The 134,751-nt window shown below is 34.9% G+C and overlaps 4 protein-coding genes across 7 annotated transcripts in view; 1 reads left to right on the forward strand and 3 right to left on the reverse strand.

Moving 5' to 3' along the window:
- LOC120628386 (putative fatty acyl-CoA reductase CG5065) overlaps nucleotides 1–2,367 on the reverse strand; it is a 13,223-nt gene extending 10,856 nt beyond the window's left edge. Inside the window, exons 1-3 of the mRNA XM_039896732.1 lie at nucleotides 2,173–2,367; nucleotides 982–1,139; nucleotides 344–434 (exon numbers count right to left, since the gene is read on the reverse strand). Of these exons, the coding sequence (XP_039752666.1) occupies nucleotides 344–434; nucleotides 982–1,139; nucleotides 2,173–2,367 (444 nt within the window). The remainder of the gene's footprint in view (nucleotides 1–343; nucleotides 435–981; nucleotides 1,140–2,172) is intronic.
- Nucleotides 2,368–12,438: 10,071 nt separating this feature from the next.
- Nucleotides 12,439–45,380, reverse strand: LOC120628085. Of its 4 annotated transcripts, XM_039896296.1 has the most exons (51): nucleotides 45,373–45,380; nucleotides 45,178–45,221; nucleotides 43,792–43,944; nucleotides 42,760–42,886; nucleotides 41,803–41,940; nucleotides 40,251–40,344; nucleotides 39,556–39,705; nucleotides 38,530–38,671; nucleotides 37,648–37,818; nucleotides 36,788–36,920; nucleotides 36,484–36,612; nucleotides 35,963–36,064; nucleotides 35,456–35,583; nucleotides 35,163–35,306; nucleotides 34,820–34,955; nucleotides 34,588–34,683; nucleotides 34,093–34,203; nucleotides 33,872–33,961; nucleotides 33,395–33,569; nucleotides 32,626–32,789; nucleotides 32,193–32,409; nucleotides 31,799–31,969; nucleotides 31,201–31,388; nucleotides 30,756–30,860; nucleotides 30,186–30,300; nucleotides 29,556–29,719; nucleotides 29,195–29,282; nucleotides 28,637–28,749; nucleotides 28,306–28,372; nucleotides 27,718–27,810; nucleotides 27,076–27,177; nucleotides 26,522–26,668; nucleotides 26,103–26,251; nucleotides 25,806–25,997; nucleotides 25,566–25,670; nucleotides 24,924–25,141; nucleotides 24,296–24,395; nucleotides 23,857–23,930; nucleotides 23,103–23,301; nucleotides 22,563–22,666; nucleotides 21,695–21,848; nucleotides 21,148–21,203; nucleotides 20,541–20,697; nucleotides 19,782–19,908; nucleotides 19,546–19,655; nucleotides 18,742–18,903; nucleotides 18,299–18,397; nucleotides 17,204–17,291; nucleotides 15,407–15,507; nucleotides 14,300–14,377; nucleotides 12,439–13,553 (listed from the first exon to the last, which is right to left on the reverse strand). In XM_039896296.1, exons 2-51 carry the CDS (start codon nucleotides 45,192–45,194, stop codon nucleotides 13,470–13,472), a joined length of 6,327 nt encoding a protein of 2,108 aa, XP_039752230.1. In that variant the 5' UTR covers nucleotides 45,195–45,221; nucleotides 45,373–45,380; the 3' UTR covers nucleotides 12,439–13,469. The 4 variants fall into 4 exon arrangements, 3 of the variants coding, with proteins under 3 accessions (XP_039752230.1, XP_039752233.1, XP_039752231.1); XM_039896299.1 differs by lacking the exons at nucleotides 35,963–36,064; nucleotides 45,373–45,380 and having other exon boundaries at nucleotides 45,178–45,244; XM_039896297.1 differs by lacking the exons at nucleotides 14,300–14,377; nucleotides 45,373–45,380 and having other exon boundaries at nucleotides 45,178–45,244.
- A 745-nt stretch (nucleotides 45,381–46,125) lies between these two features.
- On the forward strand, nucleotides 46,126–70,389 carry LOC120628479. Its single transcript, XM_039896869.1, has 3 exons — nucleotides 46,126–48,074; nucleotides 61,478–61,599; nucleotides 69,075–70,389. Exons 1-3 carry the CDS (start codon nucleotides 46,455–46,457, stop codon nucleotides 69,670–69,672), a joined length of 2,340 nt encoding a protein of 779 aa, XP_039752803.1. The 5' UTR covers nucleotides 46,126–46,454; the 3' UTR covers nucleotides 69,673–70,389.
- A 7,147-nt stretch (nucleotides 70,390–77,536) lies between these two features.
- LOC120628105 (putative fatty acyl-CoA reductase CG5065) lies at nucleotides 77,537–92,744 on the reverse strand. The gene is made up of 13 exons (XM_039896325.1): nucleotides 92,651–92,744; nucleotides 91,781–91,980; nucleotides 90,716–90,867; nucleotides 89,843–89,933; nucleotides 88,679–88,824; nucleotides 88,096–88,205; nucleotides 86,124–86,207; nucleotides 85,310–85,415; nucleotides 83,875–83,951; nucleotides 82,367–82,529; nucleotides 79,887–80,037; nucleotides 78,880–78,986; nucleotides 77,537–77,652 (listed from the first exon to the last, which is right to left on the reverse strand). The coding sequence occupies exons 2-13, from the start codon at nucleotides 91,973–91,975 to the stop codon at nucleotides 77,562–77,564; spliced, it is 1,473 nt and encodes a 490-aa protein (XP_039752259.1). The 5' UTR covers nucleotides 91,976–91,980; nucleotides 92,651–92,744; the 3' UTR covers nucleotides 77,537–77,561.
- Nucleotides 92,745–134,751: the final 42,007 nt, after the last annotated feature.

Below are 134,751 nucleotides of genomic sequence, written 5' to 3' on the forward strand. Positions count from 1 at the left end.
TTTGTTATTTTGATTTATATTTTTATTCGTATTGTGTTGTGTATTTACAATGTTGTATATGATGTTGTTAAAAAAAAAAATTAAATAGATTACACACTTAAGGTTACTTAAAGTTTGTTTTTTTGGAAATACGTAACATCCTTACATTATAGTGAAAGAATATATATATTATTACTTCAGAAGAATATATAAAAAAATGCCGAACCAAATGGATTCAAACCCGCTAAGCACTTTGACCGTGATAACCCTAGAGATATGTGTGTGTTAAAACTGTAATACAAACATAATATACAAAAAAGTATGATTATGCCAAGAATTTGTTACAACAAGTTACATTACATACCTCTAGTTTTGTCATTTTCTCAGCTAATTTTAAAACTTTCTGAGTTCCCAACGTGTTCATTTTAACAGCTAGCCGGATGTGTAAATTAAAACTGAAATATTAAATACAGCATGAAATAAAGCAAGCTTTTTCACATCTGACTGAGTTATAACATAGCCCACAGGTAAACACCGAATTCAAATAAAAGTCAGACATTTGTTATATCCAGAAATTATCTTTTTTGAAAATATTAGAAATTCATTATTTTATCTAAAATAAAAAATGACTTTAAAATTAAACTTGAGTATTAGCTAAAAACTGCATATTCCGAAAAATAAACATTTTTTTTTATTTAAATTTTTATTAAAAAATTTTTTGAAAACTTTATTCATGTACGCCTATCATAGGCACTTATGAAGCATTCATACATATACGTTTACATAATTGTAAGGGGATGGTAATAACTTTGTTCGCCAACCTAAGGCTACGTGGGTTCCAAACGCGCCCTGGTCTAAGAAGGGCCCACTACAAACTTAACCGGGTTAATTTTTTTTTGTTATCACCATCTCACAGTAAATTATGAATAGTATTAGTTCTTTGAACTTCATTTTGCAAATGAATTTGACAGAACACTCCACACCTTAAGCTTATATTTTTACCTCACACAAGCAGCATTGTTGTAGACAATCTGGCATTCGCGAAGGAGTTCCTCTTCATCCTTTACCGACAACCCGAGGTTCTCTTGAAGGATGTCACCGGGTACTAAACGTATCTTATTGCAGGCTTTCGGATCAATGGCTTGGAGCTTTTCGAACACCTGAAACAACATGTTCATACATGTTCATAAATAAAATAAATAAATAAATATACTAAGACAGTACATACACATAATGCGAAGCGTTTTTAGGTAGGATATCACTTCACTTTGAGGGGCCGAGTTCGAATCCTCGTCTAACTTTTCTAAGTTATGTGCGTTTTAAGTAATTAAAATATCACTTGATTCATCGGTGAAGGAAAACATCCTGAGGAAACCTGCATGCCTGAAAGTTCAACACAATGTTCTCAAAGGTGTGTGGAGTCCACCAAAATACAAGTGAAGTCAAGTCACCAACTCCTCCCAGTGACGTTAATAGATTGCGGATCATGATTGAAACTTTATTCGAAATATGTGCAGTTTGATTTCTTTTAATTATTTAAGTATATAACGAATCAACGCATCAAAACAAAGACTTTGGTTATTCTGTATTAAATGACAAAAATGTCTAATTTGCTTAAAATAGTTTGTTACGAATCGCATAAATAAATGTTTGGTTAAGAATGAATAAATAGTACGACCTTACTGTATATAATAGTGTTAGTGAATTAAGTATTTAAGGTAAACGTTACATATTCATGTTTTGGTAATAATTAACTTTTGAAGAAGCACGAGGAAATTATTTTAGTGAGAAAGTGGAAATTAAAGTTAAATAAATAAATATACTACGACAATACACACATCGCCATCAAGCCCCAAAGTAAGCGTAGCTTGTGTAATGGGTACTAAGATGACTGATGAATATTTTAATCAATAATATTCATAAATAAGTACTTATAATATACAGATAAACACCCAGACACTGAAAAAAGATTCATGTTTATCGCATAAACATTTTTCCAGTTGTGGGAATCGAACCCACAGCCTTGGACTCAGAAAGCAGAATCGCTGCCCACTGCGCAAATCAACCGTCAATATATATTATATTATTGTGTGCATATATATATATATACATTTTAGTACTTTATCTGTGCATGTCTGTATTCCTTTTATGTAAATTTTTATTTATGGAACTAAATAAATAAATATTGCTTACCCTTGATTTAAGGAATTTATCTAATCTTGCCACTGGACTCTGGCCTTTCTTCGTTCTGACAAGGATGTATATAGTTTTAACTTCAGGGCAAGACCTGAGCAGTTTCTCTACCAAGACCTTTCCCATGAAGCCAGTAGCTCCTGTGATGAAGATCGCTTTTCCTGCATAGTATTCCGTGATTCCTAGCGATGGCATAATGCTGGTAGTGATCTGTTAAAAATATAAATTATTATAATATAGAGTATAGAAATGATTAAATAGAGACTGAAGCGGTGATAGCGCATTAGGCAGGAGCTCGACTTCACTATCGGGGGCCGAGTTCGAATCCCACCTCGCACCTCTAACTTCTCGAAGTTATGTGCGTTTTAAGTAATTAAAATATCACTTGCTTCAACGGTGAAGGAAAACATCCTGAGGAAACCTGCATGCCTTAGAGTTCTACATAATGTTCTCAAAATATGTTCACAAAAATACTGGGCCAGCGTGGTGGACTACGGCCTTAACCCCTTCTCATTGTAGGTGGAGACCCGTGCTGTGTTGTGGGCGGTAATGGGTCGATGTGATGATAAAGAGTAATAGAGTTAGTACTAGAGCAGGGGACAATAGCGGACAGCGGTTACCCAAGACGTCATTAGTGTATTACCTACTGATACGTAGATCTTTCCCATACTAACTCTAGCCTACTATTCTGCACAATATACCTACCACGGTACCACCCCAATCCACCGCGTCGTGTCACTCGCGCTTTAGTAATTTCTTCGCAATGCGTTCTTTGTTACTTTTATCTCTCTTGATCAGCTCAAAATGATCGTTAGCTTGATTTCAATAACTCATAATTATATTCTCAAGAATTTGTCTATGAGGAAGCAAAGCGCTTGCAGTAGGTTGTTCATGGTTTCTGGTTGTCAATTATTATTAAGAACATATTTACAGTCAAATCGTAGAAAAGAAAATACCTAAAAATAGAAGAGCTCTTCTATTTAAGGCGGTTTAAATTAGTATTTTAAGTATTAAGATAAGAATAGAATTAAAGTCTCGTTTGTAGGCCTAGAGTCTTGGGTTTGGTTTTCAAGAACAAGGAATTCTCGGTACCAGCGGGGATTGTTCACTACCCTGACTCACATAGTCCTATGATTATTCACTAACTGACATGACTGACATGACATGACGTTCCGGTTATTATTGCTGCAGATAATAGTCCATATAGCAATATTAGAGCAGCTTGTTGGGTTAAAGCTGAAATTTCTTCATTCAAATACGAGGCACTTTTGATGTATTACAAATTATCATTGTATGTATGTACACTAGTAATTAATAAATACAATTGTTTCATTATACTTATGTCATTTGATGATCACAATTTGCCGAATTTAAGTTAAAATTAGTTTTAAGTCCATAAATTATAAATTAGTTATGTTTCCTTTAAATTGGTTCAAGTTAATAAATTATTCATTTAATAAACTAAAAATTATAAAGTTGAAGTTTAAAAATTTTAAAATAATAAAGATGATCAAGAAGAAGACTAAAAAAATGTTTTGATTTGTTGTTTAATAAAATTTGATTGTTCTTTAAAAACTTTTAAAAAAACTTACTGAACGAAATCTTCGTCCAAAAACACAGCACCAGCGACAAGTGTAACAGATTATATTCTAAGTACAGCTAAGAAAATAAAATATTTATTTAAATACGAAAACGACTTAACGCGAGTAGAGCTTCTCACTTATTGACTTAATTTATACTTAACCGCCAAAAATGTCGAATCATATTTTTAAATGAATTAAGCTGCCCAGCTGAATAAAGTAATTATCGAAAATGAGTATTTCAGAATTGTGACGCGAATTAATTGATATAAATTTACTATACTACCTTTTACTCGCTATTTCGCTCGCCTAATTGTAGATTTATTAAGGTAGAAAGTGTCACGCCTTACTACCTATATAAATCTACAATTACGCCTAGTATAAGGATTCGGTTCCCCTTTGAGGTGACATAGTTCGATCCCCGACTCTATTTTTGCGGAGTTATGTGCGTTTTAAGGAATTAAATATCATCTTTAACGGTGAAAGAAAACATGTTGAAGAAACCTGGGTGCCTAAGAGTTTTCCATAATGTTCTCAGAGGTTGTTTGAAGTCTATCAATTTTCACTGGGCCAGCTCAGCGTGGTGGACTACGGATTAAACCATTTTCATTCTGAGAGAACTTTCTAAAGTGTGCCGCTAATGGCTTGATAGATTAATGGGAGAGTTTTAAAAATGCATTGCTTAGTTAATTAATGCGGAACCATGTGTACCCGTCTAAAAGAAATTAGGGCGCCCTCCTCAAGTAGTAACTTGCTTGTAATCATTTTTTTTTTACTGAAGATTGTTTTTAATTTTAGTCTTCTTAAACAATATTCTTATATACTAGGTAAATTCGATTCGGAATTTTATTAATAGGAATAAAATTTTTGGAAACACAACTTTATTTACCTAAGTATTAAAATAGTTGTAGGTAATACATTCGTAAATTATAAGAACTGTTTTTGGGTACAAAAAAATGGAAACCTAAAAAAAAAAGAATATCTTGGCCACACCGCGGTTATTTTTTAAATGATTGCGAATGTATAATAATAAATACACAGGTAAGCTACACGTGGCATGTGATTGCTTTACCTATTTCCATAAATTGTTTTATTAATCCACTACAAGTTAGCCCTTAACTGCAACCTTACTTGGTGTTAAGTGATGGTGCTAAGACGGAAACGGGCTAACATTTTAGGGGTATGGCAGTTATATTAAACCCTAATCGGTTTCTGAGCGACATCGTATCGAATGCTAAATCGTTCGGTGGCATGTCTTCGTCGTGTTAGTAACCGAAGACTATAACAAAGAAAAATCAGAAATTATGAATTCACAAATCGCCCTGCCGTGGATGGAACCCAGGACTTCCCACTTAAAACCACAGCGTTTCGCCAGACAGGTCGACATTTAGTCACAAGACACTATGGCGCTCTTGGCGTGTCAATAGTCTTTTCTTTTTTCTTTTTCGGATGGACACTTGCCGATAACCACCTGAGGGGTTGCTACGGCGTTACCGGGGGAGTGGGGCGAGCGCGTAAACTCGCCATGAGAAGAGCCCCAGGGCCTGACGACATTGGGGGGGAGAATGGGAGACGTCGACCCGAGGGTGCATCCTGCGAGGACTCGAAAATCGGCTCGGTTCGACGTTAATCTGACTGTTGGTGGACTTTTGGACTAATCATTGTTTAGTCGTCGATAACGTCAGAAATCGGGGTCCCTCGTCTTCGCCGGCGAAAACGCTGTGTTTGTTGCGTGTGTGTGTGTTGTTGGGACACGTTGTCGGTTGTTATTTTATCGTCAGGGTCGTCAAGGACATGCTTTGGACGTCGCCGCTTTGGCTCGACGTCGGGGACGGGGGTATAAGTGGACGCCTTGACCACTAGGAGGTTGGGGTGTCGGACTGCGCGTGTCAATATTATACTTCTAGCGCTTTATGTATAGCTGTGTGTTAATTAATAATAGCCTTAGTGTATGTTTGTATGTTAACATAAGTCACACTCAAGTTAGCGTAAATCGAATTTTACAACTCCATACTATTTTTTATTGATAAATTTCAAACGCTTTTCTCTCAATTTCTTGCTTCAAACTCTAAGTTGTTGGCAGTAAAGATTCGAATCTATGGTTCCGCCCAGCGATAGCTCATGGTGAACAATTTTCAAGCAAAACGTGTGCCTAAGTTTTGGGCTCTTCTTAGACTAATGCTCGTTTGGAACGCTCCTAGCATTCGTTTTAAGTAAACGAATGTTGTTATCATCCTCACCTCGCAATAATGCAGACATATACCAACTGAACTACTTACTACGAACGCTTTTTAAGTGCCTGTGATAGGCCTACATAAATGACGAATTTTTGAATTAAAATTTGACCTATTATAAACATCTGTGGAGTGTGACAATATTATCCTTCGAAGGTAATTACAAAACTAGTCTTTAGTTTCCGTCATCTATGACAAATTTTGGACACCCAATAATAATTGTATGTCTTCTTATGGTTTGTAATGACCTCCCGCTGAAGCTAGACATCAACTTACTGGTAATGACTGATTTCCCGTAACTTTGTCCACGTCTTTCACCCAAATCCCAATACCCCTTATTGGGGGGGGTTTGAGGGGGTATTGTTATTTGCTATTGACATCCTTTATCTGCCTGTGAAATTCTCGTAAAATCAATTTGCAGATTTTGTTGTCAATATCGTTTATAACTTTTTAACATTTAAATGCATTTAGAAAAACGCAGTTTTGATAAAGAAAACAGACACTTTAATTTTATCTATTTGTATCGATTCAAATAAGTATGCCTTTTTTATAACACACTTACCTAGATCTTATACCAACTAGATTACATATGCCTTTTTTTATAATATATAATACCTATGTATTTATTCCATGAATTCTAATCCACCGAATAAACATACAATTTAAAGTACACTGTAAAGGTGAACCGCTGACTGGCATTGCGCACTGAACGTCTATGTAATTTATATTTAATTCATATATAAATACGAATACTACCTATTCCCTGGGTTAACTTACATAACTTTACTAACAAACACGTGGAATTGTTTAAAATCAATGTTTTTATTTATTTTGACACCCTTAACCTATTAGCGTACTGACTGCTCGGCAAAGGCCTCCTCATTTATAGGAGAGAGGGTTTTAGAATTTAGAACCCTATGCTCTAAATTACACCACGCCAATGCGGATTGTTGGGCTTAAAGTTATAAATAAATAAATATACTACGACAATACACACACCGTCATCTAGTCCCAAAGTAAGCGTAGCTTGTGATATGGGTACTAAGATAACTGATGAATATATTTATGAATAATATAAATACTTATAATATACATATAAACACCCAGACACTGAAAAACCATTCATGTTCTTCACACAGACATTTTCCAGTTGTGGGAATCGAACCCACGGCCTTGGACTCTGAAAGAAGGGTCGATGCCCACAGCGCCAATGCCAATGTGTTATAACGACAGCTTAACGTGCTCTCCGATGCTTGATTGTTTCCACCGACAATAACCGTTACCACCGACAGTGGCGTGCATAGAGGGTATGCACAGGGTATGCAGATGTTATAAAATTAAGAAAACCTCAAGTACTAGTAATAAATACTTAAGAGTAGGCTTTTTATAACTCTCACAAAGGCTTTCCTTAATTTTTTATAACTGGTACTGCAGTTTTTCTTCATTTTATATCATCTGCATACCCTGTGCATTCCCTCTAAGCACGCCACTGACCACCGACCATTTTTATTATTTTTTAGTATCTTTTAGTTATATAGAAATAATTTCTTTTAACTAACAAAAAAATTAGCCTTGATGTCTGAAATAAGGATAATTATTATTATTATTATTTACTAATTGACTAAATCCAGGCTGGTACTGAGAATTATATAACGAAAAAACCCCAATACCTAAAAAGTTTTGTCCCGACCCGGAATATGAACCAAGGAACACGTGATCCGTAGACTACGCGTAAAGACTAGACCAACAAGGCAGTTACTTACTTTGAAAAAGTTGATAGGTATTTCAATATTTTTTTAACAGAGAAAAATCTAAAAGTACCTACCTACTTAAAGTGACATTACTTGCATTTTATATCAACTTTGGATAAGACCGCCTACCGATACATGACTAGCCTTGAATATCTTTGCTGAGTACATTGACTGCGAATGCTAGAAGGTTTTTAAACTTACCGGGTTCGCGGTTTATTTAAAAATACATTCACATATTGGCAGTGTTCATAACCTCTACATTCCGTTTTGTTTCGTAGACCGTTAACCGGTCTTTATTCCGCTACAAGGCAACCCGCGACTGCAATCTTACCTGGTAATTAGGGATGCTACAGTCTATGATGCTAGCCTGCTAACCTATTTTGGGCTATCGCAGTTATTTTAAACCTATACCCCGTAATCATTCGTGGCATCGCACTGCACGGCTAGAATAGGTTGCGGGAGTGCACAAGCAGATTTCTGATGATGCTATAAAATTGCTAGCAGATTGGAATGTACCTATGTAAATCACTTCCGTGCTAGTTCAAATGGATTGGAGCGGCAGTGATTCGTCCAGTGAAACATCCACTTCTCCGCTTGCGGGGCCTTTGAATGCACAAGCAACCGGCAGTCAGGGCTCCAGAGTGAAGAACCTCCTCACAAGACGCGCCGTTTCAAGGACTACTGCCTTCTGTATTCGACCCTTGATCCAACAACCAAGCGAAAGATTCTTCTTCGATTCTCCCCGGAGAAAGGACAAAAATGTACCTTCTCCCACCCTATATGAACTTTCCCAGCATTGGCGGCCAAGTGGAAATAATATCCAAATATTATATGTGTAATAATAAATGGGGGTAAAAAGAGGTCCCGGGTTCGATTCCCTGGTCAGAATAAAAATGTTCTATACATGATATTTTAAAAAAAATCTAGGTATAACCTTTTCGGTCCAAGTCCCACCTATTTTTATATCGCTGTCGTTCTGGTTTCCTTATTTAAGGGATGTCAAAGAATGTAATGCAAAGTGTAAGTATAATACAAAAAACAGTGATTTTACCCATTTCGAAGCCCGGGCGAATAATGGATGTAATGTTATGTCTATATATATAAAAGAGAACGTGTGTGGGTATGTTCCGTTTAGGCTCCGAAACGGTTGGACCGATTTCAATGAAACTTTCAGGGAATCTCCGGATTGAGCGAGTAATCCTGTAAAGTTTGGTGACAATCGGAGAACTCCTATTTTTGAACTGACAAACTGTCAAATACAGCTTTTATTTACTATGATGATATTCTATTGTTGGGTGTACATGGGTGTAGATAATGATCTTCACCCGCTCGAGAAGAGAGTAGAAGAGAATGAATACGGAGAGAAATAAATGATTTAATATGTTATGAGACTTAAATAAAAAATTTTGTTGTTTAAATAAAATAAAGCAAAATCTAGCCCGGCGAAGCGGGCTGGGTACGCTAGTAATTAATAAATATTGTAAAAAGGTGTGTACCTATACTGTCATATATTTATTTTTTTATTAAAACTTCCTTATGTTAGGGTAACTATATGGTTGTAATTACCTGGAATTTAATAAATAAATTTTAAGTTAACCGGTGACACCAATCTTACCTGTGATGATGCAGTCTTAGAAGATGGTAGCGGACGAACCTGATAGGGATATGGAAATTATATTTTCAAACACGGTTTCGTATCGGAACGCTCAATCACTTTGTACTACCAGAGTAAAAGATTCTGGTCTTAAAAAACCTCGCCACTTATGGAATTTATATAATTTTTTTAATAGTGCTTATTATATATTATCTACAGGCGTATTTGATAACACGGTTTAAAAGCGGAGAGCGACGTCGTGGGAACAATTTGTGTGGATTGGTATTTACACTATTAAAAACATTATGGAGAATTCCCAGGCATGCAGGATTTCTGAAGATGTTTTCCTACACCGTTAGACCAATCAAATACTTAATTTGTAGAATGAATAGTTACTTTGTTTTTTTTTCATTGTTTGACTTTGGTCGCCATAAAACCTTTCAGCCAATCTTCAGTATGTTGCTTCGTTAAGTCTCACCTAATACATCTCATTCATATGTCATCATATTTCAAACATATGTCCCAATTACATTTTAGCAAGAATAGGCACACTACGCGAAATTAGGAAAATCAAGTTTTAAAGCGGAAATAATAAAAACAAGTAATTTTATATTTAAAATAAACACCAGGTAGGTATTAATACAAGGTTCCCGTCGTTCAAGAGAAAAAAAATAACAATCGTCATATCTAGGTCACGATAAATAATAATAATTATAATAATATCATGGATTTGCTATCAAAATATTTGCTTAAATAATATTACCTATGTTGCTAATTATATGTTCTAATTTATGTTACATTATAAGTTTGAGGACTGGTTTCGATACACAGTATACAATGGTGCAATTTTTATTTTATTTAAAATAACCAAAATACTCTAAGTCATGTCATTTTTTATTTTTATTTTAGACACTATGAAAGTAAACAAGCCAAATATAATATGTGGCCCGAAATTAGCTAACCGTCTGTTATAATCTGTTTTCCAAGTATCTTATACAATTGCGTCTTAGCTCTTATTTCAAATCAGTTTCAGAAATTTTTCTAATCTACCAATTCATTGGCATCAGTAACCTGCCTCTATTTTCCTATTGGCGTCATTATAATTTTCCAATGGCGTACCACTGACAGTCTAATAATACAAATGAGATATCAATGAGATGGTAGTGTTGAACATGTGCTATTTTAAGATCGTTTATACCCAAACTACATGTTTTACATAACAAAAAAATAAATTAATTAGCTTTTCAAGGGAAAAAAAAAGTACTATTATTCTTAGTCTAAATAATTCTTATTATTATTATAGTTTAATTTTAATTTAATTCTAACAAGAATTTTAGTCTAAGTAAACAAAATTATTATTATTTATGCAACTGCACGGTCATAAAATTATCAACAAAAATAATACGCGACGCATTAAAAACCTGTTACTTTTTTGAATAATTTCTCAACAGAACGCAAGATTAGTTGGCGTGAGAGTCCAGTGGATATCTAATTATAGCGATCATTTAGGTGTTATCTTAGTTACGTGATCCTAAGGTTGCCTGGAAGAGATCGCTACTAAGCGACAAGGCCGCCCTTTGTATCCTACTTTTTAAGTTTATTTTTGTTGTGTCCATTGTTTTTTTTTTCCTATTTGTGGTGTACAAATAAAGTGTATAAATAAATAAAAAATAGTGGAAAACTATCGCCTAAATAGGAACACGTTCTTTTTTTTAATTCACTACAACTTAGCCCTTTGACTGAAATCGCACCTGGTGGTAAGTAATGATGCAGTCTAAGACCACCATACAGGCTAACAGGTAGCGGGCTAACCTGTTAGCGTGTATGGTGGTCATAACCATAATGGGATTCTACGCGACATGCATAGCACCGGAACACTAAATCGCTTAGCGGCACGTCTTTGTTGGTAGACTGGTGACCAGCCACCGGCCAAAGCAAGAAATTCAGAAATTATAAATTCCCGAATTGCCCCTGCCGGTAATCGAACCCGGGGCCTTCGACTTAAATGCACAGCGCTCACCGTTGCGCCAGGGAGGTCGTCAAAATGATCATCGTTACATCAGAACGTAATCGTAGTTTATGTGAAAATCCCTCCGTGACCCATCGATTTGACTTACTATTAGGACGACGGTATGCTCAAAGACTACGGTACTTATATACTACAGTGTTAGGTAAATAGTATTCACCTACCACATATAAAGCTGAGGTCCTACTGGACTGGAAACGAACGGTAATATCAATATATCATTTACTATGTGTATTGTCATTTTTAAAATTATTGTGCAATTATGTACCGAATAATGAAGCCGCAAACATAAAAACACTCGTGAATAATATAGCTGTCACCAACAGAATAAAAGTCAAGGGTTAAATACTTTATTCAATCGCCGCGCAGACGTGAACGTAATTGCTTCTATTAGCTTTTTACCTATTTTTATTTGGGGAAAAAAAAGTGTATTGTCTATTGAGACATATCCTTTATTTATATATATAATAAAATATTGTCGTATGTGTATGGTATGTAGTACCCGTTTAAATATTTTTAGTAATTTTGATTAACCACGAAAACCTTTGTTTTCATTCTTTAATAATTATGGCATAGCAGGCGTGGCTTAGTGACACTAATCTCGAAGCGGCATTGTGGGAAACGGCGTAGTGAGAACTATTCTGGCAAAAACCTGCAATATTTCTAAGAACTTCACACAATCTGTTGAGAGTGCATGAAGACTCGATTTGAATTTTGTTCCCATGTACCCCTTAATTAATTAATAAATAAATAAATATGTACCCCTAAAATACACACATTGCCATCTAGCCCCAAAGTCGTAACTCGTGTTATGGATACTAAGATAGCTGATGAATATTTTTATGAATATCTTACATAAATACTTATAATATACAGATAAACACCCAGAAAATTAAAAACATTCATGTTCATCACACAAACATTTTACACTTGTGGGAATCGAACCCACGTCCTTGGACTCAAGAAGCAGAGTCGCTGCCAACTACGCCAGTCGACCGACTAAGCCGACCGACTAGAATAAAAGACGTTAGTACAATTCAAATGTTTATATTTCAAATAGGATATGCTAAACCGGAAAAATATTACAAACATTTAAAAACCGAAGTTAAATTATACAATTTTAATTTCTAAACAAAAAGTTGCTAGAGGTGATAAAATGGTTCCGTATGTATAAAATACGTTTTAAACGGCATCCTTTGAGGGCCACTCGTGTGCAATTACACACTTTATTTTTTTAGTTCAATATAATAATATGAGCGAAGAAAGCACGATTTGGTTTAGTCCATTCTCAATATGGTACCTAACCACATTTATGAACACCACTAGAACTGTAACCTTTAGGACAAAGAATCAAATCACAAGCGGCAGGATTCACTTGGGAACATATTTCACCGATAAAAATTTCTGAATTAAATATCTAAACTCTAACACATTCTAACACATATCTTTGAAATGTATGATTTTCTTATCATATCTCAACGCTTCCTACAATTCGACATTTTAATATTAATTTTTTCGCTAACGTCGATAACCTCTCCTTGAAAACACATTTTAACAGTTCAACACATTTTGTTACATTAAAATTCATATTATTATTCCTAAAACTCCACATTTTGAAAAAGAAAATGAATTTGAGAATTCAACTATTTAAGAAGTCGACAATTGAACAATTCGCTAAACAAAATTTTTTTTTTTTATATTTTAGCTACAGCCACATTTTAGGAATTCAACTAGCAGGGATTTCTTTCTTTGGCTCTCCCAATTAGTATACAGTTCCGTACATCATCCAAGACGAAAACTTTAGATATAAAATTTCAATAGAATCTGTTTTAAAACTAAATTTACAGTTGTAAATACTCAAGTTTTTTCTCTAACTTGTCTTATTATATAGACAATCATTTCGTTACTTTTTAGTGTAAAATATGTTAACAAATAAAATATAAAGAGATAGAATATCTCAAAAAAAAATCAATTCACAATGTTCCCTGTAATAAAGGATAGCGGTATTTGTGGACGTATCAATTTAGTTGAGATTAGAGATATGTGTACCCGAAAGTGCATCATTAGCTAGCAATTAATATTAGATAAGGCTACATTTAAGTCTGCACCAGACTATCTTTCATGTTGATTCAATCGACGAAGGCTGGTGACTTCCATACCGAATATAGCAAATTTGGCCGGCTCTTCAAAGTGAACCTATAGAAATAAAATCATCTTCATCATCCACAATTAAAGTTACGTTTTTGGCTGGCGGGAGGCTTCGACCGTGGCTAGCTACCAACCGTGACTAGTACCGACAAAGAAATAACACTAAGCGATATGGCCGGCATACCCCAACAGTTTAGCCTGTTGCCATCTTAGCCAGCCGATGAGATTGCAGTCGAGGGCTTAATTCTAGTAAAATAAAAAATAAAAAATAGAGTAAGCTGGCTTCATCTTGATAGGAAAAAGGGGTTGAGATCATCAGGCTGCTACAATGCGAGTTGGCGGGCTTATTAAATAGTCTGTGTATTTTTATCAATCGATACAATCACAAAGAATCTGAATTTGTGGACGCTTGCAATAGGCATGATGGCGGTAAAAAATAATCGCTAAAATATTCTATTTATCTAATGATATAAAATTCAAAAAAAGACCAACACACATTTAAGAACATTATGCGAAATCTCAGGCTTGCAGGTTAACTCACGATGTTTTCCCTCACCGTTGAAACCAAACACTGGCAAGTGATATTTTAATCATTTAGAACGCACAAACTTGATAAGTTACAAGTTCGTGCCGGGGATCGAAATCGGCACCCCCTAAAGGAAGCCAGCTCTAACCACTTATAATGATAAAACGTGTTCTCATTTTCATATATTTTTAATTAGTTTTTGATCAACAACTGAGAGAATCGAAATAAGATGGTGTCTTTAGAGAATATCAATACGATTTATACCCACCTCTTTATTATTGTCATCGCTATCCTGACTAATATCAGGTGGAATGTTGGGTCCCAGCTTCTCAGCTAAAGTCTTAATCTGAAGAAAATTGTAAGCTTAATATTATCAAGCTAAGCTCAGTGTTCTGTCTTCAGACTTCAGGAAGTTGCTATAGCTTTCCAAGAACAAAAACTCCTAAAATATTTAAGCGTAGCAGGTTTTTAAAATTGTTATTATGTGTTACTGGGTTTTCTTTATTTAGATATAATATACGAGTAGTTCGGACCGTAGACGGTGATTAGTGCGGAAACCCCCGAATCACCGCACTGACGCGCTCACTCAACACAGTAATATTAGTGAGACACAAATTTTGCTGCGTTGATATGGACAGGGTCATTAAACACAAAAGATGGCATCAACTTATTGGCGCTGAAACATATTAAGATCATCAAGCGGCAAGCACGAGATTTGAAACTCTTGTTTCTTTTTACAATGATAAGCCCCATTGTCGTCACTAAAATACGAAAGGTTCTTTTGTTTACTAGTACTTTAAGAGTATTCTAAAAGATGGCGCTGGTTTATTTGTGAGATGAATTAGTGTACTTGTTTGCAAGACTATCGTCGCTTAGCTAACAATACTGTTCAAGTCAAATTGGCATAGTTTAAGGAGATACATAACATGGTGGGAAACATCTATAAGTTTTATTTCCTAGCAATTGTTTTACCTTATTTATTACCTAGGTATTAGATTAAATTGTGTAGACCGGGCAAACACGTGGTAGCGGCAGCGAAAAGAAAACTTACGAAACCGAACCTTAAAGACCCTAAGCTGGAAAGGAGGACAAAAGTTACAAAGAACTTACGTGCAAATATTTTAATGGATATGCGGTAATGGTTCGGCAGTGGTCTTCACTTCATATGAGCGCACAAGCAGTGCTACCCAACCCTACAATTTTTATATTACTCGTATAGGAGGGGAAATATTTTTCATTTTATGTCATCTTTCTGCTTATGCCTACCCTAAGTACAACCCTGGTAAAAAAACCCTGTGCACGCCTCGGCTGTTAGCTAAGCGACGCTATATCTATTAATGTATATCGATGACCGCTTTGGCTGTGTATAACTCACATTGGGGTATTGGGAGAAGCAAGCGCGCGCTCGGCCGCGGCAAGACGGCGCCACCGCACGCCCGTAACGATCGCGGTCCGCCGGGTCAAACATGTAGTAACCTAAAATTGACAGCCGGTAAAATCCCACCGCGCCACTGCAGCTTTGCAAATCTACATATAATCCGTATGCATGTACATATATATTGTACATATATATAGTATATATACAACGTGCACTAGAATAACGAAATAATATTGAAGGATGCATAAGTATATTTCATAAGGAATCACCCTGTAAAAAATTCAAAAGAAGCATATTTATTTTTGTATACAAACGAATTCAAAACATTCCAAGTGTTTATTTATGACAACATTATTGAAGATAAAAGCGCGACACGCGCATATTACCTACGCTACGCGACCTACCTAATAAAGTGACAGGACCCACTTGATTTTAATTTTGCATGTGATGTTAGGGCTGTACCTAATTTCTTTCAGTAAAAACTATGACGGTTGTTTACCTACTCAAAAACTATAAGGTTTCGGTTTTACGGATAAGTCTCAGAGATAGTACATAATTAACCTTTAAAGTCTGTGAAGTATTGGTTGTTGTATATTATATATTTTTTCCACTACAAGTTATTCCTTGACTGAAATAATAAATTCCCAAATTGCCCCTGCCGGAAATCGAACCCGGGATCTCCCACTTAAATTCACCAAAGTGCACGACTCATTAATAAAATAGCTATCCAATTATTTGTCAATAAATAACGAAAAAAAAACACATGAGTCGTGCAAAATAAAAAGAAAAAAAAAAAAATTTAAAACAGCTGTACTAGGAAAGTGATACACAGGCGCCCCTGGTGGAATAAAATGTACATAATATCTATAGATATAGATATATCACCATCCATGTTAATTTTACATGGATATATATAGATATACAGTCTTGCAGTTTTCGTTTTTTTCAATTGCAATTAAACTACACTGAATTAATTAATCATTCGCATTCAGTGACCTACAATCGTCGATTAGAATTTTTTTTTTTAATTTAAAAAAAAAAATTCTAATCGACTTTTAAAAAAATCCATTATTAACTCAAATAATGGATTTTTTCACAAGTTAAGAGTGTTTTCGGGTTTCACACATGACGGACAGGAAAATTTTTTGACCTATTTTGGTGTTTTTTTCCAATTCTATTGCAGTAAATCAATTTTTTAAAAGTATGGAATTAATCTCCATTAAATTATCTCGACAATAGTATGCAAAATATCTTGATTCCGTGAACTAACAAGGCTATAATAATAAAAATAGCCGCCGAAATGAGGCGAAAAAAATTTTTCGATCGTAAAGCACTCTCTGATGCTTCGCATCATGAGTCGTGCAACATCTTTACCGAATAATGCATCAAAAGTTCAATATTGAACATGTCATGGTACTAGTTATATTTTTTTTAGAAAATGATAAAAATAAACCTTTTTATGACCATAGGCATACATTAAAGTATGAGGATAGTTGCTAAATACTATGCTAAACACTAATGCTACCGGCTTTAGTAACCAAGTTCAGGCCGTTTAGTGTCTTTCCGTCTGAAAAGTAGGTAGCACACACACACTAATTAAATTAAATTCCATTTTTAAAAACGACGAATAAAAACTGCTGTCAACCATCCATTAGCACTGCTCCATGAGACTGCACTACGTAGACTTGAACTAAAAGAGTCTTTCTTCTTTAGAGGTATTTTCTTAATATCTCTTCATTAACATAGAAATCTGATTTCGTTTAAAAGTTGTTTTCCTGATTAGGATAATGCTACCTCTTGGAGTCCTGAAGAGTGCAACGGCGAAATCTCCGCGGCCTGCAACGAACACACCCGATTTCTCTTCCCGGAAGAATTCTGTGACCTGTTCAAAAGTGATATAACAATGATTTAACGTAAGAATGTATTATAATAGAGAATCTAATATTATAAATGCCAAAGTGTGTGTTGTTTGTTTATCCTTCCTTCAAGCCTTAACAAAGCAATCAATCAACCAGATTTTTGGATAGAAGATAGAAGAATTGTAAGGATATAGGCTGTTTTTTATCCCAAAAAACAAACGGTTCTGAAGAATTTGTAAAAAAACCGTAAATCTCTCGGCTGTATGTTGCAACAGCTAGTTAGCCTTCCAACATAACGACTTAAAGACGATGGCTGATCTGAGGGATGATCATAGTAATAGTATAAAGAGAAAGATGGTAATGTGTCGCGCATTAATCCAGGAACGTGTAAGTATAAGGATAAATAACGTTTGGGCAAAGCTGCAGAATGCTTTTGCTTCGTAGAAGTGCAGCCGATCCTGGAAAAACTAAACTAAGTTACCGAGGACAACCTAATTTTAATTATTTTGTGCTAATAGTTCCGGCTCGGTGGAAGGACTTACTGCCTTCCACCGAGCCGGAGGAGGCAAGGAAGACAGTTCGGACTTTTGGTCTAAGGGTAAAATCTACCATACCGTAGTGATAAGATCGCTTCATAGCTAAAGTTTTTTGCATTTATGTTAGAAGCGCTATTGTAAACGTATTACGAATAACATAACCTAGGAAGATTACGATTACTGTTTGAAAGATTGAAAGTAAACTGTTTTCTAAACTATGGCAATAGTTTGCTGTTGCTTGAAGTTCAATTTGCCATCGCCGATGACAATTTTTGTAACAGAAAACTATCTCCATCATTCAGTATATTGTTTATATTGTTACACACTGACGATAACAGCAAATTGTCCGAAAAGGAGTTTTGGCATCTAAACTTTTGTCAAATTAATTAGAATCATCTAGAATCTAGATGGACTTTCAAGAGGTAAAAGAAATATCCAAATCTGTTGACAGATTCTTATTCAGTGACATAATCAAGATAAAAATGAAACATTACCTTTTCAAGAAGATCATTATCTACGGTGCCTTTTTGACGAGGCCTGTACACAACAACGCGACACACACAGTTGCCAGGCGTATAGAATTTCCGCAGGATCTGAAATTTCACCAGAAGCGCAATTCTATGACAATGAGCATAAAATCTTTGGCTATGCTAAGAACTTAATTTTGATAATTTCTCGAAATAAATTCAGGATTGCGAGATTATAGTTACATAATACTAAAGTTAACAAAACAATCTGTTGGCTAAACCGAAGAGAAAGAAATTCGTAATCAAATGTGGTCTAAGATGGATCATTTTTGGGATAGAATTGCCCTAACTAAACCAAGTAATAATAAAATATTATAAATTAGGTGCTTATTTAAAAAATTTTTGACTAGCTAAAGGTCCAAAATCTCCAAAGAAACGAAATTAGTCGAAGCTGCATTCTATATTCTCACCTGTACGATATTAAGTATTTTAGAAGGTGGTCGGAAGTGCAGAAAGCTGTCCTGGTAAAGTTGATCACCGCTCTCAAGGATCTGGTCAAGGGTGGACGAACACCATCGACATACATCTTCCACTCTAGACATTGCTACCGCCATAATGGAACAAGAAAGAGCCTGCGAAGCATGTAAATCGACATTTGCTTTTGATAAACTAGTCCACAGCGTATTGATAATAATTTTCTATTTTATTATTCAAGAAAAAGCAGAAAGAAAAGAAGCGTGAGAGAACATCATGTGTTGACTCAACAATTGTAGTAGGAGCAGTCGCAAGACCGGCGGGCGGTCTTGCGACTGCTCCAGTTATTACAGTTTCCGATATTAATAATAATCAATGTGATCCAAAATCTTAAGAAGGCAGATTGAATAAAGTAGTACTAGCTGTTCTTTTCCTACTCTTTCCTGCATATAAGAAAAGCACTACTAAATTATTTTTTTTCAAAACCGAATATTTTGGAATAAGATCCAACCAACTTCGAGTGAAAGCGAAAACTTTGGAAACATCTAGATTATTTTTCCACGAAGCCCCTACGATTATGCCCCAGGCAAACTTTAGAGAACGAGCTTAAGCTCTATCTAGAATGGCGTTTCGTATTACAAAGTAGTCAAATATAGGTTACTTCTAGCGACAATTTGATTGAATTTACTAGGCTAAGCTATTTTTTTTTAAAACCACAGAACAAATAACTTTTAACGCTTTCGTCCCATATTAGCTTAGAATTATGCCTATCAGAAGCGAACCCTCTTAGCTGTTCTCACCTGATTACCACGTGAAGCAAATGGGAATTTCCGACAGCACATCGAGTGTTGAGCCGAAAGGAACTGGGTGCCATCATTGAGGACTAGCCAACCACTTGTATTGCGTTGACCTAAAACAAAATTATTGTCTTTAAAATATAATATCCTTATTCCGCTTGCACTAAGGGTGTCTAGTAGACTGGCTTTACGTAAAAAAAAAAGTTCCACGCAAGCAAGAAGTATAAAATCATGCTGACCTTTCAGCTTCCCTTCTCCTTTATCCTTTCTCTCAGAGGCTCTCTGCGCATCAACACATGTGGCACTACCAGGAGGATGTTTTCTATCTTTTTCCGCAGCACGACGTTTCTTACCCTCTATGGTAACCTAGTATAAATTCAAGAATCTTTTTAAAAACTTTCAATTCCTTTTCTTATTTAAAAGCCTAAAAGCAAAAGTGTCCTTTTTGGTCGTTTGTCCTTCTTTCATGCAGCTTACAGAAGAAACGATCCACGTGTTTCAATTAAAATTTTAATTTAATTGCATTTCACTTTACATTATTTATACATTGTTAATAATATTATCCCAATAATTAAAAGAAATTGTAATGAGTAATTGGGGTAGTAGAGGCAGACAATTTAATAATAAAAATTATAATAGTTCATTATTTAAAATCGTTTACAGTTTTAGCTTTATTATTTAAATATTTTTAAAGGGTATATATAAACACTTTATAATTCTCTTGCTTTTTTATATTTAATAGGATTCTATAATAAATTCGAATGCACATTGGATTTGGACCAGAACTATGCAATTTTAATTTAGATTTTTGTTGGAGTAAATTAAATTCACGATTTCGTCGCAGTTTATGATGACGTTAAATTTTTGGAAATCATTCGAATTTGATATCGAATCAACTTGCACGAAACGTTGAAAACGTTTCTGATAAAAACTGCTTGGGTGTGGAACGCATAAAAATATGAAAAGGCATTCATTTATCAATGCTGTACTGAACTAACTTTGCTAGTAGCTGGTACAAGTTTGACACCCGGCGGTGCGCGAACTATGGGTGGATCAACGCCACCTAGTTTCTTAATGGGCTGGACGGTTACAGCCATTGCGTAAAGTTGAAAGTCGTGCTTTGGTCGTTCAGTCACCGGTATGTTTTGAAGATAACTGAAATTTTAGAAGGCTTGTTTTAATAGTAATCTTTTACTATATTGTATTAGTAGTATCTAGATTGATTGTTAGTGATTCAATGAAATAGGAATGGATCAGTAGTATCGGATTTACCGTGAACTTGATTAACTATACGCTACGCTAAGCTAACTGAATTCGTCTTAATTACGTCCAAGTTTCTTAATATTCAACAATTTAATTAATATAAAACAATCCTAATTATTTCAAACTACTAATTATTTTACCTATTAAGTAAAGTTTTACGTAACATCATAATGTGTATGATTTACATTAAATAGTATGTTTGCTATACACCCATATCAAAGGATTTTTAGAAAAAAATAACGAAAACATACAAATACAATCATTACATTAGTAAATTTTATAAAAAGTAAGATAGACTCATACAGAAAAATTTAACCCACGAGAAGATAAATCTCCACTTACGCAAACGCCATCAGTTTCGCCGAAGTAAACGTTAAAACACACGCAGCGCCATCATCCTACGACACAATTTATATTGTGATCAAAATAATGTTGCTTTAAAACGTTTTTGTTAAGAGTTTAGCGTTGGGTCTCTTCCCACAATGAGAAGGGGCTATTTGTGGACCCAAAGGGACTTTAAACACCTTTAAAAACATTATGGAGAAACTCAAAACTTTCAGGTATGCAGGTTTCCTCACAATGTCTTCCTTCAACGTTGAAGAAAGTGATATTTTAATTGCTTGAAACGCACATATTTTTGAAAAGTTACAGGTGCGTGCTCAGATTCAAACTCGGCTCACTCAATCGGCTATCACCACTTCTTTGAAAGATGGATTACCGCACCAAAAAGATGAGTTAACCAAAAAGTTAATGAAATAAAATGGAAAGCTTGACTGTAAGCTTTAACATTCATCTAATCTAAGTCAACTGGGCCAATTATTTCGAAATCTTGTAATTGATTGGACCCGAAATTTTTAATAAGACTAGTATTTTAATATAATATGTTTACCTGGGCATCAATCCTCAACCCCGTGGGTCCACAAGCGTGGGGCTCCATCATGTAGAAGGGCGGAGCGCCCGCCACGCGCCAAACCGCAACAGCGTGTGGTATCGACCACAAGATGCCGTGCGTGTGCGTCTCGAAAAAACGCTCTAACGCACATCTGTTAAGTTCGATATTATGATCATATTTTGCGCACAACTTTGTAGAGATTATAGTCCTCAACCCTCATTACAGTAGCCTTGAGAGTATATGATCCTAAACCAAACCACGTCGTTATAAATAGTTTAATATTAAAGAGTTATCTTTGCCGGATTTCCGGGATATTACCTACTATTTCATCGATTTTTAAACTCCGTGGTAATCTGCAGCTCGTGTGCATTATTTTGTTTATCCACTCCCATGGTTTAAATCCTCTATAAAAGATTCTGAAATAGCTTAATGACAACATTAAAACACCCAATGTCATAATACCCATTATATCATCCAAACGGAGGAAATAATGTTGCACTGAATTTATTATAACACTCCTTTGTTTTATTCAATCCTTTCTTCTCTACAACGTGTATGAATTTTAAAAAGAACATTGTCATTAGCGCGACAGCACACCGCCAGATATATTAAATATTTTTTTGATATTTATACATAATTATATTTTTCAAATTTAATAGAATATAGAAAAAGTGAAGGGTAAGTAAAACAGCCATCGGGATCGGATCCTTCGAACATTAAAGAACAAATTCCAGTGAATTGTAATAATTGCTCTATACAAAAACAATTTGCATCATATAGTATATCGATTACCCTAAAATTATGTAGAATCGAATAGTAAATTGTTTTTCAGTATACAAACAATTGCTTTGCTCTTTTGCTTTACCTGACCGTCATCTCAGTAGGTGTCTTCTGCTCCAGTTTACCGGAGTATACTTGCTGTAAATCATACCGCACGTAGTTGACGCCCAACACAAAGCGTTTTAAAACCTACAACAAACACATTCTGCTCGAAAAAATTTATTTCCCTTGAAAAAACAATAGAAGTATAACATAACCAATAATGGCGAATACACCTTTACGGTAAGGTTTCAAAACTGTAAGATTTTTCTACAGAGTTGTCTGCTAAATTTTATGTAAGTTATGTATGCGTTGTGGTATACGTAGAGTTCTGAAAAACTAACTTTTGACACTTATTACTATTAATAGAAATCGAAACTAAAATTAATATAGTTTTATCAACTTCTTAAATGTAACTCACTAATAACAGAAACCAAAACGAAAATTAATATAGTAATATAGGCTTGCAAAGTTAGCATAATAGCTAAAAACAAGCTTTCCATGATTGCTATGTAATTAATATCTGTAAAATATATAAAGACAAATTTTATTATATACATCGCTTTAAAATAATAATCGAATTTACCTGTAGTGGTAGTAGAATATCTTCCCCAGGCCTGAACTCGTATCCCAAAGAGCCAAGAGATTTAGCAAACAGCTGGCAAGCGACGGCCATAACTTCGTCGACAGTGTTCCGAGTCCAGAGGTGAGGACGTCTCACGTGCGACATGCAAGCGCCCACTACCGCCCCGCATGATGTTTGGAGGAGAGCGTCACGAGTAAATCTAGATTTTAGTATACAAATTATGGTTTTGTAATATCCAGATTTGACTATGACAAGGATTTCCCGGAATTCCCAGGATTTCTTGACGTAGACCGGGTGGTGCCAAAAAATTGGACAGTACTTATGGAAATGGTGTACGGCAGTACATGTGCCGGGACACTGAATGTCTAGGTATCATACTCGTTGATTCGACGACGTTGATGAGTGGACGAGTAAAGGGCTTTACACAATCATACAAGCAATTTCTTGGCGAAGCTTCGTCGTTATACTGATAGAACAATTACCCTCGTATTTCTGCTGCTGGCATAGACTGTTTTTTTTTGTGAACTTTACAGTTTTACTTCGCTACGAAATTTTCCTTCGGATCAACGACAATAAATAGTAAATCAACATTTATTTAGCATTCGGATTCGATTCTTGCTCTTATCATAACATGCCTACCAAAACCCAACTGTATTGACAAACAAAACTAAATCCGAATTGCCATATATGATGACAAAAAATATGTAAACATTTTAACGCCTATTGAATGGATGAAATCAAAATAAATGCTCACTTGACTAAATCAGGTGGCCGTGATCCTCGAAGAATTGTTCGGCCTCGAGCAGTTTCCACATATGCAGTCAGTACCTATGGGAATATAGAAATTGTTTTATCAAAAATTAAGCATATTACTGATCAGAAATATTTCCAAAGATTTCCCAGAGGTCAATCGTCACAATCGCTGCAGCACCAAAAATGCTGCCAAAACTTTCCTATAGATAAATATATATTCAGAGGAGGGTGACATATCGTAGAATAATGAAAGTTGTTAAATTGTAACGCCTTTTAGTAACTTGCAAATTTTGCAACGTCATTTGGCTGTATAAATATAAAAACACACAAGTTTATCAACGACTCATTCGGTAAATTATAACAGAAGTACGTGAAGAAAATTAGTAACGAAGAACAATTTTCTTCGATAATCTATTTTTTTATTTTCTAACTATATTTACCTTCCATTCATATCCTTCATCGGGAACGGCGCCTTGTGCAGTGACGATACTGGGAATCTTCGCCAATTCCCAGAATACTCTCACTGATGCTATTGAGAACCTGTAAACCATCATGATTTACCATAACTATGCACTATGCGATTTGAACTGAAACTGCTATTACTGTTGAGTAGTAAACAAATTTAATGTTACATCGGCTACTACTATTTTGTGCGAATTCAAGCGATGTGTGTTGTTGCCTTGTTGTGCATATATCGGTAGAAAGTTTTATTTGTTACAATGCGCAAAGACAAAAAATATGTGGTGTGGGAACTAGATTAATTCGGTCACGGATATAAGCAAATTACGCTTTACGTTCAATGTACATCATGGAATTCCGCAAAGTAACACGTGCTACTATCTTTTACTTACTATATGTGTCAGTCTTAATAAGGACTAATTTCACGATTCAATTTGTAAACAAAGTTTAGTAATACTACTTTTTTCTATAGTTTCAAATGTTCAAACTGCAGCTCTGATCTCAGTTTGATTTGATTGAATGTAGCTTAGAGCTTAAGGCGTTTAGTTTCAAAGGTGAAATCGGGCCTAGTGTTATTAAAGTCTACTTGATATTTTTAAATGTCAATACTTGTTGGAGCCAGGTCTTCCCAACTTGTCCATAGTGGTTTTCAGAGTACCGGCGAGTTGGTCGGCACTCGCAAACAGTATGAGGCCCGCACCCCCTCCAGGGGAAATACAACCAGTGGGCCCCACTGCATGCGGCTCCCATAAACAGAAGGAGTTATCGTCCGCCCCACGCCATAGTCCGACACAATAGTCTTTAGCGCACAGAATGCCGTATTTTGCCTAAGAGAAACGTTTACAATTATAAAAAAAATATGCATATATTTATATGCTTTTGTACCTTACACGTTAGTTTGAATTTTGAAGCTGTTTCAAGGTTTCTAAAGCTTAAAATATGTGTAAAAGTTAATTTGATTGCCTGATATTTTAACAGACATTGTGTTTTTGGTATTTTAATTGATATCTTGATTAAAAAAAATTGAATGTGACTGAAATGTGATATGAAACATCATTACCTAAAATAAGATATTCAGATATTTTTATTTCTTTTTCGGACGTTCAAATATAAAGTTCACTGCGGCATCCCGAGACGTAATTATATTGGCTTTCTCTTTACACTACACAAAAAGCTTACCATCTCGCTAGTGAGAAATAGTTATTTTTAGTAAATTAGACAATATTTCGCTAAATCAATTCAAAAATATACTGTTTCAAAGAATTTCAGAATGGCCCTCTGGAAGTTCAGCACAGCACCAGTTGCCTGAGCTCTAATGTCACCCTGCACGACCTCTTGATCAATTTCCAATTTTATCTAAAAAAGATAACAAATTTTCTCATCATGATTCGTATGTGCAATGTGCATTCGCAAGTGTGTATGTTCTTGTGCATATAATGTGTGTTGGTTTGTAAGATGGTGTGTGTAAAGTCATGTGTCTGAAATACTCACATTAAAACTAGTGATATGAAATTCTGGTTCAATTTCAGACGGAGTCAGTTTAGGAGGTGCGGCGGCTCGTGGTAAAGACGTTGTGTAGAGTCGATCGCCATACTTGAGTATAGCGTCGATCAGTTGCGGTTTCCAATGGATGTACGGCTCTATGTGATCTACAATTATACCCATAGCTGCATTGGCCGCATCCTAAAAAAGAAATATAGTGTTTTGCTTAGTTATTATTATAATAATTTTGTATAGTTTACATTACTTATCATAACGTCACAGTTGCATGAACAGCTATTATTTTACCTGATTGTCCCTATTAGGTTGATCAAGAAAATAGTTTTCATTCTGCGCCACTCGGCCCCGAACCGACGCTACAGCTCGACCGATGCGTATAAAGTATGTGCCCATCGCTGCATCGTCCAATGGGTCTATTAGGTCGTCACCACCGTCACCTGAGTGTCAATTTTAACAAAAATACGTATTATTTACCAACTTTTTTTTCCCAAACTTGGTCACTAAATTATTTAACTTGTTAAACCGAAAAATCATTTTATATAGAAATCGATGTAATACATAATATGACATGTATAAAGAAAATTTAATTTCATTGATGTAAAGGTCAAACAACAATTTACCCAATAATGAACCCTGTAGGACACCAATTTTTTTAACTTCAATAGGGCAAACTGGCGAAAATATTTAATTCGATCATTAAAGCGTACCTTCTTCTTCAGCGCCCTCCTCATCACCAGTTCTGTATACTCCAGATTTTTGCTCTTTCAGTACAGATGTTAGTTCATTGATAATTTTCACCGGGTATAGTTTGTACGGTGCAAGACATTGTTTTCTATCGAGAGGGCCTTGAAGGGCTGAAAAGAATAGTATAACCAATAAGTGTAGATATCAAACGCTTTGTTAACTTAGGTAGTTCTCCTGAAATATTATTAGGTATACTAGAGCTAAAGCCAACCGCGTTATTTAGGTTCGGGAATCGAAAGATTTCCGGCGATAAAAAGTATCCTATGTCTCAAGCAAATTTTAATCCAACGTACTCGTAGGTAACAAACCAACTCATTTTATAATATTCTGTATGGGCTAATGTGGAATTCAAAAGACAATAAAGATATTAATTAACCCGGATATGTTTGCTTAGCAACACTTAATATACTTTCGTGGTAGAAAACATAAAGGCCTAATTAAATTTCCGGAAGTAGTTACAGAAACTTGAACAATATAGGTTGTCGAAAATCTTAGTTTCAAAGAATATGCAACTTACTCAGTTTATCAATAAATTCTCCCGGACTAGCGGCAACTATCAAAACAGGGCACGATTCAGGTGGCACAAATTCGGGTTCCGGTTCAGGTTGCTCTTCACCTTCTGCAAAGTAAACAGTGGTTTATAATTCAAAAATACCAATATAAAGGGCAGACTGTACTATTCGAAAACTGTAATAAAAACGTGAAATTCGAATTCTCAACAATACGTTCCTTGCGGGTTTCCTTTGTGTTAAAAAAATCAAAGGACTTGTCAAGACATCAAGACGCTAATGAGATAAAACATGTCATCATCAATAAAATCATCACCTGTCTAAATAATGTACGAATGCCGGTCCCAAAACTTATTTCATTTAGGATAAAGAAATATTAAGACAGCTTACCTTGTAAGGGATATAAATTATAATATAATATGCCAGTTTTCACTAACGCCAAACAAATAAGTCACAGCTAAACTAAGAAGATTCCTAGGTATATATCAACAGTGGTTAACCATTAGTTGACACCTAAGAGTTGGTAAAACGCTTTTTTTCTACACACATTGCCTAAATCAGTAGGCATTCGATATGTGCGATGCCTAGGGTTTAGTGAAATCAGGCATAAATGTCGCACTTATTGTAAAATTTTATCACGAGTGGTTTACCAGCGCCAGCTTCTTCATCGCCTTCTTCTTCATCACCACCACCGCCTTCACCAGCCATCTCATCTTTGATACGTTGTAGACGGATTTCGTCTCCTGGAGAGAATATATTTTCAGTTATAAAACGACAGTTTTCACTTGTTTCAGACTTTAAACGCAGGACAGAAAACTGATATCGTCACTGAAAACTTAAGATTTTCTCTATTCACCTAACAGAGTTTGACGGCGTAACAGTGTGCACTGTGGTTTTAGGTTAAGGTCCCGATTTTGATCTCCGGCAGGGGCAATTTAAGCTAAGCTCTGGTAGGAGAGTTCCACCGTGGCTAGTTACCACCCTACCGACGAAGACGTGCCGCTAAGTGATTTAGCGTTCTGGACGATGTCGCGTAGAAACCGAAGGGGTATGGGTAAAATTTAACTTCCATAACCTTACCATACAAATTTAGCTAATCATCTTAGAGATGGTAGCTGTTAGGGAAATGGCAGTCAGGCATCTGCATCGTCCTTACCAACAGAAGAGATTGCAGTCAAGGGCTATCTTGTAGTGGAATAAAAAGTTTTTGTCAGGAATACATTTTTGCAAAGTCGTACCTTTCTTAATCCTTTGTGCTGTTAGCATCCCTTTGATCATAGTAGGAGCGGGATCAAATGCAACCACCTGTAGTATATTAAAAAATATATACTTATTTACTTGTGATGACTAAGCACCAATACCAATAAAGAAAAAATATAGAAGCTGTGGTAATCCCGTGGTTAAATCTTCGGCATCACATTCGTGCGCGCGAGTTGGAATCCCAGCGCGCGCTTCTATCTTTTGCAAGTTATGTGCGTTTTAAGTAATTAAATATCATGATGATGATTATGATAATGGTGATGTCCAATAAATGCAAAAGAGCTTCTCCAATGTCAAAAAAATATTTACCTTTCCACCGGCTGACATCCAAACACCCATTTGATGATAGTCACCAACAAGCAAAGAGACGGAAGTGGGCCGTGATTGATCATACCACATCTTGAATAAAGCGTCCTTGATTTCTGTTAATTACCATTAGATTTGTTTGTAATACAATATTCAAAACAAGGGAAGGTGCGGTGTGGCTTGTTATAGTTGAATTGAATGGCTGACCAAACATTGTAGCATTGACTCTAGCAATTTTCCTACGTAGAGAATAAATAAAGTAACAGAAACCCGAAGCAGATCAGTCATCATCATCAATGCAACCAATTGACGTCCACTGCTGGACATAGGTCTTTTGTAGGGAATTCTACAATCCACGGTCCTGGGACGCTTGCCTCCAAGCGCCTTCCAGCCACTCGCCTCATGTGGTCTGTCCGCATCGAAAAATTGCACCAATAATTTGAGCAGAAGTAGTATTGAGACTAAAAGTCAGTGAAAGTCGTAATGAAAGCATACAAAGAAACAGATGCAGATCCTTGTTGCTATGCAAACGCATTGAAGGTAATGAAAAAGGCGATTTACGTTTCATAGGTGGTTCTCTTTCTTCTTCTTCAGCTTCCTCTCCTAATTCATCTCTATCACCACCTTCTTCTTCTTCTTCACCACCTTCCTATATACAGATATACAATTTTTCACCAAATACACACATCTTCTTATTTTGAACGAGTTGATAAACAATTTATGCTTCGTGATTCCTTATTTAAATTACATACAGATGAAAAACTTGAAACTTGACTCCGAACAACCGTATTTTTTATACAAGACTATTGTTATTAAATGATGCATGACACAAGAGGATGAACTATTTAATTCAGAATGCACATTGAAGGGTCGCACGGATACTTAGAACTCCGAGAAATTCCCAATCCAAATTTACACTTACTCCAGCTGGTTCATCGGGAAGTCTCAACGGTAAGCGTATTGGTTCTCCAAGCTCAATTGAAAATGTGTTTGCTCCCATTTCAAACTTTTCAATAAGATCTTCAGGCTCGATTGTTTTGCGTCCCGTCTTTTTCACGTGATTAAGATAGTAATCTACACCGGCATCTGTTAGTAAAATGTTAAAATTTTTGGAATTAAATATTTTGTTATTGCCATCTTTTGTATTCTACTCCCATCTTTGTATTTCTATTTCCCTCACTTCAAAGTGGTGTACAAATAAAGAGTCAATACAAATTATTCCCCATTATTTTACAGAACGTATTAAATAAATAAATAAAATGTACTTAAAAATATTTTTTTAATTGCAGTTAAAGGTTTATAAAGGTCTTTCTATGGCAGATGCGTAATGGCAATTGAATAATGACGATTTTGTTAATTTTCACATTCTTGGTACGAAAACTTGTTAATAATACGTTAATGACAAAGATTGTAGTAAAATGGAAATATAATCAGAATGCGACGCCATTGATAATCGTGATAATGCTGGAGCTGAAAAATAAGATCACACAATTCACAAAAAGGAATTAAATAAAAAATGTTCATCAAATGAAAATGAAATGAATAATCCTACCAATACAATTGTACATGTGATCTTGATGCATGTGCGGTGGAGGCACTGTGTCTGTAGCAGCTGCGAAAGCAGCCGCTGCAGGTAAAGCTATTGTACGACCTGCCATATCATCCTCCTGGAAAAGTACATAATTGTTTTAAAGTAATCGTTTAGGAGTTACATAACGCCAATTATAGCTAAGGAAGTGTATCACTTGAAGCGTTATATATATCGCATCTCACACGACATCTTGTGCGTCGTTTTGAAAGAAGTGATAATTAAAGAAGAGAAATTCAATAGGTGCTCAGTACTTTTTGTGATAACTCATACTCCGGTTCACGCAGCATATTTTCGCTGCTTGCAAACAAACTCATATAATTATATTGAAGTTCTTGTATAAGATGTATCCATTTTTTGATAAGTTTGCAGAAGCAATAAAATTATGCACCTTTGCCGAAAGTAAATATGCGACTAAAATTCGGATTTCATGTATTTCATTAATGATTTTATTATACCACTCATTAGTAATGTAAAAGTCTTTAATATCAACTATAAATGAAAATATCGTGTATGTGTATTGACAAATCATACCCCGATACCAGCCCTTTGAGCAGCTTTACCAATGGCGGTGTTCTCACCACGCGGACCCATCATAATAGCAGCAGTGCCTTTGGATATCCATTGGAATGCTTTACTCTGTGAAAATGACGAAAATGTCAATTTCTGAGCTACAATATAAATAACTGAGAAAACATATTTGCCACGTCTGACCAATTTTCTTATAATTTACAACCATGGACAACCAACCTACCAATAGCTAAGATAACTTTTTGCACACGCTCAGTATTTTTATCAAATTTGAAGTTTTGCAAATCTCTCTCAATCTTATTTCGCAACAACTGTTCATTTACTTACTTTACTTTTGCTTAATGTGTAAAAGTACACATGTATTGTGAAATACATAATTACTAAATTGGAGAATATGTGTGTTGTTGGTGAGTCTGATGAATAAATAAATAAAATTGAAAATACTTACATCCGGTTTCATCTCAGGCGCCCCGATCACAGCGTTAAGTTTGCTGGCAGTAACAGAAACTGGCGAGATATTGAAACTATCATCAGCTCCAGGTGCTAAGTTTCCCAAGATTACTTTCGCAAGGTCATCTGCAGAACCCTTCACCCGAACAAGACAAGCCGCCGCGCGCAAGTTATCAGATAAAACACCTGGAATGTGATATTTTAACTTTGATACAATAATATAAATCGACACAATCAATACCTAATTTCCTTTGACGACATAGAGTTTGTGCTTTAAAAAAACTTATCGAAAGCTTTAGTCAAAGATAAAACTTCTAAATTGCTTTGGGTTTCATTATTGCTCTGAAATGCAATGTTTCTGGACACCATGATTCATTATTTTCTTTTTTCTAATTTTGTAATTTTAAATGTATTACTATGGGCTTTACCTGATATAATGAGATTCTTCAAAGGTGAAATGACTTTACGTTGAGGGGCGGCAAAATTATCTTATTTTTATGGCTGTATCTTAAATTAGTAATTAAAAATTGTTTTCTGTTTTTAAGTGTTGTTATTTTTTTTCTAATACCTACTATAAAAATTTAATAGTATCATACCATTTTCATCACAGCCATGGGGATCAAAGAAGTAGAAACTGTCTTCATGTTTCCAAATCGCAGTAGATCCACCTCTTGCAGTGACGACAGCGTTTGTGTGATCTTTGAACAGTTGTCGTAGGGACTCTTTGAGGGATTGTATACCGCTACCAGGTTCTGGACTAAGTTGCCCTGAAAATAAAAAAAAAATAAAAATCTGGTTAAGTTATAATATGGCTCTATATTTAATGGTTCATGACTTTGTAAACGCAAGTTTGAATTTTAATAGCAAGGACTAATAGCAAGCAAGCAAGAAGTAATGCCGGTTATCAATTAATATCCATTGAAGTAGGTGCTAAATTGGCCCCCAAAAAATTATAAATGCATAGAAATTACTGGATACCAAAACAATTACCACTGTAAGCGCTATCCATAACATCAGTTTCAATGCAATCGTACTCAGAGACTTTGAATCTAGTAAGAACGTCAGCTGCAGCTAAGGTACCACTACTATTATTTTCTTCTTCTTCTCCCTGTTCTCCTCCTTTAGTAGTAGTGTCAGTTAAATTAATACCCATACGTTCCAAATTTTCTATCGTATTTTGATAAAGTATATCTCCTCGAATTAGAGTCTAAAAAAGAACATACAAATTTTTTTTTAGTAAATAAAAAGAAGGTTTGTAACTCTGAACCAATTACTTCTGGAATTTTCGTTTCCTTCTACATCCATATAAAAGATTAAGAAACTAAATTATAAATACGTACACAGTAGTCATTCGAAAATAATTCTTAAGTTAAAATCATAAGATTACGATCATAGAATTACGATTTATAAACCATGTATCAACCTCATCTATTTCTTCTTGAGTCCAAGCAGATGGTTCGATGACATGTGCCATAGCAATTGCAGCGATGGAAGCAGGTGTTGCTTGCTTACCGCGATGCTCTTCGGGAAACCGTTCATCGGCTTCGTGAAACCTACCCCGGATGACCCATTTGTTAGCAGCTACAGCTGTGTACAATATTGTCCGATGAGCATCAGAATTGACTGCATAAAACCATCATGTAATAGACCACGCAAAATACTAATTATTAATTTACAAATATCATTTATTTCTATTTAGGGTACATTAATGAAATGCTCTTGGATAATCCTTCATAAATTTAAACAAAATCCTACTGTTAATTCTAAGAAGAAGCAGTTAAGAAAAGAAGCAGAACATATTACCAAAAATTTAAAACCATATAAAAACTGATATAATATGACGATACTAGCAGTTGTGTTAGTACAATGATGTGTCATCTTTGAAATGTACTGATAGCAGATAAAATGTAGGTGTATGTGAGCCCAATATGCAACTATTATTAGTATTCAAAATTGCTACTCATGCATCTATTACTTTTATTCATAGCTATTGCATGCAGATATTCAATTCTATCCATAATAATTATCAGCAAGAATTGTTTTGTAATATTGTTTTTGTCATTATCTTAATCAAATGAAACATCAACTTTAATTTGACCTGATCCTTTCCATTCATCATTACGGCGTTCTGATCTCACTTCAACAACTTAAAAAAATTCAGTTGATTGATATAATACAAAATATTATCTTACGTTTTAATTTATTGACAGGTTCAGGCATAATATCCGGCAATTCAGTGATGTATACGTCAGAGATACTAAACGGCTTGCGGTTTAAATCAATCACGCTGTCCATGAAATGTTCGCAGAGGCGTGAAATACGACCGAAATTAAGCAGGCACGCTTTACCCCCGTCTTGCAGACCAACCTGTTGAATGTACAACAGAACCTGTTAAATGTAACTTACCATTTTATTACCATATTCAAACTTGGTGGCTATCTAGAACGAAGATCTCGCATTAAATGACAAATTCCTATATCTCTTGTTAAGTACAAACTCATGCTGACAAATGATAAATATTTATGCAGAAATAAAAGTGTTACCCAAAACTTAAATTTTAACAACGATAAAATGTTATGTTAAACTTAACTTTACCAGAAATATGCGTATAATTTAATAAATGTGTTTTTGGCTTTAGTGCAAATTTGAACGTTAACAAATGTATTCACCTTATATCCAAATCTATCTGCAGGCCATGGATGGTACACGTAGAACCTTCCTCCTTCGTTCCAAATTGCCGTTTCAATTTCACCAGGGATCTGATAAATGCGTAGAAATACTTTAGACGTATGTTCCTTTGAACCGTTACTTTTCTCAATTATTATAACGTTTATGAAAACAAAAGATTATTGTTTTCCTATTTTAAAAATAACTAACTTTCTGTTCTCACCTGTAACACACCTGCATCAGATTCTTTGAAGAAACTCTCGATGCCACGACACAGATCAAAAACTTTAGGATTGCTAGATATCAGTTTACCCCAAACTGCTATACCACGCTCCTGGAAGAAACTACTTGTCAACAAAAATGTTACCTATATTAAACACCCAGTAATCGTTACAATATCCAAATATATCCTAATCTTTTAGAGAGTTCAGGTTATACGATAATTTTAAAATAAGTTAAATCTCTCAACGACGTCTAATCATCAGTCTGTAACGCTGGCTGGAACAATGATCACCCCACACCCAATGGATATTTAAAATGTAACTAGATACATACGTCGGAAGTAAAGTCTACTGTTAATCCAGATCGGACTCGTCAGTCTCGTCATCAATTTCATTCCAAAGATCGAGTCATTGGCTAATGCCACACTGAGTTTATAATATCCACCTTATGCTATAATCCTGCTTATCAGATCTATGCATAATACGTTATTTTTTACCTTACGCATGTATTCTCTGTCCCTTATCCCGAATGTTTCCTTTAACTCTCCGAGAACAAGTCTTCTAATCGGACCACCGCGCTCTACTAAAGACTCCTGAAAGAGAGAAATGGGACCCAATGACTATGATTGAACCGAAATAATTGATTGTCTGTAAGAACTGATACACAGCAGGTGCTTGGTTAGATTTAAGAGAGAACTCTTAGATCAGATCTTAGAAACAATAACTTACTCTAAATAAGTTGTAGCCAATATCAAGAGTCTCGTCTAAAATATCTTCGTTCCAGGCTCGTGCACGAAGACGTCTGAGCATCGCTAAAGCGGCCACACAACAAGATATACCCGTGAACGTCTTGAAAGTTTGGTATCTGAATAAACGTTTAAAAGTAATAGAAGGATATAAATAGTAGAACTAAGTGCCCAAAGTTTAATTTGATAATCCGGTTTTGTTACCGCAAGTTTAGAAAAGACTCGTTGCGTAGAAATATATGGAAGGATATCTCAAGATAATCAGAAGTCGAATCGAGTTCAAAGTAAATACATTTCCTACGTATACGCACATAAAAACAACTTACCGATAACTGGCCATATGCCTGGTTGCTCTTAGAATCCATTTCTCTACGTCAATCTGCTGATATTGGGAGTGATAATTCTGGTCGGCGATATCCACATAACTATGAATAATTGTCTCGGACCTGGGACGTGGTATCAAGTCATCTCTGAAAAAGTATATGGATTTCAAAGTAAGACAATATTTTCACTTGAAGATTCATGTTTTGCAATACTTTTCAAAAGTGCTATTAACGGACACAAGACGCAAATATTATGACAATAGCACAAACCTATCAAAAAATAATTTTGTACTCACCTGCCATAAGCATGAGCATCTTGGCGTGGGCAGTAGAGGAAAAAATTCTCACCACGTAGTTGCATTAACTGTTCAAAGGTGGTACCGGGCGGAGGACGTTCCGGAGGAATAGGCAGTTGTGGAGGAGGCTAGAAATTTAGGAAATATTTGGTAAGTATTCGTAAGGATGTGCCTACTTCATCCATGTATATCAGATTCACTTCAGGCCCTTTAAGCTTTTTGGGGTGATCTGAAATCACGATCCACGAGAGAAGGTGATACATTTCACACTTAATAAACATAACTGCTAAGTATGGAAACCAGCAAGTCAGATATAAATATTAGTGGCTCAATCGATAAAAATCGTAATATAACCGTGGACATTTTATGTAGTATTTTTGGACAGAAGCAACTATCATTTGATGGAATAATAAATACGTCTCATCTATATATGCGAAGGTACCAAAGAGTACCCAAAATCTTATTTCATAGTTAGGGAAGAAATAAAAAAGATATTATGTGTCTCACTTCCTTTGGTGTTTTCTGATAAAAATCTTGCACTTTTCTTTTTGTTGTGGCTCTAGACGTGGCCAAGCTTACCGCACTAAGCGAGCATAGCGGATACTTTCCCTGTAAGCAATGATATTACCAAAAAAAATTAAAGCTTTTAAACTTATGAAGGAAAATTTATTACGTGGCGTAGAAATTAACTAACCCTTAGGTGCTAACTCCTGACTAACCGATATTAAACACTTCAGAAGAAAGAATCGATCAGTCCTAATCACTGTGTTTTGATTGATTCTCTGTTTTATGTACTTTTTGTGATTAAGCCATACTAATTATTGCACTCATCATTATTACAATTATTTCTTACATACATTTTGTAGGTTCAGCTTCAGCACAACATTTCTTCTTGTTTCAGATAATTTAACAGTCATCAATACACTACCACCTACGAATTATTCAAACAGCACTTCTGTAGACTTCCTGTATTCTTTCGTTCATTTATTCTCATCATACCAGCATTTTAGGTACAGCAAATGACTAACCTCGTTTCTCTTTTTCTCGATGAGCGCGTTTATATTCATGGTGTCCCATTCACTTCTACAGTGAATTTTAAGGGCCTTTAGATCCAATTCGTATCGAGGTACACGTTCAAGAGGCTCTATTTGGACAACCTAGAAAAATTATGATTGCATTAATTTTGGTGCAATTCAGTAAGGACTTAGTGTGCTGACGAAAAACACTTTGTATTCTCATTACGAAAGTTGAAATTGAACAGCAGTCACTTTGAAGCTATGATCTAAGGCACGATCATCAACTCAGATTTAAATTTTGCTAAAAACATATTACCTCGATATTAGTCAAAGTTAAAGCTGATTTCGGTGTCCCCCTCTTAGCTGTTTCAAGGTCTCCATAGTTAGCAAGGAAGTCCACAACAAACGACGTTACTCCTGCATATCGGAGAAAAGCCCCAGCTCCAAAACTGTGGTGCGGAAATCAAAGATGGTAAATATTTTTCAATTGTCACGTCACACTACTAGTACTAGAATACAGAGGTCTAAAATAATACTTTTCTTAATTTGCGAACGAAAAAACCTGGGAATCTCAGTGTTTCAGTGTCAAACATATCGTGTCCGCAGTATCGCAGGCTCTGGCGACCGATGAATGAATCAACCACTAAAAGTTGGCTGCATTGCATAAATAGTGTAGACCGATGTCAGGTAGCTTCTACGCTACCGGTGCAATCAATCTATATTTGATCGGAATCTCCATGAACTTAGAAAAGAGGATATCCATAGAAACATAGCTGTAGTTTGTAGAGTTATGAAATTAAGGGACCGATGGAGGTTGGGGTTCCGAAATTTATTGTTAAAATCGTTGGCAGAAGCGGAGAGTAGATCCAAGTAAACATCTTATGTCCAATAGTAGACATTCAACTGTCGGGATTATGACAATTATGTAGACACTCAACCTCATCCATGAATGACTTCAAGAAGAACCGAAGATATAAAATGTTCATTGTAATCACCAGGCCTTTTAATTTTGCTTCAAAAAGTAAACTTCTTGGATTTATTACTTTTATCGTTGTTGTCTTGACTTCTAACAGATTTCTTGATTCATAATCGATAACATACCCAGAAAAGCATTTTTGCGCTTGCTAAGCTCAGCATCCTGAATTTGATGGTTATAGGTATTTAATTGATGCTCACAGTTTATGCGGACATCCAAACTCATCCAACATGTGAGGGTCGAAAATATGGCAGATAGTCTTCACTTGGCTTCCAGACTCCGGCGCTGGAGGATAGCCCCAGATAAGAAAATGACGATCGCCAGCTGTTAGGATCATCATGTAGGTACTGCCTACGCGTTTCTCCATAAAACTGGAAGCAACGGTCATAATCATTTATACGGTTTGTTTTAGTTGAACGTAGACTTAGTACAGTAGATCATTATAGTAATATGATAAATTGGAAAACTGGAAGGCTAACCCAGGGATAGGAGTTAATCATGTTACAAAAGCATGCATCCACTCGACCGTTCAAAAGATTTCCGATGGTGCTTTTTGTGCTTCATAGACTACGTTTCACGAGTTCAACCTACGTTTTTTATTGTAATCATTGACGGACCGAGATAGCACATCTAATTATAAGTGTAAACCATCACCTATGAAAAAGCAAACACTTCGCAAGGCATGCTAGAACAAGTCCTCCAAAGTGCTACCCTATGTCCCACCTGAGGCGTAAGTGTTAAGCCTCATCATCATGATCAACCTATTACCGACCCAGTCACGGTCTCCTCCGCACGGGCACGGGTCTCCTTACTGAATGAGAAGAGTTTACGCCGTAGCCTACCGCGCTGGCCAAATGCGGATTGGTAGACTTCACACGCAGTTGAGAACTTTATGGAGAACTCTCAGGCATGTAGGTTTCCTCACGATGTTTTCCTTCCCCTTTAAAGCAATTGATATTTAAATTAAAAGCGCACCTAACTCTGAAAAGTCAGTGGTGCGTGCCGGGAACACGGTGCCCACGAAACGAAAGCTAAAGCCTTACTCACTAAGCTATCATGACTTATTAACATTTGTCACTCACGCCATCAAATCCGAGTCTGGCTGTATATTATCTGGATGTTTAGCGAGCAACCCTTTCTCGACCTCCACCATTTTGATTGTGTACTTTTTGTCGTGGAAAAAGAACGACGTCAGAAGCTGGTTCAGTTGTAGTTGGGGTTTACCTGATTAATAAAAAAACTTCCTAGATATGTAGCACACATCTTCTCTGTCATATATATTAACGTTAGTTTAGATTTAAATATATAGTTTAAGAATTACTAAGTTTACATGGCAATGCTTTGGAAAATTTCATTATTTCTTTCATGCCAATTACAACGGGACTTGGCAGCTTCACCCTACATGATTTCAGTTTAATATTTAAAGAGTTAGTGACTTGGGATCATCTAATTTACGTTAGAACTACAAATTTAAATAATATAAAAACATTTTATTCATGTAGACCACAGCAGGGCTAGCACGGGCAGGCACTTTTAAAGCGTTCATAACATATATATTTTCATACATGGACTTGTATATTTCGTGATACCTAGAATCTAGACTTGTTTTAAAATAATATACCACCATAGAATATGCTTTTTTTAATTTAATATTTCTACAGCTTCTTATGCTTTCTTACCAAATATCAACAGCATTTATTAATTCAGTAAATAATACAACTTGTAACCGACACGACCGACCGACGTGTTCATCATTTACTAAATGCGGTTGAAGGGCGCATAGGAATATTTCATAACGAATCACCCGTGTAAAAAAATTAAATCAAAAAAAGCATGTTTATTTTTCCATACAAACTAATTCAAAACATTCTAAGTGTTTACTTATGATAACATTATTGAAGTTAAAAGAGCGACACTATAATAAAACTATGGCAGCGGTTTACTCAAAAACTATTAGTGTTTCGGTTTCACAGCTAAGTGTCAGAGACAGTAAATTGTGTACCTCTGAAGCATGTGAAGTAATATTTGGGTTTTCATTTACACGTTGCACATGTTAACTATAGTTTCTTATGTCGTAAGTTTTAAAAGGTGTATAAGATTACGGTTACCTTTATAGCACTTGAGGCTCAACATGCACTGTTTATAGTATCGATCGCCAGTATCGATCAGTTCGTCGATATCTCTCTTGACAAGCTGTGCAGTGTCCTTCTCTTCTAGAAGTGCACGACACACTACGGCTATGCAGGCAGTTTGGGAGCCTGGTTATTTAAAAGTAAGCTAAGGGCGCTATTCTACCACATAGAGGAAGACGTAGTTCACATTTTTTATACAAATACGACGACAATACACACATCGCCATCTAGCCCCAAAGTAAGCGTAGCTTGTGTTGTGGGTACTAAGATGACTAATAAAGATTTATGAAAAATACAACTACATAAATGCTTATATGGAGTTGTATTTTTATGTGGTTGCTGATTTTATTATTAGATGATATTACGTTGCAGAACGTGTTCTTTGCCTGCTCTGCGAAGTGTTGCTCGGGTGTAAACTTATTTTCATTGTAGGAATTTTCACACACCACGATCTTCATCATTCAGTGTCCATGTCAGCTACTTTTAAATCCTACTAGCTTATACGGCAAAATCTTCATTACTTTTTTGTTTTGAGGAGAATCATCAGAAAGTTTAGAGTTCACTGACACCACTATGATTTTATTTCAACCATGTGCGTTTAAAAGGACATATATACGAAATGATTACAAAAATACAATGAAATTATTAAATACAAAATTAAAATTAATCACCGCAAGCAGTTGACGAATACTTCTTAGAATTACAGCCGACACTGCCTTGGAGCATCATTTTGTTTTTTTCCACTTGGAGGAAGTTGTGCCAAATCTGCAATAAGTCGGAAGTCTTAATAATCTCGTGACATAAATCCGTCGCCATTTTGAAGTATATCTAGTTACCTATATATTATGGAGGGTAGAGGTAAGGAGAGTCATCTTATATGGGAGAAAAGTTGAAAAAGTGTCCAGTTGTTGCGCTAAATAACAGTTCAAAAATCCTCCACAGTGGCGCTGGTGGATGCACAGGATATGGTATGAATGTAGCAATCGTAGATGAAGTGAAGTATGCCGAGTTAAAAAATTTAATGTCATTATCGACTAAAGTAGTTAATTATTGAGAATTTCAACAACTTACGTTGTACAAAATACTGTGGTAAATATAACCTCACAGATTTATTATAACCAAACGTGCGTTTAGAGTGATTTTATTTCGTAAACAGTAAATAGTACGGTATTTATATTTGGCGCTTCTTTTAAGAGTTACTTGATGCAAATGTGGCGCCATCCTAATTTAATACATTTTGACGACACTTTTTCATATACACAGATGACTCTCCTTACCTCTACCCTCCATACTATATATATACATCTGCCATAAGTCTTGCGACTTAGACATACATTCTAGGCCATAAATTAGAAGTACATTATACCTCTTTGATTAGTATTAAGAATTACAATTGTCTTTGCAAAATGAATTGCCACGCGGATGATTGGTAAACAGCTCGTTATACCCAAATCATCCTCGAAGTCTATGCAAATTGTTGTATTCCTGCTAAGCTATTTTATTAGGCTATTCACGGGGCAAGTAACACAGTCTTCAATGGCCAGCGACATATTGTTTCTTCTTTAGTACGGCTAGCATAGCAGGAGACAAAAATGATAACGAAAATTAACCATCTGTCAAAGCACGACAACAGGGAACAGGGAATAGGGGAGGTTAATGTTTATTAAAACACGTATATTTAATTAATAAATATACTACGACAATACACACATCGCCATTTAGCCCCAAAGTAAGAGTAGCTTGTGTTATGGGTACTAAGATGACTGATATTCATAAACACTTATAATAAACAAATAGACACCCAGTCACTGAAAAACATTCACATTCGTCACACAAGATATTTCCGTTGTGTGAATCGAACCTACGGCCTTGGACTCAGAAAGCGTCGCTGCCTACTGCGCAAGTAGGTCGTCACATATTAGGATATTATGTCCACCAGCGCCAATGCTCGGAGAGTTGAGAAAGCTGTGGAAGAAGGTAACATTGTATCCTTTCTCCGCGGAGAAAAATGTGTCCTACCCATATGCTAGTCAGAAATGTGTCAGAATGGTGGCAATCATCTAACACAAGGTGACCCATCATTTCGATTGTTCTTTATTATTCTTCTTCTTCTTCTTTCCCTTATCTCGCGTTATATGGGGTCGACACAGTATGTCTTCTTCAAACTTAAAGACAGCCTTGTTCGCTATTGGTAAATAAGTTAGAATCAATTTTATAGCTTACCTTCCTCAACTTGGCATATTCGTACAATGGTTGTGTTATTTCGTCTGGAGGGATCCGCATTAGCTTACGTCGACGTCTTCTGCGCCTCATATATGGTGGTACCCATTTCCTTCTTGTTATCTCTGGTAATTCTATAACCTAATAGAAAGTAGATTCCTTAAATTACTCGAAGAAATAAAATATGGTAGGTACTTGCTTAAACTTAAAAGCCAGTAGATTTTGGCTGCATAATACCTGCACTTGTAGAAATAACAGTTCAATAGCATTTAGCACTCCACAAGTCATGTCTTTTGTTATTGTGAAGATTTCCACAATTTATAGGCTTGTACCATTAATGGCACACGTCAAGCGGAGGTCAAAACAGTGTGAGTTTAGGTTATATGTTACAAAACAGATCTAAGCTAGTCTTCATCATAAGGGTTTCATATATCTGGATACATCTGGATATCAATGAATTTTGCCCGCAGGGGAAGCAGATAAAGAAGTCTAAAGCAAAAAAATGGAATGTTGAAAATATGGCAAAATATTACACATTATTTTAGCAATGGATGAGTTACGAAGCCCACCGTATAAAATACAGTCAAGTATTATTTTTGTCACGTGCCATTTTAGACTTTTTTTTATAGTAATAACTAATAAGACGGTCTTAGAGGATGGCTCATTTGATCGTATGGTGAAAACCACCTATCAACAAAATAACGCTTTGCAGGATACGCAGGCAACACGTCTTACGAAGAACCGCCCTGTTTTCATTAACCCGCAACTGAGCCCGTCAGACCGAAACAAAGCAAAACTGCTTGGCGGCAAAAATAAGCATGGCTGTAGTATGTACTTTTCCGGACGAGTCCCTTTTACAAACAGCTCGTATTACTCCTAAAATATGCCTCTACTACTATCTGACTACTATCTGCCATAGTTGCTTCCTGCTGTGCAATTAAAGCCGTTGAATGTACGTACGATCGGTGGCATTCTCTGTGGTGGTCCCGGTGGAAACCAGGGCTGCGTTTTAATCTTGACCTTTGTGACCTCTGGCCATCGTCGCTTGAACCGCGCCTTACGTAAATTGGCTCTATGCTCGGCTTCCCTAAAAATCAAATCTTCAAACAACAGCAAAAAGTTAAATTTTTTAAGATCTATCCATGACACAAATACGTTATAAAAAAAATGTTCGTAGCTCAGCAAATTAAATTACGAGGGGTTTATTAAAAAACTGAGCGCTAGTATACTCGTATTTTATTCAACTATTTTAGAAGAATGAGAAATATTGAATGTACAGTTACGGAATCAAAAGGTTTGTCACCATAGTGTCGGTTTTCGCTTACACTAGTCCTGCAGGAGTCGATTATGCCAACATACGACACGAATACGGAGACACCATTAAAAATTATGTCTTCGTCTTAACAGTCAGTTCCTCCGGAAATAATCTGGAGGTAGTGGCGGTATACGAACCACGGTGTCAAACTTCGACATCAAGGTTCATTAGCCTAACATTTCGTTACCACTTTTTGGATCCGATATAATGTCGGTTACTTTACTGAATGGCAAAACATTTTGTATGAAGCTGTTTTTCCGGCTCTGTTCTTTATCGACTCCGAAAAGACGCATTGTTGTATTATTGTCTTTTATCAGGCCGGACAAGTAACTTACGTGAATAGAGGCAACGAAACTTTGTCAAAAACGGATTCCGCTATTGCAATGGGCTCTGACGGATTTCACTGTTTGGGTGGCAGAGAGCCCGAAAGATCCGGACTCTACTTGTAGAAGATAATTAAAAAAAATATTCGTTATCAAACGGTCTCATCTGCTGAACGCCTGCGAAGTATATACACCCTTGCCCCAACCTTTCTCACCCACCCACCTCCTCTCAATCTCTTTACGTGCTGTGGACGGAAATAGTAGGGATACGGACTCCCGGCTCTACGGGAAACTAGGAGCTTTAGTGTTGCGTTGCAATGCATCTAAAGTACCTTATTTACCACATTTACTTACTCTCTCAAAATTAGTGACGGAGTTTTAGGTATCTCCTCGGGTTCAGGAGGAGGTATTTCAGACATTTTCGTCTTGTTTTTGGGTTTACCCTTTGATTCTTCCTGATGTTTATCATCCTTCTTCTTGTCTGGTGCATCGCCGGCTGCTTGTGATCTGAAAGCATTTTGAAGTTACTTACTAGGTTTTTTTAAGTAACTTACTACGTTTATTTTAAAGTCAAAGTCAAATATTTCTTTATTCAAATAGGCACACAGAGTGCACTTCTTATGCCTACATTACATAAAAACATTGTACATTGCAGTGACATGGTGGAGATAACTACATTAGTACAATTAAAACTTAAGCTTTAACGCGCATCGGTCTAAGAAGATGAGAACAGATGATGAACAGACTTCAAACAGTTATGTTAAATGGTTTTTAATCAAATTTGATGTCAGTACCCTCGGGCGTGCCCCAAGGGTCCTTGTTAGGACCCTTATTATTCACTATTTTTATTCATGATATTGGCCTTTGCTTTATAAATTGAAATTTTTTACTTTTCGCTGATAACTAGAAGGTATTTCGTCCAGTCAATAACGTTAAAGATGCAAAACTTTTACAAGCTGACTTGTTTAGGTCAAATGATTACTGCATTCGAAATAAACTTGATCTTAATGTTTCTAAGTGTAATTCTATATCTTTGGCTAGGAAAAAAGAAACTTTTATTTATGACTACACTTTAAAACATCAAACCCTAACCAGAACTGATATTATAAGGGATCTGGGGGTACTCCTCGACACTGAACTAATTTTTGACTATCATATAGATTCTATTGTGACCAAAGCATTTAGGTTTTATTCGGCCGATTGGCGCAGTGAGCAGCGACCCTGCTTTCTGAGCCCAAGGCCGTGGGTTTGATTCCTACAAGTGGAAAATGTTTGTGTGATGAACATAAATGTTTTTCATTGCCTGGGTGTTTATACGTATTTTTGTATATAGTAAATAAGATAATTGTTATTGTTGTAGCTACGGATTTTTATCTGAATTAAAAGTTATTATTATTATTATTATATTATTCAAAAATATTCATCAGCTATCTTTGTACCAATAACACGAGCTACGCTTTTCCTTTGGGGCTAGATGGCGATGTGTGTATTGTCATAGTAGATTTATTTATTTATTATTTATTTTTTTATTATACGTGTTAGTAAACCATTTGAAAAAATGAAAAGCATCGAAATCCTCTACTGTTTATCGGTCCTAGTCACTTGCTGTATGTTTGCCAAATATGGTATCCTGCGTATCACGTTTACATCAACAAAATAGAAAGAATTCAAAAGAAATTTATCAGATTAATGGGATTTTTTTTTACCGAGCTTGTGCCCAAAATGTATGACTATACTCACTTTTTCTTATCTGCCATCTTTAACTGCTTTGCATAATTTTTTTGCTGGAAAATTTATGCCTTAATTAATTTTCCTTTAAATAGGTACCGATTTATGTTATGTTACTATTAGAGAGATAAATATAAAATTTCGTATTGAAATAGTCCATTCTCTTTTAATTAACAAAATATTGATATACGACATTAAAATACTCACGGGTTTATCTTTATTTGTTTATTTTAAGATTTTTTCAATTTTTATTGGCACAAAATTACAAATAACTTTTTGAAAAACATGTTTTTGAATATTTTTTATTTTTTATTTGAGGCTTCAAAAGGAATTTCGTTTATTTTTTTGATTCCATGTAATTTTAAAACTTGGCGGTATTTTATTTAAGGAGCCTATAGACGCCACGATTAAAATTGGGTATTCCTAAAAATTTATTTAATATTAATTATCTAAGCTTTTTTCTAATTTAGTAAAATAGTATAAAGTAAAATTTACTCTTTTAAATATATTTTATTGTAATAAGAAATCGAGACCTTGGCAGATTCTATAAATGATTGCATCAGAAAAGATAGGTTGAACTTGTCTATAACAATGTACTCCCGTGATCTTTGGCCAACGACTCTATCCACCAAGCAACTAATTTGTATATATCTGTGGTTTCAATCGATTTCATAAATCGATTAAGCATAAAAAGTGTCGGTTACCCAATTTTATTTTAAGAGCTCATATTAAATTGAGTAACGCTGAAATAAAATAACTAGCTGATTAAAAATGTTACTGCTTTACGACAGGTAGAAGTAAATTCGAGCTGAATCGATAATTATCGGAATATGTTTTATTTCCATCGAACCGTTACGATTTTTATCTGTGTTTGCAATTTTTCCTTACCATAGACTCTGAGAACATCACCATAAATCTTAATTCTACTCCAATCACCATACTATAATTATAACATAAATGTTTTTTTACAAAATGGCTGAACTGTAAAGACGTGTATTGAAAATTTTATTAAAATGGAGCTAATAAACGACAACTTTTCCAAAGAAAACGAAACTGTGTGTTATTCGGAAGTTACAGATTACGGTGACATAGTGTGTAACGTGATTAACAAAGTGATTTGCGTTGAATCTAGCTCTTGGGTATCGGACGAGGAAACGTTGGACTTGAAGTGTACAATAAAGCCTCCAAATATATTTAAGCCTAGAGATAGAGATTTAAATATGCGTGCGTGAGTGTAAAATGGCTTAGCATCCTCTTTGAACCTGTAAAAATAGTGTAAAATTGTAAAAATGCATAGTTTTAATAGTACGCGTCAAGGACGCAATCTTTTGGATCTAAACGGATTTGCTCCGATCCATTTTCCACTTACAAGTTATTCAACAAACCCCCGGACAGAAACTAAGGAAGAAATGAAGCACACATACGGGGATACCTTATACTTTAACAACTTACACCTAATTCCTGATCCGCTCAAGAAAAATTTGGCAGATTCAATTATAACAGGTGAGGAAAAAAATAAATCTGATATGTACGAGACAAAGGAGGCTGAGAGGCCTCAAAGGCCTGATTATTATCCATCTCTAGCGGGTATAACGAGTTTCTTTTCTGGTGTTCTCAATGTAATGGGAGCAATATTCCAGAAGCGTACGAACTCGCAAACATCACAATATTACGATTGTTTTGAAGACTACAACGACCAGCAGATGGCGCCGACACCCTGGCAGAGTTCCAACATTGAGGTTCAAAATAAGAATGAACGGGAACCATTCATTTTGGCCAGTAATAATGAAGTAAATACAAATTTGGAACTTGAAATGAGTGCAGACTGTAAATTAGCTGCAAGCAATTGTGAGGAAAAGTTAAATCAGGTTCGATTGCTGTTAACTAATAAAAATAAAATAAATGATAAACCATCAAAGTTCCGCTCAAGCAGGCCAAGGAAAACCTTCGTAGAAGCAGGCTCTGTGGAAGATTCATTTGAAGATGCCTTCCCCCCGGAAGATCTTATGAGTGATCCCAATGACCCTTATATTGAATTTTACATCCCTTACAATTTACACCATGAAGAATTTATTTACGCAGATGCCCCAAAAGTTCAGACTGAAATGTGTACAAAGGAACCTGTGGATAAAAACAACAGTTTACCTGTTTGTTACAAAGAGAAAGCAAATCTAAATGAGAAAACTGTGATAAATGACAATAGCTCTTTAAATAGTGAAGAAATAGTGTCCTCCTGTGAAGACAAATTGGGGAAGCTAAAGGCATTGTTGCAAAAAGGTAAACCAGTTGTAAAAAACCATCCAGAATCAACACATAAAGAACCTCAAATTACAAATCCCATTACTTTACCAGTTCACAGATTAGAAAATGACAAAGACATGCCAAATGAAACTGTGTTTGGCATTGAAATAAATTCAACAGAGCTACAGAATTCACAAGATAGTGAATATTTCAATGAAGTTACTGGTAAGTTTTTCTCATCATCTGTAGAGAGTGATGATTCATTTCAAATAGTTTTCTCAGACAGCCCCCGTAGTTGTAGAAGAAGAATCCCATCAGAATGTGATTCAGAAGATTCCTTTATTGTCTTTGAGGAATCACCTGACAGTTGCTACACAGCCCACGATGTATTTGGTGAAGAGGTTATTGATGCTAACCATTCTGACTCTGACTCAGATATTGAAGAGGATTCTGGTACTACTTGCAAATTGGCTCACAATTTGTCACGGACTTTTGGTGATTTGACAGATGACAGTTTATACAGTCATGATGTTGTCGACAGTGTGAAAGTGTGTAATGAGATTTGTAACAATAAAGTTAATGAAAAAGAAGTGATAGTCGACCCAAGAAGAGGTCTGTTGCAAAGTGATGCGAAAAAATCAGAAAAACAGAAGTTGCCACCTAAAAAGGTAAGTTTTTAGCAAATATTTTATTAGTAACTATTTTTTTAATTTCTATTAGAGGTTAAATTTCAGGTACTCAGTGTTTAGTCAAAAAGTTCTTGTCCTGAATTCTTGTGGATCTAAATGTAAACATTGTTTTTTAATTGTAAAGTGATTAAGGCAGAAAAATATACTTCACTATTAAATATAATATCTTTTTGGTAATAATAATAATAATATTATGTGAACACTTGTAAATATAATTATTGATATTGTAATCTTAATTATCTTTTTACTGTCCTACTAAAATAATGTGAGTAAACAGATACTAAGAATGTAATGAGAGGGGTTTTTTCAATCTATCCATTTGTTCAAATTGGGTGTAAAAATTTAGACAAACAAATAGTCCAATAGGATATTTGCCACTAGCCATTTACGCCAAGTGAAGAGAATCCATTCATAACATTATTATTGCAAGTCTGTTCATTTTAATTTTTATAAATGCATACAATGTTTGTGAAAAGAAAACATTCTGCTAGGGAGAATACTTTTGTTATCCACTCAAAAATGTCATACTTAAACCAACTGGTAGGTAGATACAGACTTTTATATCAGGTTATCTTATAATGTGTAATCTTGAGTAGAACTGATAGGATATCAGAATAACTTAAGTTCTTGCAATAAATAAGTGAATAATAATATTCAATTAAAACAGAATAATAACTGGGAAATCAATCCCCATTAATATGAGTATGTTATATTCAAATAATGGGCTATATTTAATTGCAGTGGGCTTTAGCAGATCTAAAAAAAAGTCTGCAGAGTCATGAACCTATCATAAATAAACCACAAGATGTTGATAAGCTTTGCAGTATTTTATTAGAAAAAAAATTAAAATTAAAGGATATACAGGAGAGGATTAAGTCCACAAATGGCCAATATAACATTACCTTACACACCATTTTGAGTGGGGTTTGTGGGTTTGTGGGGAGTTGTGGGTTAGATTCCCACAACTGGAGATGTTTGTGTGATGATCATGAATGTTTTTCAGTGTCTGGGTTTTTATCTGTATATTATACGTATTGATGTGTATTATATCCATAAAAATATTCATCAGCTATCTTAGTACCCATAACACAAGCTACACTTTAGGGCTAGATGGCGATGTGTGTTGTATATTTATTTATACTTCATGCAGGTAAAACCATGAGGTATAGCTAGTGGGGAATATCTTTATTCATATTGTTATTGCTATTGACAAACAACAAACAATAACAAGACCATGCTTAAAAAGCTATTTCTATATTTTGTAAACCATGTTGTGCTAAGAAAACACAATTTCAACATATAGTTACATTGGTCTGTGCCTATATTTGCTCATAAAGCATAAATTCTTTTGTCACCATTGACAAAATTTAAAAGAATTAAACAGATTAAGGCAAATTGTCTCATTACATTTATTGCTGATATCAGCAATATTTGTAATGAGGAGAACTTTTAATGCTTATTTTGCCTTTGTAAGAATAACACAAAGGCAAGTAAGAACCTGTATACACACTTAACACTCGAGGGTGATAGTTGATGAATTAAAAAAAAGACAACCATTTGACATTTAATTTTGTTAAACAAGTTTCCTTGCATTGATTAATAGATAGGAAAAGCCTAGGACGTTATATTTTAGACCTTGCTATGTTGTAATAGGAAATATTATTCCAAAACTGTGTATAAACATGAGTTTAAACAAAATAATTTGTAATCTATTGGAATTTTTTCTTATCTTAATAGTAGTTTTCTGTTTTTAACTGCCATATCCCTAACAATGTAGGCCGCCATCATCGTAGACTGCATCATCACTTACCAGCACATGAGATTGCAGTCAAGGGCTAGTGTTGGGGAATTAAGAAATTAAATTCTTTGCTTCGATATAAATAGCTATTTGTATATTAGTCAGCCTGGTCAGTCAGGGATGCCTTTGTGTAATCTAAAAACAATTTTCCGTGTACACGGCCTCCACGTCAACATTGTGTGTCATGTTACCTCGAGAACTACGACGTATAAATCGCGTCAAGTTAAAAGAGCGCTTACTGTATAACATGGAGACAACGGGACGCACGACGCGACCGGCGCTCGTCGCGTCTAGTGACTGTAACTAACGTATGAATATTATGAAGCATGAGGCAACGACGACCGGTGACGCGACTGGCTACCCATACATTATTCACTTGCCCAAAAATTCGCGATTTGGCAATCGTAGATCTGGCCACAGGAAATTCGAATTTTCCTGTGGCCAGAGCTGCTAAAGTGACCTTGTGTACTTGTAAATGATTTTATCTTTCATATTGTATTTTATACATTACTCGTAGTTGCCCGCGAATTGGCCCTACAGAGTTCGGCTAAAATTTTAGCAGTCAAACTGTTATACGAATTCTACAATCTCTAAACCTCACTTTATTTCCTTAGATAATTTTATCTGGAATAATAAGTTTCCTTTAATAATTAAGAAATCACAAACACTTAAATGTTATTAAAAAATATTTGTTAGCTAATAATATAATCGCACTCATTCGTATGATATTTTATTTAATGCTCAGGTTAAACATTAAGGTTTTTTTACGTGACACGACTTGATCCATACTAAAAAAGCTGAGGATATTTTTTTTTTAAGTTTGAACGCGCTAATCTCTGTAAATGGTAGTTAAATTTGGAAAATCATTTTTTATTATTTAATATTACGCTAAAACTTATGAGTCAAACAAACGAAGTAGAAGCTCGGCCGGGCCTTGCGCCGCGTTATGTTGGGGTATATTTTGTAGAATAGCGGATAAAAGTTTGTATGGGAAAAGTTTAATTACTAGAAGGGAGGAACCACTAGTCTACGAAAAAACAACAAACTACCAATGAAAAGTAACAGTTATTGCTGACTCAACAACGTGAAATTATGAAGAAATGTTTCCGCGAAAAGTTGTTGTAATCTGTGAAATAGTTAAGTGGCCAACTTGTATGTACTACATACATTCCCTTGCATTCTCCATAGCCTTGTTAATAGAAGCCGCACAGAATAAATATATATTAAATATATTGATAACCCCCCGTAGATATAGTCGTAGCCTGTACCCTAAGTACGAAGTTATTACACTATCGTAGAGTCGGGCTCGAATCGTTTTCGAGTAACTTTGAGTCTGAGTAAAATAGAACTTAAAGCTATTTTAGCACAAATTTGTCTACAATGATTTTGGCATAACGTTTGTTTAATTAAATCTGTATGAAAGATTTTATGACTCTACAAGACAGTGAATTAGGAGTCAGGTTTTTTTTTATTTTTAAATAGTTTAGATAGTAGTTTTTCTGTCAGGAAAGTAGTGGTCTCGGGGTAGAACGAACTAACGTCTAACAATAAGTAAAAAAAAACTACTTTCACAAAAATTAAGAGTAATTAAGTTATCCTAGAACGTAATGGTTAACGACCTTTAGCAAGCAGAAGATTTGTAAATTAAACTATAAATTTCTTCGAAGATCAGTTTTAACTAGCCGTAATCTACAGCGAGGGTAAATTGGAATTTATGCATTTTGTTTTCAACCTCAAATTTGTAATCTCTCGCTAGCTCTCTTGTAAAATAGAAAAATAAAATTTGCGTCTCTTAAACAAATTACATATTGCATATATATAACACTAGCTGTTGCCCGCGACTTCGTCTGCGTTTGATTTCGATTTTGTTGTGGCATTCAATTTAGTTGTAGTTCTAAAAAAAAATTAAAGTATTCAGTATCGCTAAGCCTTAAATGAGGGGTTTGCTGCTGTCCGCTGAGGAGTATTGTCCTCTATCTCCAACTACATTCATCAGATCTACACAGTTTGGGCAAAATTAAACAAATATTATAACCTCTATAGTACAAAAATAATTATTTAAATCGGTTATAATTTGTCGGAGTTATGGTGTAAAATCGTCAAACACTTTCATCCTCTCTCCGAAAAGCACCGAGCTTAATTTCGTAATAAAAAGTATCCTTTATTACTAATAACACTTCCAAGAATATGTGTACTAAGTTATAGTTAGGTATATATAGTTTTTGCGTGAAAGCGTAACAAACAAACTTACATTGACATTTATATATATATTAAGTAAGTATTAGTAGGGAAGTAGGGATTGACGTTAGTGTTTCGATACTCGACGCTTGCGAGCGTGCAAATCTCATACTAAGTGTACTGATAACGAAGGTTAAACTTAAACAAAAGTGGGTTTTCGTGTTATGCGTATTTTATTTAACCAATTAACCATATTATCCTCCACATTAGTGTCAACTAATGTGGAGGATATCATCTAAATCGCATCTTAGTTTAGTGGTGCCATTAATAACATCATTTCGTGTTATTGTTTTACATTAATTAATTAACAGACTTCAAGAAAAGGAGGAGGTGAAACTTGGCTGTAATCCTCAAGGCAAAAACCTTGAAGTTTGTAGAATTAGATACGTATTCATTTTTAGTGTCTTGTTATGTACCGATCTCTCGGGGCCTTATTAATAAACGTGGTAGAACGTTGGAATAGTTATAAGTATTTTTTGACCCAGTTCAACTGACAGCACTTTTCAAATGTCAGAATGTGGAAAATACTGAATAACTATCCTGACGTTATGTCTCTTTTATCAATTCAAGAAGGCATCAGAGATTTGTGAGCCTTTTAAATTATTTTACTGTCCAACGTATAAGCGAATAATGAAATACTGTTGAAGGGTGCATAAGTATATTTGATAAGGAATCACCCTGTAAAAACATTAAATCAAAAGAAGCATATTTATTTTTCTATACAAAACGTTTTGTTTACTTATGACAACCCTATTAAAGACAAAAGACCGACGCACTCATTGTTCCTACGCAACGCAACAGGTACATTCGATTAAATAAGTGACAGGAGTCACTTGACTTTAATTTTGCAAGTTATGTTAGGGCTGTACCTGATTTCGGCTAAGTTTGTTGTGGGCTTCTTCTTAGACCGGGACGCGTTTGGAACCCTCGTAGCTTTAGTTTTAAGTTTACGAATGTGGTTATCGCCATCATCTCACTACCGTGTAATTCTTATGGACGCATCAAAAGTGCCACCTGTGGGCCTACTTGAATAAAGATATTTTTGACTTAGACTTTGACTTTGATGTTTTTTTTAGGAAAAACAATGGCAGTTGTTTACTTAAAAACTATTAAGGTTTCGGTTTCACTGATAAATCTCAGAGAGGTTAAATAATGTGCCTCTAAAGCCTGTGAAGTTATATTTCGGTTTTCATTTACACGTAGGTATAAGGAAGCATTCCAGTCCTGGATCTTCTTCATGCCCTTACCCCGTCTTATGTGGTTTCGGAACAACAAGTCTTAATGCATCACAACAGAATTGTTGTATGTTTTGGCACATTTTTAAAGACCGACCGTCTTCTGAGGTCAATCCCTTTTGGAAATAACTCATCGAATCCTCGATACATTCAATAAAATTTTAATGATTTACATTTTCTAGCAACTTCTGCATAAAACATTAGTTTATTATTACCTACATACTTAAGTTGTTATTGTAATGCATATTGATATTTCCTTTGTATTGCAGTGTTGTCATTTAAATCTCACAAAAGCTAGTTTTTCAAATTAATTCCTATTGAAAGGTAATAAAATTGATTTTGTCTCCTTCGTGGTATTTGTTATTGATACGGATGCATCGGGGTCAAATAATTACACACAAACATTACCCAGCTATAGATGTTTCTTTATAGTTTTGAAACAATTTTGACATAAACAACCACTATCACGAAAGTACGTGACAGTTAACTTGTATTGTTTATCATTATTTTACAACATATTTCGTCACTATGTTTTACCACATGACCGATTTCCCCACCACGTTTGCCTTGTTGCTTTGTCACCCTTCTCCCCTTCACCCCTTCCGTTCGCTTGGATGATACAGCGGTTTGTTAGAATCATGATTATCACTTTAATTAACTCTAGACATTATGTAAAAAAAATGAATCCTCGACGAAAATAACTGCCTGCATCGCTTCCTAGTAACATTATCGAAGTAAGTATAGATATAATATAATCTATATCTACACTTACTCCGATACTAAAATTAGAGGAAAGAGTTTTTGTTTGTAGGCTAAGCTCCGAAACTATTTGACCGACTTTAAGCATTTCACTTCAAATATAAAACTGTTTTATCAGGAAACATAGCAGGCTACATTTTAATTTAAAAAAAAAATAGACATCCTTAACCGTTATATTCCCTTGTTTGCCTCGTACGATAACCGCGGAAATCCGCGGTGTTTACCAATTTATTCTGATCTGCCGGTCTCCACACGGCGGCAGCTTTGAGTCATCATCATATCAACCAACTAATGTAACGGGTCTGGTCTTCCCCAGTGGAGATTGGTGGACTTCACACTTCTTTGAAAACATTATGGACACAGGCGTGCAATACTTAAAACGCACATAACTTAGGAAAGTTAGAGGTGTGTGCAAGTTTTAACCACTGTGCTAAATTAACTACAGCTTAGGTACAGCAGGTAGGTAAGTAGGTAGGTAATAAGGTAGGTAATACCTTAGTATCGTTATCCGTAACACTTGTGTAGGTGGTAATAAATCGACAATCTACAAAAGCACGTGCAATTTTCTAACTGCCTACGATAATATTATTATTACGTACGCTCCGGAACGATGAAAGCATATTGAATGTAACAAAACCTTAATTGACTTTTTTGTGGATCAAGTTTCAGTTATCTGACCTAGAAGTTTACTAATCTTGTAGAGGTAGTTGAAATATCGCCGAGGCGGTATTAAACATTGATATAACTAAACATTAGTATAACTAACTCGGTTTTGACATGTTCACAGAATAATTGATATCGTGGTATACATTTTAACGATTAGGAGTTTTAAACTAGGCTTAATAAAGTCTTAAATTCGTTGTTAAAGACTAGACGTCTTTAACAGGTTCCTTTTATTTCAATAAAATTTGCGGATATAAAAAGGAAAGTCATAATTAACACAATTTTTTGTTTAATTACGCTGTAGTGATACTAATAGAAAAAAATAATATATAGGTCAACTTTATTTTATTGTAGGCCTGATTCTGTGCATATTTATTAGTCTTACAGTTTTCTAACTTACATGGACATTTATAATATTAGTAGGGATTATATGGTATATAATCTATAACCTTCAAATTAAAACGTGGAACTATGGTCTATAAATAAGAACAAAATTGCGATAAACGCTACTAATGACGTGCGATATCATCCATCACACCGTACTGAAATATCCCATTGTAATGGTTTTGGCTTCACCCCAGACAATTTAATGCTAATCCCATTTTGCGCAATTAAACAAGGTGTATTATGTTTACTTGTGATTTTGTATTTTGGCCACGAGAGTGGTACCTACAGATCAGACCAACAGCTAAATAATTTTGCTATAATAAATGATACGGTACATTATTTATTTAGTATTTTTTTTTTAATTGCGAAAATGAAACGACGATAAATCAAAATATTATAGTTCTAGAAGTTGCCCGCGTTCTTCGTCTGCTTTTGTTACGGTTTTTTTGGTTTTTACAAATGCCGTGGATACCGTTGGTTTCCCTGAGTTAAAAACCAATGTTTCTTACCGTCTTTTCAACTAACTATAGGCTAAAAATCAAGCTGATTGGTTTCTTAGTTAGGGCGTGAAGGAAGGACAAACAAATTTACCCGTGTATAATGCAAGCATTATTTATTTGAATCTTCCAAATCGCGACGCATCCAGAAGCTCGCTAACCTACGCCTCAGTTATATGGTGGCCAAGAACAACACTTAAGACAACGCACCAAGTTACTACAAAAGTTTCAAAGACAAGGGTGCCTTGCAATCACAGGGTGCATGCGCTCCCACTCACCAAAATCAAACAAGACTGCCACAATGCTTTAAAAACTCTAACACAATCAAACAGAGTAACTCTGAGATGGATACAAGGTCAGAACGGAAACATGGGAAATGACGCAGCCGATAAACTAGCGCGGCTGCCCACATCACTGAAAGTTTCAGGACCGGAACCGATCATAACAATATCTTTCAGTGAATATAAAACATGGCTGCATAAACAGACGCAATCCCAACACTCAGAGCTATGGATTAACGGAAATGAGTGTAAACATACAAAGGAGGTCTTTCCAAACCTGAACACACGACTAACAACCAAACTACTAAAACTAAGTCGGAAAAACTAAGTACGGTAGTAAGCATGATAACAGGGCATTGCTCACTAAACAAACACCTTTTCATTTTAGGTATAGCCGACAGTCCTCTGTGCAGGGCATGCATGGAGGCAGGTAAAACACCGACTCACGTACTGCTCCAATGTAGAGGAGTAACAGAACAACGCGCAGCATACCTTGGCTGATAAGCATCACTCCCTGAAGCACTTGGCGACCTGGGCGGCCTGCTAAGCTTCTGGAGTGAGCTCGGCTGGCTGGAGTGACCCAGCTGGACGCCGTACAAGTGGCACTACGTACAACGGAAGGTTCCGGCCGACCAAGTACGGAGACAAGCCCAGAGAGAAAGAAGAAGAAAAAGAAGATCACGACGCATCAATGAACACTACGGATGTAGGTACTGTAAGTGCTGACTCTTTGGAGTAGCCGACGCCCGCATTACTACATGAGCTGGGAACCGTTTTCAAAACGCATAAACTATTTGAGCGAATGATAACCATTTATGTTGTTATGCACGCCAAATTGTATACGTTGTTTTTTTATACTTTTCTTTTTGTTCTATGTACTTTGTTGTGTGCAAAAAAGATTCAATCATTTATTTATACCTTATATAAACGTGTAACATTGTTACATTGTCTGGGCAAAGTTCCGAAATTCTTTGTGACTTTGTGTAAAGCATTCGTTTTATTTAAATTATTCCGAAGGCAATTTAACAGGACGTACGGTTACAGTGTTAATATAACTACTAACTTACTGAAATCATGTGTTGCTTAAAATATATTAATAAGAAGTTCGAGCTTTTTGAAATAACTAAATGACATCATCACCTCAACCAATTGGTGTCCACTGCGGGACATAGGGATTTGTAGGGAGTTCCACAATACACGGTCTTGGGCCGCTTGCCTCCACTACTAAATGACGAGATATTTAAACGGTTCCGCTATGGGCGAAATTTGTAAACAACGATATCTTTATTACTTAACAAAGCTTTTCTCATTCGAACAAAAATGGACAGGAAGACTTCGATTAACTCAGAATCTAGAAGATTTAGATAAAGAATTAATGGTAAAGGAAATACCAATGCGCTAGTTATTTAGTTGAGAATATCCATATGGGCATAACAACGACATATAAGTAGCACCTGCTAAATGAGACCTTCGATTAATAATGATTATGATTAAACGCGCGCTTTTCATAGGAACAATTATAAATTTCTTGGCATTTCTTTACTAAAATATGCATGTATACATATTATAATCTATTGCTGAAACCTGCATTAAAATCCGTTGCGTAGTTTAAAAGCTCCAAGCGTACAAACAGGGGAGCGACTTTGTTTTATGATACTATGTAAAGATGTTTCAGCGAATTATGGTTCGGGAACCATATCTGTCGTACCATACCATACCATAGTTCACTTCAACATGTTGCCCCGTGTGCACGAGCGTCTTGTCAATCGTTTTGAAGTTGATGTTACATTATGAAATTATGATAAAATCTTCAACAGACCCTTTGTCTGTTTTTCTATCTGTTTATGCATGCTAAAAGCTGAACTAAACAAGGATATGGCTTTCGGTTGCATATATAAGCTGGTTTAATATTTTATATTTGTTTCATTCAATCTGTATAATAACAAACACTAGTACCCTGCTTATATATATATATTTTTAAAAGTGCATTAATATTACACTTGTGACATTCAGACAACGGTGTCAAATGTATCTTACAAAATATATTCTAAGCAAGTTGAGATTCTAATGCCGCATTCCGTAGCGAATTTGGCTACGCAAGTTATTTAATCTAGGCTATATTTTTATCGCGGGAAATACCGAATCTTTCTCGCCCCTGTGGCAGCGTATTGCTTTTATGACAGGACTATGGTCATCAATACGATTTCCCAAAAGCTGGTCCATGCATGTGGTGACCCAAGAGCTCAAAGCCGAAAGGCCTTGTAATTCAGTTGGGAAATAGCGCCAGTTTCTTGGGCACCTTGACTTTAGGTGACAATTTGGATGGACTGTTACAAAATAATAAGAATGGAGTTTGTCGAAATTTGAATTTCTTCACAGAAACTCCAATCCGAGAGGAATTTTGGTTTGCCCTAATTTTAAGCCCAACATGGAAGTAATCAAACTTCTTTGCAGAGAGCGAGAGTTTGCTAGAGCTAGATTCGTCCGCGTTTATTCCTATTTATTACAAATCCCGTCGAAACCGTTTTCCTACAATTAAAAGTAGTCTTTGTTACTCTCCGTCCTTTCAACTGACTTTGTGCCAAAAATCAAGTTCCTTAGTTGGGGTGTAAAGTAAGGACAAACAAACACCTTAGCATTTATAATATTAGTATGGATTTTATTTATTTGTCCGACCACACTGCTCTCATGCGAGTTGGCGGGCTGGAGGCGTATACTTTAGATCTGTGACAGAGAAATTGTACGCTAACCCAATGGTTCATGCAGCATGCTCAATTATATTCCGTTAGGGTATTCCCCCGAGGTCATTACTCGGGTATGTTTTGTTTACGCCACTATTGCTCACGATATTCATCAATGATTGCAATGAGGCGGATGACTCACTGCTGACGTCATATTTCTAGTCATCATTTCTTATGTTTAAGTGACACACTTATGGGTAGCGATAGTACTGATGTTTATCAGCATCCTACTCAGTCTATTACAGTGCCACTTCTGGTCATCGGCCTCTCATAGGAAAGATTGATTAGGAACGGAAACCCAGAACGGAGCTTCAATGCGTGTTGGCGGGTAATCTTATCACCGTAGACCAATCTTTAAAAACGATAAGAAAAGGGCCTTAACTTAAAAAAATTGGTGGCTTACTACCATCGTTTAGAGCAATATATTTTTGAAATCACAGTTACGTGACATAACTTGATGGCCTTCTAATAAGGATTTTAACTCTAAAACAAAACGGCATCAATATAAGGATAATACAGCTTAAAGCAATGGTAATAATAATAATAATTCGATTTAGCGGTACTTTCAGAATAATTGTGGGTATATTGGTTTATCCTTCTAAAACAAACTCAGTAGATGCCAGTAGTAAATTTAGATATTGGTAATTCTCGCGCTGTAGAGAGAGCACGATAGGCGTCACTAATATGTTATAATAATTTTCAAAACCAGCCAACCCGCATTCAATTTGCACAGAGGTTCTGAGCTTTAAATACTTCTCCCGAGGACTCAGATCCACCAGTGGGATATTGACTCCCTCATATACCGCTAAGCGTATAAAGCAAAATATAAATTAGGTACAACGCACACTGTGGAATCGGAACATCATTATCAACCCATTCTGGCCAACTTCAGGGCACTGGAGCTTCTCTCAGAATGAGAAATCTCCAAAAATAATATACTCGGTGGTAAAGTAACGCAATCTGATTGCCATACAAAGCAGCAGCGTCATACATTGATACAGTGACGTCGCGAATGATTCACAACGCCGAGGTTAGAGTCCGAAGCGTAATATTTATAAATACTACGTAACTACTGAATGAAATATTTTCGACTGCTACTTTACCTTCGATCCTGCTGAGCAGTCTGAAAATACTCGTTTATTAAACCAATCAATGGCAACGGGCTTTCCTGTTAGGGCTATGACAGTAATAAACCATAACCCTGTTTCTACGTCACATCGTACCGAAACGCCGAATCGCTTGGAGGCACATATATTTGGACAGAATTGTAGTTACCATTCTGCCACAGGAACTATATTAAGCCCATACATCAGTACGCGGCATTGCACCGGAACGCTAAATCGCTAAGTGATTTCGTATTTAGACCACGGAAAATTCATCATCATCATCATCATCAATTCAACCGATTGACGTCCACTGCAGGACATAGGTCCACCGCAGGTCTTTTTTAGGTGGATTTCCACACGGGCCGCTTGTTTCCAGCGGCTCTCAGGGACTGGCTTGATGTCATCTGACCACTTTCTTGGAGGCCGTGAATTTTGTTATCTGGTCATAGCTTGAAGCGTCCCACCAGGCCAGACTAGACAAAATTTAGATATCATAATTTTCCCATATGTTGCCCCTGTAAGAGAATCAAGACCTCCCATTTATAAAATAAAATCCATCACCTCTGCGCCAGGAAGAAGGATAAACTAGTTTAAATACCAAAAAAAGTATAATATAACATAGGTGTTTAAACTGGTTTAAATACCTATGTTATATTATACTTTTGCATTTAAAATTAGATTACTTGAGGCATTCACATTTCAACTCCAGTTGACCTTGTGTGATATGGGTGTGTTGACTAGTTGCCTACAGTAGGTATAGCTATTTTAATAATAATGATGTTAAAGCTTTAAACAAAGCATTCTGTAAAATACTTGCCTTCCTACTTAACGTTTTTTTTTAGTTTCTGTTTTTTCCTTAGAAATTAGTCGCCTTCAAGCAAATTTTCACGTATCTCTCTATCTCGGAATCATATTGATAACATTAAAGTAAGTAGGATGCGTAGGCAGTTTTATCTATAGCTTAGTAGTTATTTTTGCCTGTTTCATAAATTAATGGCATTTTCCACTTTCTTCGTTTCATGTAACTACCGCGGGATCTGTTAGTTTTCGTGGCATAAAAGTAAACTACGTTTTGTAGTGGATTTTGCAAAGAAAAAATTTCGCCAAGATCGGTGTAGCTTCTGTTCGTACTTTGTTTTTCTTAATTCCAACGGAAACATTACACTGTTTGTTTTCGGAAAGTCTCCCATTTCTATTTGTAGGATGCAAGCTTTACTTCAATGAGATAAATTACATAAAGATTGGTGCCTTGGTTGAGAAAAAAAAAGCAGGCATTTACAATGTGATTATGGACCAGCTGAACTAGTCCGTCTGCAGCTGTAGCGCAGTCTGACGGGCTTAGGCCACATAAAAGCACTCGTTAATTGAAAACTACGTTTCAACGTTTAAAAAATTAAGTAAATCGACTTATTCTCGAGAAATGGGTAATTTTAATTTTTATATCATCCCAACATATTTAATATAGAAAAATACACTATATACACTATAACTATCGATCACCAGAAAATAGTTTCAAGAATCGACTGTTCCCGAGGATTTAATTTTTTTTTGTTAATAAACACTTAATTAGCATATATAACTAACAAAACCTGCATTAACGCTTTTATATTATAGATTAAATTAATAGGCAATTATGCTTAACGAAATATTAATGTTTAATTTTGTCATTGTTACCAGGTCACCTTCTCTACCCAACCACCCAAAGTCCACGTAATGAGAGTCTGGGCCTTCGCAGCGAGACAAGCAAGAGCAGGCCATTGGGAGCGGCACGCTAGAGATAGAGAGCGATTTAAGAGGAGGTTAGTAACGGAGTTTAATTGAATGTATATTATCAGAACATGGTTGATGTTACTTGATTGCTATATTATCTACTTCGGAATTGAAATTTTCCATTTAGGAAATTTACAGGGGCGTCGAAATGGGCGCCATTTCGATACTGCTGTCGATTCAACTAAGGCAAAAAAAAACTAAAGGCAAAGAGTGATACCTATAAAGCCATCTATAATCAGCATCAGCAACCATAAACGATCATGTCTTTAGTAATTCTAATACTATTAGACTTTCTACTGCTTAAAGTTACAGATGAGGTTCAGAAAATGTTTAATAGATGGCTAATGGCTATTGGTATCGTGCTTCTCTGTGACTTAGTTTATTGAAGATTTGAAATTCGATATTCTGTTACGTGTATCGGCCCTCATTTCGATACTGCCGTGAAATTCATAATAAGAACATTTCGATATCGGAGTAGAAAAAAAGATATAATAAGAGACCAGGTTGCGGTCACTTTCCTATATTGAACACGTTCGATGTGACCGCTGATAAGGCTCAAAGAACATGTCGCTTATAAACGACACAGTTGCGGTCAGTGTGGGACACGTTAGTCAAACACTGATATTTCTTTATTCAAATAGGGCCTATACGTGGTATGGATTGGCACTTTTGATGGGCCCATTACATGTAATATGTGGTGCTCATGGTAGTGGGATGAGATAGCGATAACTATATTCGCAAACTCAAGCTACGAGGATACCAAAGGTGACCTGGTCTAACTTAAAAAGGATGCTTAAGAATGGAACAAGTCTTTCTTACAAATGGTTGTTCGAAACGTGAGAAACCTGCAAGGTGGAAGTGAAAACATAATTTCTACCGCCTACTATGGAAGCCTTACAGTTAACGCGAAGATTAAGTTTTCGCGTACACGTTGAGGGAAAACAATCAATTATTTGGACGACCGATGATCGATGTTTGCAGTTTTTAAACAAGATCTGGCTCGTTACCTTACCATAAATAGACGGCAAGACAAATTCGCAACATAAGAGATATGCTGTCAGCAGTCGAAGCTGTAATAGCCTAGTGGGGTAAGGCTTTTGCTTCCCTTTCGGCCCGGGTCGATTCTCGGCACGCACCTGATACTTTTTCGGAGTTCTGTGCGATTTAAGCAAATAAATATCACTTCCTTCAACCGTGAAGGAAAACATCGTGGGGAAATTCAATCTCATTCTGCGAGGAGACCTGTGCCCGTGCCCTGTGGGTGCCGCGGGACTTGAAATGGGTGGATGATTATTATGATCTACTTTACACTATTAATCCATCTATAATGTGGGTCCAAATGTTTTATATAGCGAAAACCAATGGCGACAAGTGCGTTGTAGATACATGATGACGTAAACACTATATTTTGGAATTAAATTTACGTGTAATAATAAACCTGAATGAGCTTCTCCTATTTCTTTTTCCCGTCTAGCCATGCTTTAACGGCCGATTGGCGCAGTGGGCAGCGGGGATTTGATTCGCACAACTGGAAGATGTTTGTGTGATGAACTTGAATGTTTTTCAATGTCTGGGTTGATATAAAAAGTATTTATTTATATTATTCCTAAAGATTTACTATTTATCTTAGTAGCTACCCATAAAACAAGCTACGCTTACTTTTGGGGCTAGATGGCGATGTGTGTATTGCCGTAATACTTTTTTTTTTTAAATAGCTAGTAGCGAGAAAACTACTGGCGGCATCGGCATAAAAAAGTCGTCGGTACACTTGTACGGATTGTCCTTTCTCAATTATTCATAAATAGATTAGAGATATATTGCATAACAACTTATCAGTTACACGTAACTATCTTGTTCGTCTGAAGTTTTTGTTGTTGTAGCATTATAGTGACGTGTGCATTTCTCATCCCTGACGTATCGGTCCAGACACCTTTTTAGTATACTTACGAGTAAAAACCCAAAATAAGTTACATAAAGTTGCGTCACCGCATTTAAAATGTTGACGTGGTGCTAGTGAAATAAACATTGTAACCTTGATGCAACCTAGATTAAGCTATTGCATCGCTGAAGAATGCGAGCCTTCGTTGTTGACCGTTTCCTATGATAAACATTATATAAAAAAAAAAAGTTAGATAAAAAAACGCTCTCGGCATTGTAGTTCCTATCATTAAAACTAACAAGTTTTGTTCTACGACTTTTCAAAACATGGTATTAATTTATTGCATACAAAAAAAACATGTCGTTTTTGTAAAGTGACATTACACCGTGAAACCGAATACATGTCATAAAAGTCGTGGTTCGGCCGCTGTTGTCCATTTTATTTACAGAGTAGTAAAACGTAGAGTATCTATTATAAAACAATAGAATATATCATCTTATTTCTGTAAAGTGATATTACATTGTAAAACCAAATACATATTCCTGTCGCCAAAACTTGTTGAAGTCGTGGTTCGCGCGCTGTTGCCGATGTTTTTTTACAGATTAGTAACAAGTGGAGTAGGTATTTATGTAGAATATTATGAGCTTTCTTGTATTTTTTTATTTAACGCTATACAATATGAACTTACTAGTAAGGGATTGGCTCCTTTTTATATAAAACCTGTCGGTCCGCCGTCGACCTCCTCTACCCAGATACCGATGAATCGATTTAATACTTAGTCACATAGGAACAACTAAAGCAAAGTTAAGGCATGGCCAGACCGTAGTCTCCTGGCGGCGTCCGCGGTGGCGTTTCGGCACCGCAGCAGCGGTGAAAACACCGCACCGCACCGCAGCAGCAGGGAAATTTTCTCTGGTCTGTTTATTGCCTTGCCTATCGACAAGGACATGCCGCTAAGCGATTAAGCGTTCCGGTTAAATAAAACGGCCACACTCCCAGACAGGTTAGGCCGCTACTATCTTATACTACATCATCGCTTCCCACCAGGCGAGATCGCAGACGAGGGTAACTTTTAGTAGAAATAAAGAGAAACCACTAAGTTGTTGCTCAACGGGCGCGTGCTATGATTGATAGCACGCAAGACGCAAACTTGAACGCCACCGTAGATACAGGTTGGAGGCCGCGGTTTGGCCTTGCCTCAACTTTCAGTTTAAGGAAGTATTTATTTCTCTTAAAGAATAATTATACATATTCACGAACACGGATTCGCTGAACCAAAGCGGCACAAGGCCGTGCTATTAAGAACACCCTACAAAAGACCTATGTCCAGCCATGGACGTCCATTGGTTGACAAGACGATGATAATTCACGGACACCGAAGTCATATCATCAATAGTATAAAATATGCCACTGCTGGAATAAAGGCCTCTCCCAATGGGAGATTTTTCTCATATGCACCAAGATGGGCAGACGGGTTGGTGATAGCAGTAGATGCTAGTAGTAGAAAGTGTACATAGTACTAGAAAGCAAAGGCCGCTGCTGTCTATTCTCTGTTGTATTCCCTTAGTCGCCTCGTACGATACCCAAAGTAAGAGGAGCGGTGGTGACAACCATACTGCCACATCTTCCGTCACCACATTACATGGAGAAAACATATACCGAAATATAATGAAGCAAACATATTAAAGTTACTTAGGTAAACATATAAAGTAGTAAAAATCCACCCTCAGAATCTTCAGGTTCAGAAATGCGATGACGTTATCACAGTGTAACTATATATTACAAATTATAAACGAATTTAAATAAAAAATAAAAGCACTTCGTATTCGTCACTTCCGTGTGTAATTTGTTGTGGAGTTCACGGCCTATTTCAAAATTAATATTTCTTCTATCTAGGCAGGTTCGAAAACGTGAAAGTTATAATGTAGAACTAGGCTTTGAAGATCTTTGCTGGCTTTTACCTCAGTTCTTGACAATTTTAGGAGTGTATTAACTCACTTTATTATTTCTTGTATCGGTTCATGTTTGGACAGCGGCCCCAAAATCGCTGGCATACCAAGCCACTTGTTATATATTAGTATATTGTGCACCATGCCTATTGATTGACCTTTAATAATAATGGAACCAGTTTACTGCCTTGAAGAGCTCATTTAATATTCTGTGACTACGTCAAATAAAAATAAGAATTATTATTCGATCCCCGTTCCTTCATTTCTCATACCCGTTCGATATTTTTTACATTGTTTAATCGATTTCGAAGTCCGTTAAAGCTATGTATATAATAATACTAGCCGTTTCCCGCCCGCTTCGCTGAGCGAATTGAAAAAGGAAATAAATTACATTTTATGTTTCATTTTTATTTATTTTTTTCATATTTTTATTATTCTCCTTTTTTTTATTTTTGTATGAACATAAATAGGCCCCGCGGATAGAACTGTAAGCATCGATTTTGTTTAGACTTACTCAAATTCCAAATTCCATCGATTTAGCCTGTATCTTTCATCCAGGTGATTTTTCTCACTAATATTCATTGTAACTTTCAATGTGCAATCATTTCCGTGCCTTTCTTCCAAAAATTAATAATAATTGACATGAAGAAAAAAATTTGAAATGAGCATTGAAAGTTTAAGTTAAAGTCATTGCAAGTCTCATATGTGAAGTTGAAATCTGTCTAGGTTCAAGTGCGCCGAATTTTCTGTTAACTAAAATTTTCTCCGTGACATCAATTTTTTAAAGAAAATTAATTGTGCATGTTTTTTATTAATTCTATTGGAATAAGTAACTAAATTTCTTTTCCACATCTCATGTGCTTGGAAAATGCATTCATTTTAATCTATTACATTTCCGCGATCCCGCAATAAAAAAATTCGTCGGTTATGTAGTCTGCAAAAGTAAAATGAATGTAAAATTCTTAGTCCGTTGATTGGATAGCTACATGTAAAGTTGAGTTTTTGAAACCTCTCAATGACTTTTTCTCCGCTGCCAAAAAGACGATTGTTGTAAGGAAATACACGAATATCCCTACATACACGAAGATCCCCACCAAATTTGGAGTCTGTAGAAGTTACAGGTTAGAAATAAAAATTTTAGATTTTAACACCCACCCCCGCAATTCCTGTCGGAAGTAGACTTTATTGAAATCCATTTTGAGATGTTCTTTATGTGAATAATAAAAGATTCCTACCATATTTAGAATTTTTAGAAGTTATATTTCGAAATTGAAATTTTTTATTGTTAACACCCACCCCCGCGAACCTTATTGGAGGTGATTCATTGTAAAATCCGCTCGAAGATCATTTTTATATTACATATAGAACACTCTCACTAAATTTGGAGTCTATAGGAGCTATCGCTTGGAAATTGAAAATTTTCATTGTTAACGCCCCCGCAATCTTCTTTGGGGTGGGATATCGTAAAATTTGTTCATAAATCATTTTTACATCACTTATAGAAAATTCCTACAAAATTTGGAGCTTGTAGGAGCTTTAGCTGGAAAATTAAAAATATTAATTGTTAATACCCACCCCCGCAACCCCCTGTGGGGTGAGCTATCGTAAAATTCGTTCATTGCCTATTTCTACACCTCTTACAGAAGATTCCTACCAAATTTGAAGTCTATAGGAGCTATAGTTTAAAAACGGGAATTGTTCATTGTTAACGCCCCCGCAATCCCCTTTGGGGAATGAATTTCTTAAAATCTATTCATAGCTGACCTCTACATAGCAAAAGTAATATTCCTACCAAGTTTCACGTTTCTAAGTCTTATGGTTCCCGAGATTTCGTGGTGAGTGACTATATAGATGGGAATTCTTCGATTATCATCGAAATTTTTAACTTTTTATCGGGCTTTTTTAAAATTTTCTTACATACAAAACTTTCTCCTGACAATTCTGAAGATAAAAAAAAGCCCAATTGGTCCAGCCGTTCTCCACTACCGTGAGTAGATTCTTAGCTGAATGTAAAAAACCATAATCCGTTTAATACACTCTGTTGAAATCCATGAAAACAAAAGAATCAAGAGAAAATGCTTATCTTTTGTTTTTATTAGCGGGATAAATGTTCATAAAAGTAAAACAGCAATAAAAAAATGAAGGAATGTTGGAATTCAAAAAATAGATAGCCATAAACCATCTAGGAAAAATTTCGCATCGAATGGTGGTAGTTTCATGTCGATACGATCAGTGGTTTAGGCGTGATTGAGCCTCAAACGAAGACCATTTTCATTATATATTTTTTACATGATTACATGATTCTCATTCCTGTGTGAGGTTTCGGCACTATTTGTACAAAAGCGTGCCGAGAGTAGAATGCTATTCAGCATTCCAGTACGATGCTGAGCAGAGTCTTCAGGTTTATGGTTTAAATATAACTGCCATACCCCTAACAGATCAGTCTTCTACCATCTAACGGCATCATTGCACTTACACTTGGTAAGACAGCGGTCGGGATCTTTCAGTGGGAAATGAAAACCGTATTTTTTTAAGTCCAATTAAAATTTAGGAGTTAGATAGAACGGCTAAGAATAACCGTGATTTTGAATTTTTGAATTATAGTTTCTAATGTTACAAATGTGAAAGTTTGGATGGGTTTTTGCTACTCAATCACGCCAGAACAGGTAAACAAATCTGGATGGAGATAGATTATGGTCTGGAATAGCACATTGCCAAAACCTTTATACCGGATAATGTACGGTTCTCGTGTGTTGTTTTTGTTCACATGTGTTTTCGCGTAGTGCTGGATCATTTCGGGGTTCAGAGAATAACAGGCATACACATCAATAGTCCCACGCGAACGTAGTCGCGGGCAACAACTAGTTATAAAATCACTCTGAACGTTTATAAATAGTTTACGGTTTGCTGTCTTTCTCACAGATAAACTAAAATATATTATTACTTATAACGCAAATATTTATCGAATGTCATCATCTTAATTGAATGAGAAAACCCTCAATAGATAAGTGTTGAAGGTTATAACTATTGTATTTTAGAAAGGCTGTGTGATTACGGAGAAAACTGAATCAGGATTGACACATAAGAGTCTTGAAGTCCAGCCAAATAGCAAGATTACAAAATTCCCAATGACAACCAGCGGTGGTATAGTTAATTTGGACCCATCCCATCCCGTCACTTTAAGCAGTATATATTTTAAACTACAGTATGAATTACACTCCTTGTCTACCCTAAAAAAAAGAGTATGCCAAGTGGGTATATTAGATAATACTTATGAAATAATTTGTTATACTTAGTTTTTTTTTTGTATACATTTACAAAAGCTTTTAATATAAAGTCAAGAACTTCGAAATTATGCACGAATCAATTTATGGATAGGTTACCAACTTAGGAGATTTAAGGGTGGATAATTTAGCATATCTCGGTCCCAGCTACCACTACCACTTTTAACGAATAGTAATCTAAGAGTCGAAATCGTAGTCTTAATTTACTCCTATGCAATGCAAGATTTAAACGAGATAATTCATACCATTTTTTGATTGTAAGTGCTCTCTGTTAAGCCCTCCTAATTATATATAGCGGCTAATCAAATGTCAAAAAGTCACAATTACATCTTGTATTTGTAGAACTACCTATATCTTCAATTAAATAATATTATATATTTCTCTAATTACAGAATAGCAGATGTAGAAATGGCTATATCATGGGTGTTCAAGCGCCAACACCGAACGCGTGTAGTCTTCCAACGGTTTAGGCCGTGGTGGAATGCGGAAAGACGGAGAGAACTGGCCGAAAAGAAAGAAAAAGAAGAGCGAGAAAAAGAACAAAAGAAAGAAAAGGAAATTACGGAATTTAACGGAGAAGTTAATATCATAAACGAAACAGAAGAAGCTATTGATAACATTGATAGTAAATACCAACAACCAACTAAAAAGGAAAATCTTGATGACGACGAAAGATCTAAAAAAGCGATGGAATGTAATGGAACTGAAAAAAAAAATGATTTAAGTCCGAATAATGAATCCGATGACTTGAGTAACACAGACCAACTTGACACTGAAATATCGAAGCCTGTAGAAAACTTACATAATAATATTACGCTAATACAACAATACTCAAATGCTTCAATCAATAATTGCAAAGACTTGGAGCTCTGTGATGATTTAATTGAAATAACACCCGGAAGAAAAAAGAAGATTCAAATTGTGACCACAGATGATATCGAGTTATCAAATAAATTTCAAGAATTAAAAGCACAAGATGTCAATACTTGACGATATGTTTACGAAATTGGATAGAAATGTTCACACAGAAATGGGAATGTGCTATGATATTGGTTTGATGCGACTGAGCTATAACCTTTGCGAGCTAAAGTTAACGGAGATCTTTTATACTTATTTCAGTTACTGTTTTTAAAAGAATCAAAACGTTTCGAAGGCGTCACAAATTAATTGAAGTGTTTGGTTCGTTATAATACACATCTAAAATTCTTCCTTTAAACATCAATTCATTAATTCCATTTTACTATCAACATGTCATTATCAGGAGACAAACCTTTTATCGACCGACGAGGGATAACATTTTCTTGTCCATCTGTTGTCAAAACATGGCAATAGGGAGAAGGGTAAGTTTACCTCCGTTTGGAATTACACGTATATAATTTGGGTATTATTTCCACCAGTGCCATATGCTCGGAGTAGATAAACTGTGGGATGAGATAAAAACTTTGTCTTTTCTCCGTACAGAAAATGTTTCCTGCCTGTGTTTAAAGCCGATATTTAACAGAAATGAAATATTATCTACAACTCAATTTTTGAGCGAAAAAATCAACAAGTTTTAGCAAAGTATGAATGTATTTTTAAATATATTATTTTCAATGGGAATTGCCTCCTATGTTTTCTTGTCAGTAAAATTTAGTTTATCCTTAAAACCGAATTGGCAAGTGTGACATTCGCTAGCTATTCAATGTTTAATAAACATGATAAGAAATATTCTTAAATACCTTGATTACTTTAAATCGATATAATATTATAACTTTGAATCTTGTTAACGCAGTCAACATTTTATGAGACCGCTTTTATTGATTGTACCTACCATTAAGAAATGTCGAAATGAGATATAATTAATAGAAGTTGTTTTGAAATCCTTGATATTTTTAAGGTTTATTATTAGCTTCAATTTATTTGTTACGATTTTTTATCCGGAAAGTATAGTTTACCAGAGAATTAATTTTCGATGTTTAAGTCTAAATACTTTTTGTTTTATTAAAAAATATTATCGAGACTACAAATTGGAATACGAGTCCATGGGATTCTCGAAATCTTGAATGAACGAATTAATCGAAAACGATCGAAAATTAGATTTAGATCCACAAATTATACATCCGGTCACGAATAACTGCTATTACATTTGAAACGGTTTTTCCTTTTATGGAATCTTAAAAAAATATTAAAATAAATAATTCTTGAAATCCAATCGTAACTATATTGGGGTTTTCAGCAGCCAATATTGTTTGTATTCAAATCCCACATGGCATAATTTAGGACTAAAAACGGGCTTGCAATAATAATCGATCAAAGACATGACATGTGACAAAAAAAAAATAATGGAATGAAATAAAAAAAATGTTTGTTCGTAAAAATAAAAAAGCGTTTACTGGAAAAAGATAAGGAAAATATTTTATGTGACGAACTACCGTCTTCAACAGCGACTTTGCCACGCCGATTCCGCTCTCATATCGTTGGGTAAACTACATCGTACGCCTAAATTATATTAACGTGTCTTATGAAAACAATCTTTTTGATTACTTTTTAGTGTTAGACAAAATAGTAAAAATAAGAAATAAAATATCCTGAAGATAATAAAATTTTGTTTAGACGCACGTGCTTTTGTTCGATTTTTAAAACTCACTAAAAACTAATCAATAGTTTTATACCATAAGGCAAGTCAGAGTATACTTCTCTCGTAATGGTTTGGTGCGTTTTGTTCATCCAGTTCTTTGCGATGCAATGCTACTGTGCAAAATATTGGACAGTATTTAGTTAGGGCCTTGAAGTAAGTGCGCACAGTGAAACCATTACGCTAAACTTGTCAAATCTACGCCGTATCGTACTTATATTATTCATTTATGGAAAATTACTTGCATTTTTAAATTTCATAGCACGGCGAAGCTCTTGCCGCGATTAATTCGCTCGTGGATATGATGCCTATCTCTAACCAGTTGTATTTAGGGTAGCTGATTTTTTTTTTAATTATCACTGAAACTTAGTAGCAGTTTGAGTGGGTGGTGCGTGCCTGGCTATGCCACGTATCATGTCGCTTAAAGTGATACTAAAAAAATTGTCATAAGCCGAAAACTCAAAATAGTAGAATAACAACTCTACTTATCCAAAATGCCACAAAAGCGTATGATATAATTGAGTATATACCATGTTTTAGGGTATACATATATATATGCGTATACATGAACTCAAGCCGCTATACTGCGCTTCGCTAATCGGGCGTAATACGTCACGAGCATGTAGAGGTCATCAGTGTCGCAAACATAAGTTTTTCTCGTACCGAAAATCGCTCGGCGCTTAAGAAGTTTTCACTCCAACAATGATATATTAAACACGTTCGATCAAAGGCTGTGATGTGTGAATGATAACAAGCCAAACACTAAAGATAATAAACGGTGTCACATAAAATAGTTTGCTTACAATAAAAACGGGTTACCGAAACCGAATATGAAATATTGAGAGTTGGTAGACTGCATTCGTTGCAAAATAAGACTACTGACAAATCTAAGCTGCAAATAAATATGGGACACACACCAAAAACCTTCAAAACCTACCAACGCGGCTAATCCTTGTCAACGCGAAAAGACACGCAATGGTGTCTGGCACCAAAATTCCGCCCGCGGTTTTCCATTAGCAATTAAGACGATGGTTTCTCTGTATCGAATAGTAAATAAAGACGATTCCGAATACACAAATCTTATATTTAAATTGACAAGTTTAATTAAACAAACAATATGTTATCTTCTAGAACTGTCAATTTACACTCCATTTTTTCTAAACAATCTGTTTATAAAGTGTATTTTAAAAAAATGATAAAATCAAGTACGATAAAATAATTAAAAACAAATAAAATAAAAAGTGGGTATCTTCATACAACGTGCACGGAATTACGAAATACTGTTGAGAGGTGCATTAAGTATATTTCATAAGGAATCACCCTTTAAACATATTAAATCAAAAGAAGCATATTTATTTTTCCATACAAACTTATTCAAAACATTTTAAGTGTTTACTTATGACAACCCTATTGAACATATAAGATCGACACGTGCATAGTACCTCCGCTACGCGACGAGTACCTAATGAAGTGACTGGAGTCATTTGATTTTACTTTTGCATGTGATGTTGTCTGTATCTGATTTCTTTCAGTAAAAACTATAGTATTATAAGTCTCAAAGGCAGTAAATAACGTACCTCTAAAGCCTCTGAAGTATTATTTCGGTTTTCATTTACACGTTGTATAAGTGTGTTTGATAATTTTCTTAACATTTTGAAAATTAACTTTACACTAAAAAGTAACAAAAAGCTTGTTTACATTTAATGAGAAAAATAACAAAAAATTGATTTTAATATATTTGAAGATTTGTCACTGCCAAAAATTTGATGCGCCTATTAATTGGATAAAAGCAGGTGTTACTTTGCGGAAATCCATGATATACCATGAATATTGTACATACGATACACACATATGTGTGTAATTGTATCTCTCGCCAGTTTTTTGGAAAAACTAAGGTGTAATTTATAATTTCTTCAATCTTTATAGTCCACACCAAACAGATCTCCAGCAAATGTAGTTTACGCAAGTCTCTGTCCATGACTTAGCAATCGTTCATTGTTAGCATTTCCTGAAGATGCTCCGGTGTTGCAGCGAAATAGAGAGTACATTGCGGAGGAACTGTTTGGTTTGTAGAGTGTAAAGTTTAAAAAATAAATGTAGATTACATTGTTCAGATTCGCCTGGTTTTCGCGGAGTATATCAAGTTAAGCTTAATATTCATTGTACATTTGATGCGTCATCCAAAGCGCCGAGAAGGTACTATCAAACATTTCCTAAAAGTGAAGTACTATCAAGCATTTCCTAAAAGTGAAGTATAACTATATGAAATGAGGATGCTAAGAGCCTAAAACTTTGATTTAGACTGAATAAATGCTATGCCCAAGAAATTCATCATTTGAAAAAAAAAAAAACGAAAAATGCGCACAATCAATAGCTTAGTGCGTGTAAGCCATTAAACCATCGCAAGTTTTATTGTAAATTACTGTTATTTCTATATAATATAAAATACACAATTGTAAACGTCTGTGTAAAGTTAGATTAATTACAAATAAATAGTGCTTAATACTTTAAAAATATGATCTATTTTTAAAAATCGTTCATCTTTTAAAAGATTATCATTTATTCATTAAAATAAAAACTGTTTTGATATAGATTTTGTTATATATTTTTTGTTTTTGTTTTCCGTCATAAAAAAAAGATTATATTTTATAAATTCTATGTAATTGGTGCTGATTCGCTTGAACACAAATGTTTATTACTAAATTGGCAGGTTAAGAAATAGTGTCCTCCTTTCGACAGGGACATCGTTCGATTTAGTGAATTATAAAGATTCGTATACAGCAGAAAAAGCACCATTGTATATTTTTTACTGTAGTTAGCCTATAAGGTCGTTAGTATAAAAAGGGTACTTGAAGTTTTTTTCTTTAAATTTATCATTTAATATTAACAATCATATATTGCACTTTCGTTTTGTACTTTTACTTTATGTGTTGCAATTATGTAAATATTTATCATAGATTGAATCACCAAGCGATACTAGAAAACTTTATTGCTAAACACAATGATAAGAATTTTGCCTATAATGATGAAACATTGGCTTTTCGAGTTCTAAGTAGGGACCGATAAGAAACAAAAAATATTAATAAATAGAAATACTTAAATGCTTTGTATTAGAATTTATCACCAACAATGTAATGTTTTTTTGTAAATTTTTATTTAGGGTCTACATTTTTATCTCCGCACCAATTCGTTCCTTGTGAATAACTATCACCAAATTGTTGTCTGGGAGATATCGATTAGAACGCCTTTGCACACCTAAAGCCTAGCCACCTAGCTTTTAAGTTTCTACGTTGTTTTGTTTTGTGTGTGCAATACAGAATTCAAACAAACTACATTATACAGAATATATTAACATTGTGTTTACAGATAGACCTATCGTAACAGAGGTTATTTCATTGCATTTATAATAGGATTCGACGACCACCCTGTGTATGAGGTCCAGGGTCCGATTCCCGGCGGGGTGATTAGGAAGTAAATAATTTCTGAATTTTCTGTGCTCTGATCTGGTGGGAGGTTTGGACCGGGGCTAGTTACCGTGCCGCTAAGCGATTTAAAGTGTCGGTAAGATGTCGAATAGAAGCCAATGAATAGAAATGGTGGGTTTAATGTAACTGCCATACTTCTTAACAGGTCAGCCCGCTACCCTCTTCGACTGCATCATCACTTACCACTAGGTGAGATTGCAGTTAATGGCTTACTTGAAGCTTAATGCACTACACTGTATAATTCTAGCGATCTTAAATAGTTTTGTTATCTCCGTTCAGTTTATATTCTAGGGGTTGAATTTTTTGAGTTATATTCATGTACCAATAAATATAACCTAGCTAAATAAAAAAACGTGCTTGTACTCTTGTACACGCGTTAGAACTTATACTTATTTGGCGTGACAAGATCAAAGTCTTTTCCAAAATTGAATCTTTCGCCTTTTTCTACGTTTGCATTAAAAATTACACTAACAATAGAAACACGGTATTGTTTGCATTATTAAGTCAAAGTCAAAGTCAAAGTCAAAAATATCTTTATTCAAGTAGGCCCACAGGTGGCACTTTTGATGCGTACATAAGAATTACACGGTAGTGAGATGATGGCGATAACCACATTCGTAAACTTAAAACTAAAGCTACGAGGGTTCCAAACGCGTCCCGGTCTAAGAAGAAGCCCACAACAAACTTAGCCGGGTGTTTTTTTTTTTTTTTTGTTATCGCCATCTCACAATGTCATTTTAAATTATTAGAAGAGCAACCTGGTTAGAGCAATAATTTACACCCAAGCTTTTTTATCGTTTACGTAGTCCTTTATACTATAATAGGACTTTTCTATAAGCTTACGTTTAATACAAACTTTGAACTTTTTAAGAGACATCTCCAAGATGTCAATTGGTAGTTTATTGTAGAATTGTATGCAATTTCCTTTAAACGAATTATGAATTTTATGTAACCTAGTATATTGCACTGTAAGTTTATTCTTACTTCTAATGTTTAAATTATTGCAAATCAATATATATATTGAAAGTCAACTGTCAAACCTTTTTTAGAAAAACTTAAAATGTTGACTATAGCTAACTTTATGGTGTCGGTTTTTTGTGACGGTGTGCGCGCGCATCGCAAAAAATTACTCTCACCATTTTTTCTTGACGCGCCAAAAGAAGTATACCTTCAAAAATAATATAAAACGCAAGAACGATGAGCTATCATGGAAACATATTTTATTTCCAATCATTTAAATTGAAAGTTTATAACACCTGTGCCAATTCCGTTGTGCACAAATCTTTGATTTTTTAAACTTATGAAAACATTTCTATTCCTTTTACCAATAGAAATATGAAAATAACAGAACGATTTTTAGACTTGTCAAACTAGTTTAGTTTTATAGAATTTAGTGTAGCTTAGAGATTTGGGGCGTACAACCAAATTATAACTGAGAGTGTTGTGCATGCGGTGTTGATAAGAATGCAATCCTGATATGAATTTAAAAATTAAAATCTTGATATGTTGTTATTAAAAGCAACAAATTGTTTGAACCACAAGTTTCATATTATAAATTGATGGCAACAACCACTGTTACTATTTCCCTTAATTAATTTAGGTGTACCTATAAGTTTATTATTTTAAAAATGTAAATTCCTGTAAAGTTTTATATATAAAAGATAATATATTATTTCACTTTGGGACTATTTATTTGTTTATTTTTTTGAATAATTACCTATCCAACTGTTGTAGATAGTGTAAAAGTATAAACAGTACACTCTTTATCTTCCAACTTGTCTTATGTTGTAAACTTTTCATTTCTTTTTAGTGTAAAGTATATTTTAATAATATCAATAAAAAACAAGTGTGATAAAATTAATAAAAACAAACAAAATAAAAAGAGATTTTCTTTATGTAAGTGTCTTTTAATTATTTTCTTAACGGTATAAAATGAACTTTTCACTAAAAGTAATGAAAAGATTGTTTACATTATAAGACAGTCAAGAAAAAAATAACTTTAGTAAAATGGTCAGTAGAAATGCTACCTGATTTCTTAACTACAAAAATGTAGTCACAACATAGTGTAACAACATTCTATTTCAATAAATACATATATCATTGAAGGCAAATATGAAACTTGATCTGGACATTTTATGGAGAAATCGGAAAAGTAAAAAATAAAACACTATTTTCAAAATTTCAGATAAGTAGTTACGAACTTGTTCTACACCTCCTTAGCTCCGAACTAGCTAGGTTATGAAGAGCTTAGCAAGAGGAGTCTTCAGGGCACGATGATCTCCGCGTAGTGCACCTCTACATGCAGGCGCTCATATTTTTCGACTACTTTCAATGCTTTATGCTATTTGAAATTCGATGATTCTGTTTCAGAAGAAATTTATCCACGGAAAGTGCTATTGGCGCTCAAGCAGACCGTGAGGTACTACATGGTACTACACGGACCGTAAAACTCCTGTATACGCAGCTTTTCTTGACCTTTCCAAGGCTTTTGATAAGTTATATAACCTTGATAATTATTGAGACATTAATAATCTCTGATGGTACATCAAGGTATTGTTTAATAAAACACGGGTGTCTAATATTTTGCATTTTAAGACTTATATCAATACAATAAGGTCCACGTTACAAGTGTGATGAAAATGATTTATTCAAATAGGTTTGGTTAGGAAGTTAGACCTTGAGGCCCGATTTTGTTTGATTTAACGTAAAAAATCAGGATTACCTACGCGTAGTAGGTAAATAAGTGAGTACAAATTTTAATATTTATTTAATTGATTCTTCTAAGAAACATATTTTACAAATATACAGTAAGTGAAGTATGCTAGCAAAACGTAAAATAGCGTTTTCAGTGTCATATGCAGATAATATAATCTGAAACAAGCAAAAAACAAAACTCAATGTTAATCTTAATAGGTACGGACGGTTGAGTAAGGCGTAAGTATAATTTACGTGAAAACTACTTTACACATATAATATGGTAAAAGATAGTTTTTTATACTTTATCTAAATTAATAGCAGACTAAGCATATGTCCTGTCTATGGTAAGTGAAAAAACATTGTCTATAAAGAGCAATACACCGCAGGGCATCCAAGGAACTCTTCACTACAAAGTCCACCCTGTGTCTATCAACCTGAGGCGTAGGTGTATAGCCCTACCGTGCCTGTAATCGCAACAGCAGACACGCCCAGCTTTACTAATATGTACTATCCAAAAAACGTTTAAGATTTTGTCACATGAAGTGTTGTAATCCATGTGTCAAGATGGCAAGAGGACCGTTAAATGTGACGTCATGACAAAACTAACATGGCGGCTATGACAGAAAAATTGACCGAATATGTCGAGTTAAGACATAAATTAAAGTTTTTACTGTCGTTCTATTCAAAATTAAATTCATGTTGTACGTCGTTGTAAAAAATATGCCAAGATCGAAACGACAGGTCGATCTACGACAATAAAAATAAATCAAAAAGAGCGACGTGATGTTTGTACTTTCGATGTTTGAAAAAGATTTGTTGTGGCGATATAGCGTGGGATATGAGTAAGAATAAGAAATCTGAAGGTGTGTATGTTTGTTTGTTTATTTGTAAAGGAAACTGACGCCGGCACTGCTTTTTTTTTAACTGTTATGGGCTAGCGCTTGGCCACAATCTCACCTGATAGAAAGTTTAGATGTGGCCTAATATGGGACGTGCTTACCTAGAAGATGCCTAATTGTTTGAAAGATACCCAGGTTGTAAGAATTAGGAAACACAGAACTCGGAAGGACTTTCCAAACCCCAGCCATGCGGATAAGAAAGAAGATGCAAATCGCTTCGTGCGATTTTTTGGGATATTAAAAACGTGGGTGAAAACCCGCCCGGTGCCTTGCAGTCTGATGGTATAATCGTGAAGAGCGGTGCTTGCTTCGCTAAGACGGATACGAGATTCTTTTGTCCCAAAAATTCAAATATTTTCTGCTGGATTTCTTTGTCAATGGATTTTCTTTCGGCAAAACCCAAGCGGTTGAAGACGTTGACATATGTTATCAGTTTTTTCGTCGTGGGAATTATGTAACTTTAACCTGTGTATCTCTATGAGATTAAGTCAGAACAGCGTACCGTGTCAAGAGACGCCTGGCTTGCGGCAACGTTGACAAATCCTCCTTGGCAATGAACTCTCGTACACCGAGATGAAACTTTTCCAGGAAGTCGTCGTGATCAAGTTTCTAAAACATTGTAATAGACAGAATTCACAAAATGTTGGACAAGCAATTTTTACTAATACTATAAATGCGAAAGTGTGTTTGTTCACTTGCTTTTATAATAATAATAATAATAAATATTTATGAACCACAATAAATAAATTACAACATACTACAAGAAGAGGACAGAGAAAAAGAAAAAATATATAATAATTTAGGCGTATGTTGCTTCGTTGTGGTCAGCGGGTCACCTACTTAGCTCTGTGCCGCAGAACCATGGCAGTAAATGCCAAGGAATACTACACCGCTGATTTTCAGTAGAATATTTGATTGTGCTTTCATCACGTTATAATTAAGCAACCAACTATATTTTTGGTATAGTGTTAGTTAAAAGGACGGAGAGTAACATTTTTTTTATTAAATGAAAAAGTGGTTCCCCCGGGATTTGCAAAAAAAGTGTGATAAACGCCTAAACGAGTTAGTCGTACACGCTAGATGACTCAACAGGTCGTGTCTGAATTATTGCGATTTTGTAGGTATGTATACATACCTAGTGTGTGGAAATACAATGAGCATCTTAAGACTTTAGTAAAGTAACCCCGAGTACTCTTAATACGGCTCAAATAATATAAGGTGTATTATAAGGTGTGTTGAAACTTGCAAAATTCTCGAATAATTATTATTTCTGTGACGTCACATACGCCCTAGCATAGGAGGCAGATAATTTGTCCCCCGATTATATCCATTGACAAAAGATATAATCTTGTCCACCTGCTAAAGCAAAGTAAGTATCAGGAAAAAGTAGAGGTTTAACGCCGCTTGATAATACACACACACACACACGTGAGCTCTTGCTCGGAGAGTGAAATAATGAGTATAAATAAATATTTTTAAGTAGGTATATATTAATAAGTTGGTACTTACCGACATATCCGTATAGAAGATCTCATTTTCTTTTTCAGTTATTTGATTTCTCAATGATTCGAAATAGTCATTCTTGAATACCCAGGTCCTGGAAGTGTAGTATTCTAATAGTTGGGACCCTTTACGGAGGCGCTTCTCTGTCGATATCATGCTGAAAGTTAAAAATAACATTGCATAGCTTATTCAGAAATAAATGATTCACTGAACCTAGTTAATTAAATTTTAGTAAATCCAATTAAATATTTTAGGAATATATTAATCCTGAAAGCATTAATAAATAGATACGACTCTCCAATTTACGAGCTTTATATTAAATTCCGTGTAGGGCTGCCTGGAGGCAGAAATTCTAATTCGTTACTTTTTGTATATTTAATACTAGCTGTTGCCCACGACTTCGTCTGAGTTTGATTTTGTTTCGATTTATTTGTAGTTCCAAAAAAAAAAAAAAAAAGTATTCAGTATCGCTAAGCCTTAAATGAAGGGTTTGCTGTTGTCCGCTGGGGAGTTCTGTCCTCAATCTCCAACTACATTCATCAGATCTACACAAAGTTTGGGCCAAATTAAACCTCTATAGTACAAAAATAATTATTTAAATCGGTTTTAATTTGTCGGAGTTATGGTGTAAAATCGTCAAACACTATCATCCCCTCTCCCAAAAGAACCGAGCTTAATGTCGGAATAAAAAGTATCCTGTATTACTTCTAACACTTCCAAGAATATGTGTACAAAGTTTCATGAGGATCGGTTAAGTAGTTTTTTCGTGAAAGCGTAACAAACAAACTTACATTGACATTTATAATATTAGTAGGGATAGGGATTAATATCCCATGTAAGTTCTTTTTCCCTTTTTGATGAAAGTTTAGTTTTTCATTATTCTGTTATATACAGTCAAAACTGTTTATGGCGACATCGTTTAGAACAACTTACCGGTTAAATTGACCAAAATCAAAAAAGTCCTGGCCGAATGATATATGACCGCCTTATCGGAAAACATTGGTTTTTACGAAATTGTTTACTGACATACCGCATTAATCGACCACATTTGGTTAATGTTTTCGGAAAATTATATCTATAGAACGACCGGTTCAGCTGGATTGTAAACAATTTGAATAGGTAACAGTATCCACATCTGGCACAGTATACTGGTCAATGGCTATTATCGTAAAAGTAAACAAAGTTTAGGGTCTTTTAAAATTCTTAGAAACAAAGCAGATGCATGCCGTAGCCTCAAGGCCCGCTTCGTCATATCTCTTAAGTCAGTTTGTTACTTATCTTTACACAAGACGCACCAAAACATATTGTTGAGTTAACTGTGAAAATGTTAACATGTCGCAAAAAAGAAAACAAATCAATATCAAAGAAAAATCGCGTATCGCATACCTACATGTATTATCTTTCCTATTAATACCTGTCACCGCTTGTTACAACTATCGGTTTTTACTTTTTTTTTTTATTATGATAATAAATATGTATTCAGCGTGAGAAAATGGAACTCCCAATTAGACAAAGCATTTGTTACATTGGTCAAAACATAATTTTTCTAAAAGTGTATTCTAACAACAAAGGGTGATATAATAATAACTCAGCTTCGCTGGTTCTTAATAACATTGAAGGTCGCGGGTTTAAGATTTTAGTAAAGCGACAGAAAAAAGAAACAAATGGAATCCTTTTTTAATAAATTGAAGTTAAGTTAAGTATGCCTTGTTCATTATTATTGTTGTAAAGTTAATGAAGGCAAGCTGAGAGTAAATCGAACATAGACAGTATTCGAAAAGGTGTTAGCTGTTCGTAAAACTTCATTGCTTGTAATCCAGAGTTAGAAGTGTATGTAGTCTACGGGTTAATAAGCGCCGTAGCAGCGTAGCACTAAAACGTTTAATAATTGCCTGGCGGAGAAAGTTTTTAGGGATAAGGCTGAAAAATGTTAAAATGTAATTTAATTGCTTCTTTTGCAAGTTCACATTGTATGTTTTCGTGTGTACAGTAAAGTATACTTTGTTTTGGTTTCATCTTCTCATGAAGCGTTAGCAGAAACAGGTATTGTGGCATATTGTTGCATATTATGAATGGTGAATTTAGATCAAAATGTTAGGCAATTTACTAATAGTTTAATTCATCATTCATCAAAAAGTGAATATACTCAAGGCTGCTCGGTTGGCAGACTTCGGCCGTGGCTCGTTACCACCCTAACGACAAAGACTTGCCGCCAAGTGATTTAACGGGAAATACCATCTAAATCCGTCATCTTAAGCTAGCTAGCTAGTATGAAGCAACGGGATTCCGAAAAAAGAAAAAAAGAATATCCATTTACGCAGCAATCCCATTGCATGGGCATGTGTTTTCTCAGTGTAAATGGAAGGTATATCAAATAACATACTGACATAGATAAGGTATTTTTTAACGGATGCGGATCATATTAATTTTTATTCTACATTATTTTCTTATAAATAGATGCCCCTAATGCTGTTAATAATACTTACAATGTCTCCTGCCCGAACAAAAATAATAGTAAATCGATTAAGTACGCCGGCACGATGTGAAAAAAGAACTCCGCTATCTTGTGCTGAAAGCGATATTCCTTGGTTGATCCCGCAGGGTAGTACAGGCAGCGGGAAAGCGGGTATTTGACTATTAATTCTGTCACTGGAACAATATAAAAATTTTCTAAAAAAAATATTTTAAATTAAATTGAAAACCCCGAGACTGATTAAGAAATCTATACTTATTATAAAACTGTAACAGGTCTTATTCTGTTTATGTGTATTCATTTAAGGTTTTTTTTTTATAAGGGTGCTTCAGTATATTTCATAAGGAATTACCCTGTAAATAAATTAAGTCGGAAGAAGCATATTTCCGAATGAACATAAGGCAGTCGAAGTCACCGGGCCTATTTAAAAATTAACAGCATTTTTAAATATGCCACATTATCTCGCTCAATAAAGTCGACTATTATCTATCAACTCTTATCTTCTCATATTTAGTATTTATGGTATGTTAAAGTATATATTAGTATATACATTTTTATATTTATCATTAGTATTGTTGTATGTGTGTAGTCTAGTTTATGTGTTAGTATGTAGTTATTCGTATGTATTTTTACACAGTGTAGGTACCCCACCTTTTCGTTTTAGATTTCCTAATCCTAAGCTCGCCTGGTAGAGATCGCTACTTAGCGATAAGGCGGCCTTTTGTATTCTACTACGTACTTGAACTTGATGTGGTGTGCAAATAAAGAGTATAAATTAATTTAAATATTTTTATTTCCATACAAACTAATTCAAAACATTCTAAGTTTTTACTTATGTAACAACCCTATTGAAGATAAGAGGCCGATACGCGCATAGTACCTACGCTGCGCGGCATGTACCTAGAAAAGTGACAGGAGTCACTTGATTTTTATTTTCCATGTGATGTTAGGGCTGTATCTGATTTCTTTCAGTGTAAACTATGGCAGTGGTTTTTTTTTTAAACTATTAGCGTTTCGGTTTCACGGATAAGTCTCACAGATAGTAAATAATGTACCTCTAAAACCTGTGGAGTACTATTAAGGTTTTCATTTATACGTTGTATAATTGATGCTTAATCCAAAACTGTAATTTTTTCAGTATTGTCTGTCTGTCGGTATCTTGGCATCAATCCAAAACTAAAACTCTGAAACTTTACACGATTTTAATTCTTTAGTTATTTAATTAATATATATTTATTCTTTAAAATAATTGTTTTATAAATATTACCTAAAATAAACTATTTAAAACTAAATAAAATCTAAAACGTCCTCGAAACCACCGCAGCGAGGCACAGTTCCTAAGATGCTGGCAGCATTGCCCCTTCGGATGGCCAAACTAATTCGTTGGCCAAGGTAATTAATGCATAATATTTAAAACATGATTTTAGTTCATACTTAAACCAGCTGATTGAATCAAGGAAGCTTTGTCATTCTTAACTTTTGACACTGGGACCTCGGTGCTACATTCCATAGACAACTTACTTTTTCTGATTGCTCCATGCCAAGTCATTTTATTCGCGCTGGAATCCGTAATATTGCAGACTCTTATATCCTTTGGTCTGCAAAACAAGAATTGTTGTCTATACATCATAATGCTATTTCGCATCACACTCAATCTTGCTTTTTAATTTTTAGCAGTTAAGAACTCAGAGCAGTCAGTGTTCTCTATATAGGTATTCAGTGGGCAAATATAGAAAGGAAAATACATTTTCTTGTATGCCTTTGGTTGCCTGGAAGAGATCGCTATTTAGCGATAAGGCCGCCAAATTGTACGTTCTACCTTATTGTGCTGTTGTATTTGTATGTCTGTAAATTTTCTCTGTGGTGTACAATAAAAGTGTATTCATTCATTCAAAGGGTAAGTTATGTGGAAATTTTTTGATTAAAGCAATTTAACATACTAAACCAAGCAATTGTTGATTCTTAAATGAGATTTATAGTTCAATTTTTCATGACAAAGATAATTTTTCCCCCCCTTGCTGGCACACATAGGCCATATCTTAGGTGTTCCTTATATTTCTATGTCCAAAGAACGAAAACGCTCATTAACAACGCGCTGTGAACTGATTCATTTGAATCAGTTCACAGCGCGTTGTGTTTTAGCCCAAAATTATACCGAAATCGACCACGTGTCACCGCGCAAGAAACAAGCAGAGAGAGCGGTGCGATATATTTTCATTTATAGGTGGGTATAATTGACAGACCAAGCAAATGGCCCTGTGAATATTGTTATGAGAACAAGACAGATATTGTCAAAAGCAAGAGTCTGACATGGCAATGTTGGTTGCAATGCAACGTAGACAGAGAATTCTCTGTCTACGCAATGCAACTATGGCTGACATGTGTTGTAACACAGTTGAATTACAAATAAAACAGTACCTAATTAATTATTATTATTAGATTTTAATTTTTTGTTTTATTTTTTTTAATAATTATCATTATTCATTGAAATTTTCAATGTTTTTTTATTTTGTCTTTTTAATTTTATATTTATGACATGCCATTTTAATCAATGTATACCGCAATTTTAATTTTAATTCGATTTTGTATATTGTTAATTATTTATTTTTCTTTTCTCTAATATTGTTATTTTAAATGTATTACTACAGCCTTTGCCTGAAATATAGAGACTATTATTATATAATAACAACACGTCCTTCAACGTGCAGCCGTATGTCCATCAACCTGAGACGTAGGTGTTAAGCCTCATGTACCCGTAATTACACCCGTAACCACGCTCTTCAGATCTGAAAACAGCATTGCAACATTGCGGCTTAGCGGCAGAAATAAGGGTGGTGCAGCTTATTGACAAGCTGTACTACTACAACTAGAATATAGCGTTCCTAAATCAGTTTTTTTATAGGAAACACAATTTCTATCGGTTATAAAAGTTAAAATCCTACTCAGAAATACATACTGTTCAAGTCCAGTGGTATAAGCTAGAAGTATACAGCCGTTGACCACCGTATCCAGTGGTATTACATCCATTTGGGTATTCTTGCAATACGAGGTGTGCGTAACACCTAAATTAGATGATAGGAGAAAATTTATTATTACAAAGCCAACATGGCTGTGCGAAATCTTGTTATTAAAATTAGAAATTTTAATAAAACGAAAGCACGTGTCCACAGACATAACATATAAAGATTTCTCTTCTTCTCGGTAGAATCTGCCTTCCGAACATACTAGACGTTTCAAAAGTGCTTATATTAGGCCTACTTTAAATAAATGAAAGTTGCGTTTGAAGTAGATATTAGTAGTCTTTTGATACCTGAAAATAATTACATTAAATCTTATCCCCCTCTTTCATTAAAGACGGAAAAATGTTTAATTTGTTTAATCGGAAACGCCTATAGATATTATCACAGCAATGTTACGGAGTATCCGATCTTACTTATTAGTAACATTGCTATGATAATAAGGTACTATCTGAACCGTGCACCAAATCGGTTATTACCGGAAAACACGGATGAAATGACCTTTTCTGAAAATGAATCCTAACTAGATCGATCGATCGCCCCCAAAGCCCCCTGTGTACATGAAAATCGTTGGAGCCGATTCCGAGATTCCAATTATATATATACAAGAATTACTCGTTTAAAAATATAAAATACTTTCAAAAAAATTTGTAATAATGTAATAAAAATCAATGTTCTGCCACTACATATCAATGTACCTAGCTATATTCGAAATAATTACTAATGAAAGTATGTATAATCTGTTTTATTTACCTCTAGCCGCAGCGTACAAAGCTCCTGTAGGACCATTTTTGTTATCCACCCATCCCGGTAAAGGCTCCTTATATGTTGGCATAACTGAAACCAAATGAACATTATTAATAATGTATTTATTACACTGTGTATACTGTCTTATTGCTCCAATGGGGCATTAGCATGTTAGCATATTTAACTACAGATCACGAGATCCGGGTTTTGATTCCCGGGTAGGGACTAGCGACTTCGTCCGCGTATAAGTCATCCTTAAAAGATAGCGGATTTTTTTAGAACTTTTAGAAGGGGAACAACTTTGTCATTTTATCGAAGCTCTCAAAAGGAAAAAAAAACCCTGATTTCGTAACATTATTCATGTGTGCTATGCTCGTTTCAGTCGTGATGATATCTAGCCTATAGCATCGCTCGATAAATGGGCTATCAAACACTGAAGGATTTTTTTAAATGTAACCAGTAGTTCTTGAGATCATTACGTTTATTAGTAAACGTTATTTATGAATTGTATGTATTACGTTTATTACGTTCATTAGAACCAAACTCTTCAGCTTTATATATAAAGATATGATTAGAAGAATTGTAAGTAATCAAATGATATTGGCGGTGTCCATCCCAGTGCCTCAAACGCTTTAATGTGTCAGCTCTGGGTAATTTAATAAACATCGGAATATAGTGGTTAAAACCCACCAACAGTGGCGGATCTATGTTTTAAAACCCACCCTCCTATTAAAGAAGGGCCCTGTGCCCAGTAGGTTTACAAAACAAAAGATTTACTCAATTGCTGGTCAATTACTGGCTGGATTGGCTCAATTCGCGTAACATGTGAAAAATAATCCCCAAAAATATAGATATTATAAACATCGTACGTAAGACGTAACGTAAGGAGATCACCATTCTCAGATATTTATTTGATGCTGCATTTAGGTTAGTACAACTGCTATAACCCAAACAGGTTAGCCCGCTGCGATCATAGACCGCACCATCACTTACAATAACCTGCGATTGCAGTCAAGGGCTGACTTGTAGAGGAATAAAAGAAATGTATGAAAAAGAAGACAACCTGTGGTAAAACAAACCGTTCTGGGTAATAAACCTGTAACCGCCATTTCAAACTAGTTCAGTTACTGCAGGGCTAGCACAGGCAGGAGACAAAAGTTATATCCCCTGATTATATCCCCTGACGAGGGATATAATTAAAGTGTCTACCTGCTAAAGCACGGGAACTTGGAATAGGAGAAGTTTACCCTCGTTTATTATTACACATACTTATATTATTTGAATATTAAGTATTTCAACTATTGCGCCAATGAGAGTTTACAAAGCTATGGGAGAAGATACATTTGTATCCTTTCCCCGGGGATATAATTGTCTCCTGCCTATGCTATCCGTGGTGGATGAGCTTAGTGCTAAAGTGCTCAGAGCCTAGAATTTTAGTCAAAGAAAGAAGCTCCCCACTCTACCCCATGTGAGAACTAGTTCGTTTCACTAACGACGGACAAAGCAATACCTATGTAAGCAACGCCCGACCAAAGAAGATTCCTAGGCATACATTTACCTACCCTTAACAAATCGATTGGCAAGAACCATACACAAGTTAGGTTATAGGCAACTCATATAACCTTGTCTATGGTTCTTGTCATAAGGTGTGGTATTTTGTGTTTTTATCATCATATTTTTAATTTTTCGTATGGATTTAAAGTTATGAAAAAAATCGAATATATTTACATCTGTCAAGTCTCAGTTTACGAGTCCGCTAAACTTTACTATCCGTAAAACTGGTGTCGTTAAGATCACATAAGACTTAGTGAAGCGTTTTTTCTTTCTAGGAACCTCCTAAGGCTAAATCACTAGGTATCCCATCACTAGGTAGACAATTCCTAGGTTTAGTGAAAACGGGCATAAAATAGGTTCGCCTCGAACCTGTCCCTCCTGAACACCTCGCGTAAATAAAACTTATTAAAATAAATATTCTTACCAATTGAGGGTCTCGCAATAGCAATTATGAACTTTCCAGCATATTGTGCCACTAAATCCTCAGCAAGATTTTTAGAATATCCGTATGTGTTGGCGTATGGCTTAATCAACCTGCAATTGTGTAGAGCTAATTAAGACAAGACAAGTCGTACGAATTGAACATTAATATTCAGGCAAAAGATAATTTTTCATGCGTTATAAAAGTACATTGCTAAACGATAGAAAGTTCCTAAATAACAACCGATGTTTGTGCGCACGAGCGTAGCATGGGCTTTTCAAAGTTATACACTACTTTTGATATATTTTATTTTGATAAGGTAGAGGTGAAAAAACGTTTAAAAATATATGGATTTCACATTTTTTCACCTTTTAAAAAATTATGAATCAATGAGATCGCTCTTTTTTGAAACCTTTTAAGAAGTAAAAAATAATTTATTGATATTGGTTACTTTTTCATACTTCGTCGCTCATTTTTGACAAACAGCTCTGAAGGTCAAATAGGTCCACAATATGCAAGCATTATTTTACATGGATTTTTGAGTAACTTCAGCAATAAATGGAATAATTAAAAACAATGTAGGTACTCAGGCTGTATTTTCATTAACATGTCATCGCTCATCCATCTGACACAGTCGATGATGTCCTGTGGCTTGTGAATCGAAGGGTACACCTTTTCTTCCAGGGATTCTAACTCATCGTGACAGAAGGACGTTGATATGTTTACGAAAACCTGGAACATTCATCATCATAATTTCAACCGATAGACGTTCACAGCTGGACGTAGATCTCGTATGTAGGGACTTTCTGAGGCGCGCTTGATTTCGTGCCAAACTAAAGGGGGGTCTACCATCACTACGCTATCCAGCCATCATCATCATTTCGACCCATTACCGGCCCACTACAGGGCACGGGTCTCCTCCCACAATGAGAAGGGGTTAAGGCCGTAGTCAACAACGCTGGCCCAGTGCGGATTGGTGGACTCCACATACCTTTGAGAACATTATGTAGAACTTTCAGGAATGCAGGTTTCCTCACGATGTTTTCCTTCACCGTCTAAGCAAGTGATATTTTTAATAACTTAAAACGCACATAACTAAGAAAAGTTAGAAGTGATTTGAACTCGAGCACCTTCCCACTGCGCTATCACCGCTATCCAGTACGGGGTTGTAACTCCAGCGCCTTAGGCACTATCTAAAGCACCACAATGTTCAGCTGTACTTCACATTGGCCCTTAAGCTTCGCAACTCTTTCAGCTATGTCGTTATCTTGTTTCTTTTACGAAAGCCTTTTTTTTTCTATTCCACTACACCTATGCCCTCGACTGTAATCTCACCTAGTGGTAAGCGATAATGCAGACTAAGATGGTAGCGGGCTAACCTGTTAGGGAGTAAGTTAGTTACAGCCGTGATCGGTTTCTACGCTACGCACCGAAACACTTTTTTCGCTTAGCGGCACGTCTTTGTCGGTTGGGTGGTAACTAGCCACGGCCAGAGCTTTCACCAGACATAATCCTTGTGCCTTCCAATGCCAGTTCCCGTAATTTGATCACGTAAATATACTCTCTAATGCTTAGATTTACATTTTTCAGCGGAACGAACAGCTTTATTGCACTGCATTTATTGCTATTATATTGTTGCAGGCTCTACTTTGCTACTCTACGTAGACTACAAACCAATGCCGCGGTTTACTGTATAAAACAATAGTAAGATACTAAATTAATGGTTTAAAACATCTAAACTATAGCTTACTTCAAGATTTTCCATTCCTTCTGCTAATTCTAAAACACGCTTGGTTCCAATTACATTTGTAGTTATTTCCTCTCGAAGGCCCAAATCGAATCTGAAAGATTTAGTTATTTAATATTGATACCGTAAGTATACTATACGTATAAATCTTAGACTGATACTGTATCGATATTCAAAGCTCTGTCACTCCTTGGATTCCTTAATTAATTGTCAAATCTGTAAAGACCAATTTTTGTAAGTCAATTTTTGGACCATGAGTTTAACGAATTTTTGTTCTGTATCATGAATGTTTAAATTGCTAGTCAAGAAGATAGGTTGAAGTTACCATTTTCAAAAAACTGTTAGTCAATCTGAATAAATTCATTTTCTTTCTTTCAATTTAATATAACCAGCAAATTGGAGAGACGAAAGCGGGATTAGTCTAGAGGCTAAACAATAGTCAGCTTTCTCTTTTTTTTCAAAGCTAAGTATGAATATTTTATGCCCTATTCCACGGTAACAAATCAGTTTGAGAGTTATTTCTATATCTTATGATCAGTGGCGTGCATAGAGGGTATGCACGGGGTATGCAGATAATATAAAATGAAGAAAATCTCCAGTGCGAGTTACAAAATACTTAAGGACAGGCATTCTAAGAGTTCTATAAAGCCTACTTTTAAGTATTTATAACTCGTACTGGAGATTTTCTTCATTGTATATCATTTGCATACCCTGTGTTACCCTCTATGCACGCCACTGCTTATGATACGCAAGTGAAAAATGGCCAAAAGTTTGATCAAATTTCATAATAATGTGACTAAAGAGAAATAGAAGTAATTTTCAGTAAATTAAGCTTTTCGTGGTTCGTCCATAAAAAAGGTATCGATTTATAATCACCTGACTGAAGCAGCACTATGGAACACAATTTGGACCTCTTTCTGCAACATAGTTCTATCCTCAGCAGATATTGCAAGACCTTCTTCGAAAATATCGCCAGGTATCACGCAGATCTTCGAGAACATACTAATGTCCTTGATTTTCTCAAAACACTGGAAACATTTAAAATGCAAACTAATTATCGTAATCAATCCCATGATACTCAAACATTTAACGAAAGGAACTCTTATCTCACGGGACAAAGGCTATTAGGTATATCTCTAAGGTATACCTAGATCCTAGATTATTGTCACTATTAACGATTTTAAACTAAGATTTTCGTAGTTAATCAACATTTCTTAAATATAGTTCAACGGGTAGATACATACCACGATAATATTTTTGGATTTGTCGATATTTCGATGCAACTGGGTCGAAATATCGACAAATCCATTAATATTATCGTGGTATGTACCCTTTGAACTATATTTAAGAAATATTGTCACTATTTCGTGATAATAGGTAAATCTCTGAGGCACGGGGGTGGAAAGTGCCAATTTCCTAACTCCGTACTAGGTATTGTTTTGTTTAAATAAGTATTATTTAAATATTTCTGACGCTCTTGTTTCCGAGTTATAATTCTTATTTTAAAATGAAATGTATGCATGGTATGTTGAAAAAGTAAACCTGACAATTTAAAATATTACTGATTTGGGCAATGGTCGGTAGCAGAAACCCCTATAGATATCTATTACGCTAATTTCACATGATCGTTGTATATAATTTTATTTATTAATTATAACTGAGCGCCATACCGCGACATCTAGCCCATGCCTTAGCGACATTCAAGTTTGCATTCAGCTAGTAGCCAATCACGAGGCTCTGTCAAAAAGTCACGTGTTGTGATTGGTCCCCCGCCGAAACGCTAAGGGCAAACGTTAGGCGTCGCATTTTTGCCTTGCTTTTTATCGAATATTGCTGATACTCATAATACACGATGACTAGTAAAAGGGGTTACTTGGACATCATCTATTATGAGTCATAATCGCTTTCTAAATGACCTTATATACATTCTATAGGACTTACTCTTCTGCTAATTATCTCATCTAGTCGCTCTTGGGGGGCCTGCCCCTTCTTTTTCCTCATCAATACATATATTGCTTTAATATCTGGACAGCATCTTAGTAATTTCTCAATCAAGACTTTGCCTATAAAACCACTGCCTCCCGTAATAAATATAGATTTATTTGCATAATATTCCAAAACCCCGAGTGGTGCCATGTTATCTGAAACCATAATAAATCACATTTTTAAGTTTACGTCACTGAAATTGTAAAAGCAACTTGAAGGTTGAATCTTGGTCCGCCTGTTACTTTTCTTATTAACTTCAAGTTAACGCAGTAATTTACTAATAGCAGATAAGCAGGAGGTGGAGGTGGAGTGCACAGAGTTTCTGACCAGGGTAGGCATATAATATTACATGGAAAACTATTCCAAGGTGGCATGAAATGCCGAAATTCCTTCTCTTATACGAGCCACATTTACACTTAGGTAAGTGTGTGCATGTATGCACTGCACGCCACTGCAGATAGGTAAATCGTCACCTAAACATAAAGAAAACAACTGGAAATATTTTCCTGTATTGCAAGGATATGTTTAACGTTTAACGTTTATTTATATAGTTCTTCATCGTTTCTTGACAAAAAAAAAAAATTACCTCTAAAGCCGTTTGCAGCAAGCTTTTTTTGATTTTTTGCTGGTGAAATCAAAATGAAGGGATAGCATGGGATTTATTTTATCTCAGCTATTAAAATAGAAAAAAACAGTGGAACTAATAAAGTGTACGGAGCCCCGTAGCAATAATAATTGTAGGTCCTGTTTTAGTTTGCAACGTTCAGAAATCAAATCCCGTCATGTCCCAAAACAAATAAATAGTTGTCAAATCACAATACTCACTTATTTAAACAGTTAAATTTGCAAAATTTAAAGATATTAGCGAACAACTCACAAACAAGTCTTCAGCTGTTTAACACAAGTTAATAATTGGTACAATTATGAAAACATTTTTATAATATACAAGTCTTTTTATTTATATAAAATGGTAAGTACTCGATAATGAATTATATACATGAATATAAAAAACAGGGCGTAATGAGTTCATTCGGGTTAAGTAGGTTATTTTGAGTAAATTTATTTCATGTTAATAAATGCATACAATGTATATATGTTTAATACATACAATTGTATAAATACTAGGGATTAAATAAATTAAGTCGAAATCGAAATTATGATGTTGTGACGAACTGTTTGTAGCAGATGCGAGCGCTGTAAACAAATAACAATAAAAATACGGTTTCCTCAGAAGTATACAGGTTCTGTATCTCTTCTTATTTACATCACGACCGATTTTTATAAAACTATGTGTGTGTATATTCAATAGGATAGATTTTGGTATGAAAATTTCATTGTTTATTCTAGTAGCACCATTTAGTTTAGTGACGTGGAGACCGCCACAATATAAATACTTATTGGCACTTCCTGCATCCCTAGTATTTGCTCGGCGTAGGCTCCGCCTAGCCTCGGTAGCCTCCTACAGTAAACTCCAGACCTGGCGAGGCTGGCTGCTTACGCAGTCAATAAGCGCGTATTGAAAAACACTTTTGTGTCAAATTCTCAATCAACTGTTTTATGTGCTTTTTCAGAAAAGATAGTTACACTCTTTCTGTCACACACTTTAAAAACACTATTGGTTTCAATTTATATTTTACGATATATCGTACGACTTGCATGATCGTCAAGGAATTAAAAATGGAAGGTGTTAAGGTTAGAAGCCAGCTAACCTTTAGGGTTGAAACAGTTTACGATTATGTTTTTTTTTTAATAATAATATTGGAAGCACCACGCAGTATATACTTTGTTACCAATTGACGACGACAAGCTGGGGCACGATTAAATAAGAATGCTATTATTAAACTATAATAATTTAAAAATAATTTTTAAAATGTAGGGAATCGAATAAGTACCTACAGGTCGGTAGCTGTGTTTTAAAAATGGCGGGCATGAGATAGGCAATTTTTTTTGTTTCCTAGGTATAAGCTGTAACAATTATGTATCTTACCACTGACATATTGAAATAAGACAGTGTATCTAACTACTTATTACTATAAATCAGTGGCGTGCATACAGGGAATTCACACTCTCTCTATCATCAAGTTGGCAGATTATTTAAAATGGAAAAATCTCGGGTATGAGTTATATAAAACCCAATGCTATGCAAACCCTGCCGGCACGTCACTGATATAAATATTTTCAAATGTATTGTACGTACATACTAGACCCCATAAAATGTATCATTAATACTCGATTAAGAGTAATGAATATAGTTTCCAATAACGTATATTTTAGTTTTCACATCAAATTTATGTAAACAATATTGACAACCCTCACTAAATTTAAAGTTAAGCACAGGAAATCGCATGTACACGTGTCACAATACACATATACGTGTAAAGGTGTGTGTGTAAATGTGCGTATTTAGGTGTGTGAATTATATTTTAAATATTTTCTTGCGCCGTAGGATTTTTGCTCTGGCCATATTAGTCAGTGACTCCATTACCTTAAATGTTAACTAAGCTAATGTTTTGGTTATCACTGTATATTTTTAGAAAAACTTTATAAAGGTAGTAAAAACACAAGTTTTCCCCGAAAGTCGATATCTGGGAAAACTTGTGTTTTTTGGTTAGTATCTATGTGTACTTTAATTACCCTTTATTCCTATTTCAACTCACCTGTAGACTAGGAGAATATAACGGAGACCAGGGGGGCAGCATCCTCTGTACTATTACCATCAGTGGCGTGCACAGAGTTTCTGACCAGTGTATGCGTAAAGAAGGAAGATGCCATAAAATGGGAAAATCCTTCGCATTTATGAGTTACACAAAGGGTAGGCAGAGCTTTTGCGCATGTATAAATTGCACGCCACTGATTACAATCTGCTATACTCAACTCATCTGCACAGCGTAGTATGGTGATTAAGAGCTAACCCTCCTAGGAGAGGCCTTAAGTCTAGTCTAGTCTAGTCTCGTAGAGTCTTGCATTGATGGCCCTGCGACCAAAGCAGGCCTTGGTTGCAGGTTGGAGAGACAACATTGTAGCCGGCGCAGGACCCACTTGGACGAGGCTCGCCACCAATAGAGTGCAGTGTGGCAAGAAACAAGATGGAAGGCTTTTACTCGCAGATGGGTACCCAACTAACTTTATTGCTATTTAGATTTTCTTTTTTCCATTTTTTTATTTTATTTATTAGTTTATTTTTTGCAATTCGATGTTTAATATGTTACTTGGAATTAAATGGCTTATTTATTTTAGTTTTTATGGCCTATTTTAACATACCTTTTTTTGTTGAAACCGCTTCTAGGCTATATATATATATTTGATTTTATTTATTTATTTTTTATACCTGGCATTCCTACAAAATAAGGATTACAATCCTTTAAACCTCAAAAATATTAAAATCAGAGGACTATGATAGTTTGCTTCAGCTAATAAAAAAATAAATAAAGCAGATAGGTATTCAAATCGTATCGTATTTTTATATACTTAGTAACTAACCGCGACCTTAAACCGCGAATATTTTAGGGTTTTTAAAAATCCTGAAATCTTTTAATTTTCGGAAATTTCCCTCCGTCTACAGAATTTAAATTATTTGTATGTATAACAAATAATATTAAATAATAATATTGAATAATAAAAATATTAAATAATAATAAAAATAATACTGTATAATTTTAAATCTTATTTATTGCACCACCTACCTCTTTTCTATGTTTTTCCTTTTACGCCATTGGTTGCCTGGAAGAAATCGCTTCGCAAATTGTACTCTCTTGATATGTATATATATCTCTGTAACTACTTTTTTCCAATACTATAAAAGTGTATTCATTCATTATTCATAATATTTTAAAATCCAGCGGTTAACTTTTAGCAGTAGCTTTTCCGGGATAAATATTATCCAACGTCTATCCCCACGATGCAACCTACATATATGCCAGATTTTATTACGATCGTTGAACGATTCAGCCGATCATATTTAACAAACAAACACACAGACACACTTTCGCATTTATTGTATTAGTATGGATTTATTATCGTACCGTTGCGTCGGCGTCGTAAATCCTAATCGTCACCACTAAGCCAAATTGCTGTCGCAGCATGCAAGCAAATTAAATCAAAATCGGTTTAGCGTCTGTCACAATCGCTTAAGGAGCCACATCTCAGACGGCGTACGCCTTGTCCCGCGAAACGGGACAAAAACGGGACACAAACGTACATAATAATTTGTAGAAAGTTATTGGGTATAGGAGCGAAAGGGACGTTTATTACGAAAGTGAAATGAGAAATTAAATGAAAATTTATTTGTTCACATATTACAGCAAGCAAGCAGTATGAAACCTATATCGGAATGTCCTCCCTCTTATATATTTTTTTTTTCTATGTTGACATTAGAGAGTCCTTGTAATATAGATATTTTTAAATACAAAATTAAATACATTCTTTCTATCTATTTCCTACTGTTCAACTATATATGGATAGCAAGTTGACAAGAATAACTTTATAGTTAGTACTCTTTCTTCTGAAGTTTTTAGATTAGGGTTTTCAATTCTCAGGACCTATACTAAACTAACTAACTACCAATAGAACATTGACTATGTGCTAGCAAATAGCAGGTCAAGCGGTTGCTCTCGGTTATTAACATATTATTGTATACCTATGTTAATTGTTAAAAACCCACGCAATAGTGGTGGTGGGTCTATGGTCTACGACTCTCTCTCTCAAGAGTGAGTTAGGGATGTGCCCGAAGGCTGTTAATAAGCTGACGATAAAGATTTATTGGGCCACACCGTAAAGATGGGCCATCTGCTTTGTAAAATGTAAGGTGATGGAGATAACTGCGTTCGCCAACTTAAACCTAAAACATACGGCCATTAAACACAGCGCAAAGATTTTTCACCACATGTCCACTTTACTCGTGCGTCAAATTAATATGATCCGCCATTTTGGTTGCCGAATTCTTAATTACCCCCTTTTTGCCCCTCCTTGTGCCCCATTGGCCGTTGCGACCGGCAGGACATCGTTTTTGTCACCGCACTCGTTCCACGAAACTAATTTACAAAGTAAATTTAATTTGAAACGTTTTCATTCTCGGTGTCTGGAAAACAATTATTACCGGCAGCTACCGCTAAGCAGTTATTTTTGGTTTTTGAAACTCAAAATGTGTCTGAAGAGCAAAGTCTGTGTCAAATGTGTCTGGTGAGCCTTCAAATTCAAATTCATTTATTTCAAGTAGGCCTAATTAATAAGCACTTTTGAAAAGTCAAGTCAGTCTGTTTGTAGTGACTCTACCACCGGTTCGGAAGGCAGATTTCACTGAGAAGAGCCGGCAAAAAACTCAGTAGATTGTTCTTTTCCAACATCATTTTGTTCTCCAACATCATCCAAAGTTTGGTCCTATAAGTACGAGGCCCCGGGTTCGATCGTAACGAGTACGATATGGGAACTTATAAATTCTGGGTTTTATGAGGCCTGCTCTGATGGCTCAGGCTCTGGCCATGGCTAGTTACTAACCTACCGATTAAGACGCACCGCAAAGTGTTTTAGCGTTCCGGTACGATGCTGCGTAGAAACTGTATCTCTTCCAAGACAGCTTGTTTTAATAAGATTAACATCGTACACGTAATGGTACTAGCCCATTATCGATTAAAAAAAATATTCTCAAGAGGAAAATAGTAGACAATACAATATCGGAGTTTACAGAATTCATCAAGTTCCTTAAAACAAGCATACATGGAAAGTTTTCCAACTGAGCTTAGGACAATTAATTATTGTATTTTTTGACCGACAAACGGCTAGAGTATATACTCCACTATCGAACAGTGATATTGTACTATTAAGAAATGTCTCTAAACTGTACTGTGAAATTAGAACGGTTTTGTATGTTAGATGTTTTTCTACATTTATTAAGATAGGTAGATTCGTTTGGTTTTATAACGATGCAGTTGGTATATATATGAACAGACATCTTCTGTCCCGCCACTTTGTCTTACTTACTACTTTTTTTTATGAAACACAACAAGCTTACTTCAAAAACAAAAAAACATACTGGCTATATACAAATTCCAATGAAATGTAAATTTTTATGCTACATTCGGTTATCTAAAACTTTTATTCGCAAGAGTATTAACCAATCCTCTAATATGTAGCATATGAACGAGTATTATGAGCATGAGAAGTGAAAAAGTTGTTTCGTACTAATGTAAATTTATGGAAATACTATAGTTGTCTGTCTACCTCCCATATAAATATGAAGTATTTATGGTAACTTCCTAGAGCTAACCTATGTACCTACATAAGTTATTATTCCATAGTAACTCAATACGATGCTTCCGTGAGAAATGCTTTACAAAGGCGTACGTAATTTTTGTATCCATATTTTTTATTGCACTCGTAAAATAATAGGATTTGAAAAAAGAAAACCCACTTTATTAGAGATGCAATCTATTTGTTTATAGAAATAATGAATATGCGGTTTTTTTTTTTTTTTTTTTTTAATTTATTGTTCAAAATAAAAAGTTACAAATATTTTTCCAACATAATTATCCATCCCCTTAGAAACTATGCGTTTATGGTGGGGATGGCAGGTTCGCAAGTGTATATCTAAAAAAAAAAAAAAGAAAAAATTAATTCAACTACTTAAGCTTAATGTAAAAATATTTAAACAATCTTAATCAAACAGTGGCATTTTTGAACTATTAGGTAAAAAATGTCTTTTACAATTTCTTAAAAATATATGTTTTTTTCCATTTACACATTGCAAAGCAGGTGGGAGATCTTCAAATATTTTGGGTAATATGTATTTATAATTCCTTCTTCCGTACACATTATGTGTTTTCGGTAGAATAAACTTTTTATAACTAGGCAGTTTCCGAAAATTACCATCTCGCCCTTTACGTCTAAGATGTTGCATATTACCAAATTCTTCCTTAAGTACAGCTAACGTAACTTTGCTCTGCACTGGCAATAATTTACAATATGTGAATAATTCATGGCATTCCTTTGAGTATTTTAGTTTGATTTTTTTAGGTACTATGGTTTTTAACATTTTTAGTTGTAGGTTGTATATTCGGGTAATATATGTTTAATATGTTCTACCATAACTACTCAGACCGTATCCAATTATTGAGTCTGCTAGTGCCAAGTATAGTAATCTCAGCGTCTTGTAAGGAAGTTTATATTTGAGTATGTATAACCTACTTAATATAGCTCTCAGCCTTTCGCAAATATAGTTTATATGGGGTTGCCAATTAAAACGAAAGTCAATTTTGAGACCAATATACATATGCTCCTCAACCATATCTATATGGGTACAAATGCAATGTTGTATCCAGCCGTGCAAGCAGTCGTGCGCATGCGCAACTATATGAGCTTTATATTCTGCTTTATTGTGAGCAGAATGAATATGCATGGCCTTCGTTTTTTTAATATTTGATAACTTGGTTGTCGTATTTTTTGCAATTCTTTGATTTAAACCAAACTACCTACCTAAATTTGATGAATGTTTTATGGGAATACCTTGAAACCTTTCCGATAAATATAAAAAATACAATTTGGTTTATAAATGGCTAACTTAGAAAATCCCTCAGTGACGATATGGCTCGGAAACATAGTCGCTAAGTATGGCTCTGATAACAAGAAGATATCAAGCGTTTCGCTTTACCAGAAATTATCTTAACTGCTAAATGCAACTGGATTGTAAATAAATTAAATGATTCTATTCCATTTTCTTTTCTATTTCTATTTCTTTTTCATTTCTCCTATTTCTATTCAATTTCATTTACCTAAACTATTTAAATAGAAGGAAAAAAATACCTTTTTCTGTCGGTTTATAGTGACTCTACCACCCGTTCGGTATAACATAATCTGCTCAATACTTTTAATACCTAGGTCGGGACAGACTCATATGCTTATTATATTTACACTCATTCTAATAACAAAAAGAACTTGTGTTACCGATTTTCCTGGAGCTGGTTCGTCACAGCCCGTGAAGGAAATTAAATGGGGACATTAAAATGAACTAGTGACGTACAATATTAGCAAATTTTCGACAAATACACCTATTTTACATTAGCAAATAATAATCGTATTGGCAAGACAAAAAAAAGGTTTTCAATTTTAATAGGCTGATCCAACAGGATTCCACAAGATAGATTAAAGTAATTTAATAAATATTTAATTCAATAAAGTAATTTCATTAGTGATATTTTTCAAAAAGTATTTTATTGTCTACGATATATTTGTAATATTCTGTCTTGGTATTACTTTTATTGAAATGATTTACTAAAGGTGGTAACAACAGCTTTTAGATAGTCTTACAGCTTTTAGACATACCTATACGTACACTTGTAGATGTAGTTGTCGCAAAATACTCGAAGAAGTAATAGCTATAATATAGCTATAATAATAGCTATAATAAGTTATATTTCTATAAAATATATAAATATAGAATATAACACAAAACGTCTTGCCTGTGATCACATAACTTTTTGTATTTTGTTGCTAAAATATATTTTAGCATAATAACTTGTTATTAAACAATTATGGTCAACTATCAACTGACATCAATTAACAACTGACACCTGCAGTAGCTGTTTTTTGGTGCAAGATCAACTAAATGTGTTTTCTTTCTTTTTCGATTTGTATCCTATTCGGAAATACCGAAAACTTATTAGTTGAATAGCGAAACGTAAAGCTTTTTGCAAAACATGGGTACACACAGAAGATATATTATTCGTCAAAGATTATAAAATAATCATGAAATATAATGTAATACATTAAATATAATTTGACATAGGTACACTGTATAGATACCGCAAAATATAACAAATATCTATAGTAAAAATATCGATAAATCTTGTATAGTCTCACACAGCACTAGCCCCCATAACTAAAACCGCACGCACGGCTTAGGGATTGTGCTCAAATAAAAGCTTAAACCTACCTTTATGAGGTCGTTTTACCTAATTATTGTGAGATATTTTCAAAGCGTTCCAATAATTTACTCATGCTTTATTTTCAAAATTGATTTCTAAAGGGTTTGAGGTTTCCTATTCTACTGTATTTTTCCCACCAATTCACTCACTAATTTTGGGAATTTATAATTATCTACATTCTAGTGGGAAGTTTGTATGTATATTAAACAATTGTGTATAGGTTATACTCCCACGACCTAACTAATTCAAATTCAAAATTCATTTATTTCAAGTAGGCCTAATACTTATAAGCACTTTTGTTACGTCAAGTCTGTCTGCTTGTAGTGACACTACCACCGTTTCGGAAGGCAAATTCTACCAAGAAGCAGCCACAAGAACACAACAATCAACAATTAACATTTTACATTTTAACATTCATTTGTCTATCTTGTGAGAGATGAAAACGGAGCCGGATGCTTCCAAGCAACCTTGTCATTAAGAAATTCATCAATTGTATAGTAACCTTTCTGTAACAAATGTGTTCTAACATATTCCTTAAACAATAATGGCCGATGACCAATGTGTGTATTGTCATAGTAATGTAATATTTAGCAATTTAAGAAGTGTTTTGTAGCTGATTGTACACTATTGTTTTGTATAAGACTTATGTAGCCAAATGTACAAAAGCAATGTTAATAATGATTAGTAATGATCACTTAGCGTTAACAAGAGCAGAGTCCACTAATGTATATATTTACATAACTAAATGATGTTTGAATTGTATTGACTTATAAGATCCTCCACCCCGTAGTCAAGTTAGTTCTTTTCTAGTATTCTTTTCGACTTGTACTATAATAAAGTATTATTACGTCGTAACGCTGCTGTTGTGTTCTTCAAGACCCCTTCTGTACACCCGAACATTACAGTATATTTGTATCACTTTATATCCCTCATTGGTTTCTATCGATACTGGATCGCTAAATCGTTTGGCACGTCTTTGTTTGTGGGGTGGTAACTAACTACGGCCAGAGTATCCCACCAGACAGACTAGAGAAACCTACCTCAAATTCCTTAGTAGTGGTAGAGCTTTTTGTGACAGAGCGCTTGTTGTATAGGTTAGTTCAAGGTTAGTTCAAAGGTTGTGATTATCGGTGTAATTACAGGCATTTATGGCTTAACACCTACGCCTCAAATTGATAGACATAGCGCGGCATTTTGCAGGACGTGCTCCTTGCATACCCTGTGAACTGTTGCTTTGTTTATCGGCGATGGTTTTCCACTGACCTAGGTGGGACATCAGCGTGGTCCGTCAATTATTACTACAAAAAAAAAGAATAACAATTTTCCAACAAAAACATCAACAATATAAAAATAATACTTTTGCGATTGTAGTACGCATACAAAGACTAAGTCACCCGAAGACTTGTGTAAATTTTCACAAATAAAACTCTTTTAAGCGGTAAAGTACTATTATAATCTGTGGCGGCAGGTACAATTCACCCGTATATCCCACTGTTAATCATCCCCATAGAAATGCAACTATTCTACGGTCGCTTATTTAAATTTTGGTGTCAACAATGGATGAATACGTGAATAACAATTCACGGAAATAAATGTTTTTATTCATATTACGAATTCTACTCAAATTCGCTGCTACCTGCGAAGGAAATCGTTTGCTTGTGTTTTTTTAGGCGTGATTTTTTTCTCTCGGGATAAAAAATAGTCGTACATCATTCGTCGTCACTCTTTCACTAATTCAATGCAACGCAAAATTTGTTTGATGTCACGTCTTTGCGTGGAAGGAAGATTGGCTACATTTGCCAAATGGAACGCAAATGTGAGATCTATCTATCTATCTTTTGTATGCAATGCACCCTGATGTTTCCACCATTTTTGGCGTTAAAAGTCGGTAGCAGAGTATTTTTAAAAGCTCTTCAAGTTCCTATAAAGCGTTGCTAAGTTTTCATTAAATCACATAAGCGAAAGTATTGTTTATATAGACAGGATAATCCAATAGTTAGTGAAATTTAGCTATGATTAAGGAAATTCATTAATTATTTTATAAAAAAAGAAAAGCGTTAAACACATTTTTCTTTACAGATTTGCAGTTCCAATCCTGCCGAACCTATCTGGGCCATAGTATAAATTCACGGCCATTCAACATTGTAACACATTTTAGTCGTATTGTAAATCGTAACTCCTAAACTGAAATAGAGATAGAGTGACAAAAAAATTTGCTATTTCCTGGGAACACAATGACAGGGGATTCCATTCTCGGTGCAATATAAAGATGTGACTGTACTGAATGCTATTAAATATTGTAAGCTATATTAAATGTAACAATTCTTAAAGTTATTTAAGTTTATTTTTTATTGCGTTGACTTAAATCTCATCATCAGCATCAGGGTATAGGCACACTTCACTGATGGAGACATGCCTTTTTAAGAACGCACCACTACAAGAGCCTTTCTCATCCAGCTACCTTTTTTAATTTCATTTGTCCAACGAGCTGTAGGTCATTTCATACACATTTCGTGTCTAATATCTCAAGTGTAAGCGACTGAGTATCCTGGATCATGATCATTTCTATCCAACTTCGAAATTGGCGGAATCATATGTTTTAGTGTAAAAGTCATACCACTCGTAAGTACTCAGGTTATTAAAGTCCCACTGTTGACCTCATACCGCCTGTCTCATAGGAGAGAGAGACCTTTAAGTATTCACATTGTGGGGGGTCTCGCTGGTCTAAAATAACCCCCACATTTCTTCGTACAGCGCGGTGTTCCCTATCAAGGTTACCGAAGATTAAATAAGGCTCAACAGTGACTTAAAAATATTTAATAACTTTACAATTAAACCAACGTACAAGGTGGACTAGTGTGAGCGGCCGGCGGGGGACAACTCACTGACCGGTACTCCCGGAACCGAATACCGAGGACCGACGACCGATGTTAACTTGCTTAAAACGGAGATGTGCATAACCTTAGGGACCAACCAACAGAGCTGTCCTTAAGCTGGGCTGGTAATGGAATTTTATTGATAAAAAAAAATAACCATTTTTTTTGCGTGGATATATCTTCATAGATGCCACTGCGCCGAAACGGCGCGGGTGGACTTCTCACAAACGGTGATTCTTCATTCACGCTTGGGGATTGGGGACGCTTGCGCATACGAACGCAGCTCAGTCAGTATTATCTGCCCTTGCAGGTTTTATCTGTGAGACCCTTAAATAGATAAATAATAGAACCTAAGATTACAATTTTTAAAAATAGAGCCGTCATATTCCCGCATCTAGGTGTCCCAATCAACTGATATAAATATTAATTAATTTAAAATTAAGTGTTTTAATAAAACTATTATAAATTATATAGTTTAATTGGATGGAAATTCAGGTGTTCTTTCGGGAATATAAATGGCTTAGTTATTTATTATTATTTAACTTAAAAATTTTAAACTGACTTGTGAATCAAATCCGGGACCTTATGATTCGTAATCCAACATGCTAACAATTAGACCAACTAGCCGTGAAGAATGTAACAAGCATATCCTATTTTCAAGGTTTTTACTGAGGGCAATGGCCATAGAGTTAAAAATGCATATATTTTATAGCCATATATTATAGCGATGTTGTTATGCAAACTACCTTAAATATTGTCAGCGTTTGTGACCAATTCTTAGATTTATAGCACTGCCCAGCGACCCGGATGCGGCTGCCTTTTGTTGATATACCTTTGAACATTTCTTTGAAGTGAATACTATTTTTGTGACACATTTTTAAATGCAGCATTCATACATTTATTTTGGTTAGTATGCCACCTTCTTTGTAGTGTCATGTAGAAAGAGTAATGTCGATAAACCGATGTGCCCGAGATCGTGACCTGACTGGATTCAATTTCAGTATCACCGATAGCCTATAGGTGACGTTATATTCCCTAAGTCAAAAAGATAAAACTATCTTTTGGTATTGTATGATATTGTAGGTGTTTTTTATTTAAGCTTGTTGCCCGTTGCAAGTAAATGAATATACACTAAAGCCTACCAGTTAAAGCATAAATACCTACATAAACACCAAGAATTGGTGCGTAATATTTTGTATAATAATTTTAGACGCAATATTCCCCATAACTTGGCCTGGCAGCCTGGTGTCAGCCACTGGTAACAATATCATAATTATGGAGTCCTAAGCAAACATGTGTGTTTGTTTATGTGCTCACGCGCTATCTGGACAGTTAAACCATTTTATGTGTGTGTGTGTGTGTGTGTAAGGCTACTTATATTAATTTTCGAGATATAACTGTACAAAGTTACAAAAAAAAGTGATATATAAAAACATCAACTGTGTTTACAACAAAGGTACTTGGGAGGAAAAATTCCCAAAATAAATTACCGTAAACGATAGCAAATTACTTTGAAATTAAACTGTGAGATGTTACAAAAAGAATACTCAGCTAAGTTTGTTGTAGGCTTCTTAGCTTTATTTAGAGGTTAGCAAACGTAGTTATAACAATTATCTATCTGACTGCAATGGAAAAATTGTATGTACCTACGCATAAAAAGTTTTGACTTTTGCCTTCGTGATCCGCAGCCAAACATGCTTCGTTGGTCTAGGCGCTCAAAATTCAATATTATACAAGGAAAGCCACTAGCCTCTGGTCTAATTATCTGTCAAAACTAAAAACTTGTTTTTTTTTTGTTTGAGATATGCCCTATTTTCTGAAAGAAAGTAGGGCGATGACTGGTACTTAAGAAGACTGGCCTTATTTTTTATTAGCTTTGAGAACATTATGTGTCAGGGTTTCTTTTTTAAATTTTATTATTGGTCGTCTTTTGTAAATGTCCGTTCCACTCGCAAGCCAGTCTGCAAAGAGCATGTTCCCGCGCAACAATAAGGCGCAAATGAGGCGGCCATGTTGAAAAAGAAATTAAAAAATATTAAACATAAACTGTGGCGTCAAATGCAGCGGGCATTCCTGTTTCCTGTCATAATATCGGATAAATTTATTATGGCTAGTTTATGCCCGCAATTCTGTTTAGATTTTAAGAATACTAGCTTAGGCGGTGCGACAGCGTAAAAATTGTAATGCTGAGAAATATGTCCGTATCCCATCCCACGCTCCTACACCTATTAAGTTCGATTTTAGTTGCGATGTGCAATGTGCATTTTTTTTTCTTTTTTTCGATGACTCCTAGACAAGGTGTCTGGTTCAGTATAAATTAATTTATATATTTTTTAAGTTACTCTTGGAGTTTAAATAATTTTAACGGTAAAAATACTCACTAATGTACATAAATATATAATACCTATATTTAATTACAAAATTTAACAAGTTTGTCATCCAAATTTTTATTAGAGGTAACCTCGTATTTTTTTCCTATTGAGATTGTTTTTACTGAATCGTGTAAAAAGTACATCTATTAATACAGGCAAAAGAGTGTTTTTTTTTGCCTGATCTTTCACACTTTACGGACTTTTATCCTTATAAATAATCATACTTATTTTGGTTTGGATTGGACCTTACGTTTATGAATTCATCTTTTTTTTTCAACTTTTGATGTGTTTTTGATAGCTAAAATAATCGCTTTTCAAATCTATATTTTTAACAAATCCATTCGTAGAAAGCCACATAGTCACGCTCTGCAAAAATCATTGACTTATCATCGACACCCAATTTTTAACTTATGCATATGATGGCAATATATCTGCAAATGTTAGCTAGGTCCTAGAAAGAAATAATAAAATATTAATTAACAAAGTTTTACCCTTACATTTGAATGAAAAAAATGACCCTCACCTTATGACTAACAACGGCCGGTCTCTTCCCAGAACCAAACGTACAACTTACCTACATCCTACATGACGTCTGATGTTTTTTTTTATTTCAGCAACGTTTAATTTAATCATATTAAATTAAAAACCTTAAAAACACTTTTAGTTTTTAATTTATATCACTGCGCATGTCACATGTATTTTGTAAAAATATACCCTACGATGCCCTAGAACATGAGATAGACGAGAAAAAAAAACGTCTTCACTTTATGAACTTTATGTAATCTAAATTTTTTTTTCCATAATTTTATTTTACCACTTTTTCGTCGTAAATTTACTTTTGGTGGATTAAATTTGGCGTGATTTTAACATCCTAGATATTCACGTCCAATTAAACCCTTCTAGTACCAAGCATCTCTGAGCTAACCCTTGGGACGGACAGAAATATAGCGAAACTGATTGGTTTCATTGTTGACTGAATAACTGTAAAAACTAAACTATAAGGTTTAATTAAATAAGGAAATAAAAATACCAATTTTATTAATTATTATTTCCAAACATTTGTTAATTATCTTTGTTCATCTTTCGTTAATACATTGTTGCGTTAAAATCAATACCTAGAATAGAAAATTACACAAAATGTCGGGTGCCGGTTCGCAAAATGGCCGCCAAAAAAAACTCCCGCCATCATGGCATATAATATGAAGAAAATATACTATAACCTCTCTTAAGAACAATCAATCTTCCGTTTTATGATACAGAGTTCAAAATTATACGTTTTAAAACCGGTTTGGTATCCCCAAAATGCTACCGAGTCGGGCAATTAAAAAAATTTGACACAAAAAGTCTAAATTAAATGGAGTCGGTCGGCTCAGTGAATGTTTTCGAGTTGTATTTAGGCGCGTTTAACATATGTTGAATTGCGTGATAAACACACCGACAGATTGCTATTTTAATTGTGTATGTGTGGGTTGTCAGAGAATAAAAGTCAGTGGCGCAAAATGTTTGATCAAACTCTCACTGACCGATCGGATGATAATAACCAGTGGATCAAATGTCTAACTAGTGACTATCACATTGCAACTATCACAGCTGTTATTATGAGCTGAATTTTTGGTAGGCTCAAATATTTTATAATAATAATAGACCGATCAAAGAAATGACCAACCCGATGGTGGGTGAAAAAGTTCTTACTAATATTATAAATGCGAAAGTATGTTTGTTTGTTCTTCCATTACGCCCTAAATAAGCTGCCAAACAATTTGATTTTTGGCATAGAGTTAGTTCAAAGGAAGGAGAGTAACATAGGTTTACTTTTTATCCCAGGAAAACAAACAGTTCCCATGAGATTTGTAAATAAACGTAATAAACGCTGATGAAGAATTGGGATGAAAAATACCTAATATTATTGAACTCGACCCGGTGATCGAACGTAGGACTTCGAGATCCGTTTACATGTTAAACTGTAAGACCTTCTATACCAAGTAATATGGGGACATTTAATTATTTATGAAATAATTAAATATTCTCATAAAAATTCCTTATATAGTTGGAGATTGGTATTTGGGCGCCTCTACATTCAACTTAATCTATGCCTCACAGGCCGCATAGTTTGCGCTCCAGTCTCTCCCCGTTTGATATACGCCGACGCACTGGTATGCGTATTAAAAAATATATTATAGCTAAATTGTGAAGAATTCCTGTTTAAATACTCGACAAATTGATGGGTCGAAATCTTTGATATTACGTTTAATTAGTGATTATGATTTAGTTCGTTTGTTTTGAAACGTTTACTATACATATTCCAAGATTTAATTGCAGACTATCTACATGAGTATATTAGACGTAGGAATGTGAGATTTCACATAAGAGCTGACAAATATGAAATAATGGCTCACAAATATCAAATACTAGCGTACCCAGCCCGCTTCGCTGGGCTAGATTTTGCTTGACAGTTTTGAGATTCCCTGACAGTTTCATTGAAATCGGTCCAGCCGTTTTGGAGCCTATACGGAACATACCCACACACTTTCTCTTTTATATATAGGTAGATAGATAGAATAGAATAATGATGTTTTATCACGCTCTGTCATTTAAACGGTGGCAAAGATAAAGTGTGTCAAACACTGCAAAACTATTCGGTTCAACTAGACGTTATGCCACGTTTCTTTCTAAGTCCTTTACAGTAGTTTAATAAATAATTGGTCGAATTTCGTCCACTAAAATAGCACTTTTGTCAAATTAATTTACAACATCAATGTTTTTTTAGTTTTCAGATGATCTGTATAAAACAGACGCTGATATCCACCTAAGATGGCAACATGGCATAAATCGATTTCAGTCGAATCTTTTTTGTGGTAATTTGCTTTTTGCAATTCTTTATGCATTGAAGATATCTTCGATTTCATCAATTAAATTTCACATTTTTATTAAAGTTTTTGTACCTACACTTAGCGGAAATATGACTATATTTCCGCTAAGTGTAGGTATCAAAAAATTTTAACCGCGAAAATACTGAGTAAAGTCTGAACAACAAAACAACAACTGTATTTTATTGCACTTCATACTTCTTTTGGATTTTGTTCTTTAGCATTTTCAGTACAAGCTTGGAGCTAAGAACTGAATAGCAATAATGTAGTTGACTGCACCGTATCTCGGTGAGCACGATTAACATCGATATTTGTAACATAAAAGACTGCGAATTTGTATTTGAGAAGCATTTTGTGTTACTCTACGAGTACATGCCTCTTTCGGCAGTTGCTCTTAATCACTCTCTTGTAAGTTGCTCTATACCACTCTGTCGTGGGTGGCTCTAAAACCCTCTCTCGTGGGTTCCTCTACACCTCTCTCATAAGTCGGTTATATACTATGATTTCCACATGTGTGGAATAAAGCTGTAGAAGAAAATAAAATTGTATCCTTCCCGGGGGGGAACGTCTAATGCCCATGCTAGAGTTTGCTGGTTATAATATACTAGCAGTTGCCCGCGACTTCGTCCGCGATAAAATATTGATTTGTCCTGAAACTTAAAAAAATCCTACGCCTATATCCCAAGTATGCCTAATTCCATGATTTATACGTTATAAGGTCACAATCAGGCACATATTCTCAAGTTTACACTATTACCTACACCAGCAGGGCTAGCACGGACAGGAGACAAAAATTATATCCCCCGATTATATCCTCCGACAAGGAATATAATTCACCTGCGCGTTCAAAGCTCGTGAACAAGGAATAGGAAAAGTTTACCCCCGTTTATTATTACACATATATATTTGGCTATTATTTCCACTTGTGCACCAGTGCTGTAACAGTTGATAATGCTGTAAGAGAAGATACATTTGTATCCTTTCCCCGGGGAGATAATTGCCCCCTGCCCATGCTAGCCGTGCTGATTTATAAAAGTGAAGTACTATTTTACCACCATTAAGTCCACTTTTCCAAAATAATTTATTCCGATTTTTATTACTTAAACTTAATAACCTAAATACCGATTTCCATATCTAACTTCAAAAACAGGACTTCCATACAAACTTCCAACCCCAATTTTACTAAGAAACGCTTTTGAGAAAATACCCCCAGTATTTTCTCAAAACCGTTTCTTAGCTGGCATCTACGTCCTAAAACAAACCCACATTTCAAATATCAAGTTTTATAGGCTATATACTTCCCAAGATTTTTTTATTAGTCAGTGAGTCCGTGGGATTCTCATTTATAATTTAATTTAATTTAATTTAATTTATATTTGGTAACTAAGACCCATCTACACTATTACGTAACAGAATAATTTAAAAAAAACTAAATAAAAAACAAAATTATAACAAATTATATATAGAGATGATCTACAAACAGACTTATTTAGCGTTTGAACACATTATTAGACGATTTTTTTTTTGTTTCTGGAATCTTAGTTCCGAGAAGTCACTTTCTCAAAATAAATCACTATCTTAAGAATGCAATAAAAAAATATAATTCAACATCTTGTAACATATACTCGTGATGTGTTCATCAAAATTGTATCAATAACCCGAACGGATCCGCGCACAAAAACTAGTTTATTTTAATCCTGTGCCGTCCCGTCCAAGAATTTTGACTGATGGCCCGATCTTTTTTTGCTTGGAAGCATTTAAATATCTTGGATAGATCCTTTTGAAGAAATCGTTTTGACTTTTTGTGTTGTGTGTGTGTGTGATTTTAGCTGTTTATCTTTGGCACATGTGTTGTTTTGCCCAAAGTTGCTTTTTGTTTTCTAAAGAATAATATCGATGTAAACTCAGGAGTTCAAAAATCTTCAAACCCACGGGGCTATCACCGCTCATTTACTTATAATGAAAGTTTACCTAAGTTTTTACAAATTTGAACACGACCTCTCCTAAAATTGCAAATTGCAACTTCGAAATTCGCATACTGAAATCGAATCATGTCACATTTAACTTATAAATTTGTGTTACCGACATAGCCCAAAGAATAAGCAGGCTGAAGTGGCAGTGGGCGGGTTGTCTGTCGTAGAACCGATGACCGTTGGTACAGACGGATACTGGAGTGAAAATCGCGGACTGGTAGACGCAATGTGTGAGGACCTCAAACCCGTTCAACAGATGATGTTAAAAGTGTAACTGGAAGCGGCTGGGTGAGAAAGGCTTGTGTAGTGTGCTCTCAGTAAGGTCTATGTCCAGTAGTGGTGGGCTGACGACGATGACTATGAGTAGAGTTTTGTGTACAAAAGAATTGGCACCACTATTTGGTTCTTCTTCTTTAGGTGCCTCTTCAACTAGTGAAGGTTGGCCGTCAGTTTTTGATAATTTTCCTTTTCTCTCGCGAGGCTAAACTGCTGGGCGCGATCCCAGTCCACTCTCTAATGTTGCGCAACCAAGACTTCCTCTTGCGACCGATGTGTCTCTTTCCAGCAACTTTGCCCATCGCTATCAGTTGCAGTAGCCTGTATCTGTCATTCCGACTATTTGCTACTGCTTGCTAGTTAGGAATTATACAAAATCTAAACCTAACTCGATAATAGCGATAGTTCTTTTTTTGAAAATCTCATGTTATAATTATCTGGGTTTGTAGATAATCGTAGGTATATTATGTGTAAAGCAGCCAGAGTAACAAACAAACAGACACACACCCACGCTCAAATAAAATATTCACAGATATTGCTGTCAGCTTTATAGAACCGTAAACAAGCGTACTATGTAAACATAGACAATGAATGTTTGACATACCTTTTTTTAATTGCGCAGACGTGCTAGTCGAACAGTGCGGGTTGTCGAAGGTATGTAGAAAAATTCAAAAGAGAAAGAGATACAAATCTCACATTTTGCGAAATAAACTGTAAAATCAAAAAGTGAGTTTTGAATAATAGTATAGAGATACTATTATTCTTCTCTTTTGAATTTTACAAATAAATTATTTGTAATGCTCTATGCTTTATAACCATTAAGGATAGTAAGTATATAACACGAACCTGTTAGTTTTTTTTTTTTGGCAAGTTAGACTGCAATCTCAAATGGTAATAAGTGATTATGGAGTCTAAAATAATTGTAGGTGCTTGGGTTTATATTAAACCCATACACTTGTTAGTTTTTACGCGACATTGTACCGGAATCACTTGGGAGGTACGTCTTTCTTGGTGACCACGGCCTACCAACATACCTGACCAAAGGAATTTATTAATTAATAGAAATTAATAAAAAAAACCGTGTGAGCCGTCACGGGACGCCTGGCAGATGTGAAACATCAAAATTATTTTCTGTAAGTTATTGCAGATATTGCATAATGAAAAGATAAAGCATTACAAATTTGTTCCACAAATTAAAAAAAAATACAACCAAATGGATAACCACTCCTTTTTGTAAGTCGGTTAATAATGACTGTTTTATTACAAAATCAATATTCATTTTTATTGTTACATACGAAACACAAAAATTCAATCATATAGCGTGGGGAAGCGTCGCCACGGCATGTGTCGCCACGCCAAAAATCAGGTTTACCCTTCGCCTATAGGTTATTTCACATTAAAAATTGTATAGAAAAGATGTTGTTTAGTTAAAATATAGTCATGAATGACAATTCTTTTTGTTCTCTGTAAAGAACTGCTTTATACAGATTATATATTAATAGTGTAACATCTTGCATCTCGTTTAGCAGAATTCAATCTTCTATCCTTGTCACTCACGGTCAATACATAAACGAGGAACCGCGTAATCCAAGTTACATACTAGTCAGCTAAGCAGGAGTTGGTTCTATAAAGCATAATTTGAAGAGGTTACAAATAAGATTACGATGTAATAAAGAAAAAAAAGGACCACCAGTGACATACGTGTCAATATATACAGGGTGTTTTATTATGGACCGAGATTAATTTCCTGATTTTTGACAACCTAATATAAGCATATACCGCAGCGAAATAGTTAGCGCTGTGGTTCGATTAGTGAGAGATTATAATTTGTGGATATCCTTTTTTCTAGGCTGGTGAAAGGCTCTTAGGTGGATGGTTACCAACCTACCGACTGAGTAGTGCTGCAGCAAAGCGATTTAGTGTTCTGGTATGAATGATTTAGGGGGTTACCCTAGCAGGTTAGCCGGCTATCATATTATACCGGCTATTGCATTAATACTTACCAACAGGAGAGACTGTTGTCAAGGACTAATTTGTGGTGAATACAAAAAAAACTACTTTATCCGATTTTTACACAACGCAGTATGCAGTATAGAGTTCATCTATTAATAACCTATAGGTTTCTTCTTTTTCATAGAAAAGAGAGATTGAAGACTTACACGCCATGTCGCGTCGGAATATAACAAATATAAATGTAAGTTTATTAGGATAAAAAGCTGCGTTAATCTGTCGAATTTGTATGGATTTGTCAAATCATAACCTTCGATTTTTACCCACTATTTCTATCTTCCATATTAACCCAAGTTCTATCAAAATTAGTATACATTCATAATAATACATTTTTTGTATTGTTTGCAAAAATGAACAGCACCACTTAAATTTATGCTCTATCTTCCTAGGACCAAACCCCTAACTTTAAACTAAAAATTATCACAAACTATAACAACACAAACAGGGCACCCTGTACACACCGCTTTGTGTAAATATAGGGTGTTTGCGCACCGACGTGTGACATTTGTAAGCAAATAGTCATTTCAACCGTCCAAAATCACATCGGTACTAATTTTTATTTAAAACAAAGCAAAATAACACTTTCCTTCCAAAACTCACACCATACATACCGGAATTTTTTATTCTAATATACGGGTAATTTATTTATGGTAACGTATTATGCCGTGTGGTGTGGCTGGCAATTTTGGACCAATTTTCATCAAACATAACTCTAAAACATTCTCGAGTAAACACCTTTCACACAAAAAAAAACAAAATCAAAATCAGTTCATCCGATCGAAAGTTACGATGTCACAGGCAGACACGAGTTTTGTTCTTAATAGTGGGTTTAGGCCTGGTTTGGCCTCTGTACGGTTCTCATAAAGAGCCAATGAATGAATGAATGAATATACTTTTATTGCACACCACAAAAAGTACATAGAAAAAAGAAAAGTATAACAGATATTCAGAATTTATGTAATTAGGTATTGGAACACAGAATTCAATTTATTCCGGAAAATTTATAATAAAAAATGATTACTTCACGGAGCAACTTTCGCATGTAGGAACAGTAGATAGGTACAAGCGAAGGAAGCCATTGGCGCATCTAGTGAACGTCTACAAATTTACTTTATTATTTATATTTAATTTATTTAAATCATTGTACAAAGAAAATTTCAATGACAACTAGTTTATTTTTGAATAGTTTCATACCTCTTAGTACTTTTAAATACGTACGTTTTCTCTTATGTAAAATATATACACACATCTTATTTAATTTTGTCAGTTTTCGTAGTTTTGATTTTATACATATTAGAGTCTCTACTATTTTTTTTTATTTTTTTTGGTTGTGGCTTTATTATTATTCTTCACCTGTCAGATTTCTTATTTTTTTTTTAAGCTTTATGTTAATATTAATGTGCAACTTTTGTTTGTTTATATATTTTTTTTATATTCTGTGTTGTTTGTCCTCTTTTTTGGGTGTTTTGTTATTGTTTAGTCGGGAAGATTCGGCGTTATGATGTAAAGGCGGCTGGCTGTGTGTGCTATACTGAACCAACTCAGTCACACATTATTACTTTATTTAAAACAAATTAATTATACAAATGTTAAAATTTTGAACAAATGTGTGTCATTAAAGACTTATGTAATTTCCTTTTTTTCTTTGAAAAATAAGGTGTAAAACACACGGGAGCGATCCAGTGGCGAGCGGTCCGGAATTTAAGCGGCCGTTGGCATATCCCTCGGCGGCATTCTGTGAGACATTTTACTTACAAAATATTTTTATTTTATAAGCAGGACTGGCATTTTCATAATTAGTTTTTTTTTCTGAGCAACATAACAAGATTATTATATATATATATATATATATATATATATATATATAGTATAATGAAACTATAAATATAATATATATATAGTATAATGAAATCTGATAACAAAATACAAACAACCTGGAAAGTAGTTAATTACGAGTCAGGAAAAACTAAATCTCGTGATGTGGATTTTGAACTTATTGTTGATAACAATAAAGTGACGTCTGACAGGGAGGTTGCTAATACTTTCGAAAACTTCTTTCAGAATGTTCCCATTTTGTTAACAGATTCTCTAAGCTCTTCACCAATAGCAGCTCAGCGTATATTGAGAGATAATGTTAAAGAGTGCAATGTTTTATTTAATTTTAAACATATATCTGCAATAGATATTGTAAAGAATTTCAGGTTATTAAAGTTGAAAAAAACCGGTGATCTGTGGGGTATGTCGGTGATGGTCATTTCTAACATTATTGACGTTATTGCCCCTTATCTAGCCGTAATTTTTAATGAATGTGTTGATATGGGTATTTTTCCGAACCTAATGAAATGTAGTAAATTAATACCCCTTTTTAAATCCGGTCATAAAAATGACCTTAACAATTACAGGCCTATTTCAATCTTGCCAACTCTTAGTAAGGTCTTTGAAAAAATTATACTTTATCAACTTTTAAATCATTTTAATGTAAATAACTTACTTCATCCGGAGCAGTCCGGCTTCACTAAAGGTCGTAGTACAACGGATGCAGGCGCAAGACTCATAAAGCATATTTACGATGCCTGGGAACGTTCGCAGAATGCCATTGGTGTTTTCTGTGATCTGTCCAAAGCATTCGATTGCGTTGAACACAAAACGTTGTTATTAAAACTAAGCCACTATGGCATCAAAAACGTTGCACTCAATTTAATTGCTTCTTATCTAAGTGATAGAGTTCAAAGGGTATGCGTAAAAGACATAAAGTCTAAGGGATCATCTGCCTTAATGAGTGTCCCACAAGGCTCGATTTTGGGTCCCTTATTGTTTCTGGTGTATATAAATGATCTGCCACACCATGTCAGGGGCACTTGTGAGATTGTACTGTTCGCAGATGATACATCTCTCATTTTTAAGACTGATAGAAACAAAGATAATTTTGACGACGTAAACCGTGCTTTGTCACATGTGTCAGACTGGTTTACTGTTAATAACTTACTTTTAAATGCAAAAAAAAACCAAGTGTTAGGAATTAGTTTTGCCTAACGTAAAAAAAAATGATAAAAACATCATAATAAATGGAGAAACACTTAAAATAGAAAACTTCACCTTTTTTTCTAGGAGTGACCTTAGATTGTAAACTACAGTGGGGTACCCATATAGAAAGCCTAGCGAGTAAACTCAGCTCAGCTGCATATGCAATCAGGAAAATTAGACAGCTTACCGATGTTGAAACAGCTAGGCTTGTTTATTTCGCATACTTTCACAGTATTATGTCCTATGGAATCTTGCTGTGGGGAAAAGCTGCAGATATTGAAAGTATATTTATACTACAGAAAAGAGCCGTACGATCAATATATAAACTTGGATCACGCGAATCGCATCGTGAAAAATTTAAACAAATAGGTATTCTTACAGTAGCTTCGCAATACATTTATAATAATATAGTCTTTGTGAGGCAAAATATTACTCTTTATAAATCAAAAGCTGAAATTAACAATCGACTTACCAGAAACGGTCATAAATTAGTGATATCTGCATATCGTCTGCGAAAGGTGCAGAACTCCTTTGTGGGGTTGAGTATACGCTTTTACAACATGATTCCTAAGGAAATTCTTGACCTACCAATGCATACATTTAAAAAATGTGTAAAAACGCATCTATTACAGCGAGGTTACTATACATTTGATGAATTCCTCAATGACAAGGTAGAATGGAAGCAGCCAGCCTCGCTCTCATCTCCCGCAAGATAGCAAAATGATTGTAAATGTTGATGTTGGAAAAGAGCAACTACTGAGTTTCTTGCCGGCTCTTCTCGGTAGAATCTGCTTTCCGAACCGGTGGTAGAGTCACACAAACATGCATACTTGACGTTTCAAAAGTGCTTATAAAGTAAGCCTACTTGAAATAAATGAATTTGAATTTGAATTTGAATTTTGAATTTAAAATTAGAAAATAATAAAAATATAGTTACTTTTAAGGTATTTTGCACTAAGTATTTTAAAAGTTGTTAACATAGACGTGTAAGAAAAAATATACCTTATGTATTTTATTCGAACTACACCGTGAAGAGGACCTATATACTTAACGCATTTGTGGGCACCTGTTGTATTAATAGTAAGCATTAATAATAATTAAAATATAATAATAATTCAAATATAAGTATGTGAACTATCACATACATATATTTAAACTAAGTAAACCGGTAGACATCGTCCTACCAGGTTAAGCAGCGCCACCTTCCGGGTCCAACCGGAACCGGTGTTTTCAAACCATCTAGAAACCAGGTACGATCCAAACCATCCAGGAAACATTGTACACACGAAATGTCAGAATCTGAATGCTTAGGCGAGTTAGTTTTTCGCTAGTTACTACCCTACCTAGAAAGACATGCCGCTAAGCGTTGTTAATTAATGTATCTCAACGACATAGGTCAACGAGTTGATAAGCTGAAGTGGCAATGGGCCGGCACATAGATCGTAGAAAGGATGGACGTTGGGGTCCCAAGGTGCTGGAATGGCAGCTCCGAACTGGTAAGCGCAACGTTGGTCGACCCTCAACGAGGTGGACAGACGACATTATGCGCGTCACAGGTAGCCGCTGTATCCAAGCGGCACAGAACCGTGGAATTTGGAACTCCCTTCAAAAGACAGGTCTTTCCAGCAGTGGACGTCTATCAGTTGATATGATGATGATGATGATGATGAATTGATGTATTTTTATTAATTTATACTCTTTATTTGCACACAGACAGAAGAAGAATAAAAAAAACACAGACAGAAACTGCTTCTGTACAAAAGGTGGCCTTATCGCTTCGTAGCGATCTCTTCCAGGCAACCTTAGGATAAGAAAAACAAAGGGCCAAAAGGAAAGGAGGAATGTAGTATGGGTTTAATGTAACGGTCACACCCCTTACAGGTTAGCTTGTTATCATCTGCATAGTCACTTACAAAGAGGTGAGATTGCAGTCAAAGGCTAACTTGTGGGTGGAAAAAAAGCACAAAATTTCGTCCAATTCGGTCCAGCCGTTATGTTTACAAGTTAGGTGAAATACACACGTACAAAATAATTATTTACATTAAGAGAAATAGGTATATGAGCTAGCAAAAGGTACATTGGTCGATCCCATTTTTAGACATTTGAACATATCTCACTCAAAGCGCGCTTTGAGATTAAAAGTTTCGCTTGCACTTTTAAAAGTAACTCGAAATGCCCTAAATCAAATCCGCATTTTGAATTTATTTTAGCATTTTCACTAAGTGATTTGATATGTGAACAGCACTTAACTAAGGCACGTCAAATCATTGGACCTCCCGGTGTATATTGTGGGTGGACAAAGAGTAAGCATCGCAGAACGGTCCTTTTTCTCTCATATGGTGTGCTTTTGTGTCAGTATACTAAACAAGATAAGAAAGAAAAAAAATATATATGTGTTTAAGACTTAGGTTTGGCTTTATGGTTCTATCGCCGGCTTATAACTTCACCTACCCACTAACTTTTTGGAGCTATGTGCGTTATCAACATATGTCATGAACTTTAACTGTGGAGGAAAGCATTGTGAGCAAATCTGCATGCCTGAGAGTTCTGCATAATGTTACCAAAGACGTTTTAGTCTACCAATAATCGTGGTGGACTACGGCCTACACCATTCTCATTTTGAGAAAAGACCCGTGGCATGTAGCAAGCCGGGTTGGTTAAAATGGATGATGAATGATAATTTAATCGTATCATCATCATCATATGGAGTTCCAAAGTTCACGGCTTGTTCAGCGGCTACCTGCGACTCGCTTGGTGTCATCGGTCCTCCTCGTTGGGAGTCGACCAACGTGGTTGCGGCGTTTACCAATTAGGGGTCGCCATTCCAGAACCTTGTGACCTATTTTCTTTGGTAAATGAATAATATTTGAAATTCTATAGAGTAAAAGCCAAACATCGTTCTCAAAGTGTATTGCAATATGGAATTTGGAAAAAAGACTGTATTTAAAGAGATTTTGGTGATTCACACATTTCTAGGGTTTTATATTTCATATACATGTAAAGTAGATTTTAATAATGATCTTAGGCATGATCAATATTAGTATCTTGCGGTTCTGCATTAATATTTATTTTAATCAATGACAGCTGTACTTTACTCCATTTATCGAGGGGCTTAAAGAGGGCGATAAGGGGCATGATTCGTAAAGGTTTTATTTTTTCAAAATGTATGCATTAAGCTGTGTCCTAGAGGACTGAGGAGGCGGCACCGGGGTTCGGTTTTACCCATGACTGAACGGAGGAGGTACGCGTGCGTAAGAAGTTATGCTTTATTGTGTATGTTTGTGTGTTTATTTGTTATCATTTTTCTACAAGAGCAATCGTGCTGCAATCATGTTTTTAATTCTGTAACTATCAAACATAAGATATACTTTTGACCATGTATCGAAAATGAAAAAAAAAAACATAATAACAGTTATCATCATATAAACCATGAGGACAGGTTTACTCCCACAATGTGAAGGGGTTAAGGCCGTGGTCCACCACGCTCTCCCAGTGCGGATTGGTGGACTCCACACACCTTTGAGATCATTATGTAGAACTCTCAGGCATGCAGATTTTCTCATGATGTTGTCCTTCACCTTTGAAGAAAGTAATATTAAAATTATTTAAAACGTACATAACTAAGAAAAGTTAGAAGTGCGTGCTGGGATTGAGTGAGTGCGTGAAGTCAAGCTCCTACCCAATGCGCTATCACTGCTAACAATAAAAAAAAAGGAAGAAATTAATATAGGATATAAGAAGTTACACGCAGTAAATATGAGATGAACTGGTCTCATTTTGATGAGGGTTTTTGCTTCACACAATTATACCCTTAAGACAGGTAATTAACTAATTACTATAGACATAATCCAAAATATATTTTTTTTGTTTAAAAAAGCTCAAATTTTCGGTAAGATGGTAACCAGCAACGGCCGATACCTCCGACCTGAACAGACCAGAGAAAATTAAGAAATTATAAAATCCCAAATTGTCCAGGAACCTCCCACTTAAACGCCAAAAGGCAAAGCGACATAGAGATTCTACGGAACCATTCTCACAAAATCTGCTCACCCTAGCTCTTAATACTTGTCGTAATCGGTCAAACCCCTAAGTGCGTTCGGTGAGGACAGCAGTTTTATTATTACCTCCTAAACTATGCGCTTATCTTGGTTGTATGTCTGTCTGTCACCTCCGGGAAGTATGTTGAACGACCATCTTAAAGTCGTTAACTTGTAAACATACCTTTTTAGTAATTAATCAAAATTCCTCGTGTATCTTTCTACTAACTTTTGATTTTTGTGTTTCTTTTAAAATAATGGGGAGGGATGCACAAGAATCGAGGGGGTCAATAAAATAGTTGCCCGCGGTTCTTCGTCCGCGTTTATTACGGTTTTAACAAATCCCATGGTACCGGTTTATTTTGCCTATGTTACTATCGATGAAGCGGTGATGGCCCAGTGGGTAGGACTTCGACTTCACTTTCGGGGTACCGAGTTCAAATCCCAGCACGCACATCTAACTTTCCTATGTGCGTTTTAATTACTAAAATATCACTTTCTTCAACGGCGAAGGAAAGCATCGTGAGGAAATCTGGATGCTTGAGAGGTCTCTCTCCATAATGTTCTCAAAGGCGTGTGCAGTATACCAATCCGCACTGGGCCAGCGTGAAGAACTACGGCCTTAACTTCTCACTGTGGGAGGAGACCCGTCCCCCAGTAGTGGGCTGGTAATGGGTTTATATCATGATATTACTCTCCGTCCTTTAAACCTAACCTAACCCCAAACTCAAGTTGATTGTTTGCTTAGGACACAAGTGAAGGATAAATAGACAAACAAACGCACTAACGCATTTATTATATTAGTAAGTACGAGAGAAGATCGAAAATCTAAATTTTGCGATCTAACTTTAGTGTCAGAAAATGATAAATGTAATTCTTCATTTAATTTTAATCTTTGTGCTTAATATAATCGCCATGCAGATGCCCTATTTTATTTTAAAGCAAAAAATATATCACCTTTGAAAGCCCGGTGTTACTTCTATCCCATTTTTGGCACAATAATAATAAATCTTGCTTTGGTTAATTTAAAAAAAAAAATGTACCATTCATTCAAAATTGTATACGCGTATTAGATTTCGGGATGCGCGAATACTTAGGGAAGGTCTTTCATTGAAATAAAAAAAAACTATTCTCTATGGATTAGCGTTGACAATAGAACACAACACTTCGAAATTCGATGCTCGAATTTCTAAGAGGCTTCGGTAGATGTACTTATCACAGAGGTATTTCTTATAATACACACCTACAGAGATTATTTTAATATTTGTTTGATTTGACCTAGTGCCTACGAACAGCGAAAAGTAAGCGATTGGGTCAGTTTAACAACGTTTGTCGAAACTAGTAATTTGACTACTATAACATATATATACTTTTACCCGATGTAAATACTTGAAGTTCTTTTTACTCTGACGCTATAGTGTTTCGATGTATGAAAAAAAATTACAATAATGGTAATGCAAAACTTTGTTCTATGGGTAAGTATATAGTAGGTACGTTAACTGAAGTGCATTTAATTAATTACCCGAACTCATACGAAATCCGAAACCTTAATCTTAGATCTTCAGATTATTATTAATGCCTTTGAGAACACGGCAGATGTGCTCAAGGAGAAATCGGAACGTATTAAATAATAATATAAGAAGAAAATTGAGTCGCATTCAAATATTACGTAAGTATATAACATATTAAAAATGTTGTTGTTTAAGTTTAGACGCTTGTAAACCGATAAATAATCTCACAAATGGATATACTCGTATCAATTAAGTTAAACCAGACCCTATATTGATTTAAATCACTTAATATTAACACGTTAAAATTCTGAGGCTAGAGGAAATAGACGGTCAACGACTAACGCGTAATCGCCGAAGCTGTCAAAACTACGGCTTTGGCGCGTAAATCAAGTAAAATGGCGGCGTGGCCATGCTGACAAATGGTGTGCCCTGGAGTTACGAAAATTAAAAAACTAACCCTATTTTAAAAGTTTAGGTTATTTCCTTCATGAGATGCCTAGCTTGAGAAACTGGTCAAATATTAGTTTGACATCGACGAAAAATTTGCATTAAATCTGAATACCCACTTTTATTGCCTTTGCCCATGTACTTACATTGTACAAGTTTAAATCAGTAAATTGGTCTCACGTAAACTTTCATTCTCCCACCGCGTCGCATTGGCTGTTGTGGATTGTAGCAAGTTGTTAAATTATTTATAAACAAGAACTGGGCTATCGAATGCAATTTTTTTTTCATTCCACTAGAAGCTAAACACCTAGTTCCAGACAAGAAAATAAGCTAACTCGTACTTACAAGTAGGTACTCGTATCATTTGAATTTATTTATCAATCAGCACGATTAAGCAGCTTCCATTTTGATACTTTTTTATTATATACATTCCGGTAAATTTAATCAATGCACCTATATTGGGTGATGTAGCTAGATTGGGCGAAGCATTTTTATTATTATGAAATATAGGTATTGTAGTATCAATTAAAGGGACCTGCAGGGTGATTACGTATCTCACAACAGGCCTTCGACAGGCATAAGTCTTGCGATCATTGCTATGAAACGTCACTTTTGCATACAAAAAAAATATAAGTGACGTTTGACAACAAAAATTGCAAGATTTACGCGTCGTATATCTGTCGTGAGATACTTAATCAATTTTCTGTAGTACCAAAAAAAATCATTATTGTGCGAAACATAAATTCTGAATTACGTTGCTCGTATAGTTTTTAATTTAATATTAAATTGCAGTCGGTTGCAGACTTTTAGTGACATTAGGTTTACCTGTTATTCCCCTTATCTAAACATTGTGAAAAGACACCATAACTGCCACCATGCTTATTTCTGCCATCAAGTAGCGTTTCTGAGTTCCGGGCGTGGTTGCCGGTGTAATTACATGGGGGTTAACACCTACCGTAGTCCGAACGCCTCATTTTGATGACGACAGGGCTGTACTTTTAGGTTGTGTTCCTTGCTCTATAAATAGGCGATGGTTTTTTTTTTTTTGGACTCCTCAGGTGAGGCAACTGTTAGATTCGTCAATTATTAGTTGCGTAAAAGAAACTTTATAACCTATAAATTTAGTTTACAGTATTAGAATCAGCACCAATGACATCATTAACAACTATTTGTGAAATCATAACTTTGAGTTCATAGAATATAAATTCCGAGGAATTTGTATGATATTCTGTTTAACGAATAGTTATGGAATAAACGAACAAGTATCCAAAAAATCATTTTCTTATCTTTTTGTTCTTAAGACACTAAAAAAGTTTTAATAAAATAATAAAACATATAATATGTATTACGTGAATCGGATGAAGTCACGAGCAAAACTTTTTGGAATTTTATGCTACCATTATTCGTTAAATCAAATCATCTCTATTCAAATCAAATAAGCGTATCCAAATATTCGAAAATCTGACCGGGGTGTCTGTAGTTATTGCGAAATTATTCAAATTCGATATTTAATTTATTGTTGAAATCAATGTGTGCGTCTGTATGTTTAAATATGTGTTATGGAAAACGCACAATAAATTCGTCTAAATTATCTGTCCTAAAATTTTAAGGATGGGTTTATGCAGGCGGACTTCAACAATTGAAATTTTATTGTAATATATTTAACGATACAGACGTATTAAAATAGGTACTTACAAGAAGGGGAATAAATTCAGAAATGTTTCTTTAGGTATTCGAATAAAGAACGCTCTACGATCTAAGTTAAAATTTGTTCTTCTTTTACCTACTTTTGTTTTTTTTTGGTTTTAAGGTGTGCCAAATCGGCACGTTGTATTTCGCCACAGAACGTTGTATGTCACGTATACTTGGAAGATCCACAAAGGTGATTGTCAAAAAATAAACATTATTTAAATATAGCACTATACTTTTTATAAATCTTAGTATTCTAAATTAACTCGTTCGTAATGGAGTGTGGTCTTGAAAGTATGGTACCTCATTCATCTTATTCGTCTTGTCATATAACATAAAAAACTACGCAAAAACCAATATGGCGACCACTAAATATCATATATATTGGGAACAGAGAATAAAATGATATTTTTAAGGCTGGAATCTAAATAGGTCCTTCTTTAGGACACAAAGTTGGCTTTCGTTTTTGAACTTAATATTATAAGGTGAAACCTTTCCCTTCCGATTAACCCATTTTGAAATTGACTTGCGAAATCCTCTCATTGCGTGATGTTATAAAAAGTTATTTCATAATTGTAGATACACTGCTTTACGCAAGAGGCGTATTAAATGGATTAATATCAAATGAATACGTCTTGCATTTATCATCCACATAATATTTGAACAAAAAAGTATTTGCATTCGTATAAAATAATATATTGTGTAAGTATCCGACCCGGTGGGTTTTGGGAGGTAATTTATGACCATATTTAGCCATAGGTGTAAAAAAATCTATATCAATACCCATTACGTTTAGCAATGGCTCTACACTACTTAATACTGTGATCTTGTTTATTTTATTTGTTACTAGTTGTTGTCCGCATTCTTCGTCCGCGCTTATTACGGTTTTTACGAATCCCGTGTGAACCGTTGGTTTTCCTGGGAGGAAAAGTAGCCTATATTACTCTCTATCCTTCCAACTAACTCTATGCCAAACATCAATTGAATCGGTTGCTTAGTCGGTCGGTTAGTTACGTGAAAGAATTAATCAAACAAACACTTTTTCGCCTTTATAATACTAGTAGGGATTCGAATATATCTCTCTAAAGTAATTTAACAGGCAATTTCACGGTTTATAATCGTTGATACGCGAATCTGACATTAAAAAAGTTCTTATAATTGCATAAAACCTAAAAACAATACCGCGTAAGTGATTCAGTGATAACTTCTGGGAATATTTACACGAAAATAAATGCATTACGCAGAAGAGAGTAATTTTTATAGCTTGGGAATATCTACACGACAATAAATGCATTACACAGATTAGAGCAATTTATAGCTTGTACTATTCATAGCAAAATTATTATATATGCTGAAAGCATCCGGCCGTAGCATTGCCCGAGTCTAGTAGTTTGTACTTGATAGACACATAAAAGCACTGCATTTTTTTTGGCGTGGTGGAAAAGCTTTATTGCTACCTCCGTCCCTTAGGCAGGAGGTTCTGTACTCCCACCCTATAAAGGGCCTATATCCAAATTAAAAACCACCACGGCATGTCCCTCTTGTTGGCTTTGTTAGAACCCTCCCGGACGTCTACCTATCTAAAGTGTATATTTGAATTCGTAGTAGGAATTTAGCATTTATTATTAAATTAATGCCAACTTATGAATGCCAATTAAGATCAGAAACCATACTTCTGTAGTAACCAAGCGTCTATTTTAAATTAAAGTAAGTATTCCCTACTTATATTATAAATGTGAATGTAACTTTGTTTGTGACGCTTTCATGAAACTTTTTACACATATTGTACTAATAGTAATAACTCCATATTACAAAAAAAAAAAAAAAAAAATACGTTAGATAAAAAAATGTTTGTGAAAAAATCTCAAAATCTTATATATAACTATAGGTGTAGACTATGTAGCAGTACGCTGCCTCCCGAAATTACGCGGGCGTAGCCGCGGGGCCTATATAGTAGTATAATATAGCGACGATTTTAAAGAAAAGAAAAACGGCTCCCCTTTTTTCCTTTCAACTAATTATAAAGCTCCAAACTTATAGATATGAATCTGTGGCATCTTTAAATTCCGTCCCTCATATATTTTTTGTTTGTACTGCTGAGATATTTTACTATCGTATGTGAGCGGTGGGTCGAGTAGCGGCAGATTTTATCTAATGATTGCGTTGTCCAGCAAACTTGGTACATGCCTACATGCTATGCACAGAACACAGAAGCACTTTTGGAACTACAAACCTAGAACTATCCAGTGCCTGGCCTTAATCTACACTATAATATACTAGCAATGGCGTGCACTTTATACAAGTATAAAAGCACAGCCTACCCTAAAGTTTTTGTATATCTTATAAAAGAGGAGAATTTTTCCATTTCATGCCATCTTCCTCCTAAATACATAACCCTGGTCAAAAACCCTGTGCACGCCACTGTGTACTAGCTGCCTTGCCTACATCTCCTTCCGCGTTTATAGCGGTTTAAAATCTCTTGGGAACATTTTTTTTTCTGGGATAAAAAAATAGCCCTTGTTGCTCTATGTCCTTTCAATGATCTGTATGCCAAAAATCAAGTTGAATGGATGCTTAGTTAGAGCGCGTAGGACGGACAAAAAAACAGACATACTTTCATAATTATAATAACAGTAAGGAGAATGAATACACGTATCATCATCATATCAACCTATTATCTGCCCTTTACAGGGCACGGGTCTCTTTTCATTATGAGAAGGGTTTGTAGTCGTAGTCCACCACGCTGGCCCTTCGAAAGTAACTTTTTTTTAAGGTATATGAACTTTAAGCAAATAAATATGACTTGCCTTAACGGTGAAGGAAAACGTCGCGAGGAAGCCTGCATTGCCGGAGAGTGCTCCATAAATTCTCAAGGTGTTTTAAACTTCACCAATCCATACTTTGTCCACCGCGCCGATATGGTGAAGAAAATTTGTAAACTTAGGTAATCTGATTAGTGTCTTTTCTGAAATTCTCAAAGGGCTAAAACGTGCATTTTGCTCTGCAACGACAGAAACAAAACAAGCGGTCAAACTTTTAAAGCTCACAAAGGAAGACTCAATAAACAAACAGAATACTGTGCAAACTGTTTTTATATACAAAATACTACACTAATTTGTGCAAAACACGCATTCTTAAGCTTAATAATATAGGTGACAAGCTATTTTAATAAAATTATAAATCTAAAAACCAGACACAAATATATCTATATATCATATAAAATTCTCGCAACTTTTTTGCTCGCGACTGACTTTTTTTACTGTTTATTATCCTGTACCTACTAATTTTATGGTAACATTTAGCACAAGTTACATCCAAACAGGTCAAAGTGCATTTAAAATCAACATAGTGACTACAATATCTATTAAATATGAATTGGAATTTCTAGTTTTTCATTATCATCCTCGGCCTATTAAGAACATGACATAACCGAGTTCAAAACTTTACACCCTAAAACGCGACCTAAAATTCAACGTGGTCGCTCCGCTTCACGCACTTTTCCTTTTGCAATTTGTTTTCAAAATAGTTGCTTTGCTTTTTGTATCTTTTAATAGAAATTTTCTATAAGCTTTCGTTTCATATGAACTTTTCACCTATTGAGAGACATCTTAAGGATTTCATCTGGTAAGATACACAATTAATTACCGTTAAATGAATTACTAATTTTAAGCAGCCTAGTAAACTGCACTACAAGTTTATTTATACTTCTTATATTAATATTATTAAAGCCCACTTTCTTTTAAAAGTTTGTGTACATAAAGTACCTAGTACCTAGTTATTAAGTTATTTTTACTTAAAACACACGATGTTTTCCTTCACTTTTAAAGTAAGAGGTTTTTGAAGTAAGACTTCTTTAGGCGCGACTAGGGAGTAACTCTGGTTTTTTATGACGGAAGTAACGCTTACGTCAGACGTCTATTTAGTTTCCGCTATTTAAAAATAATAATTTGGATTGGTCGCAAGTATACGTCATATACTCAACGCTTCTTGACTTATACGCCAGCTAGTGGCAAATATAATAATCAATTGGGATTATTTATTTCCAATATTTTCAAACGGATCAATTGTGAATAGCAAAGTGAACAAAATTCAAGAGTTTTATAAAAATTATTAAGATATACTTGTTTATTTATAACCTTTGTAATCAATAATTTTTTAATAAATTTTCTGACGATTGCGACTATAATAATCAATGACAAGTTTATATTGACACGTGCTGATCTACGAAACTACATTTTTTTTTTATAGTTATAATTGACGGAACAAACAAGATTAAGATAAACCGAATGGTAAGCGGGAATCCATCGACTATATGGAGAGCATTACTTTGCAGGGTATGCAAGCACCTCGTCGTGCCCCACATCATCTTTTGTACTTTTCGACGAACGAGCTTGACACAAAAAGCTCTCGATTTTAAGATATTTTAATTTCCGAAAAGTTAGAAAGATTACCAGAAAACTCGGTTCCCCCAAAACGGAGATTGGTTATTATATGGTATGGTATATTATACCAATAATTAATTATGTTTCAACTGAAATACTGGCGCATATATATTTTAAAAAAATACAATTTACATTATCAAATATTCACACCGTATGGTATCACCCTCACTGTAACAAAATTGTTTTCCTAATGAGCATTATAATCCGAAGACTTCTTTTGTATGATTTATCACCTAAAGATTTATCACCATTAACATTTGGCTAGCGAAATTATAAAATAACAATATCGCATCGATAGTTGTTCTATTAATAATTTGTCCAACTACGACTTAACTAGTTATTCTGCTTTATTATTTATGTTTACACACGAGAATAATACTACAAAGAAGGGCATACCAAGCACAAAATAAAGCACATACAGAACCCTCATTAAGCCATTATTGTATGCATTGTATACAAAAACAGTAAAAACGCCCAACGCACGTCTTACTTGACATCCGCGGAAGGTTGCTAGCTCACAAACTTTCAACTGCTAAATGGAAGTGGCCAACTGGCTGTTCGAGTAACACTAGTGGAGTGGTTTTGATGTTTCAATATTAGTCGTGTACACGGTTTCTGTATGTTCTTAATTCTGAGCCACCAAATACACTTCCTACTTTTTATTTCTTCAGCCCCTTTTTTAACCATTTACTTTGTCCAACTTTTTACCCCGGTTATGCCGGTTTATCCGCGGGCAAAATATATCAGTCTCCTTCAGTAGCGTGCACAGGGTTTTTGACGAGGGTATGCATAAAGAAAGGAAGATGCGCATTTATGAGTTATACAAAAAATTACCAGGTTAGGGTAGGCAGTGCTTTTGTGCATGTATGAAGTGCACGTCACTGGTCGCCTTGCCAGCTCTAGATGCAAAATTTCTTCAAGATTAGCTTTATAGATAAGATGTGCATGGATCACAATTATTAACCCGTTACCCGCCCATTAAAAGGCACGGGTCCCTCTAAGTATATGAAGGGTTTAGGCGCATTGGTAGACTACAGATGCCTTTGAGAACATCATGGAGAACTATCAGGTATACAGGTTTCCTCTCAATTTTTTATGAAATTAAAAACGCGCATAACTCCGAAATATTAGAGGTCCCAAGAATCGAGCTGAGTCCCTCAGAAAGGGAAGCCACCAGGGTGTCACCTATTTGGATGGCCAAACTAATTCGTTGGCCAAGGTAACTGCCCGCTCTAGGATCACCGGTAGACTCGATAACCCTTTTCGATAATTCTTTAAATAGAGCTCGTGCTTACTTACATTTAGAAATATCATTTCATTTTGTTTAAATTCTCGTGTAACTCATAGCATATAACAATTTTTTTGCTTAAGCACAGACGCGTTAACATGCTTCATTACTATTCGAGCTAAAATTATATTGTAAATAATTAAAATTTATCTTGAGATTTAGAAATATCTGCATCCATTTTATATACTGATGGTTAACATAGACTTTTATCAATTAAGCTTAAGTGAAGTCACGTTTAACACGCTCATTAGTATTCAAACTATTTGGACGCCTAATTCTATTAAAATAAATAATTATTTATCTTTAGATATCGTGTAAAGGACAAATTGTCGAATAAAATTAACATACCACTGAATTTGCATTTTTATTAGGTAGGTTAAGTTAATCGCAAATAGCTGTGACTTCATCTGCGCACAACATATTAAAATGCTCATATGCTGATAAATAGACCTACAATTAAAGATAATCCATCCATAGTATATATATATCTATATATATATATATATATATATATATATATATATATATATATATATATATATATATATATATAATATGGATGCCTGCCTAGCCTCGGCCAAAGCCTTTTTTATATATATATATATATATATATATATATATATATATATATATAATATGGATGCCTGCCTAGCCTCGGCCAAAGCCTTTTTTTTTTGTCGTGGTGGAAAAGCTTTATGGCTACCTCTGTCCTTTTGGGCAGGACAGAGGTTATGTGGGACTCGTTTACCCGAACTAAAAACCACCACGGCATGTCCCTCTCGTTGGCTTTATTGGACGTCCGGGGAACAACCTCGGCCAAAGCCTCCCACAAGACCAGACCAGAGAAAATTAAGATATTTTAAATTCTAAAATCGAACACGGGACCTCTTACTTAAATTCATAGCGCTCACCGCAAACAACATCGAATTTTTATAATTCTTTTTTAGCTGCACATAATGTTGTTCATTCAAATATGTATCTACTGACATTATAATATTAAAAAATCATCCATCTTACTAGATACCTACGCAAATATTCAGCATTAGGATATATTTTTCTTTTATCAATCATGCTTAATAATAAAGCCAATCCTCATCTTATCCACTTATGCCCCACCTTAAAATCTAGTCTAGACTCATGATACTTCAAGGCTAACAATATAACACTTTTTATCGTAATTCGATGACGTGGATGATCAGGCTCTCGAATACGGCACCTAATGTCAAAGTTAAAACTTTATGTTACTGGCCAGTTTCATCCGCGATTAATACGCTTTTTTATAAAATCCGTGAGAATTAATCAATTTTATCTAATATGTTCAGATAACAAATCGAATAAATCCATATTTATTCGATTTGTATTTGTACAGCGTTGATTACTTATTTGTACAGCACTCAGAAAAACGAGAAAAAAAGAACAAACACATGAAAAATGAAGCAGGATACAAAAAGCGGCCTAATCGCTAAGTATTGATCTCTGCCAGGCAACCTTAGGATTAGGAAAACTAAAAATAAAAACGAATAGTTGGGGTACGCTATTTGGAATAAACATACGAATATCTACATACTAATACATAAACCAGACTACACAAATACAACAATACTATTGAGAAATATAAAAAATAAATATACTAATACATATTTTAACATAGCATAAGTACTTAAATATGATTTTGAGAAGATAAATAAGTAATACATATGCAATGTCTATAAAAATATTTAGCCATCTGCCGGATTTTATTAGGAATACTGAAAATCAAAATAAAATTTAATAAAATATTTTAAAATATATCTCACAGAGCTTACCCAATAAAATCGGTTTCGACAATCGAATCGGTAATCGGGTTCGAATCGGTACACGATTTTTTACTTGTGTTTTTAATATTCATAAACTTATATAATTAAAAAAAAATGGCTGCACCCAAACTGGGTGAATACACTTTACATTATATAATTTGATTTATTTTAAATATTGAATTATAAATGAAACATTAGGTATTGTGCTAAATAAATTGAAATGTATCTATCATTAAGAAAATATTATAAATACCCAAAACTACAACACCCCTGTCGGTTATTGAACCCGGGACCTCCCACTTAAAACCTCAGCTCTCACCGCTGCGCCATGGAGGTTTTCAGTTGAATCCTGCTGTCAAGGTGCCACTACAAGGTTACGTCGTGCCCGGATAGGACTCTTATAAAGTTTTTCTCATCAATCAATTTCATATAAACAGGGCGAGAAAATGGTAGACATCATAATCTCGCGCATTCTACTGGAACCTAAGCACCTAAGTGGTTTATCTTTGCCGATATGGTGGTAACTAACCATCGCCGAAACCTCTAAGCAGACATATTAACATAATAAACCCGCTGAGTTCATTTATAACAAGTGATTTCTGTTAGGTCTATGGCTCTAATTAATTAATCAAAATAAATAATGGTTGTTTGTTGGAGCTTTCTAGAGGGATGCGGTCGATTTGATACTTGATAGACTGCCTTAATGTGTTTTAAGTTTTAGCCGTACAAGACAGGGCTCTGCTATTACAATTATTATGTCTTAGTGGTCTTTAATGATATAAAAGTATGTATGTATTTATGTAAATACTTTATTGTACACCACAGAACCTTATAATTATGACATAAAAATATTAAACTTAAATCTAAATATATTATACAAAACGGCGGTCTTATCGCTAAAGAGCGATCTCTTCCAGACAAACTTTAGGCTACAGAGATATGAAATATAGACAGACAGGTTGGTGGTGTATAGTATATACATTATAAATACCCTCTAATAAGTAAATATGTAAACTAAACCAATGCATTACGATATTAATATAATAATATTTACCACATAAATAATATAATAAACTTACACAACACTTAACATATTATCGTTAATAAATAAATACAAATTAAAGGCGCTACTAATTACTGTATCTAGTAATAGTACTCATTAAATAAAAAAAAAAATTAAAAACGTTTATTAATATTCAACAATTAATTATATAATAAATAAAATTTTCGTTGGTAGATACCAAGCAAACTTTTCAATCGATTACCGAAAGTTTTCCCACAGTGATTTATTTAAGTCAATAAGCACATGTTCTTTTACTATTATCACATAGTGTTTTAATATTGTCATGGTATAACGTAACAAACGTAAAAGCTACTTGGGACTCGGAGTGTTGATTCATTGTGTTACTGAATATTATGATACCAAATTTTTTTATATGATGTAGCCATGTCACCGCTTAGGTCCATTTCTTACGAAGCCTTTCCGAGTAAAGCCAAAACACAAGCTTTAAAGTCGGAAATCAAGGGTGTTGCCTATGGTAATAATAAAATAAGATTATACGAATGAACGCAAGTCTTATATTATGTAGAATGGTGCATGGTACTTAGGGTTATGGAGCAAAGCACTATGTTGTTTCAACTGATGTTCAGTTCAATGCATGTGCATATGCACAATGTTCAGAGAATGTAATATAAGCTTTTCTGAACGAATAAACAAGAATAAAGAGTAATGCATAGATTAATTGGTAACCCTCGTTATATTAGTTAAAGCGAATAAACGTTATATACATACTAGCTGTTGCTCGCAATTTTCGTCCGCTTTGATTTCAGTTTTTTTACAAACACCGTGGGAACCGTCTGTTTTCCTGTGATTAAACGTAGCATGTGACTCTTCGTCCTGTCAACTAACTATATTCCAAAAATCAAGGTTATTGATTGTTTAGTCAGGAAGTTAAATAAGGACAAACAAACACACACAATTTATAATATTAGTAAATAAAGTGTACGTGCTTGGATAATTTTAAAACAAAGGATTTTGTTTGAGTTTGTTGTTATAGCGACCCGTTATCGAAATAAAAGACAAGATAGGAAAGATAAGATTTTGAAAATAAATACTAATACCTGACCCGGAAAATAAAAAAAACCTCGCCATATTGCTGTTAAAATGGAACTATTTTGTGTTAGTATTTAGTTACTTTTACAAATGTATTGCCATGGAAATGTGGGGTCCCCAAAACATGTTTTTTACTGGTCAGGAGTTAATATCTTAAAACAACTTTTATTTGATAAAAAGAGAAGTTTAAGTTTCGTAATATTTGTAATCAATAATAAGATATATTTAGAGAGATACCGAAAGAGTCATAATAACGAGTAAAATAAAACACAAAACAAAATATTCTTCGAACGCATTTAATAAGAAGTTTACATTTCCGAACACTTTTCGCACCCTTTTAAAAATAAAAACCACTCGTCAAAACGAAAATAGCCTTAATAATGCTACAAACCAGCGCCTCAGTGCCAAAAAACAAAGGCAAAACAAGCAAAGCATCAAGCCGGGTGGATCACGCTATGCTGTCAAATTATTGAGGCGAACACAACGCTACGGTATGAGATGATACACACAAATAAACATACAAAAACTAACCGTGCCATCGTCTGTTATTGAAACGTTTAGGTTACCATATTTTAACTACGTTTATTTGCTTAAGAAGTTTATCTTTTTCTTCAATTGAGTTAGATAAAATTGGTGTTTACTCAGCTGCGAAAGACGAGTGGCGTGAGACGTTTCGAATTTAGAATCACACAGAGCTTATTGTATAGGTTAAGCAACGTTGAGCCATAACAATGCCTGGATAGTTGACCCTATCAAGCCGGTATGGTCACACACCCATTATTCACACTTTAAAAATATCTATTAACCGGAGTTACTAGAAAAAGTAACAGCTTTTGTAGGATATAATCGTAGGGCAGAGTGCTGTAGCGTGCATTTCATACATGCGCTATAACTTTACCTATCCTATTTTTTTATATACCTCGTAGGAGGTTTGTTCCATTTTAAGTCAGAATGAAAATTTAAATAATAGAAACTATACATTATTTAAATTTTTCTCATTTGGCCAAAATGGCTCATTTGCCTTGGTATTGAAGTAGTAAGTAACTGCATACAGTTGTGGCCATATAAATAAGAACGATATGATTCGGATTTTTTAAATCTAAATCATAAATTTTTTTTCTTAATAATAATAATTAGATTTATCGCATAAATACACGTAGATAATCAGATGTTACAAATTTAGCTTTTTTTTATTGAAACAGTGTATTTGGCTTGCAACTTACAATCATATCATATGAAATAAAAAAAAAACATAAAAAAAACATTAAAAAGAAATTACAACCACAATTA

The sequence above is a fragment of the Pararge aegeria genome, chromosome 12 (assembly GCF_905163445.1).
Source record: "Pararge aegeria chromosome 12, ilParAegt1.1, whole genome shotgun sequence".
In the NCBI taxonomy this organism is placed as follows: Eukaryota; Metazoa; Arthropoda; class Insecta; order Lepidoptera; family Nymphalidae; genus Pararge; species Pararge aegeria.

What these genes read in the sequence shown, in the direction of transcription:
- LOC120628085 (XM_039896296.1), bottom strand. An exon ending in TAACTTTGACTAATATCGAG is followed by an intron (nt 36,613 to 36,787) that starts GTAATATGTTTT and finishes TAATTTTTCTAG; the next exon opens with GTTGTCCAAATAGAGCCTCT. An exon ending in ATGAAGGATATGAATGGAAG is followed by an intron (nt 23,931 to 24,295) that starts GTAAATATAGTT and finishes ATATTCCCATAG; the next exon opens with GTACTGACTGCATATGTGGA.
- LOC120628479 (XM_039896869.1), top strand. Translation starts at nt 46,455, where the DNA reads ATGCATAGTTTTAATAGTACGCGTCAAGGACGCAATCTTTTGGATCTA. An exon ending in AGAAGTTGCCACCTAAAAAG is followed by an intron (nt 48,075 to 61,477) that starts GTAAGTTTTTAG and finishes CATTGTTACCAG; the next exon opens with GTCACCTTCTCTACCCAACC. An exon ending in AGAGAGCGATTTAAGAGGAG is followed by an intron (nt 61,600 to 69,074) that starts GTTAGTAACGGA and finishes CTCTAATTACAG; the next exon opens with AATAGCAGATGTAGAAATGG.
- LOC120628105 (XM_039896325.1), bottom strand. Translation starts at nt 91,975, where the DNA reads ATGGCACCACTCGGGGTTTTGGAATATTATGCAAATAAATCTATATTT. An exon ending in TTAATGAAAATACAGCCTGA is followed by an intron (nt 88,206 to 88,678) that starts GTACCTACATTG and finishes ACACAATTGCAG; the next exon opens with GTTGATTAAGCCATACGCCA. An exon ending in GCCAGGCGTCTCTTGACACG is followed by an intron (nt 77,653 to 78,879) that starts GTACGCTGTTCT and finishes TGCTTGTTTCAG; the next exon opens with ATTATATTATCTGCATATGA.